General features: G+C 42.9%; 7 protein-coding genes and 3 long non-coding RNA genes across 23 annotated transcripts; 3 read left to right on the forward strand and 7 right to left on the reverse strand.

Moving 5' to 3' along the window:
• Positions 1 to 891: 891 nt before the first annotated feature.
• On the reverse strand, positions 892 to 24,356 carry LOC101268904 (retinoic acid receptor RXR-beta-A). 9 transcript variants are annotated; one of them, XM_036952798.1, is made up of 14 exons: positions 23,846 to 24,354; positions 23,246 to 23,390; positions 15,925 to 16,186; positions 15,571 to 15,800; positions 13,185 to 13,332; positions 12,319 to 12,498; positions 11,692 to 11,715; positions 9,951 to 10,111; positions 9,553 to 9,682; positions 9,186 to 9,318; positions 7,014 to 7,055; positions 6,319 to 6,410; positions 6,070 to 6,175; positions 892 to 5,973 (listed from the first exon to the last, which is right to left on the reverse strand). In XM_036952798.1, exons 3-14 carry the CDS (start codon positions 15,938 to 15,940, stop codon positions 5,826 to 5,828), a joined length of 1,410 nt encoding a protein of 469 aa, XP_036808693.1. In that variant the 5' UTR covers positions 15,941 to 16,186; positions 23,246 to 23,390; positions 23,846 to 24,354; the 3' UTR covers positions 892 to 5,825. The 9 variants fall into 9 exon arrangements, with proteins under 9 accessions (XP_036808693.1, XP_036808699.1, XP_036808697.1 ...); XM_036952804.1 differs by lacking the exon at positions 15,925 to 16,186 and adding an exon at positions 22,615 to 22,742 and having other exon boundaries at positions 23,846 to 24,350; XM_036952802.1 differs by lacking the exon at positions 15,925 to 16,186 and adding an exon at positions 22,615 to 22,816 and having other exon boundaries at positions 23,846 to 24,350.
• Positions 24,357 to 25,846: 1,490 nt separating this feature from the next.
• Positions 25,847 to 37,745, reverse strand: LOC100136269 (zinc transporter Slc39a7). Its single transcript, XM_021572015.2, has 8 exons — positions 37,586 to 37,745; positions 36,460 to 36,932; positions 35,477 to 35,645; positions 33,989 to 34,066; positions 33,671 to 33,793; positions 31,531 to 31,647; positions 28,919 to 29,115; positions 25,847 to 28,675 (listed from the first exon to the last, which is right to left on the reverse strand). Exons 2-8 carry the CDS (start codon positions 36,925 to 36,927, stop codon positions 28,421 to 28,423), a joined length of 1,407 nt encoding a protein of 468 aa, XP_021427690.2. The 5' UTR covers positions 36,928 to 36,932; positions 37,586 to 37,745; the 3' UTR covers positions 25,847 to 28,420.
• A 15,781-nt stretch (positions 37,746 to 53,526) lies between these two features.
• LOC110496236 lies at positions 53,527 to 63,820 on the reverse strand. Of its 2 annotated transcripts, XR_005037476.1 has the most exons (4): positions 62,839 to 63,820; positions 54,460 to 54,558; positions 54,269 to 54,357; positions 53,527 to 54,126 (listed from the first exon to the last, which is right to left on the reverse strand). It is a non-coding gene; the product is annotated as an uncharacterized LOC110496236 (long non-coding RNA). The 2 variants fall into 2 exon arrangements; XR_005037475.1 differs by lacking the exon at positions 62,839 to 63,820 and having other exon boundaries at positions 54,460 to 55,182.
• A 4,924-nt stretch (positions 63,821 to 68,744) lies between these two features.
• Positions 68,745 to 72,481, forward strand: LOC110496235 (E3 ubiquitin-protein ligase RING2-A). 4 transcript variants are annotated; one of them, XM_021572018.2, is made up of 7 exons: positions 68,745 to 69,028; positions 69,640 to 69,739; positions 69,979 to 70,139; positions 70,293 to 70,508; positions 70,707 to 71,039; positions 71,185 to 71,419; positions 71,638 to 72,481. In XM_021572018.2, the coding sequence occupies exons 2-7, from the start codon at positions 69,662 to 69,664 to the stop codon at positions 71,788 to 71,790; spliced, it is 1,176 nt and encodes a 391-aa protein (XP_021427693.2). In that variant the 5' UTR covers positions 68,745 to 69,028; positions 69,640 to 69,661; the 3' UTR covers positions 71,791 to 72,481. The 4 variants fall into 4 exon arrangements, with proteins under 4 accessions (XP_021427693.2, XP_036808700.1, XP_021427691.2 ...); XM_036952805.1 differs by having other exon boundaries at positions 70,716 to 71,039; XM_021572016.2 differs by lacking the exon at positions 68,745 to 69,028 and adding an exon at positions 69,038 to 69,183.
• A 4,899-nt stretch (positions 72,482 to 77,380) lies between these two features.
• rps18 (ribosomal protein S18) lies at positions 77,381 to 79,837 on the reverse strand. Of its 2 annotated transcripts, none has more exons than XM_021572029.1 (6): positions 79,725 to 79,837; positions 79,013 to 79,111; positions 78,820 to 78,906; positions 78,452 to 78,553; positions 78,193 to 78,284; positions 77,381 to 77,503 (listed from the first exon to the last, which is right to left on the reverse strand). In XM_021572029.1, the coding sequence occupies exons 1-6, from the start codon at positions 79,725 to 79,727 to the stop codon at positions 77,428 to 77,430; spliced, it is 459 nt and encodes a 152-aa protein (XP_021427704.1). In that variant the 5' UTR covers positions 79,728 to 79,837; the 3' UTR covers positions 77,381 to 77,427. The 2 variants fall into 2 exon arrangements, with proteins under 2 accessions (XP_021427704.1, XP_021427705.1); XM_021572030.2 differs by having other exon boundaries at positions 79,638 to 79,768.
• Positions 79,838 to 80,419: 582 nt separating this feature from the next.
• On the forward strand, positions 80,420 to 92,612 carry vps52 (VPS52 subunit of GARP complex). The gene is made up of 19 exons (XM_036952807.1): positions 80,420 to 80,569; positions 81,364 to 81,451; positions 81,624 to 81,676; positions 81,838 to 81,913; positions 82,029 to 82,096; positions 82,371 to 82,546; positions 82,744 to 82,894; positions 83,028 to 83,128; positions 83,254 to 83,386; positions 83,637 to 83,828; positions 84,244 to 84,399; positions 84,600 to 84,718; positions 86,051 to 86,174; positions 86,257 to 86,352; positions 86,478 to 86,585; positions 86,900 to 86,965; positions 87,091 to 87,202; positions 91,339 to 91,457; positions 91,732 to 92,612. The coding sequence occupies exons 1-19, from the start codon at positions 80,480 to 80,482 to the stop codon at positions 91,876 to 91,878; spliced, it is 2,175 nt and encodes a 724-aa protein (XP_036808702.1). The 5' UTR covers positions 80,420 to 80,479; the 3' UTR covers positions 91,879 to 92,612.
• Positions 92,613 to 93,632: 1,020 nt separating this feature from the next.
• On the reverse strand, positions 93,633 to 95,912 carry LOC100653472 (VIG-B319.A protein; the record flags this gene model as incomplete). Its single annotated transcript, NM_001246345.1, is given in 6 exon segments — positions 93,633 to 93,714; positions 93,856 to 93,903; positions 94,014 to 94,283; positions 94,365 to 94,715; positions 94,856 to 94,908; positions 95,884 to 95,912. Coding segments are annotated over 6 exon segments (833 nt in total), but the record flags the coding sequence as incomplete, so codon positions are not given.
• A 313-nt stretch (positions 95,913 to 96,225) lies between these two features.
• Positions 96,226 to 109,016, forward strand: LOC110496243. Its single transcript, XM_021572027.2, has 5 exons — positions 96,226 to 96,364; positions 96,839 to 97,180; positions 104,364 to 104,477; positions 108,369 to 108,421; positions 108,559 to 109,016. The coding sequence occupies exons 1-5, from the start codon at positions 96,289 to 96,291 to the stop codon at positions 108,688 to 108,690; spliced, it is 717 nt and encodes a 238-aa protein (XP_021427702.1). The 5' UTR covers positions 96,226 to 96,288; the 3' UTR covers positions 108,691 to 109,016.
• On the reverse strand, positions 109,010 to 109,682 carry LOC118941162. The gene is made up of 3 exons (XR_005037480.1): positions 109,577 to 109,682; positions 109,376 to 109,427; positions 109,010 to 109,183 (listed from the first exon to the last, which is right to left on the reverse strand). It is a non-coding gene; the product is annotated as an uncharacterized LOC118941162 (long non-coding RNA).
• Positions 109,683 to 109,936: 254 nt separating this feature from the next.
• Positions 109,937 to 111,750, reverse strand: LOC118941163. Its single transcript, XR_005037481.1, has 3 exons — positions 110,349 to 111,750; positions 110,067 to 110,108; positions 109,937 to 109,968 (listed from the first exon to the last, which is right to left on the reverse strand). It is a non-coding gene; the product is annotated as an uncharacterized LOC118941163 (long non-coding RNA).
• Positions 111,751 to 132,812: the final 21,062 nt, after the last annotated feature.

The following is a 132,812-nucleotide window of genomic DNA, read 5'->3' on the forward strand; positions in this document are numbered from 1 at the left end:
AATTTTGTTTCTGGTGTCCTTTGACAGCTCTTTGGTCTTGGCCATAGTAGAGTTTGGAGTGTGACTGTTTGAGGTTGTGGACAGGTGTCTTTTATACTGATAACAAGTTCAAACAGCTGCCATTAATACAGGTAACGAGTGGAGGGCAGAGGAGCCTCTTAAAGAATAAGTTACAGGTCTGTGAGAGCCAGAACTCTTGCTTGTTTGTAGGTGACCAAATATTTATTTTCCACCATAATTTGCAAATAAATTCATTAAAAATCCTACAATGTGATTTTCTGGATTTTCTTTTCTCATTTTGTCTGTCATAGTTGAAGTGTACCTATGATGAATTACAGGCCTCTCTCATCTTTTTAAGTGGGAGAACTTGCACAAGTGGTGGCTGACTCAATATTTTTTTGCCCCACTGTACATCCATAGGTACACCTCCAATTGACTCAAATGATGTCAATTAGCCTATCAGAAGCTTCTAAAGCCATTACATAATTTTCAGCAATTTTCCAAGCTGTTTAAAGGCAGTCAACTTAGTGTATGTAAACTTCTGACCCACTGGAATTGTGATATAGTGAATTCTATGTGAAATAATCTGTCTGTAAACAATTGTTGGAAAAATTACTTGTGTCATGCACAAAGTAGATGTCCTAACCGACTTGCCAAAGCTATAGTTTGTTAACAAGACATTTGTGGAGTGGTTGAAAAACAAGTTTTAATGACTCCAACCTAAGTGTATGTAAACTTCCGACTTCAACTGTAAATCAAAATGTTGAATCCAATAGCCCATGGTTGTCAAGCTTCCAACAAGTCAAATGTTCCACATTGTTCTTTGAATGCTTATTTTGAAACGCACACTGAGAAGCATGGACAGACAAAATCCACCAAAGACAAAAATGGTACAGTATTAAAACCTTTACTCGGACATGATACAACAGAAACAGATTCCAAATTAAATGACAAAAAAAAGCCTTTCCTTCCCCAAAACAGTCAATCATTTCCACATGTATGTTGGAGTCAGAGATAAAATGACAAAAAAACTAGACATGAGAAAAAGGAAATTGAAAATCCCATGTGATATAACAGTTCCTGCGTGTGTTTAATAGTCCTGAATACAGATGAATCGCGCGGTCAAAGGAAAGAGTCAAGCACAACAGAGAAGCAGTGTATTTGGGCGGGAATCAACGACAGGAAATCTCCAGATCTAACGAAAACAGCTTTTCTTGATCAACAAAACATCATCTGATCAAGTGAGTCTATCACCCTAAGCACTTATCCCACTTTGAACGCATTCTCCTCCTCTGAGCATGTTGAGCTGGCCCTCCCCTCCAGTTCATCCGCGTAATGGGACACTATCCAGAGGCGTGACTTCAGCGCGCACCTTTGGGATCTATGCATTGGCTCCAATTTTTTCCTCAGCTTAAGCCAAGTTTTGCTGGCAGTGTCCAATGCATATTTCTCTACGTAAACACACTCCTGTTTGCGCTGGACACGGAAGACAAAACCGTGATCCAAATAGTCAAATTATCAGTGCACGTTCCTAGCTTGTAACTCTGCCCTCTTGGCCACAAAAAAAAAGCACCAATGCACAGTATAAATCACCATAGGGACCACCCCGACTAGTGCCCCTCCCCCTTGCTGTGGCACCTTTCTTATAAAGGGGAGTTCTTTAGTGACAAAGCACAACACTCTGAACACTCAACAGTCATCCACGGGACCTCAGCGTGGCACAGCATCAACGCTGGCCTTCACACCTGTTCGGCAGTGTTACGTCATCACAGGGGTGGCACCAACCAATCGCATGGGGTGTTTTGATCATAGAGTTGACCTTTGCACCAGGGTGTCTATTAAATAAGTATTGCATCCCGCTAGATACAAACACATGACAGCTTCACAGGATGCAAACGTTTAAGCGTGTGTTTTTTTTAAGCAAGTGTTTTCAAAAGTAAGTTGAATATAAATGAACGTAATGAAAAGGTCCAGGCGTCTGCCTTGAGTGCACGCGGTCACGAGGGACACGCATCTTTGGGCTGCACGCCGGCGGTCTGTCTCCAAGGGCGAAGACCGCCGCAGCACTGCCATCAAGTAATACCAAAGGGACACTGCACTCGGTTGGCAAGGGAAGAGAAGGGCCCGGGCAACGTGTATGCAAATGTAGGCCCCCACTTCGCTTGCGGCCCTGCTCTTCTGTGCATCTTTCTGTGTTGTTGTAAACCTCTTTCCATGCTGCAGCACACCCGAGCTTGCTGGTATAACCAGACCAAGACCTCATTGTACACAGTGGACATAGTGACATAATCAACACAGGCACATAAACATAGTGTACAGGCAGTTCAAAAAAAAGTTTAAATAATTCTGATAAACTGTCTGCCTGAACAACCTGAAAATGCTTAGCTTATAGAACCTGTAGAATTCTTATAGGGCTGTTATACGTATACTGTATCTCTGCTTACAGCTAAACTGAATTTTATAGGACAAGACACAACATAACAAGGGATTCGCTTTAAAATGCACTGTTACAGCACTAGAAGAGGCAAGTGAGTCATTTTGACTAAATATGAAATTGAAATAGCTCTGTCATTTTTAAAGTCATGCCTCCCTCAGTCGGACTTTTCCTAAATACGTCTATTTAACACACGCATGTTAGCATTTTGTGTTATAAGCAGTTTTAAAGAGGATATATATTTTTCCGGAGCGACCAAGTGACTTTTTCAAATCCTCCTACAGAGTCACATGCAGGTAAGACTGATTTCTAAATATCACTTTTCCAATAATTACCTCTGTTCCACGAGCTCTACACTTGAGCATGAGAAAACAAAATAGCCTACAGTAACAAACTAATGAAAATGCTATTTCGTTCTTTGAAACAATACTTTTTTTGGCATTCTGTTATCTAAGACCTTCAAAAACACAAGCAAAATATTATTTTTCCAATATCATATATGAAATTAATTTATTAGACTGTTAGAATGTTGGAGTCAAAGACTCATTTTGGCTTGAAGTGGGGTCCCTCAAGGTCAGGCTTTTCTACTGTTAAGAAATGGGAGATTGAAATGCGTTCACATTCAAATGAGGAAGCTCCAACAAAAAAAAAACAGAGGGAATTACACGAGGGGTTGTTGCCAACATCGTGACAAGATTGTGGTTCACACTGGGGATACACAGAGAGAGTAGACTCTACCCTGTGGGACTAAATTCCTTAAGACTGATCTCGAGTTCTACTCGTTCATTTTTATTCTGCAGCGACTGATTCATGTTGACATGTATAGACGTACATAAACCCGACGGGCATATAAATGGTCTACAGTGCCCCCACGGCCTGTTCACAGGCTTGGAGTAGGACATCCTGTTAGACAGGTATCATCCTCCATATCCACATTACATGGGGGAGGTGTTCCTCTCCCGCCAGAAAGGCCTGACTGCAAGTCAATGTAGGAGATCGGCTGAAAAGAGTACGGCCGAGTGGGAATCCTATTATAAGTAGACCTCGGTTTCAAGAGGGGAAAAAAGGTGGAGGGTGTGTACTTGCACACTCTTGGCGTTTTGCTTGTGTACTGTGTTTGCATTGGTGGGAGGAGCCATAGGAGGACGGGCTCATTGTAATGGAGGGAATGGAATGGTACCAAACACATGGAAACAACGTGTTTGACAGCATTCTATTGAACAGGCGGCAGGTTAGCGGTTACAGTAACCGAAAGGTCGCTGGTTCTAATCCCTGAGCCGACTAGGTGAAAAAATCTGTCGATGTGCCCTTGAGCAAGGCACTTAACCCTAATTGCTCCTCTAAGTCGATCTGTTTAAGTGCGTCTTCTAAAATGACTCAAATATAAATTCCATTCCAGCCATTACAATGAGCCCATCCTCCTATAACGCCTACCACCAGCCTCCACTGGTGTAAACAAGCACATCTATAATTGTAAGACCACATGAGTCGTGTAGCACCCAACTTTAGGACAGTTGGAATTCTGTCCAGTACGCGATACAGCATTCTCTATTCTACATCCTAATTTCTGTTCTGAAAGGTAAATAATACCAATCTCCAAATACTTCAGAAAACGACCCACACATCTAAATCCTTCTATGCACACAATATGGTCTCAATCGTTATGCATCTGCCAATATTGCTCACGTTGTGTGTAATGATGCTCTTTTAATATTTCAGTTCAAAGTTTGTAATGTGTTGACAGCTAGTTCTGTTATGAGGGAGCTGAATCGGCCCCTATTGTTTACGTTTGTGTAAGACCACACAATAGAGTCACGGTAGATGGCTGGCAGGGTCATCGGCTGAAGCCAACCAATCAGCTCCACAATAAAACACAAAGTATTGTCACAGGCTGGGCAGGCTAAGGGCGTGGGGTCTATCGCCCTGCCCGTGACACAGCAGCCCTATAGAATACCATTCGCGTCAAGAGTGACGAAACTACTAGCACAACAACTAGACCTAATAGTCAGTCACAACGAGGTGGGTTTTTCAAGCTTAAGATCCAGTCTATGGGTAAAACCCTTTACGATTATATATATATATATATATATATATATATATATTTTTTTTTTTACAGTACATATTGAAAGTGTACAATATCTGTTCATATTGCTATCGGGGAATACTTTTTGTTGTGTGCTAACATGCTTGCTAACCCCGTGTTTTCCCTACTGTATGCACATATTGGGATTGCCCAGTCGTGCTCTAGTGAAGGAGTAGATGTGTCATCGTATTTACATATTGTTAAAAAGTTAACGGAAAGAGGCTGCAAGCACTTGAATGACACAAACGGAGGATTCAGAAGGGGAATTGTAGGGGTACAGTAGACCACTGGAACAAGATATCGAATGATATCAAGGCTTTCTTAGACCGGATGGCCATTTCACAGAACGAAGCACGGCCATTAACACCGTGGCTCTTCAGAAGACATATGATGAGAGCTGGAGAGATTCTTTGTGGTTGCCCCAGTTTCTTAAAGACGGGCAAGATAGGTTTCTGCAACAAATGTTTACTTACACAGTAATGTTTCACAGAGTGCAAAAATGACCATTAGCAAAGTAGAGGGTGTCAAACAAAAGAAACATCTACAACAGCACCAATGAACGCAGTGCTCTTGAACAAGGTTGCACTTCCTGTGCCCAATGGCCCTTGTTTGGACTTAAAGAGAACAAACAGCAAAATGCAATAAAGAACACATCTTTACAAGTCAGTTTCTCTCTTTGAAAGCCTGGTGTGAGCTTTAAGGGCCAACCAAAGTGCCCCCTCCTTGGATTTCAATGCCTTAAAAAGGTCTCATTTTAAGAGTACAGTACTTCAGAATGAATTCAGAGCATTTAAGCATGAATAAAGCATAGTATTCAAATCCCATTCGGATTGGTGAACACAGAGGGGCGTGTCTGCCTCTATTGGCTGTGTCCCGACCAATAGAAGTTGGGTGACAGTTGATTGAAATATTTCGCACCTGATCATGACGTGTTTGGGTTAAACCCAAGAGTAAAGCCTAAGACGGAGTAAGCCACTCGTCATATCTATGCGCACAGCAATGTATCTGAATAACCTACGAACCCCACAAGAAGCTGAGAGGTCTACCTTGATTCGCAGAAGCGTTGACACTCAAAGCTGAAGGCTAACTCATGCTAAAACTTGTATATGCAGTTAAAAAGGAGATATTTCAATGCGTCTTAACCCCTACTGTGAAAAAGTATTTGATTATGTGTGTGTTTGAAAGCATATGGGGGGGGGGGGTTGGTGTGAGCGGAACATAAAAGCCAGCAGACATGGTGAAGCCCTAGAACCAGGGTGCCAGAACTAGAACCACTGGTGCAAAATGGACCAGGGCAGAACCTGGTTCTTAGGTGAGCTGGTGGGGCGCCTCTAGCATCTCCATGAGGAACGTGTCGATAGGGGTGTCGCCAATCAGTTTGAAGAAAAACAGGTGCTCCAGGCACTTCAGGCCAATGGAGCGCAGCGCTGGCAGCCGGAGGAGGAGCTTAGCGAACCTGGGGCGATGGGGAGAACGAGTGAGGTCAATCATGGCGGTGACGTGGGAGTATTGTGCAGATAGGTGCTATTGTATGTCTGTGTTTCTCTTGTACCTGCCCTGCTGGTCGGGGTATCTCTGTTTACAATAGGACTCCAGCGATGCGTACACCTTCTCCCTCAGCAATTCCACTTCACTGGGGCTGGACAGGCCCTTGGCATCTGAATGCAGGAACAAACACAGGCACTATAGCACATGACAATAATTAACATGTGATTCTTCCTGACATCATGCCATATCTGGTCTGAAACGGCTTAAAATCGTTATCTTGTCTCAGATCGTTATTTGAACGGAAATCATTTACCTGGGTTGAAGAGGATGATGGCTCGGAGGCAGCCGAGCTCTGTCTTGTCCATCTGCATGTCTCTCATCTTACTGACCAGCTCCGTGAGAACTCTACAACCAGGGTCGAGGAGGGGGAGGTGTGACAGAGGGACGAGAGAGCGGGAGGAGATGAGTTAGCATCTTCTCTAGGGTTCACCACAGTTCCACTCAACGATGCAGCAGTTAAATAGAGAAATTAACAGAAGGGCAGGGGGGGCTGGGATACAAGTTCTACATCCTCATTACACTATGCATTTAAACGTTACACTACAACAACACAATCGATAAATTCCATCCAAGCCCAAACCACACTTTTCTTATTTACAAACTACTGCACATCGCACAAAATGTCAGGTAATGCAACAATTCAATAAGGGCAGAAAGAAGATGAAGGGAAGGAAATTAGCAGCTGGTGTTTTGTCGACGCTGCGCCAGCGACCAGTCGAGCCTGCGCTACGACAGAAAAGAGGAGAAACAGAACACAACACTCACTGAAACACGAGCGGACAAGATACACACGACCCGCTCTTTTACCTGGTCTAATTACAGCACTTTCTTTGCCAGATTCTCTCACTCAACAACTGGGCCAAGAAAAGCGTTTATTTTGTGGCGTTGTTTGTTTTGTTTTGTGTTCGTTGTTGATAGGGGAAGGTAGGCGTGTAGTGATGTCATTACCTGTCAAATATGGCTCCAACCTCTGCATTGTGCGCACTCTCCCTGTGTATTCAATTACAATGTGTTATTACAATGTTATTACACAGTTACATTGTTATTACATTGTCCCCCCCTGCGTTGGTTTGGGCCCAGAGGAACAGGTAGGTTAGACTCTACATTGCATTTTGGTGCCCAGTTCCACTTCTGGGAGTAACAAGCTACAGGCTCTTGTTGATGGAGACTTGGCCTGATGAAAATGTTTTAGATAGCATTAAAACTACGGGAAATAAAGCTTGAGGAATGACAAAAATATGCCAATGTAACACAGCAATAAATAGATCCGAGACGTTTGAGCACAGACAAGATTTAGAGGAGAAAACTTTCATATTGGGTCTGATTGAAATAGGGCACATAGTTATTTTTTTATTTAATTTGTTAAAAAAAAAATGTTTATGAACCTTTATTTAACTAGTTCTATACAGTATTACCCAAGATCTCTGCTTATCTTCACTACCGTAGCGTTTTAGGCATACTTCATTGTACTCTCGATAATTAGCATATAAAACTTCCTGGGTAAGTACGGATCATTTAAAAAAAATCCTTCATGTAAATGGTTTAACCAAATCAGCACAAAAGGGTTATGGGTATTGGCACGGGCCAATGACAGAAGAGCAGAGAAGCATAAGCCAATAGAGGAGTGTAATAAATAGTCAACAGGAACAATGCAGTAATATGATTTAATCATCTTAATCAAATCGATTTGGCATAAATCATAAATGAATGAAAGAAAATAATGTTGTTTTTTTTAGAAAAGGAAAAAGAAAAAAAAACACGTGAGGATACAAAATGAGAATTGAGAGATTTCACACACACAAAAAAAAACATTCAGCGGACCACATTTACGCAAGGATGTCTAGATTACGATGCATCTGAAACAAAAGCCTGCAACCAGTTAATCCAAGAGATGCTTCAGTTCCTGCGGGAATTGGGAGTCTTGCAGTTTCTGAACTATTAATAACAATGTAATTACTGTGTAATAAACAATGAATTCACACCATGTGATATGGCGACCCTATTGAGTTGGGGTGGGCACACTTGTTCCTTGAGAGCTGCGATGAGCGCAGGATTTTACTCGAGACAGGTGCCATGCCGCTTGATTAAAGGCTATTTTACACAACTGAATAAAATACTGACATCTGCCAATGTAAAATGTAATAGATGAATGTGCCCCGTGTGTGTGTGGCTGTGTTGGGGGGGTAATCCTAGTGAAGTCAACAGTGACGTCTACAGTACATTAAGCATTAGCCCCCAGCGTTCTGGCATGCTGCATTATTCTCAGCTAGCCGAACGAGTGTGCTCGCATACATTTGCTTGAAAAACGAGGAAAAAGCATGCAATAGTACTGTTTGTCCATTTTGAGACGCCGTAGCCAGTATACTTCCTCAAAATAGTCCAAATGAATCTAAGATAACTCAAGAAATCTGTCATTAATTTAGACGTTTTTGCCCGAATAGATGTTAGTCGCGCAATTTTACATCTAACTAAGATGTTTGGTGCATTTTCAATGGCAAAATTTACATGAAAACAAGTCGTCTCTTGTTGAATGACAACAAAGACTTTACTGAAGAATCCCTACTGTTGACCAATTACCAATGAAAGGGCGTAGACTTTGTCTCCGAACTTCAGCTTGCCTCCAGAAAAAATGCTGGGTGCTCGAACAGACCAAAAAAAAAAATCCTCACCGTAGTCCAAAATGAACAAAAACGTCACAAAATGTAATCATACTATATGCACAAACTCTACCCGAAAGTGCTCCATTCTCCCTTTAGTCGGGAAAATTATTCAGCTCATTTAAAAAAAACTCATCTGGACTACAAAGAGAAATGGCCATTTAATGAATAATAACTGTAACAGGCATGACCATGACTGAAAATGATGTTCTACAAACACATGTATGGTGAAGTGTTTATATGACGGCGCGTATGATTAAATAAAATAAACTGCCATTACAAAAACACCAGACATTAAGTATTGACTGTTAATGGAAAAAACAATGCAGAATGCTTAAATCATTCAGGGGCACCTTTTTTTCAATCTTTCTCCCTGCAGTTTAGAAGCTTTTCGATGAAAATTAACATGTAAAAGGTTGCTTCTATGTGCTTCACCGAGGTCCATCACACATGCGGGTGTTACCTGTCGAAGATGGCTCCCACGCCGGCACTGTGGGCGCTGTTCCTGTGCACGTGAAGGCCGGTGGCCAATAGGATGCCGTCCTTCACACTGATGGAGCGGTGAGAGAAGGAAGCGATCAGCAGCTCGTTCCAACCTGGAGAGAGACAGGGTCATCAGCCTATCCATGTAGGGCTGTGAACGGCTTGGATTTAATGAGGTCAAAGCTGAGCAGGGCTGTGTTCATTAATTAGGGTGTAAGACAAAAAACTTTTTCCAACTAAAAAATGTTTTATGTTTTATTGGACATGTCCAGGTAGTCCCTGTTTCAGTTAGCTTTCTTCCCTTTGGTGCCGATGAACATGAAAAGGCGAAGGCTTTTTGAGCGTACCGGCACGTAGCAGGATGACCTGGTCATCCAGGGCCAGCTCAGAGAAGTGGGGGACCCTCTTGGCCCACTCCACCAGGGTAAACAGCTGCTTGTCTGCAGCCTGGCAGATGTTGGTGACCGGGTCGTTGGGCTGGAAAGAGAAACAGAGGGAAAGAGACTGGCTTCAACATAGGGCACAAAATAGAGACTGGAGACCTTAGGATCACATTTAAACTAAGCGGGTCTGTTATCTCAGAATATATTGTATCACAATAAATTGTTGGCTCAGTCGCACAATCAAATCTCTAGAAATAATAATAGACAGTGGAATAAGAGAAGTTGGTATGTGTGCTACGAGAAGTTGGTATGTGTGCGTCGCGGGGGTCACACACACGTGGGTCACACACACACACATTTACCGAGCTGTCCCCGGAGCTCCCATCGGCATGCAGCTCGGTCTTCTGTTCCACGGCCATCTCTGCCTCTAGGATCTTTTCCACGGGCATCTCCTCGTTGATGGCACTGGTCGACTCCACCTCGCTTTCCCGCTCCTTGTTCCTCTGGCGCTCTTCCTGCACGGCTGCAGGGGCACAGGAAGGGCAGAGGGAAGGAGAGAGGGAAGGAGGGGACGAGAGAGTCGGGGAGCGAGAAGGAAAGAGGCACAGGAGGGGGGGGGGGGGGGGGGGGAGGGGAAAGTAGGGAGCAGCAGAGGGAGAAGGGTGGAGGGGGAAAAGATAAAGAAAGAGCAGGACAGGGAAATGAGATGGAGAGAGAGCAAATGGGAAGCAAAAGTGAAGAAAAAAAGAGAAAGGTGAGAGAGAAAGGAGGGGAAATAAAAAAAGAAAAGAGAAAGAAGAAAGTTGAGAAAGAGAGAAGTGTGAAATGAGGAAAGTAAAGAATGACACAGGTAGAGGAAAAGGAGATACACAGATATGTACATGTATTTACCTTTCACACCAGGGGTCTCAAACTCAAGGCCTAGGGGCCACATCAGGCTCGCAAACTGCTTTCCTGTGGCCCCAAGGCTGATATCTGATTCCCATCAGCCATCAAGATAATTTTCCTATTAGAATCACCCCACAATAAGGTTTACTCCTATGGCAATAAGGTTCACCCCAAACCACATAAAATGGCACAATACCAATCATCTGTGCACCACTATCAGCGAATTCAGGGACATCTGTGGAATCAGCCCCTGACACCACAGTAGTATTATGGTAATACGATTTTACACAATGTCAGCGATTTTGAGAACAGCAACACTAACTCCACGATAAGCGTTACATTGCTATTAGCATTGTGCCAATCTGATGTTCTACCTGCTACAAAGAGCATGTTGTTTTGAGAGCGGAGAGGAACAGAGGGGAAGAACATCTTTCCTCGATTTTCTCCTACTGTACCTTACCATATTCATCAATAATACGTAAGTACAATAGCTTTGGTCCAGTTTTCATTAAAGTACTCATTAAATTGTTGGTAGTGGTTGTACTAAATGATCCTCTAATTACACAAGTTGCCTTTGTTTACATTGTGAACCTAGCTAGTCAACGTAGCTAGCTAGCTAGCTAGAAGTAGTAGCTTCTTGACTTCAGAAATCTAAGTAAAATAACCAGTGGTGTATAGCGGAGGCTATATGCAACCAAAATCAACTTTATTTCTCATTATTCCAATTTACAAGACGGAATGAACACGGCGTCAAGAATTGAACCTTTGTGATTCTTGAGCTTGGGTGCTGCCATTGGACTTGACGCAACGCGAGCGCAACAAGGGTCGCGAAGCAGCTTTCATTGATTTCAAAGGAAGCATTTCCTCAACGGCTGATGGCAATGTCGTACGCCCGATGACTATAGTATATCAGGGCCTTAAGACTTACATTGCGCCTGGTAATTAGAGTTTCATACCAATACATTCTGCAACATACCTCACCCAAAAATGGACCATCACAACAAAACAACAAAATATTGTTGTTTTACCTATTGACCAAATAAAACATTTGAAAAATGCACAAACATTAGAAAAAGGATGATTGTTTCAAAGTGTTGTAGGCAAGAGAGCGCTGTCTTCCGTGTGGTATGGTCCCTTTCTGAGCATTGACATAAAACCACATAACAAGTACTCTGCACTATTCCCCACCAACTAATTAAATGCCATTCTCCTTACATCTCTGTCGTTCATCTTGGACCACTACAGAAGATGGGAGAGAGAAAACGAGAGGAAACAAGAGGGGAGAGAGAGGGGGGCAGGGGTTAGTGTTTACAAGGCTCTCCATCCCCCTCTCTCTACCTCTTTCTCGTTCTTTCCATCCCCTTTGAGTACAATCAATACTCTCCCCTTAGAAATTCATATTACAATATTCAAAAAATCTTAAATGCTCTTAGACATCTTTATTATACATAGATTATTTCAGTGGATTTAAAAACAGCAATTGGAAATAGTTTTATAGCAAGTAGGCTATACAATCTTTTCGACAACAATGTGAAACAGTGTTTTTTCAGCAGGGCAACAGGACGGTTGGTGAGTGGGGGTCTTTTGGTTAGGGGACACAAGAGGCCCCATCCCTCTTACTTCTACATTATTACTGTAGCAAAAGTCAGACCCAATTTCAATAAGGATCCTAGCTCTCCCTCACTCTTTCTGTCTTGTCGCGGTCTCGCTCCTCATGTCTCCAATTGCATCCCTCTCGGCCTCTCCCTCCATTTCAAGCCTTACCTGGTGATAGCATTGCCCTTTTAATGAGCCATATTGAATGCTAGTTAAGGACAGCAGACTGCCAGGCTCCCGCCTTACCTTCCCTCTTCATGCCACAGGCCAGGCACTTCTGGTAGCGGCAGTACTGGCAGCGGTTGCGCTGGCGCTTGTCCACCAGGCAGTCCTTGTTGTCCCGGCAGGTGTAGCTCAGGTCCTTGCGCACCGTGCGCTTGAAGAAACCCTTGCAGCCCTCGCAGCTGTGCACTCCGTAGTGCTTACCTATAGAGAGAGAAAATGACAAGAAAGAGGAATGCAAATTGACAACAATAGAGAGGGAATAGGGGTATAGGAAAAGGAGGGAAGGTTACATCAGTAACAAACCCCTTTCAATCCTTCAGGCACTAAGCATAGAGCGCATAGTTCTTCAAGTGTGATGGTAATGAAAATACATGGAAGTGTTTCGGTCCCTTTTAGGAGAAACTGAACTGGTACAGACAAGGGAGAGATGAAAAACAATTCCTTACTGTGTTTTAAACATTTTATGCAACTTATATTTTTTTACCATTTTCTATACTACGGAAAGGTATCCCCAAATCTAGGGTTATATGACGTTTCCATACCATAAAGGCTATAGGTCCGTGTAGCCAATGCCATGTTGTGCAGATCCCACTATGCACAGCGGAAATCTATGGGTTTCATTCAACGGCTGTAGAATTTTGGACAAAACTATCCTTTAATAAACAAAGCATATTGCACTACTGCTTCTCTCTCATCCCCCCCCCCCCCCGTCACAGACCCTAAATCAACCCCCAGTCTGTCCTATAGATGGAAGAGTATATAGTTAAACTTGCCTTCTTACAGACAGGGTGGGGTTTTGGCCATATTGCATACGCCATTCAATTAATCTCTGATCTCCACAAGAGCATAGGGTCTAGGGGCCAGTTTGGGATTGGGCCTAGACTTACCGGAGGAGCGGTCACCACAGATGGCACACAGGCGCTTTTGGGAGAGCATGGGGCCCCCTGGGCTGTGGCCTCCCAGCCCGAACGGAGGCTTCACGTCATCCGAGCTGCTGACCGCGTGCAGCCCCGACATGGACACTGTGGAGTTGATCTGGAGGCAGAGAGAAAGGCGGGAAGGGGATATGGGCAGGAGTGAGAGGGGAGGATGTGTCATGAACTGACAGCGCATCACTCCTTAGTTTGATTATTTGGAGTCATAGTTGCAGAGCTGTCATATTTCAAGAAACATGACAAAAAAACATCAGTACTTTCATGCATCCAACAATCACATACATATTGCCAGCTATCTTTTTGAGTGGGCTGGTTGATCATTATTAAAGTCACATTCAGTTACCCGTTCGCACGGTCAAAGCAATAGAGGTTACAGAGCACTTCTCGCCCTCACCTGTTCAAGCAGGTTAAGTCTCAAGGCATCCTCATAGCCGGATTAATTAGTGGGGACGTTTGAGGAAAGAGAAAAAGCAAGTGGGGGGAGGAGGAGAAATAACACTGAAAAGGACTATCTGATGTGAGAGGAGATAGAGGAAATGAAACCAATATGGAGAAAGGTAGAGGTGGTAATAAGGGGGGGGGGGGTTCTTACCTCTGCACTCCTGGTATACATATTGATCTGTGAAGTTAAAAGGGATGAAGTAGAGGGCAGGGGAGGAAAGAAAGAGGGATGGGTGGGCACACTCAGGGACGGACAGTACGGGTATTTGTTTGGATATTCACTACTATGCTGCCACTACGAGCCCCTTGGACCAATCATGTTGCGCCTGGAAGAAGAAAAACAATCTACACAAAATGTTCGTAAACGCAGATAAATTAAATGTAGATTTAAAAACTATACTTTGTGCACTTTGTGAATTTATGGATTTTATGTACAGTACTAGTCAAAAGTTTGGACACACCTACTTATTCCAGGGTTTTTCTTTTGTTTTACTATTTTAAAATAATAGCGAAGACATCAAAACTAGGGCTGTCTTCTGTATACCAACCCTAGTTTGTCACAACATAACTGATTGGCTCAAACACATTAAGAAGGAAAGAAATTTCACAAATTAACAAGACACACCTGTTAATTGAAATGCATTCCAGGTGACTACCTCATGAAGTGGGTTGAGAGAATGCCAAGAGTGTGCAAAGCTGTCATCAAGGCAAAGCGTGGCTATTTGAAGAATATAAAACACATGTTGATTTGTTTAACACTTTTTTGGTTACTACATGATTTTCGGATACCACACGATGTGTTATTTCATAGTTTTGATATTTTCACTATTATTCTACAATCTACAGTAAAGAAAAACCTTTGAATGAGTATGTGTGTCCAACCTTGACTGGTACTGTATATCTTTCATGGAAATATTGCAGAATGTGTTCCCTATTTTCTAGTCATACGCAGGAATGGGACAGGGGGAGTTGGATCTTTTGATGTGTCGTTTTGAGGGCAACCAATGATTCATCCACTGGCATCCTTGATCTAAAATGTCATAATTTAATCATTACTCAATTAATTTAATATTTTGTGAGGTTTTTAAAGTCAGAACGCATTCAAAGAAAAAGGGCAACATGTTTAAAAAAGTACCCAAATAATGCTGTTTCATGGTTGATTTCACCAATAAAAAATGTGCTACTTTAAGAATCAATGATTTACAATATTTAGATATGTATGGTTTCACGTTTGCCTTTGGTAGTTATCCACAACTTCACTTGACCTATAAGGCTGGGAATTGCCAGAGACCTCACAATACGACATTATCACGAGGCTTAGGTGCCAATACGATATGTATTGCGATTCTATATGTATTGTGATTCGATACTGCGATTTTATTACGATTCGATGTTCCAAACATATTGCTCACTATTTAAAAAATTATATGGAAAACAAGCTTTAAAGGAAAAATAGAGTTTTGATGCAGGTACAGCTAGCTCAAAAATAATATTGCGCTATTGCCCAAACGATGTTAACCGTCAACAATTATATCCCTATATTTAACTATTCATTTTTCACCTATCACTATTTAACAATAACCTACATCACAGTATATTGCACATTTTAGGGGTCGTAAAATAGCAGCCAATTGTTTATTTACAATAAAAGTGAGCTCAACAAGTGATACTCTTCTCAACCAATCACCAGAGTCTGATGATACTGGCAGATACACGCATGTTGACTGCAGCCTATGAAGTCACACTTGGTTCACACTGGCCACTACTGTAAAGCAGAATTTATTGACCATGGCGCCAACTTCTCATCTCTGAATGGCCCTGAAAGGTGAAAGATGAGGCAGGAGAAGAGTGGTAGAACAGAACAGTGTTAGCTACTTGTCTGGAACTCGGGTCTCACCTGGGGGCTGCTGATGGGGCCGTAGCCCACCGAGGGTGTCCCGGGCAGGCAGGGTGACCCCAGGGAGGAGCTGATGACAGAGAAGGGCGAGCCCATGCTGCTGATGGGGCTGTTGACGGCCGAAGTGACGGGAGGCAGAGAAGTCATGGCAGCAGCTGTGGGGGTCAGGGGTGGCGAGCGCTGGCCCGAGGGAGGGGAGGACACAGAGGAGCTGTCTGGGCTGCGGGAATCTGGTGAGAAACAACAGGGATTATATACCAGAAAGTGATGACACCGTACAAACAACTCAAGTTTAAGAAAAAAATGAATGATATTTCCCCTAGCTACAATGAAGTTAGTTTTGTGTGTGCTTACCTATTACAGGGGTCATGGGTGTCAATTGGGTATGGCAGTTGCAAACCCTAGATCAACACCAACTTAAAAATAGGCCACTAAAATCATTCTAATCCCGATTAAAAGGCAAATGCAGTGTAGCGGTATCAGAGGGCTGGCTTTAGGATCATGCAGACGGCTCAGAACCGGGGGTTGCCCTAAGGATGCTTTTCGCGGCTGGCTGGCTTTGGGACAGCGCATCAATGCAGCTCCGCAGTTAACAGCAACTTTTTTCTCAAAACAGCTGTTTGACATAAGATGAAACTGGAGTTTATTTAACCTGGTTGAGCTAGTGTGAGCTAGTGTGAGCTAGTGTGTAGCTAGCTGCTAATTGTTGTAAGACAAGTGTTTGTAGAATGTCCCCTATCTACTAAGGTGAATGAAGTTACAGCAGCCAAGGTGATAATGGCTGGAGACAATTTTGGCTGTTTTTGTTTTTTTAAATTGCATTTACAGTTTTTAAACTATGTAGAAATGCAGTAAATGACCCCTTATGTAGCACTTGGAATAATTATGTATAAGCAATAATAATGAATTTGTAAAGTATATTTCCAAAGTTCAATGCACACCTTCAGAACGTATTCACACTCGTTGACTTTTTCCACATTTTGTTGTTACAAAGTGGGATTGAAATCTATAATTGTCATTTTTTGTAAACGATCTACACAAAATACTCTAATGTCAAAGTAGAAGTAGAAAAGTTCTCAAAGTAGAAGTGTAGAAAAATGTATTAATATAAATAAATAAAACACTACATCTTGATTAGATAAGTATTCAACACCCTAAGCCGATACATGCTAGAATCACCTTTGCCAGCAATTACAGCTGTGAGTCTTTCTGGGTAAGTCTCTAAAAGTTTTGCACACCTGGACTGTACAATATTCTGCCATTATTCTTTAAAACATTTTTTTTTTTTTTTAAATCAGGCTGTGTCAAGTTGATTGTTAATCATTGTTAGACAACCATTTAAGTCTTGCCATAGATTTAAGCCGATTTAAGTCAAAACTGTAACTTGGCCACACAGCAACATTCAATGTCGTCTTGGTAAGCAACTCCAGTCTATATATTTAACCTCGTGTTTTAGGCAATTGTCCCGCTGAAAGGTGAATTTGTCTCCCAGTGTCTGGTGGAAAGCAGACTGAACCAGGTTTTCCTCTAAGATTTATTATTTATTCTAAAAAACGACCTAGTCCTTGCCAATGAAAAACATACCTAAAGTATTTTTGATTTTATTTTACCTTTATTTAACTAGGCAAGTCAGTTAAGAACAAATTCTTATTTTCAATGACGGCCTAGGAACAGTGGGTTAACTGCCTTGTTCAGGGGCAGAACAACAGATTTTTATCAGCTCTGGGATTTTATCTTGCAACCTTTTCGGTTACTAGTCCAACGCTCTAACCACTAGGCCACCTGCCGCCCCATGTTGCAGCCACCAACATGCTTGAAAACATGTAGAGTGGTACACAATGGTTGTTTTTTGTTGTTTCAGTATTACTTTAGTGCCTTGTTGCAAACAGGATGCATGTTTTGGAAAAATGTTATTCTGTAAAGGCTACCCTTTTTTCACTGTCATTTGTTAGTATTGTGGCGTAACTACAATGTTGTTGATCAAACCTCCTTTCTCCTATCATAGCCATTCAACTTTGTAACTGATTTAAAAAGCATTGTTGGCCTCATGGTGAAATCCCTGAGCGGTTGTATTCCTCTCTGGCAACTGAGTTAGGAAGGGAGCCTGTATATACCTAGTGGCTGGGTGTACTGATACACCATCCAAAGTGAAATTAATAACTGCACCAGGATCAAAAGAGACCTTCAATGTCTGTTTTTTTTATATACCCCATCTACCAATAGGAGCCCTTCTTTGTGAGGCATTGAAAAACCTCTCTGGTCATTGTGGTTGAATCTGTGCTTGAAATTCACTACTCGGCTGAGGGACCTAACAGATAATTGTATTTGTGGGGTACAGAGATGGGGTAGTCATTTAAAAATCATCTTAAACACTATTATTTCGCACAGAGTGAGTCCATGCAACTTATTTGACTTGTTAAGCACATTTTTACTCTTATTTAGGCTTGCCATAACAAAAGGGTTGAATACTTGACTCAAGACATTTCAGATTTTCATTTTGAATTAACTTGTAAACATTTCTAAATACAAAATTCCACTGACATTATAGGTTATTGTGTGTAGATCAGTGACACAAAATCTACATTTAAATAAATGTTTAAAATTCAGGCTGTAACACAAAATGTGGAAAAAGTCAAGGGGGGGGATACTTTCTGAAGGCAATGCCAGGCAGAAAAGAAAACAGCCACAATACATCAAAAAGTAGAGGAAAGAAAACTTCAAATCAAATCACCATACATCAAACCATTACATACTAATACAAAACATAAGACTTCAAGCAGACTAGGCGATCAAACATTAACAGCTAGCTTGAAAGGGTAGGTCTTTAGTTATGTTTTAAACAAGGAAATTCAAGCCGTCTCCTTGACATGTGTAGGTCACCCATGCTGCACAGGTTTGTAACTTAGGTGAATCATCCTTAAGGGCCTTAAAGGTGAGCAGCAAGAATTTTACATTTGATGGGGGTTGAATAAAGTAGGATAGTCTGATTAATCAGGCTGTAATAAGCAATTAATTGGAATATACTAGAGGTCGACCGATTATGATTTTTCAACGCCGATACCGATTAAAATCGGCTATTTTTATTTATTTGTAATAATGACAATTACAACAATACTGAATGTACACTTATTTTAACTTAATATAATACATCATTCAAATTTATTTAGCCTCAAATAAATAATGAAACATGCTCAATTTGGTTTAAATAATGCAAAAACAAAGTGTTGGAGAAGAAAGTAAAAGTGCAATATGTGCCATGTAAAAAAGTTAACGTTTAAGTTCCTCGCTCAGAACATGAGAACATGAAGGAAAAAAAAATCAGGTGGTTCCTTTTAACATGAGTTATCAATATTCCCAGGTAAGAAGTTTTAGGTTGTAGTTATTATAGAAATTATAGGACTATTTCTCTCTATACCATTTGTATTTCATATACCTTTGACTATTGGATGTTCTTATAGGCACTTTAGTATTGCCAGTGTAACAGTATAGCTTCCGTCCCTCTCCTCGCCCCTGCCTGGGCTCGAACAAGGAACACATCGACAACAGCCACCCTCGAAGCATCGTTACCCATGGCTCCACAAAAGCCGCGGCCCTTGCAGAGCAAGGGAAACAACTACTCCAAGGTCTCAGAGCGAGTGATGTCACCGATTGAAACGCTATTAGCGCGCACCCCGCTAACTAGCTAGCCATTTCACATCGGTTACACCAGCCTAATCTCGGGAGGTGATAGGCTTGAAGTCATAAACAGCTCAATGCTTGAAGCACAGCAAGCCTTTTGCTGCCTACCACTGCTCAGTCAGACTGCTCTATCAAATCATAGACTAAATTATAACATAATAACACACAGAAATACGAGCCTTGAGTCATTAATATGGTCAAATCTGGAAACTATCATTTCGAAAACAAAACGTTTATCCTTTCAGTGAAATACGGAACTGTTCCGTATTTTATCTAACGGGTGGCATCCAGAAGTCTAAATATTCCTGTTACATTGCACAACCTTCAATGCTACGCATCACCGGGGGCAAACTACCTGCCCTCCAGGACACCTACACCACCCGATGTCACAGGAAGGCCAAAAAGATCATCAAGGACAACAACCACCCGAGCCACTGCCTGTTCACCCCGCTATCATCCAGAAGGCGAGGTCAGTACAGGTGCATCAAAGCAGGGACGGAGAGACTGAAAAACAGCTTCTATCTCAAGGCCATCAGACTGTTAAACAGCCATCACTAACATTGAGTGGCTGCTGCCAACATACTGACTCAACTCCAGCCACTTTAATAATGGAAATATTGATGTAATAAATGTATCACTAGCCACTTTAAACAATGCCACTTCATATAATGTTTACATACCCTACATTACTCATCTCAAATGTATATACTGTACTAACTCTATACCATCCACTGCATCTTGCCTATGCTGTTCTATACCATCACTCATTCATATATTTTTTTTATGTACATATTCATTCCTTTACACTTGTGTGTATAAGGTAGTTGTGAAATTGTTAGGTTAGATTACTCGTTGGATATTACTGCTTTGTCGGAATTAGAAGCACAAGCATTTCGCTACACTCGCATTAACATCTGCTAACCATGTGTATGTGACAAATAAAATTTGATTTGAGTTGTCATAATTACGTAAAATTCTGGAAAATTAGTTCTCAACGAGCCAGGGGGCCTAAACTGTTGCATATACCCCGACTCTGCGTGCAATGAACGCAAGAGAAGTGACACAACTTCCCTAGTTTAATATTGCCTGCTAACCTGGATTTCTTTTAACTAAATATGCAGGTTTAGAAATATATACTTCTGTGTATTGATTTTAAGAAAGGCATTGATGTTTATGGTTAGGTACAATCGTTGCACAAATGTGTTTTTTTTTTTGCAAATGCGCTTTTGTTAAATCATCCCGTTTGGCTGTCTTTGTCAGTAAGAAATGGTCTTCACACAATTCGCAACGAGCCAGGCGGCCCAAACTGCTGCATATACCCTGACTCTGTTGCACAGAATGCAAGAGAAGTGACACAATTTTCCTAGTTAAAAGAAATTAATGTTAGCAGGCAATATTAACTAAATATGCAGGTTTAAAAATATGTACTTGTATATTGATTTTAAGAAAGGCATTGATGTTTATGGTTAGGTACACATTGGGGCAACGGCAGTGCTTTTTTTTCACGAATGCGCTTGTTAAATCACCCGTTTGGCAAAGTAGGCTATGATTCAATGATAAATTAACAGGCACCGCATCGATTACATGCAACGCAGGACAAGCTAGATAAACTAGTAATATCAGCAACCATGTGAAGTTAACTAGTGATTATGTTAAGATTGATTGTTATTTATAAGATACGTTTAATGCTAGCTAGCACCTTACCTTGGCTCCTTGCTGCACTCGCATAACAGGTTGTCAGCCTGCCACGCAGTCTCCTCGTGGAGTGCAATCGGCCATGATCGGTGTCCAAAAATACAGATTACCGATTGTTATAAAAACTTGAACTCTGCCCTAATTAATCGGCCAATCTGATTAATCGGTCGACCTTTAGAATATACAGCCTGAAACTAATGACTGCAAAATCATGTAAATGTTCCTTACAAGCCAGAAAGTTTAATAAAATTACATTTGATTTTACTCTACCCGTTGTCCATAACCAACTCAGTGGCCTTGTGGTTAGAGTGTCCGCACTGAGATTGGAAGGTTGTGAGTTCAATCTCTGGCCAAGTAATACCAAAGACTGTAAAAAATGGGATCTGATGCGTCTCCGCTTGGCACTCAGCATTAAGGGGATAGATTTGGAGTAACAGGCTGACCACGCCGCTCGCATCTGCATTGCTAAGTTCTATTTTAGAAGTCATTCCTATTTCTGACGCAGATCGCGCTGCAAGTCCTGCCCCTCCCATCTCCTCATTGGTTATACCCACATGGGTGATTGAAAGACGAACTGTTTTGCCGGTCGTCGTGGTAATACTATGAAAGTTTAGATGCCAATCACCATAAAAGTTCAAAGATGAAAAGGCCTGGAAGGAGGAGAGATGACTAGAAACGAGTCGGTTGACCGTTTTGTGTGTGGATTAATTGTCGGAGTAGAGGACCTTGTGCATTTCAGGTAAAATAACAACTCAATGTTTATATCCCAGGACAAATTAGCTAGCTAAATAGGCCAAATTAGCTAGCATGTGCAAACTAGCTAGCTAAATTGCCATATATGTTTAATGCTTTTCGACCTGTCCCCAAATTAATGTAATTGATTCAGTTTGTTTTGATATTTTAACCTGAGTGTCGTGATCGTGTTTGATGTGGGGGGACAAAATAAATTGATGCACAATGCCGCCGCCGGTTTGGGTTCCGTGTAAGGCCCTGCGATAGACTAACGTCTTGTCCAGGGCGTGTACTTGTACATCAAGCTGCCTTGCGCTACAGAAACAAGAGATAGGTTCCTACCCTAATGAGCTGTTCCGGATCGCACAAGCCAAGGCTACTTACTTACTTACCGGTTGCCTAACACCACATTGGTCAAAATTTGAAACAAATTATCCACAGGAAAGTATTGTTTAGCTGACTTTTTAGAGCGCCTGTACTGAAGTTTCTATCATCGCACATGCGCAGAACCATGTAAATACCTGCTGACTTCAGTATGCATGCATCGCGTGTTTGCTCATGACCGAAAGGCACGTGCACAAGACGGAAGTACATGCACGCAACGCAGGCAAACTAACTGAAGTCAAGTTTTATTAGTCGTATGTATGGGATACACATGGTATACACGTCCAACAAAATGCTTACTTCTTAGCAATATAACAAGAAATAATAAAATATAACAATATGAAAAAAGTAAATGGCTCAGTAGAGTAGAATAAACATTTTAGCATAATTATAATACAGTATCTAGCAATCATAATAAGAGTCGGGTAGCAGCAGTTGTGATGTGTGTGTGCGCCAAGGTGCGGAGAGTCAGTGCATGTGGTCAGTCCAGTTCAAGTGTTCAGTAGTCTGATGATGGATGTAGATGGAAACTGTCTGAGCCTTTTGATATCAGACCTCATGCTCCGATACCATCTGCCCGACGGTAGGGGAGGGAACAGCTCGTGTTTGGGGTGTGATGACCGCTGCAGGCCTTCCTCAGGCACCATTTTGAGTAGATGTCCTGGATAGGTCCCAGTGATGTACTGGTGTCAGCAGGTGTTGACATGGTTTTGAGCATGTGCCAGGTGATAGAAATGTCAACTTCAGTACTGCCGCTCTAAACAGTTGAGTAAACAATACTTTCTGTGGATATTTTGTGTCAAATTTCAACCTGAAAGTCCAACACCACAGAAAACTAACTGGTAGAGTCATTTCAAATTATTGTATTAAACATTCTGGCTTGTAAAGAACATTTACACAATTCATTTCAAGCTGTATATACCAATAAGTGTGTAGTAATCAGACTGGGGTGATGTGTTTTTTTGGTGTAATTTGTGAGTGGATCCTTGTAGCTATAGCCAACTAGGCTATTCAGTTTGGTAGCTTAGTAACGTGTTATGCCTTGAGCCATTGCAAATATTGTCAACAAGCATCTCTAATGCACCAACTATAGTTGACCACTGTAGCTGGAACATAAAAAACAAAATGCTGAAGTGGCTTGATAGTTAGCGAAATTCATTCGAAAACACCAGTGGCATTCTCTTACCTCTGCTGTCACCCATTATTACCTCCTTGGTGGAAAAGACGTGCTGGGACACGGATAGACGTGCTTCAATCACACTCCGCTATCTAACTCAAGACCGCGGACTGAGGCCCGGGCCAGAGTCGTTTTCGGATGACCAAAAACAGGACTGAAAAAAATGGGGAGAAATTCATTAAATAACAGACGCAAACGTCAACATTTGGCATCAGGCACGGTTTTCATAACATGAGGCATAAGCATCCATTCTCATTTTTTTTTGTGTATGTGTGCATTTTGGCCAAGAAGAAGCATGTCGTAAACTACCTAGCTAGCTGACGTTATATATCTAAAATGACTAGCTACCTAGATTGTGACAAACGCGGAGTCAACAAAATTGTGGCCTATAGACAGTGCAGCCACAGAAAGTAGAAGGACGATTTGTATCAGTTGTGCAGTTAGCAACCTAGCTATCTATCGTAGTGCAACAACCGACCAGAGAAAACTCGCAAGTGATAAGTTAGTTGGTTTGTAAACAATTCAACATTCTAGCTATACATTACCCCAACAGTAAGATATAACGTTAACGCTAAAACAAACTATGCTATGCATCAACAATAATTATACCTAATTACTAACGTTTTTGACAGTGCAGTTTCTTCGCATGAAAAGATGTGGTGGTCAGGCCCCGAGTTCGCATGAAAAGATGTGGTGGTCAGGCCCCAAGTTCTTCCTCTCCTCTCTCCCCACTTTGCCTCGCCGTCAGCCCTCCCTTTCCCTGTACAGCCCTTCTGCCTGTGGCTGACGGAGTAGCTACCGTACCAAAAACAGCACCGTTTGAAGAGGTTTCTGCATTACGATGCATTTACATGCCACTTCAACATTTTATGGCAGCCATGTTAGCTCCCAATTAACATTACATGGGGAATATATATATTTTTAAAACTATAAAACTGAATGTCTGTAATGAGCATTATGATGCATTTACATGACACTACCACATGCAGCCATGTTCCCCATTAACATTACATGGGGAATATTTAAAAAATGTTATGTCACTGAACGTCTTGAATTAGAACAATATCCCAAATTCTAAAAGTTGGCCCAACTCTAAATACACAGAACCCAAATATAAACACAATATGCAACCATTTTTACAGGATATTACAGTTCATATAAGGAAATCAGTCATTTGAAATAAATTCATTAGTCCCTAATCTATGGATTTCACGACTGGGAATACAGATATGCATCTGTTAGTCACAAAATGCCTTAAAAAGGAGGGGCGTGGCTCAGCATACCAGTCAGTATCTGGTGTGACCACCATTTGCCTCATACAGTGTAACACATCTACTTCGCATAGAGTTGATCATGCTTTTGATTGTGGCCTGTGGAATGTTGTCCCACTCCTCTTCAATGGCTGTGCAAAGTTGCGGGAACTGGATCATGCTGTCATAAACGTAGATCCAGAGCGTCCCAAACATGCTCAATGGGTGACATGTCTGGTGAGTATGCAGGCCATGGAAGAACTGGGACATTTTCAGCTTCCAGGAATTGTGTACAGATCCTTGCAACATGGGGCTGTGCATTATAATGCTGAAACATGAGGTGATGGCGGCAGATGAATGCCATGACAATGGGCCTCAGGATCTCATCATGATATCTCTGTGCATTCAAATTGCCATTGATAAAATGCAATTGTGTTCATTGTCCGTAGCTTATGCCTGGCTATACCATAACCCCACCGTGTGCTCACCCCACCGCCACCATGTTCAGCAAACCGCTCGCCCACAAGACAACATACACTTTTGAAACCGGGATTCATCTGTGAAGAGCACACTTCTCAAGCGTGCCAGTGGCCATTGAAGGTGAGCATTTGCCCACTGAAGCCAGTTACGTCGTCGATCTGAAGTCAGGTCAAGAATCTTGTGAGGAAGATGAGCATGCAGATGAACTTCCCCGAGACGGTTTCTGACAGTTTGTACAGAAATTCTTTGGTTGTGCAAACCCACAGTCTCATCAGCTGTCCGGGTGGCTAGTCTCAGATGATCCCACAGGTGAAGAAGGCGGATCTGGAGGTCCTGGGCTGGTGTGGTTACACGTGGTCTGCGGTTGGACTTACTGCCAAATTCTCCAAAAAGACGTTGGAACGGCTTATGGCAGAGAAATTAACATTCAATTCTCTGGCAACAGCTCTGGTAGGCATTCCTGCAGTCAGTATGCCAATTGCACACTCCCTCAAAACTTGAGACATTGTGTTGTGTGACAAAACTGCACATTTTAGAGTGGCACAATGTGCACCTGTGTAATGATCATGCTGTTTAAACAGCGTCTTGATATGCTACACCTGTCATGTGGATGGATTATCTTGGCAAAAGGGAAATGGTCACTAACAGGGATGTAAACACATTTATGCACAACATTTTAGAGAAATAATATTTTTGTGAGTTTGTAACATTTCTGGGATCTTTTATTTCAGCTCGTGAAATATGGTACCAACACTTTACATTTTGCGTTTATATTTCTGTTCAGTGTATATGGCTCTGGGCACAAACTGCTTCTCCAATAGACAGGTTGGCTGTTTAGCAACAAAACAGACGGGGTTGGTTTAGATTGTTGACATGTAACTATATTTCGTCTACAATGTTTATTGAAAACATACATTTGCACAATGAGCACTTGTCTCAAACACATCGTTACAGTTGTTGGCTAGCTAGCTAGCGAATTTGAACAATATTAGCATAGGCGTGACAGTCAAAGCACCTCAAAATAAGACATGGTATCAAGAACAAGATCAAACTAGAGGATGACTTTACAAGTAAAGATGCGGGCTTGCTTTAATTTAACATAATTTTTGTGGTAAACGTAAAAGTTTAGAAGTTTTACTAAGATATTTCAAGCAAAGCAGTTACATTCACAGTGCACAAAACATTAGGAACACCTCTTTCCATGACATAGATGCTAGGTGCACCGGTTTGAGTGTCAAGAACTGCACCGCTGATGGGATTTTCACACTCAGTTTCCCATGTGTATCAAGAATTTTCCACCACCCAAAGGACATCCAGCCAACTTGACACGAATCTGGCAATCATTGGAGTCAACATGGGCCAGGATCACTGTAGACCGCTTCCGACACCTTGTAGAATTGAGGTGGTTCTGAGTGCAAACGGGTGTGCAACTCAATATTAGGAATGTGTTCCTACTGTTTTGTACATTTAGCGTATGTATATTATATATAATAATACGGTCACACTTGGCCTGCATCTTGTGTTTGTGATCGGTTGTTAATTTCCCCCCCAATATCTAGCCTAGGTTGGATTATAAACTAATCAAGTATTGGATTGCTTGTATTTTTCATGTTCTCTTGCATTATCTAATGAGAAACAGGGACCCAGTAAAATATAGTGTAAACATTGTAAGGGAATCTTAATTGTTTAATGAAAAGTCCAAGAAAACAAAGTAACACAAATTCCACCATACTCTCTTACTAAATCTCCCACCCACCACTTTAACATTAATCCTTTTTACTTGGTCCCTCTGATTAAAAGTTCTGATTCCAAATCAAGCCATTGCACCCAACTATAAGCCAATGTTGACAACTTAAGGCATCTGATAAGACTGGCAATGTAAAGGAATACATTGGATGGAAACAACCTAATTATTACAAATGCCTACGTAAAGCAGCTTACTATACAATATTGACAATACAAACCATCTCAGATACATAACAAAAAAGTCAACAAGGTAAATGGGGATAGCAGCGTGGGGTTGGTTTGGAATCAGCCCAAAGATGCAGTCGTGTACATACAGAATGGTTTAGGGTGAAGGAGCTCTTTCTAACCACATTACAGCTACAGCATTGATTGTCTTTATGACACATAAGGCCTACTGTATTATTCAAGAGTGGAGGGAAAGCAGACACCCATTCAAGAAAAAAAAAAAGAGAATAGTACACGTGAATAAAAATGAATAAATGTTACAATTCAACAAAACCTGCTGCCGCGGCTTATTAACACTAAACAAAAGTAGAAGAGGATTCATCATTCAGTTGTTCAAAGGTAGGTCAAACATTCCTTCCAGACACATTAAGATAAATTAGGGTGGAAGATTCCTGTCACTGGATAATCGGTTCAGTTTCCAAATGGCCTGTCCACCCTAAATACATGAATTTACTGTACTTCCACATTATGAAGGTAATTCATGTGACGGGCACATTTAAAGCAATTTATTCACTATGAAGCTAATCATACTCCAAAGATCCTCTAAGCACAGCTTACATCACTTACCCATTGAGTAATAATGAAATTAAGAGATAGTCACATACTGGTACAACTCATGATTTTCATGCAACTCGAAAGCATCCAACAGTTATGAAAACAGTTACAAACAAGTGGCTTGGTCAGTAACTGCCGTGTGCTGTAGACATCTAAAGCAGCTTATTCATGTTTCCCAATAAGTCACATTCCGGAAGCTGATGACATTTCAGGAGCCTCTTGGCCTCATATATGTCAAGTATCTAAGATGGCTGCTGTTTGGGGACCTGGTTTATGGACTACACGTTATAATATTATGCCCTTTTCATTTCATTGGAATGTTCCAGTTGTAGACTAACATACTCTGATCCAAATAAACCCTGAATTTAAACCCAGGAAAATGCCCTAACCACTTTACTGTCTAGTTCTATTGTGTTCAATCTGTGATCTCTGCAAGTACAATTAAAGGCAAACGTAAGCATTAAACATATTGGTATGATTGCAATTCTTGATTTTAACTATAGTTCACGGCAACTTAAACGGACACTGTTTTGGTTAGCCTTTTTATGACCAAAAGGGAATAAACTCTGCAATTATTAATGGACGATGAACTACAACTCCCAAGTCATCTGCGTAGCTTGCCTAAGTCTCGGTTTGATGACCTATCTGATTTAGACATGCCGATGAGGACTTTGTAGAGTACATATCTTATTGCTCATCATCCTGCAGATGGTTTGTGTTAAAATGCTACTCCCCATTCAAGTCCCCTTTGGAACCTAGTCCAGTCCTGTGAAAGCCATGTCTGTCACTTATCTTCTCACCCTCTCCTTTAAACTCCATCAGTATCTTTCCCTCCAATCGTATAAATCCATCTCTCACATTCGGTTTCTGCTCCTCCTCTAAATCCCTCCCTCCTTCTACCGCCCTTACTTTTTGATGACTCGCTGTCTCACTCATACTCTGCGATTAGCACCATCATGTAAATTCCAACCAGCATCGCTAGGATCTCCATCACTGATTGGCCCAGACTGGAGCGGCCAACCAGCAGCTCAGGCAGAACCGTCACCGTGGCAATGTACACAAAGCCACCCGCAGTGAATGGTAGGATCCAGGCTGTGGCGGCCGCACCCACACCCTCAGCCAATAGGGAGCAGGCTGTGCCGGCAAGAGCCCCCAAGGCTGTCAGCAGCTGTAGACACATAGCCTGATGGGAAAGAGGAAGTTGTCAATGGACATTTCTACCTACAGAGACTTTCTCATACAGGCTGTTGGAACAGAAAAGACAAACCCTACTGCTGCCACCATGTGTCAATAGGCTTTGTGTCGTCATCATGACAGATGTTGTACCGAGCCTGTTTCAGTACATAGTCAAGAAAATGTCCGTTTCCTGTCCGACAACAGTATGTGTAACATCAATCATTGTGAAAAGCTGAAGCTTGTACATTACCTTCTTCTTGGTGCAGCCAGACTGGACCAGGATGGCAAAGTCGCCAATCTCGTGGGGCACCTCGTGCAGCAGGATGGTGAGAGTGGTGACTGTGCCTACTGCTGGGCCCACCAGGAACGATGCCCCGATGGCCAACCCGTCAGTGAAATTGTGTGTGAAGTCAGCAGCCAGGTTCAGGTAGCCCGACACCTTGATATCTATATTGATAGGGACGTCAAACACTCATCCTGCTGCACAGACCCTATGGACTCTAGTCTAGAGCACCTGGTTAAATTGTGCTAAGGAGCATTTGTTAACTCTCTCCATGGTTGAAGTACAAATAAATACATGTAATTGTTGTAAAAATGTCTGAGTGTGCTACATTTACTATTGTATAAAAGTTTAGTCATCACAAATGCATTAAATCGAGTGTTCTAAGGCACTGCATCGCAGTGCTAGCTGTGCCACTAGAGATTCTGGGTTCGAGTCCAGGCTCTGTCGCAGCCGGCTGCGACCAGGAGGGTCCATGGGGTGGCGCATAATTGTCCCAGCGTCGTCCGGGTTATCCTTGTCTCATCGCGCACTAGCAACTCCTGTGGCGGGCCAGGCGCAGTGCACGCTGACACGGTCGTCAGGTGTACAGCGTTTCCTCCGACACATTGGTGCGGCTGGCTTCCGGGTTGGATGGGCATTGTGTCAAGGAGCAATGCGGCTTGGTTGGGTTGTGTTTTGGAGGACGCATGGCTCTCGACTTTCGCCTCTCCTGAGTCCGTACAGGGGTTGCAGCAATGAGACAAGACTAACTACTACCAATTGGATACCACGAAATTGGGGAGAAAAAAAAGGGGGTGGGAAAAAAAAGAAAAAGTTGATGGCCTTACTCCAATACACCAATTGTCCGTGTTGATATCTAGAGCTATTACTGCTTTTAGGAGGTCTGTTCGATTAAACATTTTTTATTTTTTTTTTTTAAATCACGATTTACAGTTTCAATTATTAAAAAAACTAAACATGAAATGCACTATGCATTGTGTGGGTTGCATGCTGTAACACAGAAAACAATACAAGTCCCATGATGGTAGTGACTGCCCATGACTGCTTATCACTTATTAACCCGCATTTATTCACATTACTTCAAATCAAATATTTCAGTTACTTATATTACTTGTTTTATTTGATCACTATTTTATTCCAAGTCATCATCTCACCTCTATAGAGCTGCTGCCGCCTGTGCTGTCTGACAAAACCCTATTTTGTAGTTCTTCAAAGTAAATAAGGCATACTTTTGACTGCTGAATGACAACTATCAATCACTTAGATGATGTATTTTCAGGTAGAGATATCTCGCAAAGAAACTGCTCTCTATGTATAAGAAACACAGACCGGACAAATTTAGCCGTGCAGTGGATTGTGGTCATTATAGTTAGTTTAGCTCGGAAAACATGATAATTATATAGAACACTACAGACCCGGGTTAATTCCTGGGCTGTGCCACAACCAGCCGTGGCCGGGAGTCCTTTAGGCCAGCGCACAATTGGCCCAGCGTCGTCCGGGTTAGAGGAGAGTTTGGCCGGTGGGGCCAAAAAAAAAAAGAAAGAAGAATGAGGGTCATCGCGCTCTAGCGTCTCCTTTTGATGGGCCGGGTGCCTGCAAGGCTGACCCCGGTCGCCAGTGTTTCCTCCGACTCATTGGTGTGGCTGGCTTCTGGGTTAAGCCGGCAGGTGTTAAGAAGCGTGGTTTGGCGGGTCATGTTTCAGAGGACGCATGATTCCACCTTCGCCTCTCTCGAGGCCGTTGGGGAGTTGCAGCAATGAGACAAGATCGAAAATTGTGGAGAAAAAGGGAGTAAAAAATTAAATTAAACAAAATAATTGCCATTTCGGTTAATTGCTCAGCACTATTGATATCCTATGCAAGTTCGTGATTCGTTGAAGTTCAAGCAAATGATTTGTTTCTGCCCCGTTCCAGCACTCCCAGAATTTCGAGCTGGCATTCTAGAATTTAGATGACTCAACAAATTCTCTTCTAACCAGTGATGTAAAAATTATTCTCAGATGTGTGCAGTTTATAAGGTGCTCGTTTAAAAAAAATACAAGTAATCTGATTACTATTCTTGCACATGTTCTTTTTTAGTATGTTTTATTTAAACTGTTTATGTTTTCAATATATCAGGAACTGTTGAATCATTACTTATTGATTTGGACACATGAACCGTTTTGACATTGGGATATTTATCAAAATGTCTTGTCAACAGGAAGCCACGACAGCATCATTTTAAATTGAAGTTTTAGGAATATAAATTGACCTTTCTACATACATTTGCAGAGGTATTGCACTTAAATGAGGTTAAAAACTTCTGAATGAGTCCAAAAACATGCTGTGATCGATTTAATTTGAAATCACCAAAAAAAGTTTGCCCTGCTTAATATTGAGAAGGGAGAGTGGACAATGATCACAACATTGCTATAGTTACATACAGAGAAACTGGCTTGATGGGATGCTGGTAACTGAAATGTTGTCATAAAGTAAATATTCTCATGGAGCAAAAGTGGTTTTGAGATTTTAAAAGAGCCATTTCAGTGAAGGCAAACTGCCCACTAACAACTTAAGTGACAATTATTCAACTATCTTACCTGTAGTTTTCTCCTCCACTTCTTTTGGAGTCTTCTCATCTTTGTTTTCTTTTGAATCTTTCTCACCCTCATTCTTCTTCTTTTTCTCCCCGTCACTCTCCTTTGCCTTAGGAGCAGCTGAAAATAGGAGACGAGAAAATAGGAAAGAAAATAAAAAATGTTGCACATAACTCTTTGGTATACTGACCCTGCCTTATTCCAAAAGTAGGAGAGTAGCATCAAATCACCCAACCATACAGCAGCTCTCGGCTAGAGGAAAATCTCATCAATGGCCAGATTTCAAAATGGACCCAAAGGTCGGGTTATGAAACCAACTCGCTATCCTAATGATTTGGCTGCATTCACTAGGTCTAGGGGTCCTAGGCCTAGCTAAATGGTATGCAACCTGATTTAATGTGCACATTTATGTGAGAGGACCATGTTATATGCATGCATGTGCCCAGGAGACAGACACTACCTGTTTTCAGGGCCAGCTCCGTCCTGACACCTGAGTCGGCCAGCCCAATCGGATTATCATTTGTTCATGGTGATAAAATAAATATATACAAAAACAGTACAAAAAGGCCTGAACCAAAACTAAAGATAACAACAATTGCAGATCCTTCTTATCAAGGCTTCACAAGACTTATTGTCTTGGCAGAGCACTTCACTTCTCTATGGTAGGGGGCAGAATTTGGAATTTTGGATGACAAGCATGCCCAAATTAAACAGCTTTCTACTCAGGCCCAGAAGATAGGATATGCATAATTAGTAAGGATATGCATGATTAGTAGATTTGGATAGAAAACACTAAAGTTTCCAAAGCTGTTAAAATAATGTCTGAGTATAGCAGAACTGATTTGGCAGGCGAAAACCTGAGAAAAATCCATTCAGGAAGTAGGATTTATTTTGTTTGTTGTAGTTTTCTATCCAATGCCATTACAGAATCCATTGACTTAGGACTCAAATTGCAGTTCCTATGCCTTCCACTAGATGTCAACAGTCTTTAGAAATTGTTTCAGGCTTGTATTCTGAAAAATGAGGGAGTAAGAGCAGTCGGAATGAGTGGACCCTGCTGTGTTTCATGCGCGCGACCAGAGAGTGCCTTTCTTGCATACCTTTTAGATTGACGACGTTATTGTCCGGTTGAAATATTATAGATTATTTAGGCTAAAAACAAACATCGTTTGACATGTTTCTATGAACTTTACGGATACAATTTGGATTTTTTGTCTGCCTGTTGTGACTGCGTTTGAGCCTGTGGATTACTGAAGAAAATGCGAAGAAAACTGAGGTTTTCGGATATAGAGAGACTTTATCGAAAAGGAACATTTATTGAATAAATTACTGTCTTCTGAGTGCCACCATATGAAGATCATCAAAGGTAAGGGATTAATTGTATCTCTATTTCTGACTTGTGTTAGTTACTCTTCTGATTGGCTGGTTACTGTTTGTAATGATTTGTCTGCTGGGCTATGTTCTGAAATAATCGTAAGGTATGCTTTCGCCGTAAAGCATTTTTGAAATCTGATACAGTGGTTGGATTCCCAAGAAGTTAATCTTTAAACCAATGTAAAACAGTTGTATCTTTTCTGAATTTTTTATAATGAGTATTTCTGTATTTGGCACTCTGCAATCTCACTGAATGTTGGCCAGGTGGGACGCTAGCATCCCACATACCCTAGAGAGGTTAACCAACCAGCTGCTGCCCCCCGGGGGTGGAGTGTGGTAGTGTAGTGTGTTATGCTCCTAAAACCTAATCTAGGAGCGTTGGTTAAGAGCGTTGGACCAGTAACAAAAAGGTCGCTGGTTCGAATCCCCGAGCCGACGAGGTGAAAAATCTGTAAATGTGCCCTTAAGGCACTTAACCCTTATTGCTCCTGTAAGTCACTCTGGATAAGAGCATCTGCTAAATGACACAAATGTAACTATTCCATAACAATTGACATGCATTACATAGATATAGACAAAAGCAGAAGTGGGCAATAGGAAAAAAAATGCATTGCATAACAGAGGGATCATTTCAAGGCATGTGAGTTATGGTAAAGAAAGCTCTTATTGAATGGATGTAGCCTTGAAATAGCAGGGGCACATGCATCATTTCAAATTGTTGTTCTGTTTTTGCCCGTGCTACAAACTCAAATCAAAATGTATTACCTACCCTGAGAGTGGGAGTGTCCGTGTCCACCCTTCAGGAGGCGAACAAATTTCTCCACCACCAGGAAGGCCACGATTCCACCGAGAACCCACAGCCCTACTGACATCATGTGACCATGGGCAGCACCTACAGGTGTGATAAGGAACACCGTCAGGGACATGCTTTTTGCCAAAATGGGTCCAGACTCAATAAAATAAATAAATAATAAAGAGTAGAAGAGAGTGAGTCAGTGTCATTCTGAAGCATGCTAAATACTGGTATGTAATGGATATGCTGGATAGTATGGTGATGGTAAATGTAGAGATCACAACAGAGCTATACCATGTGAGTGGCCATGATACTGTGATTCTTCACTGTCAGAGTGGCCTTGTCCCTCGTCTCCATGGTTAGAGTGAGGCTCTGTGAAAACAAGCAAGAGAGAATGAAAATGAGAAAAAGAAAAAAACTGACAAAGACTACATCCTTTTTTTTTCAATTTAAAGTTTTATTAAGTTCTCTTGTTTTTCAATCAACCAACAAAACACATTCCACATTCACAGATGTGACAGGCTTTAAAAAAATAAAAAATAAAAAAAGAATAATACTTTTGAAAAAATAAAAATACAATTAAAATGAATGATAAAGTCAAATAAAAGCATTTATTTTTCTTAATCTATATATTTTCCTTGGTACACACACACACATATATATATATATATATATATATATATATATATATATATATATATATATATATATATATATATATATATATATATATATATATATATATATATATATATATATATATATATATATATATATATATATATATATATATATATATATATAACACACACAAAAAAAAAAAAAACATAACACTTGCAGCAGCACTATCAAGGTTCTTATCAGCTATTTCAAGCATTCGCTGAGACGACGGGCCAATAATTCGTTGTTAGGTTTTACAGTACCTTACACAACATGTATCTGCGCATTTCCCTAGTCACCCCGTTCACTCTGTCCAGTTTGAAATATAGTTGAATAGTGGAGACCAGAGTCTATCAAACTTGGGCTGTCTCTTGTGGAGGTCATAAGTGAGCTTTTCAAGAGGAAGAAAGTCAACAATCTGGTCAATCCACATTTTAAAATGTAGGAGGGGTATTAGAGGCCCACAATAGAAGAATACATTTCTTAGCAAAGTATGTAATAGTCATAAGCAAATTTTCTCTGTCAGGATCAAGAACAAAGTCCTGCTGGGCATCTCCCTACAGCTCTAAAATACATGCATATAGGTTCCGCTTTCAGAGGTACATCTTTTACAGTTAGGAGACATATCTGTTTTCATTCTATGGAGTCTCAAAGGAGTATAATAAAAATTTGTACAAAAATTTGTAATTAGATTCTTTCATTTTTACACTGGTAGAGGAGCAGTATACCCTGTCGCAAACCTCCGCCCATAACTCATCACTGATAGTCAGACCAAGGTCCTTTTCCCAGATTATTTTCAAAGGAGTAAAGGAGGAGCTTCCTTTCTCAGAAAGGAGTCTATAGATGTAAGATATTTTGCCTTTAATGGATTGTGCTGTGACAAGAAGGGTTTCAACTTCATTCAACTGAGTTCTAAACCTCCTCTTGGAGGTAAATGAGGAAAGACTACATCCTTTTAACTACAAACCAATAAATCAAAAAAAAGTTGCTCATCTTAGAGCTTACATTTGCTTCACTGATTATTGCGTAAAGATGAAATATTCAATAGAATAGATAGGCAATCAATTATTTTCACTGAATTAAGAAATGTACCGTGGCGATACTTGCGATAGGTTTACTAACCCAGGGCGTGAGGGATGAGGTGCAGAAAGGCGTCTCCCAGCAGGCCACCAGAGGCGAAGCTCAGCAGCACCTTCAAGAGGTTCTGGTGCTGGTCTGTATTGGACTGGACCGGGATCAGGAAAAGGATGAGGAAGGGAGCAGCACTGATCAGCAGAGTGGCACCGATGGCCTAACAATAAGAGAGAAACATAGACAGCAGGTCATAAAGGACCACTTTAACAGGGTGCTTGTGTGTGGTAAAATAATCTCACACTTGATAAGGATGGCTGTGCCGAGTTTCCAAGGGTCTCAAACCAATCTAATGAACTTCATCAAATAAGGAAAAGCTATTTCCTGTCTACAAAAGTGCTTGGATTCCAAGCCTTTCAATAATTGAATGCTGAATATATACATTCCAGTTTCAGTCCAATTCAATTGACAGTACCTAAATAGTTGACCTCCTGAGTTGTGCTGACCAGCACGTTTAAATAATGGTAAAACGGTGTCTAAGAAACCTAATCCTGTTGAACATAGCAAATAAAAATGTAAACTTCATAACAGAGACATCTCGCTCTGCAGTCAAAACCAACAGAAAGTTAATGGCAGTACACTGCGGAGGTTGTCTAGTCCAGTTGTCAAAGCCAAACTAGTCAATAGAACTCGACATCAAACTTAGCAACAGACTCACTGGCAAAAGGGAAATGTCTGTTGAAAAGTGAAAGCAGTAACTGTTTGCTTTTGTACCTACAGCAGTGATCCGTTGAATCTGGAGAGATAGGTAGCCTATGTTTGCACAGGGAAAGTCAGGTTGTTGGAACGAACAGGAGGGACACCGACAGACAAAGATATGACATTTTGCATATGATTTGATTGAAGGTAGGCTATGACCACTAACGGACATCTAAATGTAGCACAGGTTCTGGACAATAATAATGTATCAAATATCCAGAACAACACATTCCATGTCCATTCATGTATGGCTCCAAGGTCTCCACTGACAATACCTGCATCCAGAGCTCCACTATGTCCCTCTTCTCTTCCTCCACCTGCCTCTTCACCCTCTCCCCTCCTTGGGTGTGCCCGTGTCCACTCTCCTCCTTGTGCTCATGAGCATGACCATGGTCATGGGCGTGGTCGTGTCCGTGAGCATGACCATGGTCATGGGCGTGGTCGTGTCCGTGAGCATGACCATGGGCGTGGTCATGTGCGTGAGCATGTCCGTGGTCATGTCCGTGGTCATGTGCGTGACCGTGGTGCGACTCCTCTGCTGGGGGCAGGTTGGCCTCAGCACTCCACTTGCTGGCCCCCTGGTGCAGCTTCTGACCGCCATGGGAATGACCATGGCAACCGCCACCCCCATGCGAATGTGCATGCCCATGGTCATGAGAGTGACTGTGAGCAACAGTTAGCTGGGCGGCTAGCAACAGCACCGCTCCTGTGAACAGTGCTAGCAGACGTCCATGGGCCATCATCTCACCTGGGACAGACACCCAAAGGGAAGATCTATGGTTACAACAGGCTGCTATAGTACAGCAATACTAGCTTCATACAGCAACATCTTATTGTTTTTAGATTGTGGGTAGTTACAGTGGATGGCTTTAGCTAGCTAGTTATGGAACAAATATTAGGCTAACTAGCTAGTTAGACAACAATTAACATGATCAACATCCCATCTGCTATACCTAACAGCATTCCCATAATGGCCCTCTGCTAAGGCAATAGGCGTACAAGGGGGGTATGAGGAGTCAAACACTAAGGAAGAGGGGCAGGGTCCCAAATGGGGTTAGTAGCCTAGCTGAGTAACTAACTTAGCTAGGCCGTGTTATTAAAGTGATGGCTTGAAACATACTGTATGTTAATTGTTGTTGTACCTAACGCCTAGCAAGTTAGCCACTAACTGTTTGTCTAACAGCTAAGTTAGCCACATCAACAATAGCTGCCTATGAATGCGATTAATCGAATGCAGATGTCGCAGTTCAGATTTGCATGCGAAATCAGTTGGCGGGATACTTAACTAGCATTGTACAATAGCAAACAATGGGTAAACGTTACCTACATAACTTAGGTAATTGGAGTTGTTAGCGGTAATGACAACAATGTTGCAGTATAAACGAATTGCCCTAAACTCACCTGTCTGCTGTAATTATGCACGGATAACCAGTCTGCAATGTTGCGGGTCAGTGATAACGGTTTATCAGATAAATGATTCCCAACAGAAGATCTCAAAAGTGTCTATTCGTTCTCAGACGTGGCATTTAGTCAAATTAATAGAAACCTCGCGTGATTTCATTCGCTGGTGTAACTAAAGAATATGTGTCATAACATCGCGAGACTTATATTTTTGTAATCTCATCCTGCATAGAAGCAGGATGCGGACTCAAATATGGTGGATGAATGAAGGCCGTTTACCAGTGATTTTTTTTGTCACAATACTGGTCTGCTTAAGGGAGTAGCTCTCCCATAGGCACCAGTGCATTAAGCAGTCGGTTCTGTTTTGCTTAGTTGATTGACTGTATGAACATCTTCTGTATCTCTCTGACTACTATTTTCAGGGAAATTATTGCAAAGTTAACTTTGGAAAAGACAACGACCAATAATGGAATGATCTTATTTAGGGGAGGTTTACTTTCAACTGAGAGTGTGTTGTATTACAGTTTACATGTATTGCTCTCTGAGATTCCACATGAAGACTGGAAAAAAATGTAGGCCTAATTAAATGAAGCATTCTAGGCTACCCTTCTACACTTGTACTATTAGAAATGGGAATACTGCATTTGATGTTGAAGTTTCCCTATGAAAAGCAATGGAATTCCAATTAACAAAACTTAATTGGATCAGGAAAAAAAAGGATTAGGATTACAGTTGAGCCATGTTTACATTCATCTGCCATGTCTCTGCACACTTTCCTCGTGTCCCATGTCCATACCTTGGCTCAACCCTGACCCCAGCCATAACCCTAACCATGGCTTCATGTCCACACCACAGGTGGCTGATGAGGGGAGAACAGCTCATAATAACAGAACGGCGCATATGGAATGGAAACCGTGTGTTGTATTTGATACCATTCCACTAATGCCGCTCCAGCCATTACCACGAGCCCGTTCTCTCCAATTAAGCTGCCACCAACCTCCTGTGGTCCACACCCTGGCTCAACCCGAACCCTAGCAATAACCCTAACCTTAGCCCAGCCTTATGTTCAACCCTAACCCTAATCTTAGTTTGTCATACTTTTATCCTACTTTTCCAAGTTTCGAGAGCTCAGCTCTGCCTGGCTCTCCCATTGACAATAGTGCCTTTTGCATCCCTTTGATATTTCAAGTAGAAATTGTGCACCAATATTGCATTTTAAAATCCTGTTATGTTAAATTAAGTGCCCTTTAATATAGACCACATGGGGAATTAAATAATTCACATTTTCTGTATGAATAAAGACACACTAAAGTGCCAAAATCCAGCATTTTGATATGTCCCTCCGTGCACCCTCTGTCACTTAAACCACACATTTGTCCAAGTTTTCACCCTAATTTAAAAACTAGTTATTTTGTTGCTTTGACAAAGTCATTTAGTGTAATTAGTGATTCATTTACATCTGTCCCTCATTTTAAGGTCAATCCTGTTATTAAGTGAACTGAACTCTCTTTTTAGGTGAAACTGTTCCTTTTAAAATCTTTTTCAAAAGAAACATTGAACATCTAATAGTCAAATCATAGTGTAAAAGCAGGTGAGCTGGTTCTACTGTGTTTGCTGTTTTGTGGTGGAAAACTGAGCTGGCTGAGCATGACATGTCAACCCTGTTACCCATAGATAGACAGACTAGAAATATTCAAACTTAATAGGCACTTACTATAGCATTTTATTTAATGGGAAAACATATTTTTTTATCAGTTGAACACATGCTTTTTATGACAGAATTACAAAAATGTATGAAATCCAGCGTTTTTTTCATGAAGTTACACTTCTCAAAAGGCATCGAATTGGTGGAATGGCCCAGCCCCAGTTCAATTTAAAAGTCAAATTGCAGACAGATTTGAAAAAATCTCAATATCAAATTATTTCTGAGTACCTTACTGTGATTGTTTTCAATTAAAATGGCCAAAAAGAAACAAAAATAGCTTCTTAGCAAAGAGCAATTTCTCAAAGAAAGAATTTAGATAGGACTGTCTGGGAGTGGTCTGAGTGGGGTGGAGAAAACGTACAATTATTGACAGAGAGGTTTGGAACTCTTTTTCTTATTGGTCTAATTTACTAATTTACTGCCTGGTGATGTCACAAGACAGGCCAAAACTCTATCTCGCCAAAACAGGTTGACATTTCAGGTGGTCTTTTCAAACAGCACTGACACTAAAAGGCCATTATCATAATTTTCACAATTACACAGTATTATTACAACCTCATAGTGTGGATATATATATATAAAACATGGAAAAATCTAGTTTTTGACTGCTCTGGGCCTTTAACCACTGAATACAATATCCCTTAATCTGATATAACACAAGCTTATAGGAATAGAGATACATTTAAAATAAGAGCGACAGATATTGCATTTATAGGAAGTATATCCCATATATATTTAATTCTGTGTCTTCCCACCAAGCAGCAGTCTGCTTGCTTTATGAAGTTCACACCTTTTCAGATGCTGCTTATTCCATGCAAGGGAACTCGGTTGACCCCTAAACCCAAGGCGGAATGGGAGGCCTATTGTATTGATGCAAATCAGTGGTACCAATTTAACATCCCACAATTCGATTAGACATCTGCATATTGAGCATCTGCCTCCTAAATCTGCCAATACCCCCCTCCCCTCCCCCCCACACCCCCGGGTAGCCCCCACGACCCCAGGGCAGCCTCGGTCCCTGGTTCCTCCCTCCCCCTGACCCTGTCAGACCCTTGCACAATTGTTGACCCCGCCCTAGAGACAGAGCAGCCGGAGTTCAAGGTAAATGTTATTTTCTCTGTCCGTCTGCAGCCTGCCCAGTCCTGCCCTTGCCCATAATCATATGCACCGCTCTTTTCACTTTCTCACAGTTGTCACCCACATTGGAATAGATTTGACTGTCTTGAAAATGAAGCTTTTCAGTCATTTCACTGAAACGTTTTCCTTTTCTAATTTGGACCCCACAGATTGCTTTTCAATGGTGGGAATGATACAAAAGTGTGTCAAAAGTTTAAAGCAACATACAACACACAGCATAAGTGGTAAAAACAACCCTAAAAACATATTCACGCAGTATGTAAAACCTTTATACATTTTAAGACATTACACAAACGATACGTGGTTTGTGCTAGTGACAGCAGATCACATAGCTTTTCTATTTCTTATGAATAACCTGTAGGTAGCAATGGTAATTTATTTTAACAAAGCAGGAAAAACTAGCTGGGGTTACTTCTTTTTTTTGTAACTCGTTTTCAAAACTTGACAGCATCATGCACCTAAAATTCTACCTTCACATCTTAAAAGGTCAACGCAATTACTCACAAACACTAGTCTAATATACTAATTTAATACATGATTTGTATGGTAATCTCTTCAGTTTTAATAGCTGTTAATAGGGGAATCAATATTCAAGTGGTGGGATTTTTTAAAATATATATACAGTACCAGTCAAAAGTTTGGAAACACCTAGTCATTCAAGGTTTTTTCTTTATTTTTACTATTTTCTACATTGTAGAATAATAGTGACGACATCAAAACTATGAAATAATAGATATGGAATCATGCAGTAACCAAACAAGTGTTAAACAAATCTAAATATATTGTAGATTTTAGATTCTTCAAAAAAGCCAGCCTTTGCCTTGATGACAGCTTTGCACACTCTTGGAATTCTCTCAACCAGCTTCATGAGGAATGCTTTTCCAACAGTCTTGAAGGAGTTCCCACATATGCTGAGCACTTGTTGGCTGCTTTTCCTTCACTCTGCAGTCCAACTCATCCCAAAACATCTCAATTGGGTTGAGGTCAGGAGATTGTGGAGGCCAGGTCATCTGATGCAGCACTCCATCACTCTCCTTTGTCAAATAGCCCTTACACAGCCTGGAGGTGCGTTTTGGGTCATTGTCCTGTTGAAAAACAAATGACAGTCCCACTAAGTACAAACCAGATGTGATGGCTCATTTGCTGCATAATGCTGTGGTAGCCATGCTGGTTTTAAGTGTGCCTTGAATTCTAAATAAATCACTGACAGTGTCACCAGCAAAGCACCCCCACACCTCCTCCTCCATGCTTCACAGTGAGAACCTCACATGCGGAGATCTTCCATTCACCTACCTCACAAAGACACGGCGGTTGGAAACAAAAATCTCAAATTTGGACAGATTTCCACCGGTCTAATCTCCATTGCTCATGTTTCTTGGCCCAAGCAAGTCTCTTCTTCTTATTGGTGTCCTTTAGTAGTGGTTTCTTTGCAGCAATTTGACCATGAAGGCTTGATTCACAGTCTCTTCTGAACAGTTGATGTAGAGATGTGTCTGTTATTTGAACTCTGTGAAGCATTTATTTGGGCTGTAATCTGAGGTGCTGTTAACTCTAATGAATTTATCCTCTGCAGCAGAGGTAACTCTGGGTCTTCCTTTCCTGTGGCGGTCCTCACGAGAGCCAGTTTCATCATAGCACTTGATGGTTCTTGCGACTGCATTTGAAGAAACTTGAAAAGTTCTTGAAATTTTCCGGATTGACTGACCTTCATGTCTTAAAGTAATGATGGTCTGTCGTTTGTCTTTGCTTATTTGAGCTGTTGTTGCCATAATATGGACTTTGTCTTTTACCAAATAGGGATATCTTCTATATACCACCCCTACCTTGCCACAACACAAATGATTGGCTCAAACGCATTAAAATTCCACAAATGTATTTTTTCTCCAGAGGAGTTACCCAGCTTATGTAAGTACCTCATTTTTGTGTTAGTAGGCTGGGATGAAGAAGAAATCTTAAAATAATAGTGTGCGTTCCAAGCAAGTTTAGGAGAGTCTCTGTGAGAGTCTCCCTCTTGAATAAATATTTTGTATAACTTCATGGATGCAGGGGTGTAAAGTAACAAAGTAAAATACTTTGAAGTACTACTTAAGTATTTTTGAGGGTATCTGTACTTGACTTTACTATTACAAATTTTTGACAACTTTTACTTTTACTCCACTACATTCCCAAAGATACTTTTTACTCAAATGCAATGCCTTTAGAAAGTATTCACACCCCTTATTAAATTGATATGTTTTGTCACTGGCCTACACTGGCCTACACTGGCCTATACACAACACCCCATAATGTCAAAGTGGAATTATGTTTTTAGATTTTTTTTAAATAATTAATTGAATGAAAATGTCTTGAGTCAATAAGTGTTCAACCCCTTTGTTACGGCAAGCCTACATAAGTTCAGGAGTACAAATGTGCTTAACAAGTCACATAATAAGTTGCATAGACTCACTCGGTGTGCAATAATAGTGTTTAACATGATTTTTGAATGACTACCTGATCTCTGTACCCCACACATAAAATTATCAGTAAGGTTCCTCAGTCGAGAAGTGTATTTCAAACACAAATTCAGCCTCAAAGACCTTGGAGATTTTCCAATGCCTCGCAAAGAAGTGTATCTGTTGTCAGATGGGTAAAAAAAAATCTGACATTGAATGTCCCTTTGAGCATGGTGAAGTTATTAATTACACTTTGGATGGTGTATTAATACACCCAGTCACTACAAAGATACAGGCGTCCTTCCTAACTCAGTTGCTGGAGAGGAAAGGAAACTACTCAGCGATTTCACCAGGAAGCGAGTTACAGAGTTTAATGGCTATGATAGATGTAAACTGAGGATGAATCAACAACATTGAACATACACTTAACAAAAATATAAATGCAACATGCAACAATTTCAAAGATTGTACAGAGTTACAGTTCATATAAGGAAATCAGTCAATTGAAATAAATTCATTAGGCCCTAATCTATGGATTTCACATGACTGGGAATGCAGATACACTATATGACCAAAAGTATGTGGAAACCTGCTTGTTGAACATCTCATTCCAAAATCATGGGCATTAATATGGAGTTGGTCCCACCTTTGCTGCAATAACAGCCTCCACTCTTCTGAGAAGGCTTTTCACTAGATGTTGGAACATTGCTGCGGGGACTTGCTTCCATTCAGCCACAAGAGCATTAGTGAGGCCGGGCATTGATATTGGGCAAAGGCCTGGCTCGCAGTCGGCGTTCCAATTCATCCCAAAGGTGTTCGATGGGGCTGAGGTCAGGGCTCTGTGCAGGCCAGTCAAGTTCTTCCACACTGATCTCAACAAAACATTTCTTTATGCACGCTGGCATTGTCATGCTTAAACAGGAAATGGCCTTCCCCAAACTGTTGCCACAAAATTGGAAGCACAAAATCATCTAGAATGTCATTATATGCTGTAGCGTTAAGATTTCCCTTCACTGGAACTAAGGGGCCAAGCCCGAACCATGAAAAACAGCCCAAGACCATTATTCCTCCTCCACCAAACTTTACAGTTGGCACTATGCATTGCGGCAGTTAGCGTTATCCTGGCATCTGCCAAACACAGATTTGTCCATCGGACTGCCAGATGGTGAAGCATTATTCATCACTCCAGAGAGAACCCATTTCCACTACTCCAGCCGACGCATTGCATATGATGAACTTCGGCTTGTGTGTGGCTGCTAGACAATGGAACCCCATTTCATGAAGCTCCCAAAGAAAAGTTATTCGGCTGATGTTGCTTTCAGAGGCAGTTTGGACTCGGTAGTGAGTGTTGCAACCAAGGACAGACAATTTTCACGCACTATGCGCTTCAGCTTTCAATGGTCCTGTTCTATGAACTTGTGTGGCCTAACACTTCGTGGCTGAGCCGTTGTTGCTTCTAGATGTTTCCACTTCACAATAACAGCACTAAACAGTTGACCGGGCAGCTCTAGCAGGACATAAATTTGACAAACTGACTTGTTGGAAAGGTGGCATCCTCTGACGGTGCCACGTTGAAAGTCAGGGAGCTCTTCAGTAATGCCATTCTACTGCCAATGTTGGTTTATGGTGATTGTGTGGCTGTGTGCTCGATGTTATACACCTGTCAGACACTAATATGATGGGATGTCCTCATACTTTTGTATATATAGTGTATTTTGTATCCACTTCATTAGCCAAGGGGTCGTGAAACGTTCATACAGACAAATGGGAACCAATAGTGTCAATTCATGTAAAAAAGTATATATAATCTCCACATTTGGAGTTACAAGGTTTTCCTCTGAGAGCAACAATTGAACAATATAAATCTATGTAACTGAAGTGATTTGGTCAAATGTAACTGAGTAAAAAGTAAGTGACTTCTTTCAGAAATGACTTGCTTTAGAGTACAAGTACAGCTCCCAGAGAGTAACTACAGAGAGTAGTACTAGTTCATCCAAGCTCATCCATCTCTGCCCTCTGGCTAGAAGCTCGTTTTGAATTTTTCTTTTACAATTGAAACCTGCCCTGTGATTTTTTAGGATCTTGTCTTTTTAATCACAGATCATAGAAATGCCGTTTTCACATACACTACCGTTCCAAAGTTTGTATGTACACTACCGTTCAAAAGTTTGGGGTCACTTAGAAGTGTCCTTGTTTTTTAAAGAAAAGTACATTTTCTGTCCATTAAAATAACATCAAATTGATCATAAATACAGTGTAGACATTGTTTATGTTGTTGTAAATGACTATTGTAGCTGGAAATGGCAGATTTTTATGGAATATCTACAGTACAGGCGTACAGAGGGCCATTATCAGCAACCATCACTCCTGTGTTCCAATGGCACGTTGTGTTGGCTAACCCAAGTTTATCATTTTAAAAGGCTAATTGATCATTAGAAAACCCTTTTGCAATTATGTTAGCACAGCTGAAAACTGTTGTCCTGATTAAAGAAGAAATAAAACTGACCTTATTTAGACTAGTTGAGTATCTGGAGCATCAGCGTTTGTGGGTTCTATTACAGGCTCGAAATGGCCAGAAACAAATAATTTTGTTCTGAAACTCATCGGTCTATTCTTGTTCTGAGAAATGAAGGCTATTCCATGCGATAAATTGCCAAGAAACTGAAGATCTCGTACAGACTAGTTGCGTATCTGGAGCAATGATGTGTACTACTCCCTTCACAGAACAGTGCAAACGGGCTCTAACCAGAATAGAAAGAGGAGTGGGAGGCCCCGGTGCACAACTGAGCAAGAGGACAAGTACATTAGAGCTTCTAGTTTGAGAAACAGATGCCTCACAAGTCTTCAACTGGCAGCTTCATTAAAAGTACAAGCAAAACAACAGTCTCAACGTCAACAGTGAAGAGGCAACTCCGGGATGCTGGCCTTCTAGGCAGGTAACCATGGTTGACAGAGGAAGAACAATGATTCCAAGCACCACCCTCCTTTTGAAGCTTCCAGTCTGTTATTCAAACTCAATCAGCATGACAGAGTGATCTCCAGCCTTGTCCTCGTCAACACTCACAACACTCACAACGAGAGAATCACTGACATGATGTCAGCTGGTCCTTTTGTGGCAGGGCTGAAATGCAGTGGAAATGCTTTTGGGGGATTCTGTTTATTTGCATGGCAAAGAGGGACTTTGCAATTAATTGCAATTCATCTGATCACTCTTCATAACATTCTGGAATATATGCAAATGGCCATCATACAAACTGAGGCAGCAGACTATGTGAAAATGTATGTTTGTGTAATTCTCAAAACTTTTGGCCACGACTGTACAATGAGGAATACAATTGGCTTGATTCAATTTGAATTCCATAAGACCAAAAGGGAGGACAGAGCTTGAGTAAAATTTTTATAACTCCTTGGAAACAATCTTTTGATCTACATCCAGCTAGTGTCACGACTCTGACCGAAGGTGGCTCCCCTTCCCGTTCGGGTGTCGCTCGGTGGTGGTCGTCGCCGGCCTACTAGCTGCCAGTGATTCTTTTCTCCCCCTCCTTATGTGCTTATTGAGTACACCTGTTTTGAGTTGGTTGTAATTAGTGAGGCTTTATTAGTCAGCCGGCCCGCCTGGTTCTTTGTGCGGGATTGATTATTGTAACCCTGGTGTTTGCATTAGATGTACGTGTTTGTGTATTTAGTGCTAGACTGTTTTTCGTTCCCTGTGTCTGGGGCATTTGGTTTGAGCACCCGTAAGTGGGGGGACCGTAGTTCACCGTGTGTGCATTAAAGAAGCACTTTATTGAACTCTGCTTTCCTGCGCCTGATTTCACCCTCACGACACCCAGGACCTTACAGCTAGCAAGTTTCTTAGGATGCTGTGTCATATCAGTCCAGCATGTTTAGAAGCTATAGGTGAGACTCAACTCTAGCTCAGTGATCCTCCTGGCTACAGAGACATTAAATGGGCTCTGAAAATGGAGGCCTAAAATATATTTGTGTACCGAATACTTTGAACTCTGTCCCTATGTATCTTGGCAGGAAGTGATTATCACATTGGTGTAAAATTACCATTTTTGGTCCTTCTCCCAGCCTGCACTGGGGGAGAGGACGGAGGGGCAGAATGGCTCTCCGGATCACATCAACATGGGTAGAGATTTAAAGAGATTGAACCCAGGGAACTTACCATTTCCTAGAGACATAGCCCTCTTCTCTTTGCGTCTGGAAACTCAAAAGAGCAAGTGGAAGTGGCACAATTTATGTGGTCATGGCATTGCTGCATCTAGCATGAACAAAGGTCAGCAAAGGGGCAATCCCAACTTCCACTCTTGTCAAATGTTCACTTGGTCTCCTATTATTATTAATGTTATTCACACCAAAAACTACTTGAATTAAACATTTTGTACTGTGTGTTTTATTACCTACCATTTTTAGCATTTTGAAAAGGTAAACTTGAATATTTTACTTGTTCAAATGGTAATCATTGGAATGGAGATGCACATTCTGGTATAATGAAACAAAAATATGTGACACAATCTATCTCTAACAAATCAAGTTCATTGAATGATCAAACTACACTAAGACATTTCGTTAAAGATGCATCCACACTTTCCCATATTTCCTTATTTATTCTGTCAATTATGGGATATAGCCGAACACTAACAGAAATCTAAGATTGAGTGTCCGTTGCGTATCTTAGCCACCGCTCTCTCTTTGGGCATATCTGTAGCTACAACGCAACGTTAAACGCTTTGGTCCCTCATCTTCTTGCTCTGAACAGTGTTTCTGGCGATTCACAAAAGGTGTCAAACGGGGGCATTGGACTTGGTCTGCCATGTTCTCCCATGGCTGCCTTTAATCCAATTACTGTCGGCCATGACGCATGGATCATGGCCTTTCATCCCCTCCTCATTAGGGTCTTTGGGCTGTGCTGTTTACTATTGGGGTGTTGGTGTAGCTTTAATTGCATTGTAAGCTAGTCACCCCATCCCTGTGTCATAACGTGTTGTCCTCTGATTCAGTTATAACCCGCCGTTTGGATCGTAGTGCTGAATGGGTTCGCTATTTGGGCCAGTGGGTCATTTTCTATCTTTTTCTCACCATGTTAGTTTAGACTGAATTAACATTTCAAATTTGGCACTTGGGATCTGTACCATTTTGAACACTTGAACGTTTAGCTTGGCCTGATAACGTAACTGCAGATTTAGAAGCAGTTGATATGAAATGAATGAATCTTAAGGCCTGTGGGGGAATGGAGATTCGCGCTTTGCTGTGGTGGTCTGGTGTTCAAACCAATTCCATGCAGTCCATGTGTTCCAGGTTGGAAACACCTGGAACTCTTTGCTACGTTGAGCAAATGGTGATAAATTGGCCTTCTCATTCTTTTCTATTGTCTGTGAGGATTTTTGATTCAAACGCGACCTGAATGAAATGTCGCAAATACCCAATTGTTTTCCCTGAGCATCACTTATCTAGGCACAGATCTGGCACACACAGCCCTCTGTGGCTCTCAATAGCCACATTTGCGTGGACATTGGCCAGAGTCAATTGCCTGTCAAATGATATGCACGATTAGGCACCAGTGGATATTGGGCCTAATGCGCCGAGCCTCCTATAGAGCCTGGACAGTGGGCCCCCTCACTGAACCCCTCATGCTCCTCGCCCCCTCCGTTGTCCCCTCCCCTTTTGTCTCACCACTCAGTTCAATGTTAATGTCCAGCCGTGTCCAGTCAGCCAGCTCCCGCGCAAAACCGTTCCTTCCCTCTTTTCTCACCCTCGCCTCCTCTTGTGTGCTGTCCAGCTGGCTGTGACCTCTGACCCGGAGACCCTCACTCCTGACCCTTGGACCCGTTCCCACGCCACACCCTTTTGTGTGGACCTCGCCATGGCAACGAGTGGTCACTGCTGCTACGGTAACAGATGGACAGGCTTCTGGAAATAACTTCATTTGAGCCGCTGAAAATCGGACTTGTGTACCCCCCACACACCCCAAATCCACACACACACACACACTTCCTCCACCCCTGCACTCCTCGCCCCGCAACTCCTTCGATTCATTTCAATGCAGGGCTTCTGGTCATGCGATCAGATAAATTCATTACCGCGGCAATCTCCGATTTATCCTGGCATGTGCACAGAAAATACACAGGAATAAGAAGAGCATGTTGTCAATGCAGTAAGCCGCAATAGGGACTAACAACATACGCAAACATCCTATTTCACAGTGCTGCTATTTATGGTCGGGAGTGGGAGTGGTAACTAACTTCAACAGTTAGTTGTAGTTATTAGCTAAACAACTTTGATTAGCCATATTGTTTTCTCACATTCTGATATTCTTTCCACTAATTGGTCTTTTGACCAATCACCTCAGATCTTTGTGTGTCAGATATTTTTCAGAGCTGACCTGATTGGTCAAAAGACCAATTAATGAAAAAATATCAGATTTGGGACACCTGTATAAATGCCGCCATATAGACCTAGACAAAAACAACACTATGAAAAACGAAATTATCTCTCAGTTTTATATTACTTTATTATTTATATACGTTTTATATATAGGTATATTTTTCAAACACTTTGATATAGGAAGAGGTTAGTTAAATATACAGCATAACATTCAAAAGTGGGAGATGTTTCCAGCACAGCTCAGCCCAACAGGCTGACCAAGGGGCACCAATGGTGACCCTCGAAAAATGGACCATTGAGGTGAAATCACACAAGCGCAGCCACTTATTCCATTTTGGATTTTGTATTCCTCTGTCCCGCATCTGCATCACTATCTTCCCCTCTCATTCCACCCCTCCCTCCACCCTGCCCCCCCTCCCCCCCCCCCCCCCCCTGCCTCTCGCCCAGTTCATTGTACCAAAAGAGATTTTCTTCATTGAGGCCCAGTCTCTTAGGTAACCCCAGTGCTGCATGAAATGAGGAGAGAGAGAGAGAGAGAGAGAGAAAGAGAGAGCGACAGAGAGAGAGAGAGAGCAACAGAGAGAAAGAGAGGGGGGAGGGAGAGGGAGAGGGAGGAGGGGGAGAGTGAAGGAAATCGACAGACAGAAGGAGGAACGGCAGAAAGGGTTGGAGAACGCGAGGGAGAAGGATGCAAGAGCAGAGAAGGCAAGAGTTAAGATGCTAAAGTAGGACATGTGTGCCAGACGTCAAAGGCAACACAGCTAAAGCAAGAACACATCTGAGGGAGACAAGAGAAAAAAATATTTCAGGACAAAATTCCACGCCTTTGAGCAACAGGGTTTTATTTAAATCAAGGTTTTTCGGCCTCAACTAGGTCTTGTTGCTTTTTTTTGTCTTTAAGGTACATTCATGTATCTCAACATAGCTTGGACACATCGGTACACTTTCATTGTTGTACCAATGTGAACACAACCATGCTTGAGGTGGTCTACAGTGACCTGTTATGACCTGTTGTGATACAAGAGCAGTAGTTAAGGCTGAATTCAGGGCTAGAGGTCGTATCTGTGGCACGGAGCCACTTCATAGACCAGATGCAGCAGTTGGACTCATTGGATTCCTTGCCGGGACAGTGGAACAACCTACCTGCTACTCAACAGCTAACTACCACTTTGAAGAGACCTCTCAAGATGAATGGGTGAAAATGGGTGACTAGCTTATATTTTCCAATAGTGGCTGATGTTCAGGAAAGGAAACAAACTTTATTGAACCTTCAAACATCCTCTGTGGGGGAAAAAGTTGACGAAGTAACTGTAAAAGTACTGATTTCCTTTTTGATATGTCTAAAGAGAAGAGGCTAACCACCGTTTTCCGGAATCAAATGTCAAAATGAAAGGGCTTTTTCTCAATTCAAAAGAAAAACAAGTCTTTACAAGACTTTTAAAGATGACTTTTTAGTTCAATAGTATCTAGTCAAACAAAGAAATGTAACGTTTAAGTATATTAAATACTTTAATTCTCTTTGTGGGACATGCTTCAGTTGTGAGCAGCACATGGAGCATCAATGAATGGCCGAGGTCTTTCAAAAGCCGCCCATATTATTCGTTTTGAGACGGCTCACATAGAGAGACAATTGTTGCATTGAGTAATTCAGTTTGGGGGGCTACTTTTGTTTCAAATTCTCACTTTTGTTTCCGGCTCTTACCTTGGCTGCTCGTGTGTTAACACTCGGCTGCACTAAGTTATCATAGGGAGCTTTTGTCTCTTTGATCCGTGCGACAATGGGGACTGCTTTTGTATTGGTCACGTTACTGCTGCCTTGGGATGCCGCCCTGCGTTCATCATTATGTCACGTACACACGGAAAGGGTGGATGAGTTAGGGGTTCAGAGGCCTTCATTTCCCTACACGTTTCTCTGTGTCCTCTGTCTATCCAAACGTCCGCCCATCCATCCCTGCTATGTGCTGACCCAGGGGGTCCGGAGCTGATTGTCCAAACGCAATTCTTGTGTCTGCCTCCATGAAACCAGGAGTTGTGGATGGACATCATGCCCCTGACCTCCGGAAATCTCCGGTAATGCAGACATGGAAGGGACAGAAGGAAACATTTTGGTGTAAATGGCCAATGTGTTATTTAATTTTTTTACCACACTGGGCTTTTTCTGCATACTTATTTTCACCTCTACCATCCTCCAGCTTCTAAATGTGGCTCACGGTGGCGGCTAAGAGCCAGAACAAGAGGTTGAGTCTACTTGGAGGCTGAAGTCATGAGATGGAGAGATGAATAGCACTTATCATGTTAAGTACAGTTGAATGTGTCCGGTTTGCACTTCGGTCCTTGTTTTCTAGGTTGCTTTTTCTTTCACAGCTATTTAGACAAGGTCCTAAAAAGATACACACTTCTAGCAGGAACGGGGAGAGAGTGAGAGGAAATTTGATTGAATGAATTGAAGTGTGTGTGTGTGTGTGTGTGTGTGTGTGTGTGTGTGTGTGTGTGTGTGTGTGTGTGTGTGTGTTTGCATTTGCCTGTGTTTGACAAAGTTCAGGGGTCAGGCTACGGAAGAATAGGGAAAACGAGAGCGAAAGTAAAGGATTTGGAGAAGGTGGGGAGAGAGGGGGCTTGGGGCGAGAGAGGGGGATTATCAGGGGGGGAGAGATTTCGGAAGAGAAAGAAGAAGGAGGAATAGAGGGCAAGATTACATTTTGGAGGGAAAGACTAGAGAAAGAGAAAAAAAAATTATAAAGTCGCGACAGGCCCAAACCCAGTGCACACTCTTAGAAAATAGGGTTCAAAACGGGTCTACAGCTGTCCCCAAACGATAACTATTTTTAGTTCCAGGTAGAACTCTTTTGGGTTCCATGTTGAACCCTCTGTGGAAAGGGTTGTACATGGAACCAAAAAGGGTTCTACCTGAAACCAACAGGGGATCTTCAAAGGATTATCCTATGGGGACAGCCGAGGAATCCTTTTTGGTTCTAGATAGCACCTTTTTTTTCTAAGAGTGCATAGAGAGAGGGAGAGTGCAAAATAATGAAGTTGAGAGAAAAATGGTCAGGGAGGAAGTTCGAGTGAGACTCGGGGCAATATGTATAGAAAGAAAAGAGAAAGAGCGAGGGGGAAAGAGAGAGGCAGAGAGCGAGAGAGATCAAGAGGGAGGCAGCATTAATATGCTAATGGCCTGAGTGAATGCACAACAGGCCCACTGACCAGGCTAATCACGGGTGGACACACACTGGGGCTAATCCTTAACGCAGAGCTTTCACACACACCCCCGCGCACACACACAGAGATGTACGCACAAACACTACAGAACACACACACACACACACACACACACAAATTCAAACCCACCCACACATTTACTATTTGCACTGACCCACACAAATAACACAATTTCTGAATGCAGATGCTTATTGACCACATTTTGCTTGTAATAGCAAAAAATCACAGGAACACGGGGGCACAATGCTCTCTCTCTCTCACTTACTCGCTCACTCACACACACAGTTGTTAAGTCACTATCACCATGGTTATTGAGCTCTCTGAAGCCATGATTGGATTCTGTGGACAGAATGTGTCCTCTGATGGGGTTTCTACCACTCGTTTTGTGAGGGTTTTCTCTTCACTCTTCACTGCTCTGAGCTGGTGTCAATGAAGCCACTAATATTTCCTGAAGAGAGATTGGCTGCGATATGTGGGTCTAACCCAGGCTGAAGGAGTGGAAGTTTTGAGTGAGCACAGGAAAGTAATGCCCGTTATTCAAAACAAGTCCTGTAATAAATGCTGTGTTCGTAACTATGAGCTTCCATGTTACATGTATTATCAAGTCTTTCACTTAAATAAACACTTATCAAATTAGTTGGTGACTTTTTCTGTTTTTTTGATTAGTAGCTATATATGAATGGAATCAAAATGCTTTACACAAATACAATTAAGTGTGTTTGTTATTCATCTGAAGAGTTTAATTCAAAACAGGCACACTGAGACGGATATCTACAGTAACACAGATGTAACCTGACTAAGATTCGGATTTAGGTATTGTATCTTGAGCGGGTCAGTTGGCTACCCAGGGTTAAGCACAAGCGACCACTCAAGTCGAGTGGGGCTTAGAGGGGAGCAGTGGAGACAGCTGGTGGCCGATATTAGAGCAGCACCTCGGGGCAACCTAGCCCGACACTGACATAATGATCACATGGCTCAGCTAAGCTAGGCTAATGCTAACTGTGTTCTTGCCAACTTGTACGTCTGGCACCAATTATGACAACAATACAGTTGGAGTGACACAAAACCTTTATTTATGAAATGTGTTATTCTACATTGCACCAATAGCACTCTCTAGGCAAACAATAATAGTACTGTAGTGAGCATTTGTTTATGAAATAACATGAGAAGAATCACATAACGCCGTTAAAACATGATGATAATAATAAAATAAAGAGCAAGGAAGTGCAGCCATAGCACAACCAATAGAAACTTAACACTCATTTCATTTAATTGGGTTTGGATTAAAATCCCATCAGGTCTACACCAGTCCCATGGTATCTGGAAAACAAAAAACGGACCTAAGTTCAGCGTCTCTACGGTCAACTTTAGTTCGTGCTATCGGGGAATCTTGGGACGCTTACCCTACCCTAACCATTATCCTAACCTTAACCCTAACCTTTATACATTTGAAATGACTTCAACTGCATTTCAAACATTTTACATTTCAACTTCAATGGGGTGAGGTCAGAGTTGGATGTCCCATGGACCACACTTAGACTTTTCAGTCAACTTCACCCTAGTCTGTCACCTGGGCTGCTCTCTCCAGGTCCGGTTTCAGCTCTGGTCCTCAGAGAAACCATCTCCAAATTCACCCCTTCCCCTCGCCTCCTGGTGGTCTAAGAAAACACACACCAAGAGTCAGTAATATAAAAAAAATCCCAGGTAAAATACAATCCAACTGATATTTTCAGTGACTAAACCAAGACTTCTAAAATATTAATTTTGTTCACCTGACTTATCACTTTTTAATGTCTTTACCTTGATGTACAGATAGATGGCAGTGTTGGCTGTCAGTGACATCTGAAGTACTACAACCAGTCTGATGATGAAAGCCGTCCGAGGAGAGGCTGCAGCAGAAACACATTTAATTAGTGGATTGCCAAGCATCAGATTCATTCGTGGAAAATCTGTTAATGTCAAAGTTCCAAGTATGGTTCATGTTCAGTTACCTGTGACAGTGAGGGAGATGAGATCACTCTCGGAGGAGAAATTATGAGAAAAAACATAAATCTCATAAACACAGCTGTAGTTCCCTTGGTGGGAGTCATCTGCAGTGAGAAAGAGGAAGGCAGCAGAGTGATTGACAGCTGGCTGAGTCTGGGTTATGTTGGAGTCAGGGTATGATAATTTGCTAATAAATTCATTAAAAATCCTACAATGTGATTTTCTGGATTTTTTTTTCTCATTTTGTCTGTCATAGTTGAAGTGTACCTATGATGAAAATTACAGGCCTCTCTCATCTTTTTAAGTGGGAGAACTTGCACAATTGGTGGCCAACTAAATACTTTTTTGCCCCACTGTATTCTCACCAACAAAACACCCCTACAGCGAAGTCCAAACGTTTTTTGGACATTGATACATTTTTGGTTGTTTAGGCTGTGTGCTCCAGCACTTCTGAAATAATACAATGACTACGAGGTTAAAGTGCACACTGAGCTTTAATTTGAGGGTATTTTCATCCATATCGGTTGAACCGTTTAGAAATTACAGCACTTTTTGCACATAGTCCACTTTTAGGGAACCGAAAGTATTTGGTCAAATTCACTTGTGTATTAATGTTGTCAAAAGTTTAGTATTTGGTCCCATATTCCCAGCATGCAATGACTACATCAATCTTGTAACTCTACAAATTTATTAGATTCATTTGCAGTTAGTTTTGGTTGTGTTTCAGATTATTGTGCCCAATAGCAAATAATGGTAAATAATGTATTGTGTAATTTTGGAGCCACTTTTATTGTAAATAAGAATATAATATGATTCGAAACACTTCTACATTAATATGGATGCTACCATGATTACAGATAATCATGAATGATGAGTGTGTAACGAATGTCGTCGGGAGAAGGAGAAGACCAAGGTGCAGCGTGGAAAGTATTCATAATACCTTTTAATCAATACGAATACTTGAACAAAAAACGACAAACAAACAGATCTGCAAGGTGCAATACACAAAACAACTACCCACAAACACCAGGTGGGAACAGGCTGCCTAAGTATGGCTCTCAATCAGAGACAACGATTGCCAGCTGCCTCTGATTGGGAACCAGGCCAAACACATAGAAAACATGGAACACAAAACATAGAATGCCCACCCCAACTCACTCGTTGACCAAAATAAAATAGAGACATAAAAAAGGAACTAAGGTCAGGACGTGAGAGTACCCCCCCCCCCCCCCAAAAGGTGCGGACTCCAGTCGCAAAACCTAAACCCATATGGGAGGGTCTGGGTGGGCATCTGTCCGCGGTGGCGGCTCTGGCGCGGGACGTGGACCCCACTCCACCTTAGTCTTGGCCTTTGGAGCGGCGACCCTTGCTGCCGACCCCGGACTGGGGACCCTTATAGCGGACAGGCGGGAGACTCTGGCAGCGCCGGACAGGCGGGAGACTCTGGCAGCGCCGGACAGGCGGGAGACTCTGGCAGCGCCGGACAGGCGGGAGACTCTGGCAGCGCCGGACAGGCGGGAGACTCTGGCAGCGCCGGACAGGCGGGAGACTCTGGCAGCGCCGGACAGGCGGGAGACTCAGGCAGCGCCGGACAGGCGGGAGACTCTGGCAGCGCCGGACAGGCGGGAGACTCTGGCAGCGCCGGACAGGCGGGAGACTCTGGCAGCGCCGGACAGGCGGGAGACTCTGGCCGCGCCGGACAGGCGGGCGGCTCTGGCCGCTCCTGACTGACGGGCGGCTCTGGCCGCTCCTGACTGACGGGCGGCTCTGGCCGCTCCTGACTGACGGGCGGCTCTGGCCGCTCCTGACTGACGGGCGGCTCTGGCGGATCCTGACTGACGGGCGGCTCCTGACTGACGGGCGGCTCCTGACTGACGGGCAGCTCCTGACTGACGGGCGGCTCCTGACTGACGGGCGGCTCTGGCGGATCCTGACTGACGGGTGGCTCCTGACTGACGGGCGGCTCTGGCGTCTCCTGACTGACGGGCGGCTCTGGCGGCTCCTGACTGACGGGCGGCTCTGGCGGCTCCTGACTGACGGGCGGCTCTGGCGGCTCCTGACTGACGGGCGGCTCTGGCGGCTCCTGACTGACAGGCGGCTCTGGCGGCTCCTGACTGACAGGCGGCTCCGGACAGGAGGGAGAACCTGGAGGGAGGAGACGGAGAGACAGCCTGGTGCGTGTGGCTGCCACAGGACCCACCAGGCTGGGGAGACCTACAGGAGGCCTGGTGCGTGGAGGAGGCACCGGATGAACCGGGCTGTGGGGGAGCACTGGAGCTCTGGTGCGCAGCCTTGGCACCACTCCTCCAGGCTGGATGACCACTTTAGCCCGGACCCTCCAAAGTGCAAGTGAACTGCACCCTCCCAGCGCCCTGGAGACACAGCACGCAGCGCCGGCGCAGGATACCCTGGGCCAAAACGGAGTACCGGAGACCAAACATGCTGAGCTGGCACAACACGCCCTGGCTGGATGCCCACTCTCGCATGGCACTTGCGGGGGCTGGCCTATATCGCTCCGGGCTATGAGCGCGTACTGGCGACACCGTGCGCTTGACCGCATAACACGGTACCTGACCAGTACTACGCCTCTCCTGGTAAGCACGGGAGTTGGCTCAGGTCTATCGCCTGACTCCACCAATCTCCCTGTGTGCCTCCCCAAAAAATATTTTTTGGGGCTTCCTCTAGTGCCTGTTGAACTACCTTACCTCATATCACCGCCACTCAGCTTTCGCTGCCTCCAGTTCTTCTTTGGGGCGGCGATATTCCCCAGCCTGACTCCAGGGTCCCTTACCATCTAGTATCTCCTCCCAAGTCCAGGAGTCCAGAACCCTCTGCTCCTTGTTACCACGCTGCTTGGTCCTTTTTTGGTGGGTAGTTCTGTATCGAATGTCGTCGGGAGAAGGAGAAGACAAAGGTTCAGCGTGGTAAGTACTCATAATACCTTTTAATCAAGACGAATACTTGAACAAAAAACAACAAAACGACAAACGAACAGTTCTGCAAGGTGCAATACACAAAACAGAAAACAACTACCCACAAACACCAGGTGGGAACAGGCTACCTAAGTATGGTTCTCAATCAGAGACAACAATTGCCAGTTGCCTCTGATTGGGAAACATACCAGGCCAAACACATAGAAATAGAAAACGTAGAACACAAAACATAGAATGCCCACCACAACTCACGCCCTGACCAAACTAAAATAGAGAAATAAAAAAGGAACTAAGGTCAGGACGTGACAGAGTGAATAATGATGAGTGAGAAAGTGAGAGGCATAAATACCCCCCCCCCCCCCTGTTATAAACGCTAACCTCCCCTGTTATTTGTAAAGGTACATGTTAGGTTAGCATATCTTGGGGGTATGATCTTTGAGCCTCTGTAACTTTCTCACTCATCATTATTCACGATTAATTCAGAATTTCACCTCATAGTCATTGTATCATTTAAAATCCAAAGTACTGGAGTACGGAGTTAAAACACCCAAAAATGTGTCACAGTCCAAATTAAATTTCCAAAAGCGCTATATATATATACATTTTCAGAATGTTGGTCAATTTGATTTTATTGTTTAAAGAACTTAGAAAATAGATTGGTGGGTTTTTCATGATCTAATCATGATATGGGGATGTTCAATGACAGTCATCCCAGCTAGCACATAACGTTCTGAGAACCATAGGTTTCTTAGAGCTTGGTGAGAGCGTGGTTGTCCTATGCTTAGACCTTCCCACAACTTTCTGTGAATGGTGCAGGATAGTTGATTGCCTTTTGGACATTCTCATCACATTTAAGGAACTTGACAAAATGAACGTTTCGTTTCATTTCATTACTTTAACAGAATGTTTCCTAAAAGTTAAAGCATGGTTACACTTCGTTCCAATTTTGGTCATGTTCTAGGAACGTTCTCCAACTAGTTTGACACTGGGAATGTTCTCAAACAGTTTAGAGAACGTTAAGAAACAATGTTCTTCGGTAGGAATGTCAGTAATTCAGGACAATGTTTTCTTCAGGTTTCCTCATTCTATTTAAAGTTATGTTCTGAGATCATTAATAAAAACGTTTCATAAAAACCACAAGGAAACATTAGTAATGTTCAAAGAACATTGTAAGAATGTTATTTAAATACATATAGATTCTGTTCTCTGTGTTGTCAATTAATTGGCCACATCTGATCTTAATGAATGCTTGTTTCCTTGAAATAGAGTCAGTTTCAATAGGATAAAATGAACAGCTTCTCACTAACGCCATTCCACACAAAACAATACATGTGTTTGCATGATTAATGCCTAAGCAAATTAATTTCCATGTGTCCTATCTATGCTTGGAGTTCAAAACAGTAAACCCAAAATGAGCTAGCAGTGTTATTAAAAGTCTTGTTTAAACATTCAGTGAAAGTTTTAAGTTATTCAAAAACCTCAAAACAACCTATAATTTCCGTTCTCAGAATGTTAATGAAACCTTTCAGGAAACCATAGTAAAATGATCTCAGAACCTCCCGGAAACCTAAAAATGTACAGTACCAGTGAAAGTTTTTTTATTTTTACATTGTAGAATAGTACCAGTCAAAAGTTTGGACACACCTACTCATTCCAGAGTTTCTTTAATTTTACTATTTTTACATTGTAAAATAATGGTGAAGACATCAAAACTATGAAATAACACATATGGATTCATGTAGTAATCAAAAAAGTGTTATACAATCAAAATATATATTAATATAAAATATATTCTTCAAAGCAGCCACCCTTTGTCTTGATGACAGCTTTGCACACTCTTGGCATTCTCTCAATCAGTGTAAGGGATTTCCTCCTCTTCTTCCGAAGAGGAGAGGCGAGAAAGATCGGAGGACCAATATGCGGCGTGGTAAGTGTCCATGGTTCTTTTAATAAGAAATAGTACACATGAACAACTGAATACAAAAAAACAATAAATGTGGAATGAACGAAACCCAAAACAGTACCGTGTGGTGAAAGACACGGAAACAAACACCCACAAACACACAGTGAAACCCAGGCTACCTAAGTATGATTCTCAATCAGAGACAACTAATGACACCTGCCTCTGATTGAGAACCATACTAGGCCGAAACATAGAAATCCCCAAATCATAGAAAAACAAACATAGACTGCCCACCCCAACTCACGCCCTGACCATACTAAATAATGACAAAACAAAGGAAATAAAGGTCAGAACGTTACAATCAGCTTCATGAGGTAGTCATCTGGAATGCATTTCAATTAACAGCTGTGACTTGTTAAAAGTTCATTTGTGGAATTTCTTTCCTTCTCGATGCGTTTGAGCCAATCAGTTGTGTTGTGACAAGATAGGGGTGGTATACAGAAGATAGCATAATTTGGTAAAAGACCAAGTCCATATTATAGCAAGAGCAGCTCAAATAAGCAAAGAGAAACGACAGTCCATCATTACTTTAAGACATGAGGGTCAGTCAATCTGGAAAATGTCACGAACTTTGAAAGTTTCTTCAAGTGCAGTCGCAAAAACCCTCAAGCGCTATGACCGCCATAGGAAAGGAAGATCCAGAGTTACCTCTGCTGCAGAGGATAAGTTCATTAGAGTTACCATCCTCAGAAATTGCAGCCCAAATAAATGCTTTACAGAGTTCAAGTAACAGACACATCTCAACATCAACTGTTCAGAGGAGACGACGTGAATCAGGCCTTCATGGTCGATTTGCTGCAAAGAAACCACTACTAAAGGACACCATTAAGACAAAGAGACTTGCTTGGGTCAAGAAACACGAGCAATGGACATTAGACCAGTGGAAATCTGTCCTTTGGTCTGATGTCCAAATTTGAGATTTTTAGTTCCAACCTCCATTTCTTTGTGAGACGCAGAGTAGGTGAACCGATGATCTCCGCATGTGTGGTTCCCACCGTGAAGCATGGAGGAGGTGTGATGGTGTGGGGGTGATTTGCTGGTGACACTGTTTGTGATTTACTTAGAATTCAAGGCACACTTAACCAGCATGGCTACCACAGCATTCTGCAGTGATACGCCATCCCATCTGGTTTGCGCTTAGTGGGACTATCATTCGTTTTTCAACATGACAATGACCCAACACACCTCCTGGCTGTGTAAGGGATATTTTACCAAGAAGGAGAGTGATGGAGTGCTGCATCAGATGACCTGGCCTCCACAATCACCGACCTCAAACCAATTGAGATGGTTTGGGATGAGTTGGACCGCAGAGTGAAGGAAAAGCAGCCAACAAGTGCTCAGCATATGTGGGAACTCCTTCAAGACTGTTGGAAAAGCATTCCAGGCAAAGCTGTTTGAGAGAATTCCAAGTGTCCAAAGGTGTCAAGGCAAAGGGTGGCTACTTTGAAGAATCTAAAATCTAAAATATAGTCTTCACTATTATTCTACAACAGTGGTTTCCAAACTTTTTATAGTCCCATACCCCTTCAAACATTCAACCTCCAGCTGCGTACCAGGGTCAGCACAGTCTCATATGTTGTTTTTTGCCATCATTGTAAGCCTGACACACACACACTATACGATACATTTATTAAACATAAGAATGAGTGTAAGTTTTTGTCACAACCCGGCTTGTGGGAAGTGACAAAGAGCTCTTATAGGACCAGGGCACAAATAATAATCAATAATTTTGCTCTTTATTTAGCCATCTTACATGTAAAACCTTATTTATTCATCAAAAATTGTGAATAACTCACCACAGGATAATGAGAAAGGTGTGCTTGAAATGATGCACATAACTCTGCAATGTTGGGTTGTATTGGAGAGAGTCTCAGTCATTTAAATAATTGTCCAACCAAAGTCTCTGCCTGTATTTAGTTGTCATGCTAGTGGGGGCCGAGAATCCACTCTCACATAGGTACGTGGATGCAAAGAGCATCAGTGTCTTAACAGCGCAATTTGCAAGGATATTCTGAGCGCAGCCCTATCCAGAAATCTGGCAGTGGCTTCTGATTAAATCAATTTTCACAGAACCGCTTGTTGCAATTTCGATGAGGCTCTCTTGTTCAGATATTGGTAAGTGGAATGGAGGCAGGGCATGAAAGAGATAACGAATCCAGTTGCTTGTGTCGTCCGTTTCGTTAAATTACCTGCGCAATTGCGCACCCAGTTCACTCAGGTGCTTCGCTATATCACATTTGACATTGTCCGTAAGCTTTGGTGGCAGAAACATTATGTACAAAATAAGTTACAAATGAAAAAACACACATAATAACACAATTGGTTAGGAGCCCGTAAAACATCAGCCGGCGCCAGCACAAATTGCCACATAGATGATTGTTGACAATTCATAATTTGGAAAGCAAAGGGCTATTGCTATAAAGTGAAGACAATGAAAAGACTAATCAGTCTTTTATAGTTTTCAAAATTCTCAACTTAATTGATTGAACAGTACAGCCTTTTTGGCACCAGCATCAGCCATATTCTAGGCGAGTGCGCATATTCACTCTTTATCATTGTTAAGTCAGTGCCACATTAAATTTAATTTCGCTGAACACTAGATGGTTTCATTGTATTTTTGACAGTGAAACGAGGTTACTCAGGCGAGAAAAAAGCATCACCCAAATGTATAGCCCCATTGGAAAATCTAAATGGACTGTTTGAAAATGTGAATCACAATTTTATATGGCATACCCCCCGCGGCATTGCGCATACCCCAGTTTGGGAATAGTCGTTCTACAATGTAGAAAATTGTAAAAAAAAATCTAATAAAAAAAACACTTGAATGAGTAGGTGTGTCCAACCTTTTGCCTGGTACTTTATTTTCCCATGACAGGCAATTTTCTTTACCTCTGTGGTCAGAACGTTTCCAAAACGTTCAGTTTTACCAGTCAGTAAACGTATGGTTTCGTTGGGAAACCAAAACTGTACGTTCCCACAACTTCAAAGGAACCAAATCTGCTAATTGAGATGTATTTGTTTTAAATCTATCACTTAATGGTTTCATTTCAGAGAGACAAATAATCTTTTTTTTTTTTGCAAAACGCTATACAGTATATCCGCCTCACTCCCAGAGAAATAGGTAGTACTGTTAGGCTCAAAAAAGTATTACATTCAGTAATATGAGATCTGTTTGTAAGACATTTAAATTTAACAGTTTAGTCATTTAGCCGATGTTCCTATCCAGAGTGACTTACAGTTAATGCATTTATCTTAAGATTGCTAGGTGAAACAACCCCATATCACAGTCAAATATTCAGTATACAAACATTAAATTCCAGCCAAACAATGGATATATAGCATTTTGCAAAAAAAATAACATTTTAATACAGACCTAAAATCTATTAATATATTTTGTTGTTGTGAATATAGCGTTTTAGAAATAAACTCTTCTCTTATTCACTCCAGGTGAGAGAAAAAAAGTGAGTGACTGATAAACAAGTTCTTACCTGAGCAGGTGAGTCCAACAGCATTACCAGGTAAGCAGGTTTGACTTTTTCTCACTGAGGTGTCACAGTCCAGAAAAAGAGACTGATTGCCTTTACCCTTAGCTTCTCTATTTATCCGTTATTTTACCAGGTAAGTTGACTGAGAACACGTTCTCATTTGCAGCAACGACCTGGGGAATAGTTACAGGGGAGAGGAGGGGGATGAATGAGTCAATTGTAAACTCTATAGAGCCCCCCCCTGCAGAATTGAAGGAGCCCCACAGTCAAGCTCCCGACAGACTACCTCTGCATTATGCCAGTCAAAGTCAGCTTCACACACTGAGACCCAGGACTGATTGGACTTCACCTCCACTCTCCCAGAGCACAAACCAGCTCCATCCACAAACCTCACAGACTCTGAACAAAAGATGGTTCAATATCCAATCAGTTTTGTTGATGCTACCAGCTATGTATTGGATAAAAGATTGTAATATAGTTCGACACAATCCCTATCAATCTTACCTGAACGGATACATTAGCATAATTACGACAACCATCGCCTGCAGTAAAGGCGAAGTCACACTTCTCAAGAGTAGAATCCAGTGGTGAGCAAGCAATAAATCCTATTTGGTATCCTTCCATTCCCTCTCCAAAATGAGGTATGCCAAGTGCAGCTACAACATTCCCACAGCCCATCTTTCTACACACAATGTTAGCATCTTACATGGCCCAATAATTGCCACATACAGACCTCCAGTGTCCAAATAAAAACCCCTGTGCTCCTCCAGCACAGGAGCTGGTCCCATTCATCACTCTGAATTGACCTTCAACTGTAAACACCAGGGAGGGAAATACAATGTTTGGTGAGGACACATTTTGAGCCAGAGTTATTTTATCAGCAGTACACACTTAGAAAGAAAGGTGCTACCTATAACCTAAAAGTGTCCTTCTGCTGTCCCCATAGGATAACCCTTTGAAGAACCCTTTTAGTTAGTTAGTTCCCAGGTAGAACCCTTTTGCTTCCAGGGTAGAACCCTTTTGGGTTCCATGTAGAACCCTTTCCACAGAGGGTTCTACATGGAACCCAAAAGGATTTTACCTGGAGCCAAAAAAAGGGATCTCCTATGGGGACAGCTTAATAACCCTTTTGGATCCTTTTTTCTAAGAGCGTAGTGTCAGTAATTGTGTGTGAGTGTGTGTGTGTGTGTGTGTGTGTGTGTGTGTGTATGCTTTTTAATGCCACTAATCTAGACACATTTCCCACAATCAATATCCTGTAAAAAAATGTTATGCTTAAAACCATCTAATCATGAGTACATTTTGGCTATGTGCGTTGATAGTATTGGCATTCAATGAACAAGATAACGAAAATACATGAACTACAGAGGTAGGATAACACAGTCCAACATTTGCCAACACAGGTAAATATAGGTTTAATACAATCCTACCTGTGCTCCAGTACAGGATCATCAGTAAAAATGCAGGTATCATGTCTGTTTCAACATGGGGCTCCACTGATCTGTAAGCCTGCTGTGTGAAGAGTGGACTGAAGAATGGAAAAAACTGGTACATGTTGTTATAGGACTTTTAGCATCTATTTCTTAGTCAAACCTCTTCCAGCTAATCTATGATCCGTTTGAAGAAAACCACAGGAAACAGCTCAGCCAAAGTAAGTCAGGTTCAGCCTATAGTTTCCCAATGTGTCTTCTGCTGAGGCTGTCTCCCCACTGGGCACAAACTGGTTGAATCAACGTTGTTTCAATGTAATTTGTCAACGTATTGTAACGTGGCATTCTTGTGGAAATTCTACAACAGGATTATGTCATCATTGTATGAATTTTCAACATAGACAAACCTTGTATAAAATGTGTTGAATTTTTACCTTTGAAACAAAATCATATCCACTATCAGAAAACTATAGGCTGGGCTACATCTCCTGCAACCTGGTCTCAGAGCATTTAGTATTATTCTGTATGTACTGTAAATGACACTCCATTTAGTTTGATATGTTACGTTTCCTATGGTATGTACTAATTTGTGGAAGTCCATCACCCGTTTCATACATGATATGTTAGGAATTACAATTTGTTTTATATGTTTCGAATTTGCAAAAGGGATGACATGGATAACATTAGCTAGGCTAAGGGTTAGGGTTAGGGGTGAAAGTAGATTACATTTCTTACCGGTACAGGACACCCAAGTGCGCACACACATTTTTTTTATACTACAAAAATGACAGGGTAGCCTACTCTGCTGGCACTGGCAAACAGGTCAATAAAAACAATGTTGGCGGATCCATTTAATTGGCCTACAAAAAGGGGAGACACAAATACAATATGACATCTAACGAACCTGGAGGAAGAAAGGAATGTTCAAAAACAAACCAAAGTGACACTGACCCAATGACAAAGACAGTGAATGTGCACACTCACCGGGGATATGGCCGAGGTTCTCTGCTAGTGCCAATATGTTGGTCTACTGTTTGCTCATTTAAGCAGAAAATATTGATAGCCTGACTAAAAGAAAGAATGGAGTCGTTTCATTGTCATCTCTTTACAGAAACAGCCATTTGCTTTCCAAACAGTTTTTCCGCGATTGTATATTTAAATATTGCGATATGCCTTTCTGGGTCTTTCTGCTTTTCACTGACATTCGCAACTCAACAATCATCTATTTGATATTTGCAGTGCACGCTGCCCAAATTGTGGTCCCTTCCGACTGTAGGCTATGTGAATTAAAACATTCCACAGCTTTTTTTTAAAGAAGCTAATGATCCTCTATGGACAAATCATACATTCTGGCGTAGTAGCCTATTTTGAGTGATTGTATTTCTTTCTGTATAGACAGGAGTAAGCTAATTAAGCTAAATAATTTTAGCAATTTAATTCAATTCACTTTAGGGAAAGCGTAGCTTCCCCTAGATTTATGGACACGCTGCCTATGCCTTTTAATGTGGCATGAACTAAACAAGTCATGATATTTTCACCTGATTGCCAAACAAAGGCTCTCATGTAGGCTATCCGTGCACATTCGTCCAAATAATTTCAGCAACCAAACCCCAACAGTGCACTGTGCAGCTGCAATTTGATGAATGGAAAGAGACACCGGTTACAAATACCAACATGTATTGTAATGACATTCTGCAATTGTCATTAGGCCTACACTTGTAGCCTGAATTGATGCATCCACTGTTGTCCACACAGGCCTCAGACTCCGAATAGACCTCCAGCGTCTCGGCCTCTCGTCTCCGCCTTTACAAAATGTAAGTGTTCTCCTCAAACCACAATGCAACATGGAGCATAGTTGTTCATTTGAAGATGTTTCATGTGGCAGACATGCAGTAATGTTAAATAATGGTGTAGTAGCCTATAGCTTTTGGGCATGTTGTATTAATTGCGATAGGCTCACGTTTTATAGGTACACTATTTATTTTACCGGGACGCTGTACCGGACCATACCGCCTTACTTTCACCCTTGGGTTAAGGTTAAGGTTGTTACGTTTAGGAGTTAGGTATAATGGTTAAGGTTAGGGTTAAGGTTAGGGTTAGGGTTAGGGTTAAGGTTGTTACGTTTAGAAGTTAGGTAAAGGGTTAAGGTTAGGGTTAGCAACATGCTGAATAGTTGCAAAGTATCGAAAAAGAAGTAAGTAGTTAAAAAGTTTATAATTAGCGCAAATGATTAAGTTGTCCATGACGGAAATCGAACTAGAAAACTTTAGGTTGTTATTCGTTCGCATTATATGTCCACCCATCCACCCTGACCAACCACATTACTTTCGTTTTTGCCTTAATTAACCATCTGTCTTACAGTTGAAGTCGGACACTTAGGCTGGAGTCATTAAAACTTGTTTTCCAACCACTCCACAAATTTCTTGATAACAAACTATAGTTTTGGCAAGTAGTTAGGACATCTACTTTGTGCATGACACAAGTAATTTTGACAACAATTGTTTACAGACAGATTATTTCACTTCACAATTCCAGTGGGTCAGAAGTTTACATACACTAAGTTGACTGTGCCTATAATCAGCTTAGGAAATTCCAGAATAGACTAATTGATAGACTAATTTACATAATTTGAGTCAATTGGAGGTGTACCTGTGGATGTATTTCAAGGTCTACCTTCAAACTCAGTGCCTCTTTGCTCGACATCATGGGAAAATCAAAAAAAAAATTGTAGACCTCCACAATTCTGGTTCATCCTTGCGAGCAATTTCCAAACGCCTGAAGGTACCACGTTCATCTGTACAAACAATAGTACACAAGTATAAACAACATGGGACCACGCAGCCATCATACCGCTCAGGAAGGAGAGGCGTTCTGTCTCCTAGAGATGAACGTACTTTGGTGTGAAAAGTGCAAATCAATCCCAGAACAACAGCAAAGGACCTTGTGAAGATGATGGAGGAAGCAGGTACAAAAGTATCTATATCCACAGTAAAACTAGTCCTATATCGACATAACCTGAAAGGCCGCTCAGCAAGGAAGAAGCCACTGCTCTAAAACCACCATCAAAAGTCAGACTACGGTTTGCAACTGCACATGGGGACAAAGATCATACTTTTTGGAGAAATGTTCTCTGGTCTGATGAACTGGTGCACTTCACAAAACTGGTGCACTTCACAAAATAGATGGCATCATGAGGGAGGAAAAGTATGTGGATATATTGAAGCAACATCTCAAGACATCAGTCAGGAAGTTAAAGCTCGGTTGCAAATGGGTCTTCCAAATGGACAATGACCCCAAGCGTACTTCCAAAGTTGTGGCAAAATGGCTTAAGGACAACAAAGTCAAGGTATTGGAGTGGCCATCACAAAGCCCTGACATCAATCCTGTAGAACATTTGTGGACAGAACTGAAAAAGAGTGTGCGAGCAAGGAGGCCTACAAACCTGACCCAGCTCTGTCAGGAGGAATGGCCCAAAAATCACCCAACTTATTGTGGGAAGCTTGTGGAAGGCTACCCAAAACGACTGACCCAAGTTAAACAATTTAAAGGCAATGCTACCAAATACTAATTGAGTGCATGTAAACTTCTGACCCACTGGGAATGTGATGAAAGAAATCAAAGCTGAAATAAATAATTATTTCTACTATTATTCTGACATTTCACATACTTAAAATAAAGTGGTGATCTAGGATTAAATGTCAGAAATTGAGTTTAAATCTATTTGGCTAAGGTGTATGTAAACTTCTGATTTTAACTGTATGTAACCATACCAAATGTAACATATCATACTATTTTGAGCATCTCGGATATACATTTACTATGTTACGTCTAGTCTATGAGACCAGGCTTACTGGAGAGTTGATCGACAGTATCTACAGCCATTAATTTGGTCTCCCATCCTGGGTTTTAACCAAGTCCTGCTGAGATGTTATATTTGTCACCGGACTAACAATGTGCTATCATAAGAATGATTACTGAGAGATCTCTTAATAACTAAATATATTCACTGTTTCTATGGAAATAATTCCAAAGGGTAGGTTTAACAGAGCAACTAAAATGTAACAATACGTTAGAAGTCATATAGCATCTATACTATTTAGGCCTATATAGCATTTGCAAAGTCATCAGCAGCTATTGTTTCAATTCAACCCAGAGTTCAACTACAAATAGACAATACATATAGGCCTAGGGTTTTAAGCTTTCCAATCTCCCCTTCCTTTCTCTCCTCCTCTTTCCCCCCTATGATTTCTCTCTCTCTCCCCCCAAACGTTGTGGGTTTCAATATGTCCAAGTGCACTTGATCGGCATTGGACAGACACACTTTAAAAGTGTATAAATGTTTCTTAAAATATAGTGCTGATACGGTATTTGCAATTTACCTAAATTACAAGAGAACTCCCTAGGAAAGTTTTTGTTGTTGCGTGCAATACCCCAAATAGCCACCAGGGGTAGCTAACAAACGGAGCTATTTTGCATGGGAAATCAAGTTGCTTCCACACATCCGGCGAAAAAAAAAGAGAACGATGGCTACAGAGGGTTTCCAAACCTGTCGTCTTTGAGTAATTATTGTCATTCTGGATGAAAAATAGCGATAGTATCACCCCCTCCCCCAACATACATCGTGATGGAAAAGAATCCCGTCACACGGTGGTCATAGTGGCACGAGCTTAAAACTGTTTCGTTACAATCCGGTGTTCGTAGCAAGCTAGCTAGTTGTGCTGCGTGGGCTTGCGTCACCGGGCAGCTGTCCGTCAAATTCCTTGGTAAGTAGCCACTAGCTATGCTAGCTAGACCCCATAACTAGCTAGACTGCAAGTCACTTTTTTGTTTCTACCGAAGCAAGCTAGCTACACATGGATAGATAGCATGATGATCGTGTGACATTACGATTCTACCGAAGTCTGACAGTTTGCTCGATGTAAGTAATTGTGACAAGAGAAGTTATTTACCAAAGTAGCTACGATACAACAAAGGAGGACGTAATGCACGCCACTTCGCTCAATGTGCATGAAATGTCAAAGGAGGAGGGTGTAATGAGATGTAGTTAGGCTCGCTAACTGCATTGCCTTAGACATTTTACTGTTTTTAGAACAACAAACGTTAGCTAGCGAAACCCAATTCCACCAACAACAAAAAAATCCCTTTTTTTTTTACGGCATAATTATTTGGGTACACAGGCTGACTTCAGTCTCATTCATCACTTGTCTTGACAGCTGTCAAACTGGGTTGCTCAGTTACAAACTGTCAAAGTGATGTAACGCAATCAACTGCAATCTAACCTTTACACAGCTCATCTCTCATCAGACTATGTAGGCCTAATTACCTAAAACGACATATAATGTGTGTAACATATATCTTAAACATGTTTCCCCAGGGAGGGGTCTATAAAACACAAAATGGCGACTCCAGTCAACATCCAAAACCCCAGTAAGACGTGGGAGCTGAGCTTGTATGAACTGCACAGGAGCCCACAGGTAATGACGGCCACGTTCCACGTAGGAATAATTACAAATGCATCCCGGTGAAAAGTGATTTAATTGTATTGCATTCCCAGAAACAGAAGTGCTTTTTATAGTTTCTCATAACAAAAATCTGTGTAAGGAACTGTGACCATGGTCAATCAGTTTAACGCTGACCCATGAAGAACATGGATGGGCCATCATAGACTTATATGTGCCTGTATTGTCTGACACATTCCCCTCCCTGCCTGCAGGAGGCGATCATGGACGGCACAGAGATAGCTGTGTCCCCCCGGAGCCTCCACAGTGAGCTGATGTGCCCCATCTGTCTGGACATGTTGAAGAACACAATGACCACCAAGGAGTGCCTGCACCGCTTCTGCTCCGACTGCATCGTCACTGCACTCCGATCAGGGTGAGGGACACGCACAACTGTGTGACTATTTGAGGATGACTATATTCTCGCTACTCCGGACTGTGCGCTCGTATAAATCTGAGGAGAACCTCCATACTAAAGATACTTTATAAAAGCGTATTTTTAACTCGCTCTCTGTCCTCTCCTCCTCAGGAACAAGGAATGCCCCACGTGCCGAAAGAAGCTTGTGTCGAGACGCTCGCTCCGCCGCGACTCCAACTTTGACGCCCTCATCTCCAAGATCTACCCCAGCCGTGACGAGTACGAGGCCCACCAGGACCGGGTGCTGGAGAGACTCAACCGGCTGCACAACAAGCAGGCTCTCAGCTCCAGCATTGAGGAGGGGCTGCGCATGCAGGCTCTGCACAGGTAGGAGATGAGGGAGGATTGGGGTAGGATTTATAGGTTTCCCAGAAATCCCAGTTGAAAGATTCTTGGAATTAGGGGAGAGTTGTCAGACTTAGTATGTAGACAAACAAACAACACTGACTGCACAAGTCAGGGAAAGTTCCTACTTTATTGAGGATTCGAAGTTTAAAATGGCCTCTCTCGCTCTGCTCACCCTTGACGCCCCAGAGCCCAGCGAGTGCGCAAACCGGCGCAGGAGAGCGACAACACCACCTTCAGCGGCGGCGAGGACAACGGGGATGCACGGTCACACCTCTCCCACGACTCTGCGCCCTCCCACGCGCCCCTCCCCCCGAGCCACACACCCTCTGAGGCCGGGCCCAGCCGGAACCCTAAGCGGCCTAGGGTGTCAGATGAGTCAGGCCCAGAGGTGGATGGGGGCAGCCCCACGGCCCCGCTCCGGCACCACAAAGAGGGCCCTGGCTCAGAGATAGAGCTGGTTTTCCGTCCGCACCCCCTGCTGGTCAACACACAGGACTACAGCCAGACCAGGTGAGGGCTGTGTGTGGAGGGGGGGGGGGAAGCTGTGAGGTGTTCTGTTATGACTTCTCAAATGATGGTAATTTCAATTCGGAATATATTCCTGAAGGGTCTTTTTTAATAGTTTTGTTTTTGTCACTCCTCATTCCTGTCTCAGATATGTGAAGACCACAGCCAACGCCACAGTGGACCATCTGTCTAAGTACCTGGCTCTGCGTATCGCTCTGGAGGAGAGGCAAAGAGACAGCCAATCCGATGCAGCGATGGAGAAGGGGAAAGAGGGAGTGGAGGCGGGGGCTAAAGGAGAGAAATCAGCAGGAGGGGCCAGCCTGAAGAACGTCAGTGAGAAGCAATACACCATCTACATCACCACATCAGGGGGCCAGTTCTCTGTGAGTACACAAGCTTATCCGTTCTCTTTTTTTTCAGGGTGGGAGCTATTATCAATGACTATTATCCGTTCTCATACCTCTGACACACGTCTCATTTTTTTCCTATCTCCTTCCTTTTAAACTCTACTTTTATCCTCATCCATTGCTTTATTTTTTCCTTCCTACCATTCCCTTTGACTTGTTCTTCTCCCTCACGTTTCTCTGTACCTCTTTCTCAGACTCTGAACGGCTCCCTGACTTTAGAGCTGGTGAATGAGAAGTACTGGAAGGTCAGAAAGCCTCTGGAGCTTTACTATGCCCCCACCAAGGACCAACCTCTTCAACCATCACAGCCACCGCAGCAGAAGTCCCCACAGCCCAAAGAGGGGTGAGGAGGACAGGAGTCCTCCCTCTTCAGCTGTTATCACTCGCTGTCTCTGACAGATTTCTGTGTGTGGCGTGTAGCTGCTTCTAAGGTAGTCATTTGGAACATTCCATAGATTGAAGGTCTTCAACTTTGACCTCAGAATCTGAAGGTTTTCTGTTTTTATCCTCCGTAGCTTCTAATCAAACCTGAGTATGAAGTTGTTTTTGCAATTCCTACACATTTTTTTCCTTAATCGAATGGTTGACTTAAAATGCTGTCTGGACCGGTGTGCACACCTACGTAGTCCAGCCTTCCTTCAGACCACCAAGTGTTGCTTGACCTTGCATCAGGACTGCCAGATTTTGTTGATACATCATTTCAGATCAGTGTGAGAATTCATACACTACCGGTCAAAAGTTTTTCAAACACCTACTCATTCAAGGGTTTTTATTTATTTTGACTCTTTTCTACATTGTAGAATAATAGTGAAGAGATCAAAACTATGAAATGACATGTGGAATCATGTAGTAACCACAAAAGTGATAAACAAATCAAAATACAGTACATTTTATAGTTGAGATTCCTCCCCTTTTTCAAACAGTCTTGAAGGAGTTCCTACATATGCTGAGCACTTGTTGGCTGCTTTTCCTTCACTCTGCGGTCCGACTCATCCCAAACCATCTCAATTTAGTTGAGGTCGGGTGATTGTGGAGGCCAGGTCATCTGATGCAGCACTCCATCACTCTCTTTGGTGAAATAGCCTTTACATAGCCTGGAGGTGTGTTGGGTCATTGTGCTGTTGAAAAGCAAATGAAAGTCCCACTAAGTGCAAACCAGATGGGATGGCGTATCACTGCAGAATGCTGTGGTAGCCATGCTGGTTAAGTGTGCCTTGAATTCTAAATAAATCACTGACAGTGTTACCAGCAAAGCACCCCCACAACATCACACCTCCTCCTCCATGCTTCACGGTGGGAACCACACATGTGGAGATCATATGTTCACCCACTCTGCATCTCACAAAGACACGGCAGTTGGAAACAAAAATCTCCAATTTGGACTCCAGACCAAAGGACAAAATTCCACGATCTAATGTCCATTGCTCGTGTTTCTTGACCCAAGCAAGTCTCTTATTATTGGTATCCTTTAATTGTGGTTTATTTCAGCAAATCGACCATGAAGGCCTGATTCACACAGTCTCCTCTGAACAGTTGATGTTGAGATCGGTCTGTTACTTGAACTCTGTGAAGCATTTATTTGTGCTGCAATTTCTGAGGCTGGTAACTAATGAACGTATCCTCTGCAGCAGAGGTAACTCTGGGTCTTCCTTTCCTGTGGCTGTCGTCATGAGAGCCAGATTCATCATAGCGCTTGATGGTTGTTGCGACGGCACTTGAAGAAACTTTCAAAGTTCTTGAAATTTTCCGTATTGACAAACCTTTATGTCTTAAAGTAATGATGGACTGTCGTTTCGCTTTGCTGATTTGTGCTGTTCTTGCCATAAAATGGACTTAGGGCTATTTGGTAAAGTACTATCTTCTGTATACCACCCCTACCTTGACACAACATACCTAATTGGGTCAAACACATTAAGAAGGAAAATGTACTTTTAAGAAGGTACACCTGTTAATTGAAATGCATTCCAGGTGACTATCTCATGAAGCTGGGTGAGAGAATGCCAAGTGTGCAAAGCTGTCATCAATGCAAACGGTGGCTATTTGAAGAATCTCAAATACAAATTATATTTTGATTTGTTTAACACTTTTTTGTTTCCTACATGATCCATCTGTGTTTTGATGTCTTCACTATTATTCTACAATGTAGAAAATAAATAAAAACCCTTGAATGAGTAAGTGTTCTAAAACTTTTGACCGGTGGTGTACATTGGAAAATGTTGTAGAGATTAACCCCCTTTTCCCTTTGAGACAGACTTGGGATGACCAGAGGTCATATAGGATGGTTGAATTGAATATTATGCAAGAATATACTGCTATACAGCAGTAGATTGGGACTTTTCTATACTGAATTCAGCTTGCTTTGAAATTAGTTAATGATTGTAACTATTTATGTCATATTTAATTTCTTTAAGACATCACTGATGCACTATGCCGCTTATTGAGGATATCAAGTAGCAACGGTTGGTGGAATTGAGCTAGTTAATGTGATTTATCCTAAGCTTGGACCCATAGGGTCCACAGGGCTTTTTCCTAATGCTAGCTTTCACTTCCTTTAAGTCTTACCTGATGCACTTTATACACCGAGTATACTAAACATTAGGAACACCCCCCCCCCCAAAGGGATGCTGGCCCATGTTGACTCCCAATGTTTCTGACAGTTGGCTGGAGGACCATTCTTGAGACACACGGGGAAACTGTTGAGCGTTAGTTCTTGACCCAAACCGATGCACCTGGCACCTACTACCATACCCCTTTCTAAGGTACTTAAATCTTTTGTCTTACCCATACAATCCATGTCTCAAGGCTTAAAAATCCTTCTTTAACCTCCTCCCTGTCATCTACACTGAAGTGGATTTAACAAGTAACATCAATAAGGGATAATAACTTTCACCTAGATAGTTTCATGGAAAGAGGTGTTATTGTTTTGTATACTCAGTGTATGTTCTGCTGGCATATAATGGGTTTTCTTACCTCAGTTTTTCTATGATCTTTGTACAATTAAGGCAATATATCCCACTTTGAACTGTTACTCAGCTTGTTTGTATTGCAATTCCTCTTGATCCATTCAGCACAATAAAAAAAAGGCCAGGATTGCGTTGGTATGAAACTGGTGCTGTGGTGTTATGACATTTTACATACAGCTCATTTTGAAAGTATTCAGACCACGACTTTTCCAACATTTTTGTTGTTACAGCCTTATTCAAAAATGGATAGAGAGAAACTTATACTCATTAATTTACACAAAATACCCCATAATGACAGTGAAAAGTTTTTTTGCTCGTTTATACAAAATAAAACATACCTTATTTACAAAAGTATTCAGACCCTTTGCTATGAAACTCAATTGAGCTCAGGTTCATCCTGTTTCCATTGATCCTTGGTAAACTCAATTGATTGGACATGATTTGGAAAGGCACACGCCTGTCTATATAAGGTCCTACAGTTGACCGTGCATGACAGCAAAAACCAAGCCATGAGGTCAAAGGAATTGACCGTAGAGCTCTGAGACAGGATTGTGTCAAGGCACAGATCTGGGTACGGGTACCAAAAAATGTCTGCAGCATGGAAGCTCCCCAAGAACACAGTGGCCTCCATCATTCTTAAATTGAAGAAGTTTGGAACCACCAAGACTCTTCCTGGAGCTGGACACCCAGCTAAACTGAGTAATCGGGGGAGAAGGGCCTTGGTGAACTCCATGATTTTCTGTAGAAATGGGAGAACCTTCCAGAAGGACAACCATTTCTGCAGCACTCCACCAATCAGGCCTTTATGGTAAAGTGGCCAGATGGAAGAAATTCCTCAGTATAAGGCACGTGACAGCCCGCTTGGAGTTTGCCAAAATGCACCTAAAGGACTCCGACCATGAGAAACAAGATTCTCTGGTCTGAATGCCAAGCGCGACGCTCCCCATTCAAACTGACAGAGCTTGGGAGGAGCTGCAGAAAAGAATGGGAGAAACTCCCCAAATACAGAAGTGCCAAGCTTTTAGCGTCATACCCAAGAAGACTTGAGGCTATTATCGCTGCCAAAGGTGCTTCAACAAAGTACTGAGTAAAGGATCTGAAGAATTATCTAAATGTGATATTTCAAATCATATTGTATTTGTCACATGCACCTACAACAAAATAATAAGCTGTTCAGGAGTTGTTCAGGAGTCTTATGGCTTGGGGGTAAAAGCTGTTAAGTCTTTTGGACCTAGACTTGGCGCTCCGGTACCGCTTGCCGTGCGGTAGCAGAGAGAACAGTATGACTAGGGTGACTGGAGTCTGACAATTTTTAGAGCCTTCCTCTGACGCCGCCTGGTATAGAGGTCCTGGGTGGCAAGCTTGACCCCCAGTTATGCACTGGGCCATACGCACTACCCTCTGTAGTGCCTTGCGGTCGGAGGCCGAGCAGTTGCCATACCAGGCAGTGATGCAACCAGTCACGAAGCTCTCGATTGTGCAGCTGTATAATTTTAAGGATCCATGCCAAATCGTTTTTCTGAGGGGAATAGGCTTTGTCGTGCCCTCTTCAAGACTGTCTTGGTGTGTTTGGACCATGAGTTTCTTAGTGATGTGGACACCAAGAAACTTGAAGCTCTCAACCTGCTCCACTACAGCCCCGTCGATGAGAATGGGGGCATGCTTGGTCTTCCTTTTCCTGAGTCCACAATCATCTCCTTTGTTTTGATCACATAGAGGGAGGGAGAGGTTGTACTGGCACCACTCAGCCAGGTCTCTGACCTCCCTATAGGCTGTCTCATAGTTCAGTGATCAGGCCTACCACTGTTGTCATCAGCAAAGTTAATGGCATTGGAGGTGTGCCTGGCCATGCAATCATGAGTGAACAGGGTGTACAGGAGACTGAGCACACACCCGAGGGGCCCCCGTGTTGAGGATCAGCGTGACAGATGTGTTGTTACCTACCCTTACCACCTGAGGGCAGCATGTCCGGAAGTCCAGTTGCAGAGGGTGTTTAGTCCCAGGGTCCTTTAGCTTAGTGATGATCTTTATGGGCACTATGGTGTTGAACGCTGAGCTGCAGTCAATGACTAGCTTTCTCAATCCTGTTTTTGCTTCATCATTATGGGGTGTAGAGGGGGGGGGGAAACTATTTAATCCATTTTAGTATAAGGCTGTCACATAACAAAATGCAGATTAAGTCAAGGGGTCTCTATACTCTCAGAATAGTGTACTGTTGTTCATACTGAACAAAAATATGAAACTTGAGTTACAGTTCATATAAAAGTTAATTGAAATAAGAGGCCCTAATCTATGGATTTCACATGACTGGGCAGGGGTGCAGTCATGGGTGGACATAGGCCCACCTGGCCAATCAGTATAATTTTCTAAAACAAGGGTTTTATAAGACAGAAATACACCCCCCCCCCCCCCCCCCCCCCCCCAAAATGAGAGAAATACAATGTGCAATAAAAAAAATCAGCTCATAATTCATCAAAATGAAACTTGGTTGGTTATGAGAATATGACCATGTATAACACCAAGGTGGAGAGTACAGCACTCCATGCACTAGGTTGCAACAACCTAGGACTTTGACCATCACTCGTCCCTTTTACAACCTTTTCAAAAGTATACCACATATCAATTATACACCGCCTTTTCCATTCCTGGCCGTGAGGTCTGTTTACAGTGCTTGTGTTCAGTCCCATCTAATTGGGGATCGATTCAGACTTGGGCACAACAGTGTGTAACATTCAGATAAATTGACATACCGGACATTGTAGAATAAGAAATTACATGAGTTCCATTCATGACATTCCCACCTTTGCTTACAGAATGTGGCCCAGGTGAGTGTAGTCTCTGGACATCAAGTGACAAACGACCTACATGGGAGCAAAGAAAGACAAAACTGCCACTGACCGAGGCTCTGTTCTGAGTCAATGACATAACTCCAACAACCGCACCAAAAAAATGAAGAAATGAGCAAACAGCCAAATGTGTGAACTGTGGCATTTATTGAAACATGGGGAGCAGGGAGACAGTTTACTTCTTCTTGGACACACCAACGGTGCGACCACGACGACCGGTGGTCTTAGTGTGCTGGCCACGCACACGCAGACTGAAAGAGAGAGGGACAGTCAGTCAGTACAAATGTATCCAAGAAGTCAACTTGAGAAATCCCATACTAATGAGATTTAGTAGTAGGTTAGTAGAACACAGAAAATGATCTGAACACATTGACAGCAGAAGTGGAATATGCGTACCATTATACCATAACATTGGTATGCCTACAATAATAAGCACTTACTCAAGGAACCTGTGCACATTGAGTTTGACTACAATTGACTACAAAATAAGTTGGCTAATAATGCATTCTAGATATAACAGCTCAGCAGTACAGAGATCAATCTAAACACAATTTACAGAGCATTTAGGGCCAGCTTCCTGGCATGGCTTGCAAGCATATTGAAAGAGTCTTGAAAGTGCCTTTCAGTCCAAACACAAAAAGGTTAGGAAGTTGTCCAAAAATAGGGAGTTGACTCATCCAACAACAAACACTTGTTTTCATTTTCTATGTGCCCTAGTAAACAATCCGGAACTAAGTCTGTCCGGGAAACCAGCCCTTTAGCTGAAAAATGGGATTTCCCCTTTTCATTAAATCTAGAACACACAAAAGCAATATAAAAAAAAATGTAGAATTTAGTGGGTGCTTATTTTTGTCCTATTTTTTGCAGATCCCAAATCCTTCTGAGTGGGTTCACAGCCATGGTCATAAAATAAACCTATATAGCTGGACATAACGCTTACCCCCAGAAATGCCTGAGACCACGGTGAGCCCTGATCTTCTTCAGCCTTTCAAGATCCTCTCTCAGCTTGTTATCCAGACCGTTAGCAAGGACCTATAACACACAAACAAGGACCATTGTAAGACTGGACTAAGACAAATGTACATTTAGCTTTCAGCAATGACTCAATTTGTATTGACGGGATGTCAACTAACTCAAATAGTTTAGTTCCAATTTAGAAATGAGTCACCAGACATCGCAACTCTGCTGCAGTCACATACCTGACTGTATTTGCCATCCTTTACATCCTTCTGTCTGTTGAGGAACCAGTCAGGGATTTTGTACTGGCGAGGATTCTGCATAATTGTCACTACCCTCTCGACCTAGGGACAAATGCATGTATACATCAACATTAGTGAGATGCTAGGTAGAAAAATAAACTAATCAATGCAGACTGAGTTTGCAGATGACTGGGCCTATCACAATACCCCACAGTTATTGATGCATGATAATCCATGAAGGGAGTGCAAGGTTGGGATTCAATCAACCAGCACAGTGTTGTTTGAATTCCAGCCTCAGCCGCTCCAATACATACAGCTGTCATGTTTAGAGAAACAGTATGTACACAACAGCCCCATGTATTCCTCACCTCATCATCGGTCAGTTCTCCAGCCCGCTTGCTGAGGTCGATATCAGCCTTCCTCAGGACAACATGGGCATATCGTCTGCCAACACCCTGTGTAGGAAAGACAAATGAAACATTACTTAGGTTCATTCCCACAATTGCCAACGGTGCAGACATCGCTACCTGGTTCTGAGAAAGACATTCTGAACAAGTCTACCTTGATTGCTGTGATGGCGAAGGCAATCTTCCTCCTACCATCAATGTTCGTGTTGAGAACACGAAGAATGTGCTGGAACTTCTCAGGAATGACCAGAGACTGCAGAGAAATAACAGAACAAGCACGGTCAATAGAGATTTTTACTTTGCTAGGTACATTGTCCTTCGTTAATTTGTACTTCCAAAGCCTGGAATAAACTAGCAAACGTGTAGTGTAAAAATGTTGAGTTCAAATCTCAGCCTTCACATGGCTACCGTAGTGACATGGACTGACTTTAGATACTGTAAATCGTGAACAAGTTCTTACTAACTTTCAATTCATCCAACATTGAGTAGCAATGAGATTACCAAAACTAGTTGGCAAGGATGGCTGAAAACTGATTGGCTAATACCAACCACACAAACAAACTAGTGTGTAAAAGTGAGGGTTACTACAATCTATATTTTGAGAATAAAAGACCACAACCAAAGCCTATACTGACAAAAGCTGTACTTCCATGCAGCAGTGTCAGCGCGGAATAGGCAATTTAGCATTGGCAGTTAGCTGTTCATTTGCATCAATATATGCAACTTCAATATAATAAATACATGCTAAAAGCTCTCAAAAACAATCTTAACAATCTCACCATCGTTGTCCAGTGTACAGAATGACCCTAAAAGCGACGATGAACGCAGATAATTAGAATAATTTTGTAGCCCAATTCAGCACTCACCATCTTGGAAGCAGGTTCCGTTCAAAGAGGAAGTTCAAAGGCTCTCGCGAGGGCTTTTGCGTTCGTTTCGAGAGTTCACAGAGGAAGTGGTTCCATTCGCAAAACGTGTCCGTCTGGGAACAAATCAAATTGTATTTATCACATGCGCCGGATACAACTGGTGGAGACTTTACAGTGAAATTCTTGCTTACGAACCTTTCCCACGATGCAGAGTAAAAAATAAATAAAATAAAAATGATATATATATATATATATCTGGATGCCTAGTCACTTTACCCTGCCTTCATGTACATAAGTATCTCGTACCTCTGCGCATTGATCTGGTACTCCCTGTATATAGCTCCATTATTGTGTATTTTATTCCTCTTGAGTTAGTTACTATATATTTTATTCCTCTTATATATATATATATATATATATATATAGTAACTAACTCAATAGGAATAAAATACACAATAATGAAGTGTGTGTGAGTGAGTGTGTATATGGTGTGTATTTGAGGTCTAGTGAGTGTGCGTAGGGTCAGTGCAAGATAGAGATACAATATTTAAAAGATAGCTTTTAAAACAATATACCAATAAATAAAATATACATTACCTTTAAGATTGTGTATATTTGTCTAATAATTGTATTCAACATACATTTATTTTCAACTAACTTCAAAATGATCTTTACTTATTGTTTTTCCTCACGTATCCCGAGGACATTGGGGAAGAGCACACTACCTTTGTAGTTTTTTTTTAGGTTTGGAAGCTATGGCGGATAGAGCAGTGACTGCTGCTATGTCCGATGTAAACACAACTGTCCACTCAACGGCGAATTCCATGGCATATTTACAAGATGAGGTGACGTTAGCTAATGATTCTTGCATACCATATATGTTTCTGATTGTTCGACTTCTATTACTCTCTGTGTTCATTACATTGACAACACCAGCCCAATTTACCTAGCTAGCGAACTAGATAATCGTCTGATCTGTCTCGTTAGCCAAGCTACTGTTATCTATCTCTAACCAGCTACATTTCTGGTGATTTACATTACCTGTAGTGTTTGCTGTCGTCGTCGTCGTCTGCATCATTCAGAGATGCAAGGCTAGCTAGCCAGTCACTGATTTATTGCTATTATGTTTAAAGCTATGGTCCAGTGCGACGTTCCTGCACCAGAGCTAGCAAGTTCCCTGCTAAGAACAAAATAAATAAAATAACATTCTTTAACACACACGATTACAGACATGTGTTGCTTTCTTGTCCATGTTGCATATATCTCTGTCTGACACACACTAAGGGGCATCAAGGGGCCAACGCTACAATCAGGCTGAACTATCTGTACCCCAAAACAACCCAATAAACAGATGGGTAGAAGTTTCCCTTATCCACTGATACAGGGTCAGATATTTCATCCCGCTCCTGGAAGTCCCCATTGGCCCCAAGTCAGAGTAGAGCCTTAGACTTTTTAGGGGCTGGGCCTCAAAGGTGGAAAAAATAGAAAGCAACTGTCTAAAAGCTGCAATTGAAAAGGCCTATTTAAGTAGCTAGCGAAGTCTTTACTCGTATGAATGGAGTAGCTAGCTAGCTAATTGAATTGTTCTGTCTTCCTTTACAAAGTACATCAAAGCCATGTCAATTTACTTCTTCAACAGATGAAGCCTGACACAGATGCCATGGCCCCGCTCAACCTGGGTGACTTGGACTTGACCACAGATGAGTTCATCTTGGATGAGGTGGACAGTAAGTCCTTCAGCGTTATTGTCTTTTCAATGAAGTAATGGTCATATCATCTGGAAAAAATGTGTTCATAGCCAAATAGTAATTTAGCTAATTAGTTCAGTGTCTTGGATGAATGTAAGAACGTACCTTTATGGAGATTAAACTAGCTACCTTCCTTTACTTCACCCACCAGTTCACATACAGGCTAATCTTGAAGATGACTTGGTGAAGGAGGCGTTGAAAACGGTAAGATCGTGGTACCACGGCTGCACCACGCGTGGTCCTAAACATCAACACATTTCAGTTTCAATTGTATTTTCGGGTTAGTTTTCATTTTACAGATTGTATATAAGGCTACGTTCCATCAACGGATGGTTTCCTTTCATCTGAATCTCTGTTTCTTTCAGGGAGTTGACCTCCGGCAATACTCTAAACAAGTGGAGGATGAACTCCAACGGATTGAACAAGCTTCCATCAAAGACTGTATCCATTAATTTCTTGAATGATTGTGTGAAAGAATTAGTGCTTTATTTATGGTAATTCCTGATAGGTACAGTAGTTCACCCTGATAGGTAATCTTTGACCAAGCTTGTGTCAGATATCAAGGAGAGCCAGAATATTGCCTCTCTGCACAACCAGATCACAGCCTGTGACTCCATACTGGAGGTGAGTGGATGATTTCCTCAATCAAAAGTGTATCAAGTGGCTTCAGAAGTCCATAAGTCCATTCCAAATGGGTCAACATTTTTGCACGTGCAGTTGTTTTGAAAGAATGCTTTTGCAATTTCCTGGCAAAAATATGTAACGAAGCCATTGACAAATCTATTTTATCCCCCTCTTTCTTGCTCTCTCTCTCTCTCTCTCTTCCTCTCTCTCTCTCTCTCTCTCTCTCTCTCTCTCTCTCTCTCTATCCCCACCTTTCCCCTCTCTCTCTCTCCAGCGAATGGAGGGCATGCTGAGCGGCTTCCAGAGTGACCTCTCATCCATCAGCAGTGAGATCCAGACTCTGCAGCAACAGTCGGTCAGCATGAACATGCGGCTGAAGAACAGGCAGGCTGTACGCAGCCACCTCAGCCAACTGGTGGATGAGCTGGTGGTGCCCGGAGCTATGATCCAGTAAGGGAGTGTGTGTTTTAGTGTTTTAGACAGATTTGTAACGATACATGTACCTGTATAGTTTTAATGGGAGACCATATGTCATATTGATGTCTGAGAAATGCACTTGACGGTCTCTATGATGTAGTAAGTATTCCTACGGGTAATGTGTTCTAAGAACTGTCGCCCCCCCCCCCCACATGTTGTCCGGTCTGCAGGGTAATCTTGGAGAGCCCGGTGACAGAGCAGGAGTTCCTTGAGCAGCTCCATGAGCTCAACAACAAGATCAACTTTGCCAAAGAGCTCAGCTTCAGGGAGACTTTGGCCTGCTCTGACATCCAGGACATTGTGGACCGCCTCAAAATCAAGGTGAAGATACAGGGAGGGAGAGAAATTGAATGGGATGGGAAGAGGAGAAGGAGATGTAAGCGAGGAATAACGGTGTGCATGGTAACGGAGCAAAGATATTGTGTATAAAACTGCCTTTTATTTTGTTCCACAGGCTGTCACAAAGATCAGAGAATTTATCCTGCAGAAGATTTATTCCTTCAGAAAGCCCATGACCAACTATCAAATCCCCCAGAACACCCTCCTCAAGTACAGGTAAGGATATAGGGCTTATAACAGGCTTCAAAACCTTCCACATGTTTGGATACCTTCAAACAGACTAAAAAGCACCGCCACAGTCATGTATCTACCACAATCGTAAGTGTTTCTTCGTACTTTAGGTTTTTCTATCAGTTCCTCTTGGCAAACGAAAGGACAGTGGCCAAGGAGATCAGGGATGAATATGTGGACACCATGAGTAAGATCTACTACAGTTACTTCAAGTCGTACAGCGGCAGGCTCCTCAAAGTACAGGTGAGCGAATGGCACAGGTGCTAAGGGAGTGAAGGAGTTAAAATGCCTTCTCTTGGTTTATATGCTCAATATACAGTACCTTCATTTAGGTTGTCACTGTGAATTGTTCTGAAACAGCTTGCTGCTATAATGTACAGCAAGGGCTATGTTGTGTTTGATGGTACATTTTCAACTGTGTCGAGTGTCATATCAGTCAAATTAGCTGATACTATTTTAATACTGTTCGCGTAACCTCTTTCTCTGTTGACAGTATGAAGAGGTGGCAGACAAAGATGACTTGATGGGAGTGGAAGACACGGCCAAGAAAGGTTTCTTCTCCAAGCCCTCCCTGAAGAGCAGGAACACCATCTTCACCCTGGGCCAGCGGGGGGCCGTGCTGAGCCCTGCCGAGCTGGAGGGGCCCATCCTCATCCCCCACACTGCCCAGAGAGGGGACTGCAGGGTGAGACCACTGGCAGCGCTGTACAACCCCTCCAAACTATGCCACGTACTACTGCTCGAGAGTAACAGACATTTTGAATGAAATGAACCTACCTTTTAATTATAAGATGTTTAGCACTACTCTGAAATCATTTGAACATGCATAGAGTATAAGGTTGTGAGGTGAAGACACAAAGCCAACCCTAAACGTCTAGATATCGTTACGCTGTACTGCTCCAACACACCTGTGCTTCTCTCACTACCGTCTTGTCACCACACACACACACATCTCAAAGGAATGCACAACGGCAGAACTCGGACCACAGATTGACAGTTAAACGCAATGCTTCGCAGAAAAGCATGTGGACTCCAGTTCTAATATTAACATTGATGTAGATTATCAAGTCACCCAACCAGCCTTCTTCGTCCCCTCTCAGTATCCCTATGAGACGCTGTTCCGCAGTCAGCACTACGCCCTCTTGGACAACGGCTGTCGAGAGTTCCTCTTCCTGTCTGACTTCTTCATGGTGGCTGGAAATTCTGCGCTGGACCTCTTCAACAGCGTCATGGGAAAGACGCTCAGCTTGTTCCTGGTACGAGAATACTTTTTCACCAAAGCATTGCTGTAAAAAAAAAAAAAACAATGGTAAAGGCATAACAGAGCTTTTTAACGGTGGAGGACCTTCTTTTTTGTGAACTGATCATGATGATGGTCTCTTATGATATGACTAACTCCTTCTCTAACGTACCTATACCCACCTTTCCCTCTCATCCTCTTTTCTTTCCCCTGCAGAAGAGCATGTCCACCTATGTGTCGGACTGCTACGACAGCATCGCCGTGTTCCTGTGTATCCACATCATCCTGCGTTTCAGAGCCATCACAAACAAGAGGACCATCCCAGCCCTGGACAAGTTAGTAGTACTCAATCAGCGCAAAAACTCCATACACTTTTAACTTGGAGCATAATGCTGTAGACTTATCCTATTTCCTGCAGTATGCTATACACTCACCCTACAGTTTATTAGGTACCCCGTTCAGGAAAATGGATCGCTCCTACAGACAGTGGGTCATGTGGCCGTGGCTTGCTAAATAAAGCAGGCAGACAGGCATCCAGTTACTGTTCAGTTGAACGCTAGAATGGGCAAAACGAGTGACCTAAGCGACTTTGAGCGTGGTATGATCGTCGGTGGCCAGCGCGCCAGATCCAGTATCTCAGAAACGGCTGCCCTCCTAGGCTTTTCACTCACAACAGTGTCTAGGGTTTACCGAGAATGGTGCGACAAACAAAAAACATCCAGTCAGCGGCAGTCCTGTGGACGAAAACAGCTTGTTGATGAGAGAGGTCGATTGAGAATGGCAAGAATCGTGCAAGCTAACAGGCCACAAACAGACATAACGGCACAGCACAACAGTGGTGTGCAGAACGGCATCCCAGAACGCACAACTCGGTCCTTGTCACAAATGGGCTACTGCAGCAGACGACCACACTGGTTTCCACTCACATCAGCTAAAAACGAGAAGAAGCGGCTCCAGTGGGCAACACCATCACCAACACTGGACAATCGAGGAGTGGAAAAACATCACCTGGTCCGACGAATCCCGGTTCGTTTTGCGTCATGCTGATGGCAGGGTCAGGATTTGGCGTAAGCAGCATGAGTCCATGGACCATCCTGCATGGTATAGGCTGGTGGCGGTAGTATACTGGTGAGGGATTTTTTCCCTGGCATGAGTTAGGTCCCTTGTAGAATCCACCCCCCAAATAATTCAAGCTGTTCTGGAGGCAAAGGGGGGTCCGACCCCGTACTAGATCGGTTTACCTAATAAACTGTCCGGTGAGTGTATATGCTATAAGTAAGGGGAAAGTCCGAATTGTTAACTTATGATACAGTAGTCTTTTTACTATATGTACTGTAAAATGTAACAATGTAATACAAATGGGCCTGACATGTTAATGTAATTTGTTTCATGATGATGGCCTGAGTGGCTCAGTTGGTAGAGCATGGCGCTTGCAATGTCAGGGTTGTGGGTTCAATTCCCACTTTTTTTGTACTGCGGGACCAGTACAAAAAAGTATGACAATGCACTCACTACTTTACGCCGTCTGCTAAACGACTAAAACGTCAAATGAAAATCACATATTGACTTCAATGGATTTGATACAGATTTGTTCAATGAAAACACACATCTTAACTCAGAAATCCGCCCTTGATGCTTGATGTAATTGTTTCTCCATGGGTTGCCAGGTACTGGGATGCGGTGCTGGAACTGCTGTGGCCCAGGTTTGAGCTTATCCTGGAGATGAACATTCAGAGCATCCGCAACACGGATCCTCAAAAACTGGGCGTGCTGGACACCAGACCACATTATGTATGAATACACACACACACACGTGTTTTATGTATCAATATCTAATAATACCAGACAGTTGTTGACACCAGTTGTGTTTCAGATCACACGCAGATATGCAGAGTTCTCTTCTGCCATAGTTAGCATTAACCAGACATTCACCAGCGAGCGAACCCACACCCTCCTTGGCCAACTTCAGGTACACAACTAAACAATAATTTAAAAAACAGTAAGACAGTATAAATAGTTGGGATCCTACAATTAGCATAAACATTTGATATAGTGCTTTGTGTGATTTGATATAGCTAACACGGGTATTTTCAGGTTGAAGTGGAGAACTTTGTCCTGAAGATGGCTGCAGAGTTCCCTTCACGCAGGGACCAGCTCATCTTCCTCATCAACAACTACGACATGATGCTCAGTGTACTCATGGTGAGAATAACACAAGTTTAAAACCATAAACATGAACGATTCACTTATTTACCCACCTGAAATGACTCCTTCATTCAGTTATTTACATTAAAATATTAGCCATTTAGCAGACTCTCTTATCCAGAGTGACTTACAGGAGCAATTAGGTGCCTTGCTCAAGTGCACAGCAGATTTTTCACCTCGTCGGCTCTGGGATTCGAACCAGCGACCTTTGGGTTACTGGGTCAATGCTCTTAACCGCTAGGCTGTGTCTTGTGAATATACAGAATTGAAAGATGTCATGCTGTTTTCCTCTCTTTTTCTCCATATCATAGGAGAGGGCAGCTGATGACAGTAAAGAGGTTGAGGGTTTCCAACAGCTCCTCCAGGCCAGGAGCCAGGTAAAACCTACACAGGGATTCTGGGAAATTGAGTTTTGTCATGTGTGCCAGATTCACAGATAGTCAGTTTACTCAAAGTATTTACTCCAATGAAATGTTCCCCTCTTTCTTTCTCCTTTCATCAGGAGTTTATTGAGGAGATTCTGTCCTCTCCCTTTGGTGGCATGATAGCATTTGTGAAGGAGAGCGAGGCGCTGACGGAGAAAGGGCAGCTGGATAGACTAAAGAATGACGAAGGTGAGTATAGAGAAAGGATGCAGACCCTTTTTATAATGGAAATGTTTGCCGAATGTTTTCATGATTATACAGTTCAAGTCGGAAGTTTACATACACTTAGTTTGGAGTCCTTAAAAGTAGTTTTTCAACCACTCCACACATCTCTTGTTAACAAACTATAGTTTTGGCAAGTCGGTTAGGACATCTACTTTGTGCATGACACAAGTAATTTTCCCAACAATTGTTTACAGACAGATTCTTTAATTTATAATTCACTGTATCACAATTCCTGTGGGTCAGAAGTTTACATACACTAAGTTGACTGTGCCTTTAAACAGCTTAGAAAATTCCCGAAAATTATGTCATGCTTCTGATAAGCTTATTGACATCATTTGAGTCAATTGGAGGTGTACCTGTGGATGTATTTCAAGGCCTACCTTCAAACGCAGTGCCTCTTTGCTTGACATCATGGGGAAATCAAAAGAAATCAGCTAAGACCTAAGGGAAAAAATGGTAGACCTCCACAAGTATGGTTCATCCTTGGGAGCAATTTCCAAACACCTGATGGTACCACGTTCATCTGTACAAACACCATGGGACCACGCAGCTGTCATACCGCTCAGGAAGGAGAGGCCTAGAGATGAACGTACTTTGGTGCAAAAAGTGCAAATCAATCCCAGAACAACAGCAAAGGATCTTGTGAAGATGCTGGAGGAAACCGGTACAAAAGTATCTATATCCACAGTAAAACGAGTCCTATATCGACAACCTGAAAGGCCGCAAGGAAGAAGCCACTGCACCAAAACCACCATTAAAAAAAGCCAGACTACGGTTTGCAACTGCACATGGGGACAAATATTGTACTTTTTGGAGAAATGTCCTCTGGTCTGATGAAACAAAAATAGAACTGTTTGGTCATAATGACCATCGTTATGTTTGGAGGAAAAAGGGGGAGGCTTGCAAGCCGAAGAACACCATCCCAACAGTGAAGCACTGGGGTATCAGCATCATGTTGTGGGGGTACTTTGCTACAGGAGGGACTGGTGCACTTCACAAAATATGGCATCACGAGAAAGGACAATTCTGTGGATATATTGAAGCAACATCTCAAGACATCAGTCAGGAAGTTAAAGCTTGGTTGCAAATGAGTCTTCCAAATGGACAATGACCCCAAGCATACTTCCAAAGTTGTGGCAAAATGGCTTGAGGACAACAAAGTCACGGTATTGGCTTGGCCATCACAAAGCCCTGACCTCAATCCTATAGAAAATTTGTGGGCAGAACTGAAAAAGCGTGTGTGAGAAATGAGGCCTGCAAATCTGACTTAGTTGCACCAGCTCTGTCAGGAGGAATGGGCCAAAATTCACCCAACGTATTGTGGGAAGCTTGTGGAAGGCTACCTTAAATGTTTGACCCAAGTTAAACAATTTTAAAGGCAATGCTACCAAATACTAATTGAGTGCATGACCCACTGGGAATGTGATGAAAGAAATAAAAGCTGAAATAATTCTCCACTATTATCGGTTTACCTAATAAACTGTCCGGTGAGTGTATATGCTATAAGTAAGGGGAAAGTCCGAATTGTTAACTTATGATACAGTAGTCTTTTTACTATATGTACTGTAAAATGTAACAATGTAATACAAATGGGCCTGACATGTTAATGTAATTTGTTTCATGATGATGGCCTGAGTGGCTCAGTTGGTAGAGCATGGCGCTTGCTTTGGTGCAAAAAGTGCAAATCAATCCCAGAACAACAGCAAAGGATCTTGTGAAGATGCTGGAGGAAACCGGTACAAAAGTATCTATATCCACAGTAAAACGAGTCCTATATCGACAACCTGAAAGGCCGCAAGGAAGAAGCCACTGCACCAAAACCACCATTAAAAAAAGCCAGACTACGGTTTGCAACTGCACATGGGGACAAATATTGTACTTTTTGGAGAAATGTCCTCTGGTCTGATGAAACAAAAATAGAACTGTTTGGTCATAATGACCATCGTTATGTTTGGAGGAAAAAGGGGGAGGCTTGCAAGCCGAAGAACACCATCCCAACAGTGAAGCACTGGGGTATCAGCATCATGTTGTGGGGGTACTTTGCTACAGGAGGGACTGGTGCACTTCACAAAATATGGCATCACGAGAAAGGACAATTCTGTGGATATATTGAAGCAACATCTCAAGACATCAGTCAGGAAGTTAAAGCTTGGTTGCAAATGAGTCTTCCAAATGGACAATGACCCCAAGCATACTTCCAAAGTTGTGGCAAAATGGCTTGAGGACAACAAAGTCACGGTATTGGCTTGGCCATCACAAAGCCCCGACCTCAATCCTATAGAAAATTTGTGGGCAGAACTGAAAAAGCGTGTGTGAGAAATGAGGCCTGCAAATCTGACTTAGTTGCACCAGCTCTGTCAGGAGGAATGGGCCAAAATTCACCCAACGTATTGTGGGAAGCTTGTGGAAGGCTACCTTAAACGTTTGACCCAAGTTAAACAATTTTAAAGGCAATGCTACCAAATACTAATTGAGTGCATGACCCACTGGGAATGTGATGAAAGAAATAAAAGCTGAAATAATTCTCCACTATTATTCTGACATTTCACATTCTTAAAATAAAATGGTGATCCTAACTGACCTAAGACAGGGAAATTTCACTAGGATTAAATGTCAGGAGTTGTGAAAAACTGAGTTAAAATGTACTTGACTAAGGTGTATAAACTTCTGACTTCAACTGTACATATAATTGGTTATGTTTATGATAGAGATACATGTGTTTATGCAAATGCCTGTGCATTTACCAGGGCCAAGGTATCCTGTGGTGTGACACAGGGTTCAATAATTGTTATTCCTAATCGATATCAATGACTTTACTGCTGGGTCTTCTACCGTACTTCCCCTTCTCTTTGCTGATCATACCAATTTGATTTAATCACACAAGAATTTTGATTCACTAATTAATGAGACCAACTCAGCTATGGCCACATTTTCTGAATGGTTCCAGATAAATAAATAATATTTCAATGTAAAACAACATCCTACTTAATTGTATTTACTAGTAAGTATAAGACATATTGTAAAATAAGAGCCAGAATCTCAATTGGTGGGAATGAAGTTGAACAAGTCACATCCACTAGATTCCTCAGATTTATAATTGATGAAAAGTTATCCTGGAAAGATCATATTCAATTTGTCTGTAGCAAAGTACTGAAATCTGTACCAATTTCTCATTTACTGTAATATTGTCTGGGCCAGTACATGCCTCCTACCTACACAAATGACTCATAACATCTTCAAGACTAGCCACCTCCTTTAATTACCTGGCTTTACGGCATGAATTTACCCAATTATGCACTTTCGTCTACAAATACTCATACCTCCTAGACAGTTTACCTAAAACCTTCAATGGATTCTTCCTGGTTAATTCTGAAATCCATCTATATAACACAAGACACTGTGATAACCTTCATCCTCCCCATTGCCGCACCTCACAGAGTCAATTCTCTATCGGATACAGAGGTACCGTACTCTGGAATTCTTATCTTCACATTGCCAAAATATCATCATCCCTCAATAACTTCCAAGTGACAACTGGGGGTCCGCCTGATGAACCAAACTACCCAATAACCGCCTCTATGCAGCCTAACTCTCACATGCGCGCGCACGCACACACACACACATTGTTTTTGTATACTGAGTATATCATGTACAATTATAATTAATATGCTTTGTTTAAAGTGATTGAGCACTTCTTTTTTTTTACGTACATTTGTGATGTGGTTTTCATATCAGCCCTTTTGGGCTTCCAACCTCACCGGCACACTCTTTTTACCCGTTTGTATCTGCAGTTTTTTTTTTTGTCTTTCACTTCTTTTATTTGGTGCAAATAAATGAAACCTAAGACTGTGCCCGTTTCCGCGGTAACCTTCTCTTTACTTCTACTTTCCCCCCCTGTCCTGACTCATTGTTTATTTACCTCTACTGTTTGTTTCTACTCTCCTGTGACACAGCTTGTTGTTTGACTTTCCACCATAACAATTGTCTGACATTTCTCCCACACCTTTTCACACCCATGCCTCCCATCTCTAAATGTATATTGTTTTCTTCTTCCCACCCTTTCTCACCCCCCCCCCCTTCTTTCGTTCTTTTTCTCTCAGCCCGGATCACCCAGCTGGTCAGGGGTTTCTCCAGCACATGGAAACAGTCTGTGGAGGCTCTGAGTCAGGACGTCATGAGGTCCTTCACCAACTTCAAGAACGGCACTGGCATCATTCAGGTACTGCCCTCGGTGCTTTCTCTAACGGATGCACTGACCGAAAACACGTTCTAAAAACCAGTAATATAATTGTATGTAATTAAAGGCTATACAGAACGTTTGCCCCTAGGGGTGCTCTTGAGCCAAAAGGGGTCCCATAAATCGACATATGTACAATTAAAAAAAACATATATTTTTATATTTAGGCAACTGTGAGCCACGGGCTGTTATTGTTTTTTTTTCTTTCTCTGAAGCTTATTATTCAACTTTTGACTGCTGTCCTCCTATCCTCCAGGGAGCGCTCACTCAGCTGATCCAGTACTACCATGGCTTCCACAAGGTACTGGCCCAGCCCACCTTTCGCAGCCTGGCCGTGCGCTCTGAGCTCATCAACCTGCACCACCTCATGGTCGAAGTCAAGAAACACAAGCCCAACTTCTAACTGGACACTCCAAGACTAGACTTAGGAATGATGTGATGGATTAAATGAAGGAGCTCAAAATCTGACATGGCCTGATTGGAAACAAGTGAAAGAGTATATCCCTTTGCTCGTGACATCACTCCACTGATTTAAAGACTGTATTGCGCGTGGGAACCTGTCGTTTATGATTTTACCAATGTCAATGGGTAAGGTGTTGTGTAAGTGCTACCTTTTCTTTCATGGGTGCTGGGTTCTTTGTTTTTTTCGGGAGGGGATAAAGAGACAGAAATAGGATGAGGGAATGTTCAGTGGTTATGGGGATTGACAGGAGAAGGCTGTCAGAAGAAACGGGGTAGATGGTCTATTCCATTCAGGGGTGCACAACTCGAGTTGTGCTTGTTTTGGCTTTCGTCTTATCACATAATTGAACAATTACTGGTTTATGCGTGAACTCACCTGGTTTCCCAAGTATAATCCAGGCTTGTTAAAAGGCAAGGGCCAAAACCTATGGCTCTCAGAGCTGTGCACCCCTAGTTTATTCTGAGTTTGAGAGGGAAGAGCAGGAAAGGGGAGGGATTGGCATCTCCTGGGCCCCTGTTGTGTTCTGATGTGTATACTGTAACTGTAGATGATAACATATTGGAATGTATTCATTTAAGTGTAATATACTCACAAGGCTGTAAAGGACCATCACATGGCTGTCATTTTCAATGCTTTATTTAACATTACATTGCTGTTATAAAATTGAACACAAACAACTCACACTTTCATTTGATTGTATTATATACTTTGTTTTGTGTATATAATGCTCATACAAATGTTGGTTTCATGGCTGTGCCCTTGCCCAGTCATGTGAAATCCCTAGATTAGGGCCTAATGAATTGATTTCCTAATATGAACTGTAACTCGGTAAAATCGTTAATTGTTGCATTTATATTTTTGTTCCGTGTATATTACTATCATAGGAGTAATTTAATATTTACAAACACTGAACATCATGCTCTCAGGTTATTTGTACAAATCAAGCTAGAATCCTTAAATGAAACAATAAAGCAGCCACCCACCTGTGTTTTGGTAAAAAGATAAGGGATGAACCTGGAGAAATGTAACCACTCAAATCCATAGACAGCTATGGAGCCAAGGACTGACCATCCATGAAATCAAAATTACAGGTTTAACATTTGCATTCTTTACTACTAACATTGGAGTAAAACAAGCATGCAGTTGGGGTTCTGATATATACATAGGCGTTATATTCTTCAAGAATGAATGGGTGTATCATTCATTCAGCAACTAAGGATTCCAGCTTTAATGATGTGGAGTGAAGAAACAACGTTTTAGGAGGATTTAAAGAGAATGAGTTCATTGCAACTTTTATTTGTTACTGGAAACTGGCTCAACCATCTTTGATTTGAGGTAAAAGGTGCACTGGAACCCACTGCCCAGACTACAACCAACATTTTATTAGCCTTTGTTATATTTCACTTTGGCGAGGGGTGGGCACTACGCCACTGATTGGCTTACATGGCCCAAGGGTGTCACAGACTGTACATGTTGAATTGGGGAAGATGACCACCGCACACAACCACACAGCAGGTGGTCCCTAACAACATACCAAGATGGCCACATGCTGCTTTCAGGCAACCACCGGCCCAGTATGTCTTCCGTCTATGCCTATAGACCAAAAAACACTTTCAATGGATGAAAGTACTATTTAGTATAGGGGTTTGTTTATTTGGTTCTGGGAAACTAGCCCAAAAAGGTTTAAACCTTGTTAGAGGAGATGTTGAATCAGAGGACTGATCAGCAGGACAAAAACGATGAGCAGAGAGGAGGACCTGTAAACAGTAGATTTACCTAGAGAGACGGAGAAGATGCAGAGAACTTGTTCAACATGTACTATTATTGCCCATCAGTCTTCTACAGTGTCATGGACTTGGTATACTTGCCTTGAATAAGTCATCTCAATTATTTATTTGATTTACTTCAGTCTCTTACCTACAGGTTTGTCCTGGATGTGGATAATCTTTTGAGTTTTAGCAACTTCTGTGGGATACAAAATGTAAAATGTTAGCAGCGGTTGCACGCGTTTACAGATACATCACAAAAAAAAATAAGCAAAGTTTACGCATTAGCATTTGAGGCCATTTTATTACCTTCCACTGTGAGTTTCACAGTGCTCACGGAAAGCCCATGGGAATCCAACACTTTATAAGTCCCAGAGTTGTCCATCCTTAACCCTCGGAGGACCACCACCCCTTCAGCCTCCTCAAGACGACCCCCGTTGACCTTCCCGTCACCCCTCATCCACAGGACCTTCCACTCTGTGCTGTTCCTCCCTTGGAAGACCACTCTCATGGCCTGGGGAGTGTGGAGCGTCAGGACCAGGTCTTCACCCATGCCCATTGACAGCTTGGACTTATGGTCTGTAGAGAATAAGGAGAGATGAGGCTAGCGATATAAAACAACTATTTCAGCTGAGGTCTGACCTGTAGATCTACCCTTACCATAGACTGAGAGGTGAACACTCTGGATGAACACCCGCCTTTTCCTCCTTGTCCTGTCGACCACCATGAAGCTCTCGTAAAGCCCCACATCCCCAAACTGCACGTCGCGCAAGATCAGAGAGCAGTCGCCCTCCCAAAGCTTTTCCCCAGGTACCTCCAGCCGCCCCTCAAACTCGCTGGCCTGCCACCGTTGCTCCCCGTTTTGCTCAAACACTGGCGCATCGGGTGTCTGCCATAGGACGTGGCAAACTGGGACGTTGTCTAGCTGGGACTTCCATTTGCAAGGAAGGATGGCTTGGCTTCCAACAGGGGAAGAGATGGAGAGAGGGCCAGAGGGCAGGGAGGAGGAGGCTGTAGGAGAGAGTTGGAACAAATGTCTTGAAAATCATATGCATTTTTGTTATGTTATTATTATTATTATTATTATTATTATTATTATTATGTACTCTATCCACAAGTTCTAATTGTGGATAGAGTTAATTTATACTCACCAACACAGCCCACAAAGCCCACAATCCACAGACAATGAAGATGTATAACATGTCTAAAAAGAAAAGGAAGAAGACTGATAAGAGGATTTCATGAAATATAATATATATATATATATATATATACACACAGTACCAGTACCATGCAATTGTGCCACACCTGTCAGGTGGATAGATTATCATGGCAAAGGAGAAACGCTCACTAACAGGGATGTAAACACATTTGTGCACAACATTTGAGAGAGAAAAATATTTCTGGGATCTTTTATTTCAGCTCATGAAACATGGGACCAACACTGTCAGCAGCATATCTGTAGACACCTCCGCCACACCTTCATTTATGAAATGGGGGGTGAAAAACATGCTATTCTCATGCTTACATTCAAGGTCAGAATAGCATAGAGAGAAACGTGCATAAAAGGGGAATTATGTTCCGTTTATGCGTGCATAACTCGTGTCGAAATTCACCCCTTGATGCACAGCCATATCATTATATTATATCATTATGCAAAAACTGTTCAACAAAAGCCACAATTAGAAAAAAACTAAATATGTTTTACTTTCATATACTGCAAAATGATCTCAAATATTTGTAAAGTTTAAACCTCAGTAGCATATTTGGCACTTGATGTGAAATCAGTTTCGTTTTGCCTCCTGCAGGCGTTTCCAAAATAGAACGATAGAGTTTCAATTGAGTCTCTATTGAGACTGGCTGGGAGCCCTGCTCTGAAAACGAAACTAAATGAATATTGCGGTTCAAAGGAACCATGCATCTCCTCTAGTAAACAAACTTGTCCACACATGATGACATCCACCAAGAAATGCATACATCTCCTCGTTTAAATTAGTTGCACGATGTGAGCACATAGCCTAGCGCAGCACAGTGAATAAGAATAGTCAAGAAGCAGTTAAACAGTATCAATCAGACTGCAGATACAAATTCATTTTTTTTTCTATTTCACTCTAAGAATTCTTTAGATTATTTGCTAAATAATATGCCAATTAAAATTAAATACATATGTGTCTCTTACCGGTCTCGGTCTATGCCATGCATTTTCATTGCAACAGGCTGCTTTGCTAGTTGGTTGACTCCTTGAACTTCCAAGTTGTGAGCCTGAGCAGTGGCAGCAAGCAAGGCAGTGCAAGCCCCAGCCGCGTCATCTGAGCTACCAGAAACGAAACCTAAGAGGAAAAAAATAGAATTACTAATTACAGAGTATTTCCATTTTAAGTATGGGGAACTTCGCAGGAAACACAACCTAAGCCTTAGCAAACTACATTGTCCAAAACCGCAGCTCAGCCTCAGACGCAAACAATGTCAAATGTGTCAAATGTGGTGGTCTTTCTCGGGTACATAAGCATTTCCCCATTCAATCCATTACCATATACTGTACCATAGGCTTTCTCTATAGTACATTCATTAGGGTTGTCTAGTAATGAATAGAATGCCATCTTCACAGGTGAAATATCATGCGATTATGGGGAAATGTGTCTACCTGCTCACTTTCTTTTGTAAGTATATTGATGGATGGATGGATGGATGGATGGATGGATGGTGAGACTGACTGACTGACTGATTGATTGATAGAAAGACAGACATGTAGGTACTGATAATAGATAGATAGATAGATAGATAGATAGATAGATAGATAGATAGATAGATAGATAGATAGATAGAGATAGATAGATAGATAGATAGATAGATAGATAGATAGATAGATAGATAGATAGATAGATAGATAGATAGATAGATAGATAGATAGATAGCAGAGGAAGCTAGTGGACGGGGCTACATGAGGACGGGCTCATTGTAATGGCTGGAATGGGATTGACAGAACGTGTCAATGAGGTTTCCATATGTCTGATAAGTTTGATACCATTTCATTTACTCCAATCCAGCCATTACAATGAGCACGTCTCCCACCAGCCGGCACTGATAGATAGTTTGCAAATGGATTCAATAAGCTATTTCCTGTTCTTTTCTAGATGTTTCTGGACTACGCTTTCTGTCTGCATCAGCTGTGGTCCATTTTGTTCAGGCTGGACAAAATACTTCCCTGTCGTGCAACCTCACAAACAGCAGAGAAATAATCTGGTTCCAAATGCGCTCAGAGGAACTTGTCACCCTTATAACTGTTACCAGGCTATCACGTTTTCTAAATACTGCAGCAGTTATTAATGAGGAAGACACGGGTCACTTTGACACAAAGGAAAACAACAGTTTGGAGATCATTGTGGTGACAGAAGCAGATTTGGGATTGTACTACTGTGCTGGTCGCTACAATGGGACAGTGCGATTTGGAAAAGGCATCCGCCTGACCTTTACAGGTATGTTGTTGGTCATCATTATATTAGTCAAATATGTATTTTGCCGAGTCTAAGAAATGCATTAGCTTGTCTTTAGTGTACTGAATAGATACCTTTATAATGAAGTCTCAAAACCTTGCGTTACTTATACAGAGGTCATGTAACCAGGTGCACAGGGTATTTAGATATATACAAAAAAATGTATGTATGTACTGTATACTGAACAAAAATCTAAGTGCAACACGTAAAGTGTTTCATGAGCTGAAATAAAAGATCCCAGAAATTTTCCATATGCAGAAAAAGCTTATTTCTCTCCCATTTTGTGCAGAAATTTGTTTACATCCCTGTTAGTGAGCATTTCTCCTTTGCCAAGACAATCCATCCACCTGACAGGTGTGGCATATCAATAAGCTGAATTAAGAGCATGATCATTACACAGGTGCACTTTGTGCTGAGGACAATAAAAGGCCACTCTAAAATGTGCAGTTTTGCCACACAACGCCACGGATGTCTCAAGTTTTGAGGGAGCGTGAAATTGGCATGCTGATTGAAGGAATGTCCACCAGAGCTGTTGCCAGAGAATGTAATATTCATTTCTCTATCATAAGCCGCCTCCAACGTCACCTCACAACCTCAGACCATGTGTAACCACGCCAGCCCAGGACCTCCACATCCGGCTTCTTTACCTGCTGGATCGTCTGAGACCAGCCATCCGAACAGCTGATGAAACGGAGGAGTATTTCTGTCTGTAATAAAGCCCTTTCGTGGTGAAAAACACATTCGGATTGACTAGGCCTGGCTCCCCAGTGGGTAGGCCTGGCTCCAAAGTGGTTGGGCCTATGCCCTCCCATAGATTAGCGCCTAATACATTTATTTTAATTGACTGATGACGCTGTCCAGTGTTCCATGTAAGTTTTTCAAGAGAAAAATACTTTGAGGTTAAACATGAGACCACACGGATGGCCAAAAAAAGACAGTTGACCTTGTGGGTAACATAAGGTGCATTCTGAAAGTATTCAGACCGCTTCACTTTTTCCACATTTTGTTACGTTACAGCCTTATTCTAAAGTGGATTAAATACATTTTCCCTCATCAAGCTACATACAATACCCCATAATGACAAGTCGAAAACCACCTGTGGTAAATTCAATTGAATAGAATTTATTTGTAAAGGCACACACCTGTCTATATAAGGTCACACAGTTTACAGTGCATGTCAGAGCAAAAACCAAGCCATGAGGTCAAAGGAATTGTCCACAGGATTTTGTCAAGGCACAGATCTGGGGAAGGGTACCAAAACAATTCTGCAGCATTGAAGGTCCCCAAGAACACAGTGGCCTCCATCATTCTTAAAGGGAAGAAGTTTGGAACCACCAAGACTCTTCCTAGAGCTGACTGCCCAGCCAATCTAAGCAATTGGTGAGAAAGGCCTTGGTCAGGGAGGTGACCAAGAACCCGATGGTCACTCTGACAGAGCTCCAGAATTTCTATGTGGAGATGGGAGAACCTTCCAGAAGGACAACCATCTCTGCAGCACTCCACCAATCAGGCCTTTATGGTAGAGTGGCCAGAAGGAAGCCACTCCTAAGTAAAAGGCACATGATAGCCCGCTTGGAGTTTGCCAAAAGGCACCTAAAGACTCTCAGATCATGAGAAACACGATTCTCTGGTCTGATGAAACCAAGATTGAACTCTTTGGCCTGAATGCCAAGCGTCACATCTGGAGGAAACTTGTCACCATCCCTACGGTAAAGCATGGTGGTGGCAGCATCATGCTGTTGGTATGTTTTTCAGCAGCAGGGACTGGAAGACTAATCAGGATCGAGGGAAAGATGAACGGAGCAAAGTACAGAGAGATCCTTGATGAGAACCTACTCCAGAGCTCTCAGGACCTCAGACTGGGGCTAAGGCTCGCCTTCCAACAGGACAACAAACCGAAGCACATAGCCAAGACAATGCAGGAGTGGCTTCGGGACAAGTCTCTGAATGTCCTTGAGTGGCCAGGCAGAGCCTGGACTGGAACCTGAACACTGGGGAGACCTGAAAATGGGAGAAACTCCTCAAATACAGGTGTGCCAAGATTGTAGTGTCATACAGTGCCTTGCGAAAGTATTCGGCCCCCTTGAACTTTGCGACCTTTTGCCACATTTCAGGCTTCAAACATAAAGATATAAAACTGTATTTTTTTGTGAAGAATCAACAACAAGTGGGACACAATCATGAAGTGGAACGACATTTATTGGATATTTCAAACTTTTTTAACAAATCAAAAACTGAAAAATTGGGCGTGCAAAATTATTCAGCCCCTTTACTTTCAGTGCAGCAAACTCTCTCCAGAAGTTCAGTGAGGATATCTGAATGATCCAATGTTGACCTAAATGACTAATGATGATAAATACAATCCACCTGTGTGTAATCAAGTCTCCGTATAAATGCACCTGCACTGTGATAGTCTCAGAGGTCCGTTAAAAGCGCAGAGAGCATCATGAAGAACAAGGAACACACCAGGCAGGTCCGAGATACTGTTGTGAAGAAGTTTAAAGCCGGATTTGGATACAAAAAGATTTCTCAAGCTTTAAACATCCCAAGGAGCACTGTGCAAGCGATACTATTGAAATGGAAGGAGTATCAGACCACTGCAAATCTACCAAGACCTGGCCTTCCCTCTAAACTTTCAGCTCATACAAGGAGAAGACTGATCAGAGATGCAGCCAAGAGGCCCATGATCACTCTGGATGAACTGCAGAGATCTACAGCTGAGGTGGGAGACTCTGTCCATAGGACAACAATCAGTCGTATATTGCACAAATCTGGCCTTTATGGAAGAGTGGCAAGAAGAAAGCCATTTCTTAAAGATATCCATAAAAAGTGTTGTTTAAAGTTTGCCACAAGCCACCTGGGAGACACACCAAACATGTGGAAGAAGGTGCTCTGGTCAGATGAAACCAAAATTGAACTTTTTGGCAACAATGCAAAACGTTATGTTTGGCGTAAAAGCAACACAGCTGAACACCCCATCCCCACTGTCAAACATGGTGGTGGCAGCATCATGGTTTGGGCCTGCTTTTCTTCAGCAGGGACAGGGAAGATGGTTAAAATTGATGGGAAGATGGATGGCGCCAAATACAGGACCATTCTGGAAGAAAACCTGATGGAATCTGCAAAAGACCTGAGACTGGGATGGAGATTTGTCTTCCAACAAGACAATGATCCAAAACATAAAGCAAAATCTACAATGGAATGGTTCAAAAATAAACATATCCAGGTGTTAGAATGGCGAAGTCAAAGTCCAGACCTGAATCCAATTGAGAATCTGTGGAAAGAACTGAAAACTGCTGTTCACAAATGCTCTCCATCCAACCTCACTGAGCTCGAGCTGTTTTGCAAGGAGGAATGGGAAAAAATGTCAGTCTCTCGATGTGCAAAACTGATAGAGACATACCCCAAGCGACTTACTGAATAATTTTGCACGCCCAATTTTTCAGTTTTTGATTTGTTAAAAAAGTTTGAAATATCCAATAAATGTCATTCCACTTCATGATTGTGTCCCACTTGTTGTTGATTCTTCACAAAAAAATACAGTTTTATATCTTTATGTTTGAAGCCTGAAATGTGGCAAAAGGTCGCAAAGTTCAAGGGGGCCGAATACTTTCGCAAGGCACTGTATCAAAGATGACTCAAGGCTGTAAGCACTGCCAAAGGTGCTTCAAACAAAGTACTGAGTAAAGGGTCTGAATACTTCTGTAAATGTGATATTTCAGTTTTTTATTCTTTACACATTTGTAAACGTAAATTGCTTTGTCATTATAGGGTATTGTGTGTAGATGTATTAACAAAAAAAGTAGCCTTTTTTTAACTAGGCAAGTCAGATTGATCAGGGGAAAAAAACAATTTAATCAATTTTAGAGTAAGGCTGTAACGTAACAAAATGTGGAAAAATTAAAGAGGTCGTTACCCCAGAAATTGTTAGCCCAGAAATCCTTAAGTGTTATTACATACAGCCTGGAAGAACTATTGGATATCAGAGAGACGTCAACTTACCAGCACAACCAGCACTACTACCAGGAATGCAACTTTTCCAAAGCAGATCCTTTGTCTGCACCTCCCAGGGCATTTTAACTGATTCCAGAGGCTGACCCAAAACAACGTCGCCGGAGAAGAGGGTGCCGAAGTGGTCTTCTAGTTAGCCTTTGGAGGCGCGCACACCACCCACCGCTTCCGAGTATATTACTCACTAATGTCCAGTCCCTAGTTAACAAAGTTGACGAAATCAGGGCAAGAGTTGCTTTCCGAAGAGATTTCTGGGATTGTAAACATACTCACAGAAACATGGCTAGCTTGGGATATGCTGTCGGAGTCGGTACAGCCAACAGGATTTTCAGTGCTTCGCGCCGACAGGAATAAACATCTCTCCGGTAAGAAGAAGGGCGGGGGTGTATGTTTCATGATTAACGACTCGTAGTGTAATCGTAAACAACATACAGGAACTCAAGTCCTTTTGTTCACCTGACCTAGAATTCCTCACAATCAAATGCAGACCTTATTATCTCCCAAGAGAACTCTCCTCGGTTATTGTCACAGCCGTGTATATCCCCCCTCAAGCCGATACAAAGACAACCCTCAAGGAACTTCACTGGACTTTATGCAAACTGGAAACCATATATCCTGAGGCTGCATTTATTGTAGCTGGGGGTTTTAACAAAGCTAAATTGAGAACAAGGCTACCTAAATTCTATCAGCATATCGAATGCAGTTCACGAGCAAGTAACATGCTCGACCATTGCAACTCTAACTTCCGCGATGCATACAAGGTCCTCCCCCACCCTCCTTTTGGCAAATCTGACCATGACTCCATCTTGTTGCTCCCTTCCTATAGGCAGAAACTAAATTAGGAAGCGCCCGTACTTAGGTCTATCCAATGCTGGGCTGACCAATCGGATTCCACGCTTCGAGATTGTTTCAATCACTGGGATATGGACTGGGATATGTTCTGGGTAGCTTCAGAGAATAACATGGATGTATACGCTGACTCGGTGAGCGAGTTTATTAGGAAGTGTGTAGGAGATATTGTACCCACTGTGACAATTAAGACCTTCCCTAACCAGAAACCGTGGATGAATGGCAGCATTCGCGCTAAACTGAAAGCAGGTTCCACCGCATTTAATCATGGCAAGGCGACTGGGAATATGGCTGAATACAAACAGTGTAGTTATTCCCTCCATAAGGCAATCAAATAAGCAAAGTGTCAGTATAGAGACAAAGTGGAGTCGCAATTCAACGGCTCAAACATGAGACATATGTGGCAGGGTCTACAGACAATCATGGATTACAAACAGAACACTAGCCCCGTCGCAGACATTGACATCCTGCTTCCAGACAAACTAAACACCTTCTTTGCCCACTTTGAGGACAATACAGTGCCACCGACGCGGCCCACTACCAAAGACTGTGGGCTCTCCTCCGTGGCCAACGTGAGTAAAACATTTAAACGTGTTAACCCTCGCAATCCCCACATGCTTCAAGATAGCCACCATTGTTCCTGTTCCCAAGAAAGCAAAGGTAACTGAACTAAATGACTATAGCACTCACTTTTGTCATCATGAAGTGCTTTGAGAAACTAGTCAAGGACTATATCACCTCCACCCTACCTGACACCCTAGACCCACTCCCATTTGCTTACCGCCGCAATAGGTCCACAGACAATGCAATCGCCATCACACTGCACACTGCCCTATCCCATCTGGACAAGAGGAATACCTATGTAAGAATGCTGTTCATTGACTCCAGCTCAGCATTCAACACCATAGTAACCTCCAAACTCATCATTAAGCTTGAGACCCTGGGTCTCGACCCCACCCTGTGCAATTGGGTTCTAGACTTCCTGACGGGCCACCCCCAGGTGATGAAGGTAGGAAACAACATCTCCACTCCGCTGATCCTCAACACTAGGGCCCCACAAGGGTGCGTTCTCAGCCCCCTCCTGTACTCCCTGTTCACCCAAAACTGCGTGGCTATGCACGCCTCCAACTCAATCATCAAGTTTGCAGATGACACAACTTGATTACCAACAATGGCGAGACAGCCTACAGGGAGGAGGGGAAGGCTCTCGGAATGTGGTGTCAGGAAAATAACCTCTCACTCAATGTCAGCAAGACAAAAGAGATGCTCATGGACTTCAGGAAACAGCAAAGGGAGCACCCCACTATCCACATCGACAGGACAGCAGTGGAGAAGGTGAAAAGTTTTAAGTTCCTCGGTGTACATATCACCGACAATCTGAAATGGTCCACCCACACAGACAGTGTGGTGAAGAAGGCGCAACACCGCCTCAACCTCAGGAGGCTGAATAAATGTGGCTTGTCATTGAAAACCTTCACAAACGTTTACAGGTGCACAATTGAGAGCATCTTGTCGGGCTGTATCACCGCCTGGTACGGCAACTGCACCACCCACAACCACAGGGCTCTCCAGAGGGTGGTGCGGTCTGCACAACATATCACCGGGGCAAACTACCTGCCCTCCAGGACACCTACAACACCCGATGTCACAGGAAGGCAAAAAAAATCATCAAGGACAATAACCACCCGAGCCACTGCCTGTTCACCCTGCTTCTATCCAGAAGGTGAGGTCAGTACAGGTGCATCAAAGCTGGGACCGAGAGATTGAAAAACAGATTCTATCTCAAGGCCATCAGATTATTAAACAGCCACCACTAGCACAGAGAGGCGGATGCCTACTTACAGACTTGATATCATTGGACACTTTAATACATGGAACACTAGTCACTTTAATAACGCCACTTTAAGAATGTTAACATATCTGGCATTACTCATCTCATACTGTATGTATAGACTGTATACTGTATCCTACACTATCTCTTCTATCTATCGCATCTTAGCCGCTCTGTCACTGCTCATCCATATATTTGTATATTTATATATTCTTATTCCATTCCTTTACTAGATTGTGTGTATTAGGTTTTGTTGTGGAATTGTTGATATTACTGCTGTACTGTCGGATATAGAAGCATAAGCATTTCGCTACACTCGCAATAACATCTGCTAACCATGTTTATGTGACCAATAAAATTTGATTTGATTTTGATTTGATTTGTTTGAGGTTTCTGTTTCTGCTCAGCTCTCCTCCCACAGCAACCCTATCCCTGGGCTGGTGTGTGGTAACCGCTGTGTGGTTTGTGTTCCAGACGCAGAGGTGGCAGAGAGGGAATTGGTGTCGTGTTGGACTCTCCTGGCCTGTGTTGCCCCAGTCTCAGTCTTGTTTGGCACCCTCTGTCTCTTTGGACTCTGTTTCCAGTCAGGTGAGCTTTCTGCAATTCCTTGGCTTGCCGCCCTATATTTATAGAGGAAAGTTTGCACTTATTTCTCATCAGTGCATCAAACAGAAGCATATGCCAAAGGAGGGTCAACCAGTTATTAAATCCAAGGGTTCAAATACTTTTCCCAACCTGCACTGTGAATGTTTACACGGTGTGTTCAATAAAGACATGAAAATGTATAATTGTTTGTTATTAGTTTAAGCAGACTGTGTTTGTTTATTGATATGAAGATGAAGATCAGGTTCAATTTTATGACCAATTTATGCAGAAATCCAGGTATTTCCAAAGGGTTCACATACTTTTTCTTGCCACTGTATATTATTTTAGAGAAAGAGATTTTCTTTAGCAAGTAATACCAAAATTCTTAAAAAGATAGGAGTCAAAATTATTGGCACCCCTGTTTACAACACTCCATCACCCTACCCTTGCGAGCATAACGACACAGAGCCTTTTTCTAAAATATTTATCCGATTGGAGAACACATCGGGAGGAATCTTAGACCATTCCTCCATACAGAATCTTTCCAGATCCTTGATATCCTTCGTCTGCGCTTATGGACGGCCCTCTTCAATTCAAACCACAGGTTTTCAATGGGGTTCAAGTCCGAAAATGTTGATTTGTGGTCAATTAACCACTTCTTTGAGGATTTTGATGTGTGCTTGGGGTTATTGTCCCGCTGGAAGTTCCACTTGCAGCCAAGTGTCAGCCTCCTGGCAGAGGCAACCAAGTTTTCTGTGGATCTGATGGGGCGGTATGCAAACTAGTGTGGGTCTAGGGTCTGCCATTCTCCTTCGACCTCTCTCATCAAAGAGCTGTTTTCGCCCACAGGACTGCCGCTGACTGGATGTTTTTGTTTCTTGCACCCTTCTCATTTAACCCTAGACTCTGTCATGCGTGAAATGCCCAGGAGGGCGGCCGTTTCTAAGATACTGGATCTGTCGTGCCTGGCACCAACAATCATACCACGCTCAAAGTCGCTTAGGTCACTTGTTTTGCCCATTCTAATGTTCAAATGAACAGTAACTGAATGCCTCGATTCCTGTATGCCTGCTTTATATAGCAAGCCACGGCCACATGACCTACTGTCTGTAGGAGCGATCCATTCTCGTGAATGGGTGGTGTACCTAATAAACTGTCCGGTTATTACAGACTGTATACACACAAGTGTACAAAACATTATGAACACCTGTTCTTTCCATGACATACTGATCAGGTGAATCCAGATGAAAACTATCCCTTATTGATGTCACTTGTTAAATACACTTCAATCAGTGCTGATGAAGGGGAGGAGACAGGTTAAGTAAAGATTTTTAAGCCTTGAGACATGGATTGTGTATATGTGACCATTCAGAGAGTGAATGGGCATGGCAAAACGATTTAAGCGCCTTTGAACGTGGTATGGTAGTACGTGCCAGGCACACCAGTTTGTGTTAAGAACTGCAACGCTGCTGGGTTGTTCCACATACAAGAGTTTGCCGTGTGTATCAAGCATTGGACACCTCTCAAAGGACATCCTCAACTAAAATAAATAAAAGATCCCAGAAATTTTCCAAATGCACAAAAAGCTTATTTCTCTCAAATTTTGTGCACAAATTTGTTAAGATCCCTGTTTGTGACCATTTCTCCTTCGCCAATATAGTCCATCCCCCTGACAGGTGTGGCATATCCAGGAGCTTATTAAACAGCATGATCATTACACAGGTGCAGCTTGTGCTGGGGACAATAAAAGGCCACTGTAATATTTTCAGTTTTGTCACAACACAATGCCAGAGATGTCTCAAGTTTTGAAGAAGCGTGCAATTGGCATGCTGACTGAAGGAATGTCCACCAGAGCTCTTGCCAGATAATTGAATGTTAATTTCTCTACCATAAGCCGCCTCTAACAACGTTTTAGAGAATGTGGCAGTATGTCCAACTGGCCTCACAACCGCAGATCACTTGTAACTACGCCAGACCAGGGTGTCCACATCCGGCTTCTTCACCTGCGGGATCGTCTGAGACCAGCCACCGGACAACTGATGAAACTGTGGTTTGCACAACTGAAGAATTTCTGCACAACTGTCAGAAACCGTCTCAGGGAAGTTCATCTCCGTCCTCACCAGAGTCTTGACCTGACTGCAGGTAACCAATGTCAGTGTACATATGCTCACTTTCAATGTCCACTAGCACGCTGGAGAAGTGTGATCTTCAAGGATGAACCCCGGTTTGATCAGGCACAAGCTACGGACAATGAACACAATTGCATTTTATCAATGGCAATTTGAATCCACAGGGATGCCGTGATGAGATCCTGAGGCCCATAGTCATGCCATTCATCCGCCACCATCACCTCATATTTCAGCATGATAGTGCACTGCCCCAACCTATTTACTTATCTTTCAAACATTGTCTTAATGGATTACAACACTTCCTTAAGCAGCAGACCATTAGGACAGGTGGAGTTTTCCACAATAGCTCTCTTGAACCGGAGATGATTCCTCAGGCACATAGACCAGCCAGTAACTCTCTCTCCGTTTCTGGGGGTTGATCCTATTCTGTAGCACCACCTTGTAGGTTTTGTTATCTACTTTGGACGTGAATCTCTTGGAGAACTACTCAGCTATGTTAATGTCCGGTGTTGAGTAGACTCCTCTTCCTAAAGTAGCACCAGCTCCATCATTCCTGATGATGCCCTGGGATCCGTCCATAGCAGGTCTGTAGAAGGACACTGGCCAAACCTCGTCTCCGGTCCCCAACCATCCATCTCCATCCCTGTATTTGTTAAAAACCTTCAGGGCAATGCGGTTCCAGCCACAGGGTCTGATGTACAGCTAATTTCCCCCGAATAAACACTGTTTCCCCATCCTTAACATTTGTAAAGTCGTAGTCATACCGAGAATCAAGGAACTCATTCGTGTTCACAGAAACAGTGGTTTGTGGAATGGAAAAGCATCTGGTAAATCTAAGGCACATGGTAAAGAAAATGTCCCCAAACTTGGGTATTCCAGCTCTAGAAGGCCCTCTTGTGAGTTGAGCTCCTTTTGTGCGACCACATTGACAAAGTCCTGTGGGGTTAGTGAAAGTGTTCCCATGGTGGCTGATTCCACCTTGCAACCCAAGACAGTAGACAGAGCCTCCAAGATGAGATTTACGTTTGGCATAGTGAGAGCAAGAAGGCAGAAAAACTCGTAAATCTGAATGAAAAAATCCTTCCCGTGTGTGATCAGCACAACGGTGTCTGCTCTTGTACTTTCTATACATAGACTGTGCTGTGGAGTGTAATTTTAACTTTGCATTCACTTCCTGCTGCAGTGACAAGAAAGGCAAGTAAGACAGTGTATTGTAAACATAGAAATATAATGTACAAATCTTGGTAATCCCCATTCTTGCTTTGGTTGAATGGTAAATGTAAACACAATCAAACAGTTAATACTTTGAGCGTATCTGAAGTTTGACAAGTTTACGTAAAGAGACATTATGCTCCAAAACCAAAGTTAGTCTATTGCAAATCTGCAGTTGATTCATGCATTTTTTTACTTTTAAAAGTAATATGTCGCCATTGATTATTGAAGAATATCACTTATAAATGCCTCATGTGCTTAGTTCAACTGTCCTACCCCATCAAAACCCCAAATATAAGATTGTTTTACTCCAATGCTTATAAACACTGTAATTGTAACAAACACGGTATATCCTCAAAACAGGATTAAAACTATAATTTGATCTCATGGATGGTCAGTCCTTGCATCCGTAGCTCTGCCTATGAATTTGAGAGTGGTTCCATCTCTCCAGACCCATTGCTCACCTATTTACCAAAGCAGTGGTGGGGTTACAGTTTTCTTATTGTTTGGACTGCAGATTGCCCCTTTAAAACTAAATTGTTCCCTCTTTCAGGTAAAACAACATGTTTGTGCAACACCTGTGTGAACAGGAATTCAAGTCTCAAGGTAAAAGTACTTCTGTAAATGATTGAGTCATAGCAGTTAGGACTAAACCTTATCTAACTGTAAATGTACGCCCGAGAGGTTTGGATGGCATGATGGTAATATTTCATCTCTAATCATGATGGATATGTTTTCCACAGGAAGTGGGTCTGCAATATGCCAGTCTGAAGCACACTGGTAATGCCCGCCCCGCTGATCAGCGAGTGCCAGGATTGGCCCAGGGGGATGTCACCTATGCAACAGTGGCCCAATGTGTTCACACAGGCACATGATACATCACATGTACTTCTGACATGGTTCTTGGAATATCCATTCTTGATGGAAATAAGATTGTATTTTGATTCATGCATGTATGTGTGTCTCTGTAAATATTGAAAAGGCTAATGTAATAATTATTGTTAATGTTCTCCAAAGAATCTCAATAAAAACATTTTAAGGCAACAGGATATAGAATTAGTTGGATAAAATAATCATATCTTGGGTACCTTGAAAGGCGCAAATAAATGTACTATATTATTAAAGAGCAACTTTTGTAAAATGTAGTTGTACTGTAATAAAACTAAATAAAATACGAACTGTCTGTTAAGGAGTCAAACCGTCAAATCTATGTATTATTCTCTTCAAACCCTGGAATGCTGGTCTAGCAGTGACCACAGCGGGATAGATGACGTGATGCAGGTCTCCCTGTACCCTCGATCTTTCCCTCCAGTTCTGCCGACCCAGAGATGCAAACTGAACCTCAGTGTCTTCCACATGAGAAGGGCCCTGAGACACAAACATTCATTTCAGCAATACTTTCAGTTTACAATGAGATGTATTCATTTGCACTCACTTCTTCCCCATCACCCTGTGTGACCTCAGACCCTATAAGACAAAATATGAAACAATCTCTTGTTTTCACACAAACCCTACTTTTGAGACTTTTCTGGTAGCAAACAATTAGACAGTGTTCTTTACCTAGATTTGACAAGCACCTAGTCTGGAGCTCCTTCCTGCTTGTGTCCTCTCACTATAGGAAATAAGGTGATCGTATCACATGTTTGTAAAAAGGATGTTGCATGACCACATAGGCCAATGTAATATCTTAACATGGACCTAAAAGCTTGTACAAACAACATCAGAGGTACATAATATAACAGAGTTTTTAGACATTTTTACCTGTACTGCAATTCTTTCTTCCTGTTCAGTCTATCAGCAAAAGGCCCAGCATTCCAGCCAAAAGCACCACGACGCATAGTCCAATGACAGCTTTCATCACCACAACTGAAAGACAAAAGCACAGTTCAATATGTGAAAATGTCACCTGTATTAAAGATAGCAGGTCGAAAGTTCATGCTCTCTGTAGTGAGCACAGCACGGAGGGTTGCTAACGGCAAACATAAAGCTGGGTGGCACTTATGTTCTTGTTTATCAAGACCCTCACACACTGCCATTTTAGTTTCACAAAGAGCAAAAACAGAGATTTGATATACTTTTCATTCAGTCTAATTTGTGTCTGAATGTCTGTGGACAGCCTACCATTTGTAGGTCCTTATCTCTCCCAACAACATCTGAAAATATATGGTGAAGAATATAGGTCATGGAATTTACTTTCACAGTGTTACTTTCATACTTGTGATAAGAATTGCATAGTGTTGCTGTGTGTTACCTGTTTTCATAACAGCAGTGGTACTCTGGATGTTGAGGTGATCTGGGTTTGCAAAAATAAATTAATAATCAAGTCAGGCATAAGCATGGCATTTTAAATGAAAGGGGAATGGCATTAGAAGGGTCTCTAAAGTGTGGTTCCCCCAACGCTTTCTCTCACTGCTTTTTACTAGGAAGTGATGAAGTTGATTGTTGAGCCTGATCTTTTAATTAAATGAAAATGTCACTGTTAAAATAAAACACGGACAATTAAATAGATAAAATGCTATTTGGAAAGCTCTACCTGTCAACACTGTTACTTTAGCTGCCGTTTCCCCATTACACAGGTTCTCTCCAGAGTCCCCAGGCTGCAGATTGAGGTTCCGCAGGGCTCCATCTTCATCAAAGGAAAACCTGTTCTGTGGGTCCTCCCTCTCCCTTTTCCTGTTTTGCATGTTTCACTATCTTTCTTGAAGAACCACCTCTGCTTGGCTTTTCTAGATACTGTACAGGGCAGCAATAGGGTTCTGCCAGCAGAACGCTAATTTATTCAGTCTCAAAATGTGGGGTAATGTGTTGGATCGGGTTTTTTTTCTGAGAGCCTGTCTTGTCATAAGCCTATGCCATCACCTGAGAAGGCAGTCTACTTCCACAGTGGCTGTATGTATGAGAATATCAATTTTTGTCTACAACTGCCATGCAAGGCTGTGTGTCACTCATATCTTCCTGAGTCAGTTTAGGTCCTGCTTCCTGTGTGATCCACTATTCCTCTTTATCTAAAGCGAACATGATATATGCTTAGAGTGGGAATACAATTTGCCTGCTTCAAGGAAGCTGACGTGTGTTTTTAACAGAATGTATTGAATATCCCCGAACAATGAAGATAGAAACACTTTGTCACTGATTATAGGCAACTATGATTGTTCACATATATGTGTTCATGAAGTAGCATCTGCAATCAATAGAAATTGCTCATAATTATTCTGATACACTATGGTTTTCCCAGTAGCTAGAATTACTACTTCCTGTTCTTATGTTTTGTTAATTTTGTCTTGGATAGAAAGAAAGTGCTGTGCGTGTAGTACTCAATGCACATAACAAAATGTTCACTGTACCTGTGTCTGTTACACTGGAGGTGAGGAGAATCATTAGGAAACACAAAAAACGTACAAATGTTTCACCAGAACTCTTATTATAACTTTTATTATTACGTGTTATTACTTTTCTATTATTTCTCTATTTTCTCTCTCTACATTGCTGGGAAGGGCCCGTAAGAAAGCATTTCACTGTCCGTCTACACCTGTTGCTAACGAAGCATGTGACAAATAAAGTAGATTTGGATTTGATACTTGTTAAAAGTCATTCATCAATTTCATTGAATTACTTTCAAGGACAGTTGCAGTGCGTGGGTAAAATCACTTGGGAAGCCAAACCATAAATAAAAGGCTTATTACAACCTACATGTGGTGAGGATTGCGTTGTTTGCTCTATAACCTGTTAGTTCATATGCCTTCCGACCGTGATTCTTAGGCCAAAGCAGTGGCAACTTTAGCATGTGATTCTTGGTGGGGCAAAACAGAAGATGTATAAAAATGATGCATGCCATCAAAGCAACTACACAACACAACACAACATAACTGTCATGTATTGTCATGTTGTGTCTTGTTCCTGTTCTTTCTCTTCACCCTGTCTCCCTCTGCTGGTCGTATTAGGTTACCTTTTCTTCCCCTCTTTCCCCCAGCTGTTCCTTGTCTTCTCTAACTACCTCGTTCACCCCTTTTCCCACCTGTTCCCTTTTTCCCTCTGATTAGGTCTCTATATCTCTCTCTGTTCCTGCTTCTGTCCTTGTCGGATTCTTGTTTGTGTTTCTCATGCCTGAACCAGACTATCGTCGTGTTTGCTGCAACCTTGTCCTGTCCTGTCGGAATCTGCCAGTTCATCTAACCTTGTCCTGTCCTGTCGGAATCTGCCTGTCCATCTGAGCCTACGTGTGTTTCGTCATTAAAGAAACTCTGTTTTTGTTAATTCGCTTTTGGGTCCTCATTCACGCGCCTGACAGAAGAATCCGACCAAGAATGGACCCAGCGACTTCGGATCCTCTCCACTCAGCCGTCGAGATCCAGGGAGCGATGCTAGGCAGACACGAGCAGGAATTGTCTGCTGCTCGACATGCCGTTGAGACCCTGGCCGCCCAAGTCTCCAACCTCACAGAACAGGTTCACCATCTCCGCCTCGATCCACCGGCCACTTCCAGGGCTTTCGAATCTCCGGAGCCCAGAATCAATAACCCGCCGTGTTACTCTGGGGAGCCCACTGAATGCCGCTCGTTCCTCACCCAGTGTGATATTGTGTTTTCTCTCCAGCCCAACACTTACTCCAGGAGCACTGCTCGTATCGCCTACGTCATATCTCTCCTTACTGGACGGGCTCGTGAGTGGGGCACGGCAATCTGGGAGGCAAGGGCTGAGTGTACTAACCAGTATCAGGACTTTAAGGAGGAGATGATACGGGTTTTTGATCGTTCTGTTTTTGGGGAGGAAGCTTCCAGGGTCCTGTCTTCCCTATGTCAAGGTAATCGATCCATTACAGACTACTCTATTGAGTTTCGCACTCTTGCTGCCTCCAGTGACTGGAACGAGCCGGCTTTGCTCGCTCGTTTTCTGGAGGGTCTCCGCGCGGAGGTAAAGGATGAGATTCTCTCCCGGGAGGTTCCTTCCAGCGTGGATTCCTTGATTGAACTCGCTATTCGCATAGAGCGACGGGTTGATCTTCGTCACCGAGCTCGTGGAAAGGAGCTCGCGTTCTCCGCTGCCCCCCTCTCCGCATCACTACCATCTTCCTCTGCCGGCTCGGGTGCTGTGCCTATGCAGCTGGGAGGTATCCGCATCTCGACTAAGGAGAGGGAACGGAGAATCACCAACCGCCTCTGTCTCTATTGCGGTTCTGCTGGTCATTTTGTCACTTCATGTCCAGTAAAAGCCAGAGCTCATCAGTAAGCGGAGGGCTACTGGTGAGCGCTACTACTCCTGTCTCTCCTTCAAGATCCTGCACTACCTTGTCGGTCCATCTACGCTGGACCGGTTCGTCAGCTTCCTGCAGTGCCTTGATAGACTCTGGGGCGGAGGGCTGTTTTATGGACGAGACCTGGGCTCGGGAACATGACATTCCTCTCAGACAGTTAAGGGAGCCCACGGCCTTGTTCGCCTTGGATGGTAGTCCTCTCCCCAGGATTCAGCGTGAGACGCTACCTTTAACCCTCACTGTCTCTGGTAATCATAGCGAAACCATTTCTTTTTTAATTTTTCGTTCACCTTTTACACCTGTTGTTTTGGGCCATCCCTGGCTAGTTTGTCATAATCCTTCTATTAATTGGTCTAGTAATTCTATCCTCTCCTGGAACGTCTCTTGTCATGTGAAATGTTTAATGTCTGCTATCCCTCCTGTTTCCTCTGTCTCTTCTTCACAGGAGGAGCCTGGTGATTTGACAGGGGTGCCGGAGGAATATCACGATCTGCGCACGGTGTTCAGTCGGTCCAGGGCCACCTCTCTTCCTCCACACCGGTCGTATGATTGTAGTATTGATCTCCTTCCGGGAACCACTCCCCCCCGGGGTAGACTATACTCTCTGTCGGCTCCCGAACGTAAGGCTCTCGAAGATTATTTGTCTGCAGCTCTTGACGCCGGCACCATAGTCCCCTCCTCCTCTCCCGCCGGAGCGGGGTTCTTTTTTGTCAAAAAGAAGGACGGGTCTCTGCGCCCCTGCATAGATTATCGAGGGCTGAATGACATAACAGTGAAGAATCGTTATCCGCTTCCTCTTATGTCTTCAGCCTTCGAGATCCTGCAGGGAGCCAGGTTTTTCACTAAGTTGGACCTTCGTAACGCTTACCATCTCGTGCGCATCAGGGAAGGGGACGAGTGGAAGACGGCGTTTAACACTCCGTTAGGGCACTTTGAATACCGGGTTCTTCCTTTCGGCCTCGCTAACGCTCCAGCTGTCTTTCAGGCGTTAGTCAATGACGTCCTGAGAGATATGCTGAACATCTTTGTTTTCGTTTACCTTGACGATATCCTGATTTTTTCACCGTCACTCCAGATTCATGTTCAGCACGTTCGACGTGTCCTCCAGCGCCTTTTAGAGAATTGTCTTTTTGTGAAGGCTGAGAAGTGCACTTTTCATGCCTCCTCCGTCACATTTCTCGGTTCTGTTATTTCCGCTGAAGGCATTAAGATGGATCCCGCTAAGGTCCAAGCTGTCATTGATTGGCCCGTCCCTAAGTCACGCGTCGAGCTGCAGCGCTTTCTCGGCTTCGCGAACTTCTATCGTCGTTTCATCCGTAATTTCGGTCAGGTGGCAGCTCCTCTCACAGCCCTTACTTCTGTCAAGACGTGCTTTAAGTGGTCCGTTTCCGCCCAGGGAGCTTTTGATCTCCTCAAGAATCGTTTTACATCCGCACCTATCCTTGTTACACCTGACGTCTCTAGACAGTTCGTTGTCGAGGTTGACGCGTCAGAGGTGGGCGTGGGAGCCATTCTTTCTCAGCGCTCCCTCTCTGACAACAAGGTCCACCCTTGCGCGTATTTTTCTCATCGCCTGTCGCCGTCGGAACGTAACTATGATGTGGGAAACCGCGAACTGCTCGCCATCCGCTTAGCCCTAGGCGAATGGCGACAGTGGTTGGAGGGGGCGACCGTTCCTTTTGTCGTTTGGACTGACCATAGGAACCTTGAGTACATCCGTTCTGCCAAACGACTTAATGCGCGTCAGGCTCGTTGGGCGCTGTTTTTCGCTCGTTTCGAGTTCGTGATTTCTTATCGTCCAGGCTCTAAGAACACCAAGCCTGATGCTTTATCTTGTCTCTTCAGTTCTTCAGTAGCCTCCACTGACCCCGAGGGGATTCTCCCTGAGGGGCGTGTTGTCGGGTTGACTGTCTGGGGAATTGAGAGGCAGGTAAAGCAAGCACTCACTCACACTCCGTCGCCGCGCGCTTGCCCTAGGAACCTTCTTTTCGTTCCCGTTCCTACTCGTCTGGCCGTTCTTCAGTGGGCTCACTCTGCCAAGTTAGCCGGCCACCCTGGCGTTCGGGGTACGCTTGCTTCCATTCGCCAGCGTTTTTGGTGGCCCACCCGGGAGCATGACACGCGTCGTTTCGTGGCTGCTTGTTCGGTCTGCGCGCAGACTAAGTCCGGTAACTCCCCTTCTGCCGGCCGTCTCAGGCCGCTTCCCATTCCCTCTCGACCGTGGTCTCACATCGCCTTAGATTTTGTCACCGGACTGCCTTCGTCAGCGGGGAAGACTGTTATTCTTACGGTTGTCGATAGGTTCTCTAAGGCGGCTCATTTTATTCCCCTTGCTAAGCTTCCTTCTGCTAAAGAGACGGCACAAATCATCATCGAGAATGTTTTCAGAATTCATGGCCTTCCGTCAGACGTCGTTTCGGACAGAGGTCCGCAATTCACGTCTCAATTTTGGAGGGAGTTTTGCCGTTTGATTGGGGCTTCCGTCAGTCTCTCTTCCGGCTTTCACCCCCAGTCTAACGGTCAAGCAGAACGGGCCAATCAGACTATTGGTCGCATCTTACGCAGTCTTTCTTTTCGTAACCCTGCGTCTTGGTCAGAACAGCTCCCCTGGGCAGAATACGCCCACAACTCGCTTCCTTCGTCTGCGACCGGGCTATCTCCTTTTCAGAGTAGCCTCGGGTACCAGCCTCCGCTGTTCTCATCTCAGTTCGCCGAGTCCAGCATCCCCTCCGCTCAGGCTTTTGTCCAACGTTGCGAGCGCACCTGGAAGAGGGTCAGGTCTGCACTTTGCCGTTATAGGGCGCAGACTGTGAGAGCTGCTAATAAGCGTAGAACTAAGAGTCCTAGATATTGTCGCGGTCAGAGAGTTTGGCTCTCCACTCAGAACCTTCCCCTTAAGACAGCTTCTCGCAAGTTGACCCCGCGGTTCATTGGTCCGTTCCGTATTTCTCAGATCATTAATCCTGTCGCAGTGCGACTTCTTCTTCCGCGATATCTTCGTCGCGTCCACCCGGTCTTCCATGTCTCCTGTGTTAAGCCCGTTCTTCGCGCCCCCGCTCGTCTTCCCCCCCCCCCCCCCCCCCCCATCCTTGTCGAGGGCGCACCTATCTACAGGGTCCGTAAGATTTTGGACATGCGTCCTCGGGGCCGTGGTCATCAGTACCTAGTGGATTGGGAGGGGTACGGTCCTGAGGAAAGGAGTTGGGTTCCCTCTCGGGACGTGCTGGACCGTTCGCTGATCGATGATTTCCTCCGTTGCCGCCAGGTTTCCTCCTCGAGTGCGCCAGGAGGCGCTCGGTGAGTGGGGGGGTACTGTCATGTATTGTCATGTTGTGTCTTGTTCCTGTTCTTTCTCTTCACCCTGTCTCCCTCTGCTGGTCGTATTAGGTTACCTTTTCTTCCCCTCTTTCCCCCAGCTGTTCCTTGTCTTCTCTAACTACCTCGTTCACCCCTTTTCCCACCTGTTCCCTTTTTCCCTCTGATTAGGTCTCTATATCTCTCTCTGTTCCTGCTTCTGTCCTTGTCGGATTCTTGTTTGTGTTTCTCATGCCTGAACCAGACTATCGTCGTGTTTGCTGCAACCTTGTCCTGTCCTGTCGGAATCTGCCAGTTCATCTAACCTTGTCCTGTCCTGTCGGAATCTGCCTGTCCATCTGAGCCTACGTGTGTTTCGTCATTAAAGAAACTCTGTTTTTGTTAATTCGCTTTTGGGTCCTCATTCACGCACCTGACAATAACACTAAACAATACATTAATTGCACTATAACAGTGTCAAACGGATCCCACAAACTGTTAGTGCCTACATTAAGCTGTCCCAAAAGCAGAGTCCCAACACCTTACCACTGCTACACCTGGCTATCAGCGGAGCCTTGTCTGACAGGGAAACAGTTAATTCAGCCTTATTTACTGCATTTAAAAAAACATAGCTGATATGGCTGACTTGCTTAAACAAATGTGTTTTTACTGACAATTGAGATGAACAAACTATGGCATAAGGGCACGACGAGCGGATAAGAGGAAATCCGTAATTTCGATGAAGGCATGAATGAGCGTGATAGGACGGACGTAGTCAATATAAACATGAGACCTCAGGATAAGACCCAGCTGCAGACAGTTTGAAGTAACAAAAGTTTATTACAAAAACAGGGGACAGGCAAACTACAGGTCAAGGGCAGGCAGAGGTCAGTAATCCAGAGCAGAGTCTGAAAGGTACAGAACGCCAGGCAGGCTCAAGGTCAGAGTGGGAAGAATGGTCAAAACCGGGAAAACTAGAAAACAGGGGCTAGAGAGAAAACAGGAGTATGGGAAAGCGCTGGTAGGCTTGATGAAACAAGAAGAACTGGCAACAGACAAACAGAGAACACAGGTATAATGGGATAATGTGCAGATGGGTGACAACTGGAGGGGGGTGGAGACAATCACAAAGACAGGTGAATCAGAATCATAAAACACGGGACGAGATGTTAAAAACTGTCCATTGTGCCAATAGATGGAATGCACTCGCATGAGATTTGCCGTGATGTTGACAGAGTGGCATGGGAGGTTTATTTCTTAGACTGGGTTAAGATGTCAATTTTGGGACACATCCTCAGTAGTGTGCCTTCGAATCAGTGGGTGTTTCGGCCTTTAATCACTAAACACTCTCATCAAAGGTGGCCAGCTAAAGGGTGATCAAGCCTTAGCTTGTGTCCCATGCCCAATTAAGATGTCCCACGGGACTATGCAAGGCAGGGGCGTCCTCTTCCCTGAGCCAGTCCGACAGCTGACCGCATACCTCATATGCCCTCATCAAGTTGGAGGGATCTGAATTGGGTTCTCAGGTGGGGGTGGGGGGTCATGAAGTTATAGCCCAGCAAGGGTCCTTCCGTTTAATCCAGATCCACTGGCTGCCTCTTTCAGCTGCTTGAGAAACTGCTCTGACGGTCTGCCGCAGAGCCTGTCCATGGATTCCAAGTTCTTTCAGCAACCTGATGGTGGAAGAAGCCACGAATCCTCTGCATCCCACTTCAACTGGCCAGACTTTTGCATTCCAGCCACGCTGAGTTGCGTCTGCTGCCAACTCTGTGTAACGCAGTTTCTTACGCTCGTAGGCCTCTTCAACAGAGTTTTCCCACGGAACTGTGAGCTCTATGATGTACACAGCCTTTCGTGAAGGGGACCAGAGTACCATGTCTGGCCTAAGGTTGGTAGAAGCAATCTCAGGTGGAAAAATTAGTTGCTGGCCAATATCGACAAGCATCTTCCAGTCCCGGGCCATGGCTAGGTGTCCAGTTTCTGGCTTTGTAGGAGGATACTTGGGCCTTTTCTGTCCCTCCCGGATGAATGTTGTTGTTTTGACGGGATTGCTTGTTTTTGGAGGTAATGAATTGGTTGCACTCCTCTTGGTCTCAAGTGCTGCAGCCAGGCTCTTGAGGACCTGATTGTGCCTCCAGGTGTAGTGGCCTTGTGAGAGGCTGGTCTTGCAACCTGTCATTATAAGCCTGAGAGTCGCTGGAGCTGGGCAGAGGGGGCAGGTCGAGTCCTCGCCATACCATTGATGTAGATTTTTTGGTGATGGAAGCACATCATAAACAGCTCTTATGATGAAGCTGATGTTGCTTGCCTCCATTTGCCAAAGCTCACTCCAGTTGATCTTTCTCCTCTCCAGGCCTTCCCACCGCGTCCATTGCCCTTATTTAGCAAGAGAGACAGCCTTTGCACTTCTTGCAGTCTCCTCCTGTCTGCGCACCTCCTCGACCACCAGCTTCCTGCGTTCAGATGTTGTTGCCTTATGGAACGTTGGTTTGCTTGCTGCCAGGCCAAAGCCTCCTCTTCCATGCTGGATATTCCCCACAATGTCTTGGTGTCTCAGGGCTGATGTTGCTTGCTGCACAGCCTTGGATGATGTCCATTTCCGTCCAGTTTGTAGGGGAGCCTTGCTAATGGTCTGGTCTTTAGAGTCCTTCAATGTCATCTGAAGTCTTACTTTAGAGCACTTGTACTCCTCCGTTAGACTTGTAAGAGGTAGTTCAAGGACCCCTTTGCCATAGAGGCCGATGTTACTCAAGCATCGTGGGACACCCAGCCATTTCTTCACGTATGAGGTAATGGTTCGCTCCATCTTCTCCACTGTTGTTATTGGGACCTCATAGACGGTGAGTGGCCACATTACCCGGGGGAGAAGTCCAAACTGTAGGCACCAAAGCTTGAGCCTCCCAGGCAGTAGGGTATTGTTGATGTTCTCAAGACCGTCGGCGATGTCCTGCCTTACTTGCTGCACTTGATCTTTATCCCTGAGGCTTTCGTTGTACCATCTACCCAGGCTCTTGATGGGTTGCTCAGACACCGTTGGTATCGGGTCATCTCCAATGCAGAACCTCACATCTTTAAGCTGTCCCTTGACTATGGAAATGCTTCGAGATTTGCTTGGCTTGATTTTCATCCGGGCCCACTTGATGTTATCCTGCAGTTTTGCAGGAACAGATCAGGGTGTGACAATAACTACAATAAATGTACAACGACAGAATTCAGAACATGGGCCATTCTTACAGTATTCTCCCTGTACACCAAATCAGAACCGTAGGATAAATAAAGGGGGCATATAAGCAGACAATGAAAGCTCTTACAATATTTGATGATTACATTTCTCTAAAACAAGCTATAGGCTACATTTACACCACCAAGTCAGAACAATAGGCTGAATTATGAGGGGAAAATGGACCAAATTATTTGGGTGAGGCACATGGGCTACTAACAGTTTACTACACAACATACACTTAGTATTAATTTCTTGGCTACAGTATACATATCTCCCTGGCACATTACATCATTTATGCAGCAGCATACAACACATTTTTGGACTCACCTTGTTGTGCTGTGCTCACTTGGCGTGACGGTGTTTCGTGGGAAAATGTTGTCATCAAACTTCAAGTTTGGCATTCAATGGATTTATGTTGCTTTCAAAACAACTGGGAACTCAGAAAAAAACTATGTTGAATCATGATGACGTCAGTGATCTTCAGGTCGGAGCTCTAGAAAGAGGCCAGAGTTCCCGACTTGCAATGCCGAGTTGGATGACCGTTCCAACTGGGAGAGTGTTTTATTCCGAGTTCCCAGTTGTCTTGAACTCACTGAAGTCTGAGATTTCCCAGTTCCGAGTTTCTAGTTGTTTGGAGTGTCTCAGAAGTCATGCTGGATTGACAGCATGGCCAATGTTGGATGTATATCCTTTTAAGCTTGGAAAAGAGACCATTACACCCAGACTTAGACCCCTCGCAGTTAGCCACTGATTCCTTCTAAACCAATCATTGTTGAATTTTCGATTTCCAACTTGTTGTATAATGTTTATGTCCAATTAGCACCGATACATTTTATCTATAATTTCCCTTCATATGAAGAGAATTGAAAAGGTTTTGCCAGTTGATTGTCAACTTGATTCAAGATGATGACTGCTAGCTTGCTAGCTAGGATTTTGAAAGTATGATGTTGACATGATCAGTCCAATCAAAGCTACTGTAGTTTTAACTTGATTTGACATAATTCTATCTATAGCCAATGACCTTGAGCCTTCTTGGATGGGCACTTCTAATGTAACTCTGTGGCAGCATCCAAGGGGCTTGAATTTTCAGACTCTACCTGTAGATTTTGCGATGACGTAGTTTCCCCATGAGTGAAAGAACACTGAGCATGTTGCACATGGTGCAACTAGAGAACATTTCTAACCCCTCTTGTACTTTCTGTACATAGACCTTGCCTTGGAGTGTCATTTTAACTTTACATTCACTTTCTGTTGCAGTGACAAGAAAAGCAAGTAAGACAGTGTATTGTAAACATAGAAAGATAATGTACAAATCTTGGTAATCCCCATTCTTGTTATGGTTGAATTGTAGCACCAATGACAGCAGGGAATGTAAACACAATCAAACAGTTAATACTTTGAGCGTATCTGAAGTTTGACAAGTTTACTTAAAAACACATTATACTCCAAAACCAGAGTTAGTATTTTGCAAATCTGCAGTTCATACATACATTTTGTTGACTTTCAAATTAATAATAATAATTTGTACCCATTGATTCTTTTAGAATATCACATATAAATGCCTCATGAGCTTAGTTCAACTGTCCTTACCCCATCAAAACTCCAAATATAAGATTGTTTAACTCCAATGTTTAAAAACACTAATTGTAACAAACACGGTATATCCTCAAAACACAATTAAAACTATAATTTGATCTCATGGATGGTCAGTCCTTGCATCCGTAGCTCTGCCTATGAATTTGAGAGTGGTTCCATCTCTCCAGACCCATTGCTCACCTATTTACCAAAGCAGTGGTGGGGTTACCTTTTTCTTATTGTTTGAACTGCAGATTGCCCCTTTAAAACTAAATTGTTCCCTCTTTCAGGTAAAACAACATGTTTGTGCAACACCTGTGTGAACAGGAATTCAAGTCTCAAGGTAAAAGTACTTCTGTAAATGATTGAGTCATAACAGTTAGGACTAAACCTTATCTAACTGTAAATGTACGCCCGAGAGGTTTGGATGGCATGATGGTAATATTTAATCATGATGGATATGTTTTCCACAGGAAGTGGGTCTGCAATATGGCAGTCTGAAGCACACTGGTAAGGCCCGCCCCACTGCTCAGGGAGTGCAAGGATTGGCCCAGGAAGATGTCACCTGTGCAACACTAGTCAAATACGAACTGTGTGGTTAATCAATGAGTTATTCTCTTCAAACCCTGGAATGCTGGTCTAGCAGTGTCCACAGAGGAATAGATGACGTGATGCAGGTCTCCCTGTACCCTCGATCTTTCCCTCCAGTTCTGCCGACCCAGAGATGCAAACTGAACCTCAGTGTCTTCCACATGAGAAGGGCCCTGAGACACAAACATTAATTTCAGCAATACTTTCAGTTTACAGTGAGATGTATTCATTTGTACCCACTCCTTCCCCATCACCTTGTGTAATCTTAGATCCTATAAGACAAAATATGAAACAATCATTTGTTTTCAATGAGAGCAATACTTGTTGGGAGAATGCACACATTTTACACAAACCCTACTTTTGGGACTTTTCTGTTAGCAAACATTTAGACAGTGTTCTTTACCTAGATTTGACAGGCACCTAGTCTAGAGCGCCTTCCTGCTTGTTTCCTGTCACTATAGGAAATACAGCAATCATGTCACATGTTTGTAAAAAGGTTGTTGCATGACCACATAGGCCAATGTAATATCTTAATATGGACCTAATGCTTGTACAAACAACAGAGGTACATAATGTAACAGAGTTTTCCGGAGGGTTGCTAACAGCAAACATAAAGCTGGGTGGCACTTATGTTCTTGTTTTTCAAAACCCTCAATTTTGACCAACACACACTGCCATTTTAGTTTCACCACAAAGAGCAAAAACCGCGATTTGAAATAATTTTTAGTCAGTATAATTTGTGTCTGAATGTCCATGGACAACCTACCATTTGTAGGGCCTGTCTCTTTGTTCTCTCTCCCAACATCTGAAAATAGGTGAAGAATATAGGTCATAGAATTTACTTTCACAGCACAAAGTTAAAACCCTAGATTTGTGTTATTTTTACACTTGTGATAAGAATTGCATAGTGTTGCTGTGTGTTACCTGTTTTCATAACAGCAGTGGTACTTTTGATTTTGAGGTGATCTGGGTTTGCAAAAATAAATTAATAATCAAGTCAGGCATAAGCATGGCATTTTAAATGAAAGGGGAATGGCATTAGAAGGGTCTTTAAAGTGTGGTTCCCCCAACGCTTTCTCTCACTGCTTTTTACTAGGAAGTGATGAAGTTGATTGTTGAGCCTGATCTTTTAATTAAATGAAAATGTCACTGTTAAAATAAAACACGGACAATTAAATAGATAAAATGCTATTTGGAAAGCTCTACCTGTCAACACTGTTACTTTAGCTGCCGTTTCCCCATTACACAGGTTCTCTCCAGAGTCCCCAGGCTGCAGATTGAGGTTCCGCAGGGCTCCATCTTCATCAAAGGAAAACCTGTTCTGTGGGTCCTCCCTCTCCCTTTTCCTGTTTTGCATGTTTCACTATCTTTCTTGAAGAACCACCTCTGCTTGGCTTTTCTAGATACTGTACAGGGCAGCAATAGGGTTCTGCCAGATTGATTGGCAAATAAGAGGCCATTCACACTAGGGCTAGGCCACGTTTAATGATCTCTGTGAGTACAGATCTGAACCAGGTGGGACCCATGCAGAGTGACTTTCCAAACAATGCTATTAGAATGATGACAGTAGTAAATACTTTCTACTAGTTTTGTGCATTTGGATATGCGCTCGAGACATTCCAGAGATGGTTCTGAGCGTGACTTATCTGTGAATTTGGACATACAGTAACCTACTTAGCCTACTTCATACAGTGGAGGGCGCCAGACAACAACAAACATTACATCCATGTCAGGAACACATTTGGTAGGAACAGTGTTTTCAAATGAAAAGTCTTAATCTGAAAAGTTCAGATACGAGGTACTTACGTTCCATTCAGAAGATGACCTCATATACCCTGGCTGGACCATTACCAAACATATGGCACTGGTGACTGAGAGGATAGTCCCTTGATACCTTACTTGTTTTTCAACCACGCCACAAATTTCTTGTTAACAAACTATAGTTTTGGCAAGTCTGTTAGGACATCTACTAAGTGCATGACACAAGTAATTTAAAAAAAAATTGTTTACAGATGATTTCACTTATAATTCACTGTATCACAATTCCAGTGGGTCAGAAGTTTACATACACTAAGTTGACTGTGTAAGGGTTTTCCTGTGGTGAAAGAGAGGCAGACCAAAATGCAGCGTGGTGGTTATTCATGTTCTTTAATAAAGGAACTATACATGAAATAACTAACAAAACAATAACTGTGCACAAACCTAAACAGTCCTATCTGGTGCAAACACAGAGACAGGAACAATCACCCACAAAACCCAACACAAAACAGGCTACCTAAATATGGTTCCCAATCAGAGACAATGACTAACACCTGCCTCTGATTGAGAACCATATCAGGCCAAACCTAGAAATAGACAAACCAGACACACAACATAGAATGCCCACCCAGCTCACGTCCAACACTAAAACAAGGAAAACACATACGAACGATGGTCAGAACGTGACAGACTGTGCCTTTAAACAGCTTGGAAAATTCCAGAAAATGATGTCATGGCTTTAAAAGCTTCTGATAGGCTAATTGACATAATTTGAGTCAATTGGAGGTGTACCTGTGGATGTATTTCAAGGCCTACCTTCAAACTTAGTGCCTCCTTGCTTGACATCATGGGAAAATAGAAAGAAATCAGCCAAGACCTCAGAAAAACAATTGTAGACCTCCACAAGTCTGGTTCATCCTTGGGAGCAATTTTCAAATGCCTGAAGGTACCACATTCATCTCTACAAACAATATCTCCACATCATTTTGTGGGGGTGCTTTGCTGCAGGAGGGACTGGTGCACTTCACAAAATAGATGGCTTCATGAGGGAGGAAAATTCTGTGGATATATTGAAGCAACATCTCAAGACATCAGTTAGGAAGTTAAATCGTACCTTTTCCTATAGTTTGTTAACAAGAAATGTGTGTAGTCATTGAAAAACGAGTTTTAATGACTCCAACCTAAGTGTATGTAAACTTCTGACTTCAACTGTATCTACCTGAATTACCTCGTACCCCTGCACATCGACTCGGTAATGGTACCCCTGTATTTAATCAAGTCATCACTCATTGTGTATTTATTATAGCTTGTATTATTACGTGTTATTACCTTTTCTATTTACATTGTTGGGAAGGGCCCGCAAGTAAGCATTTCACTGTTAGTCTACATCTGTTTCAAACGAAGCATGTGATGAATGAAATCAGATTTGATACTTGTTAAAAGTCATTCATCCTTTTAATGTAATTTCTTTCAAGGACAGTTGCGGTGCGTGGGTAAAATCACTGGGGAAGCCAAGCCAGAAAGAAAAGCCATGTTACAACCTGTGTTGTGATAATTGCGTCGTTTGCATTATAACCTTTTAGTTCATATGCCTTGCGAACTTGATATATACAGTGCATACAGTAGTCAGACCCCTTGACTTTTTCCACATTTTGTTACGGCACAGCCTTATCCTAAAAATAATTTTAAAAATGTTTTCCCTCATTATTGACAAAGCAAAAACAGGAACTGAAATACATTATTTACATAAGTATTCAGACCCATTGCTATGAGACTCGAAATTGAGCTCAGGTGCATCCTGTTCCCATTCATCGTCCGTAAGATGTTTCTACAACTTAATTCTAGTCGACCTGTGGTAAATTCAATTGATTGGACATGATTTGGAAAGGCACACACCTGTCTATATAAGGTCCCACAGTTGACAGTGCATGTCAGAGAAAGGAAAGTGGCTCTTTGTTGGAGCGGGAGACTTAGACATTGGTTGTAGACGGAAATGGCGGAAACTGAGGTTTTGATTGAAACTGCTAGTGAGTCGAGTGAAGCTAAAGGTACATAAAGTGAGAATTGGTGGGTTTACAAGTGGCAAAGGGAGAAGTAAAGCCATGAGAAGTAAAGCTATGTTGGATAAAAAGAAACCACCAGTCAGGGTTTAGGATCAATGCTACTTGGGAAATCTGTTTAAACATATTCAGGAACATCTGGGATGTGTTGGAAGAAAGTGTGAGTCGGTGAGAGTCACAAGAAGTGGTTTTTGATTTGTTTCTGCAGAGCAGAAGAAGCGTGTTAAGACTCAAAAAGTTATTGGAGTGGAATGTTTCCTGCGTGGATTTTCGTAGCAGGGCGCCTATCAAGGGGGTTATTTCTGGTGTGGAGCAAGAAATAAAGTGGTTGGTGCATGGTGACTGACCTGTACGTTGGACGGAAAAAATTTCACTTCATCCTTGCTACTGTTCTTTGATGAAGAGTCTCTCTGTTATGATGAAGGTGAATGAGGTGGCAAGGGTAAGGAGCGTCCAGCGTGTCTCTTATCTGGAGGCAGTGAGAAGATTGGAAGGAACGAGGGTCGGGGAAGAAGCAATGGTAGTAGAGCCACCATGACCAGTGAAGGTTTCTTATCAACCGAGGGATAGTGAAATGCTACATGTTAAAAAGGTGGACTTTGTATTATTTATTGCAATGGTCATAAACTGTACAGCAGAGGTCGGAGAATAAGTCTAAGGAAACTGGAATCATTGTGAATGCGGCTGAAAGTTTTTTCGGTCTTTGTGATTTCACAGTTGAGGCGGTGCAAGAAATCCTGTCGGTGAAGGCAGCTCCATCACAGGAATGTATTTTGGAGTGGACAGTGATTGAATAAGTTAGGTTTTCATTTTAAAAATATTTTTTGTTGACATGTTTTATTTTGTATGACGTAATTTTCCCCCTTTCCCGGAATGTTAAAAAAAATGTTTTTGTTTGTTTCTTATGCTATACCCTGTCCAGCTGGTGGCAATAATGCACCATTAATATTGGATAACAACCGCCGATAAACCACATAAAAGAAGAAGTGCATGTCAGAGCGAAAAACCAAGCCATGAGGTTTAAGGAATTGTCCGTAGAGCTCCGAGACAGGATTGTGCCGCGGCACAGATCTGGGGAAGGGTACCAAAACATTTGTGCAGCATTCATTTATTTTTATTTAACCAGGCAATTCAGGTAAGAACAAATTCTTATTTACAATGACGTCCTACCCCAGCCAAACCTGGACAACGGTGGGCCAATTGTGCGCCGCCCTATGGTAATCCCAATCACGGCCATATGTGATGCAGCCTGAATTCGAACCAGGGACTACAGTGATGCCTCTTGCACTGAGATGCAGTACCTTAGACTGCTGTGCCACTCAGGAGACAATTTAGTTTGTGCCAGCACAGACTGGATTATGTTCCGGGATTCATCCAATGGCATTGAGGAGTATACCACCTCAGTCATTGGCTTCATCAATGAGTGCATCGACGACGTCGTCCCCACAGTGACCGTACGTACATATCCCAACCAGAAGCCATGGATTACAGGCAACATCCGCATCGAGCTAAAGGCTAGAACTGCCACTTTCAAGGAGCGGGACACTAATCCGGACACTTAGAATAAATCCTGGTACACCCTCAGAATAACCATCAAACAAGCAAAGCGTCAATACATGATTAAGATTGAATCCCACAAAACCGGCTCTGATGCTCGTCGGATGTGGCAGGGCTTGAAAACTATTACGGACTACAACAGGAAACCAAGACGCGAGCTGCCCAGTGACGCGAACCTACCAGACGAGCTAAATGCCTTTTATGCTCGCTTTAGGCAAACAACACTGAAGCATGCACGAGAGCACCAGCTGTTCTGGATGACTGTGTGATAACACAGCCGATGAGAGCAAGACCTTTAAACAGGTCAACATTCACAAAGCCGCGGGGCCAGAGAGATTACCAGGATGTGTACTCAAAGCATGCGCGGACCAACTGGCAAGTGTCTTCACTCACATTTTCAACCTCTCCCTGACTAAGTCTGTAATACCTACATGTCTCTGACCACTGTAGTCCCTGTTCCCAAGGAAGCGAAGGAAACCTGCCTAAATGATTACCACCCCCGAGCACTCACATCGGTATGTGCCATGAAGTGCTTTGAAAGGCTGGTCATGGCTCACATCAACACCATCAACCCGGAAACCCTACACCCACTCCAATTCGCAGACCGCCCCAACAGATTCACAGATGAGGCAATCTCAATCGCACTACACATTGCCCTTTCCCACCTGGACAAAAGGAACACCTATGTGAGAATGCTGTTCATTGACTACAGCTCAGTGTTCAACACCATAGTGCCCATGAAGCTCATCATTAAGATAAGGACCCAGGGACTAAACACCTCCCTCTGCAACTGGATCCTGGACTTCCTGACGGGCCGCCCTCAGGTGGTAAGGGTAAGTAACAACACATCCGCCACACTGATCCTCAACACGGGGGCCCCTCAGGGGTGTGTACTTAGTCCCCTCCTGTACTCCCTGTTCACCCACGACTGTGGCCAAACACAACTCCAACACCATCATTAAGTTTTCTGACGACACAACAGTGGTAGGCCGGATCACCGACAATGATGAGACTATAGGGAGGAGGTCAGAGAACTGGCAGTGTGGGTCCAGGACAACAACCTCTCCCTCAATGTGAGCAAGACAAAGGAGCTGATCGTGGACTACAGGAAAAGGTGGGCCGAACAGGCCCTCATTAACATCGACGGGGCTGTAGTGGAGTGGGTCGAGAGTTTCAAGTTCCTTGGTGTCCACATCACCAACAAACTATCATGGTCCAAACACACCAAGACAGTCGTGAAGAGGGAATGACAAAAAAACTTTTCCACCTCAAGGGACTGAAAAGACTTGGCATGGGTCCCCAGATCCTCAAAAAGTTCTACAGCTGCACCATTGAGAGCATCCTGACCGGTTGCATCAACGCCTGGTATGGCAACTGTGTAAATCAAATCAAATCAAATCAAATTGTATTTGTCACATACACATGGTTAGCAGATGTTAATGCAAGTGTAGCGAAATGCTTGTGCTTCTAGTTCCGACAATGCAGTAATAACCAACAAGTAATCTAACTAACAATTCCAAAACTACTGTCTTATACACAATGTAAGGGGATAAAGAATATGTACATAAGGATATATGAATGAGTGATGGTACAGAGCAGCATAGGCAAGATACAGTAGATGGTATCGAGTACAGTATATACATATGAGATGAGTATGTAAACAAGGTGGCATAGTTAAAGTGGCTAGTGATGCATGTATTACATAAGGATGCAGTCGATGATATAGAGTACAGTATATACGTATGCATATGAGATGAATAACGTAGGGTAAGTAACATTATATAAGGTAGCATTGTTTAAAGTGGCTAGTGATATATTTACATCATTTCCCATCAATTCCCATTATTAAAGTTGAGTCAGTGTCAATGTCAGTGTGTTGGCAGCAGCCACTCAATGTTAGTGGTGGCTGTTTAACAGTCTGATGGCCTTGAGACTGAAAAACAGCTTCTGTCTCTCGGTCCCCGCTTTGATGCACCTGTACTGACCTCGCCTTCTGGATGATAGCGGGGTGAACAGGCAGTGGCTCGGGTGGTTGATGTCCTTGATGATCTTTATGGCCTTCCTGTAACATCGGGTGGTGTAGGTGTCCTGGAGGGCAGGTAGTTTGCCCCCGGTGATGCGTTGTGCAGACCTCACTACCCTCTGGAGAGCCTTATGGTTGAGGGCGGAGCAGTTGCCGTACCAGGCGGTGATACAGCCCGCCAGGATGCTCTCGATTGTGCATCTGTAGAAGTTTGAGTGCTTTTGGTGACAAGCCGAATTTCTTCAGCCTCCTGAGGTTGAAGAGGCGCTGCTGCGCCTTCTTCACGATGCTGTCTGTGTGAGTGGACCAATTCCGTTTGTCTGTGATGTGTATGCCGAGGAACTTAAAACTTGCTACCCTCTCCACTACTGTTCCATCGATGTGGATAGGGGGGTGTTCCCTCTGCTGTTTCCTGAAGTCCACAATCATCTCCTTAGTTTTGTTGACGTTGAGTGTGAGGTTATTGTCCTGACACCACACTCCGAGGGCCCTCACCTCCTCCCTGTAGGCCGTCTCGTCGTTGTTGGTAATCAAGCCTACAACTGTTGTGTCGTCCGCAAACTTGATGATTGAGTTGGAGGCGTGCGTGGCCACACAGTCGTGGGTGAACAGGGAGTACAGGAGAGGGCTCAGAACGCACCCTTGTGGGGCCCCAGTGTTGAGGATCAGCGGGGAGGAGATGTTGTTGCCTACCCTCACCACCTGGGGGCGGCCCGTCAGGAAGTCCAGTACCCAGTTGCAAAGGGCGGGGTCGAGACCCAGGGTCTCGAGCTTGATGACGAGCTTTGAGGGTACTATGGTGTTGAATGCCGAGCTGTAGTCGATGAACAGCATTCTCACATAGGTATTCCTCTTGTCCAGATGGGTTAGGGCAGTGTGCAGTGTGGTTGAGATTGCATCGTCTGTGGACCTATTTGGGCGGTAAGCGAATTGGAGTGGGTCTAGGGTGTCAGGTAGGGTGGAGGTGATATGGTCCTTGACTAGTCTCTCAAAGCACTTCATGATGACGGAAGTGAGCAGTAGTCGTTTAGCTCAGTTACCTTAGCTTTCTTGGGAACAGGAACAATGGTGGCCCTCTTGAAGCATGTGGGAACAGCAGACTGGTATAGGGATTGATTGAATATGTCCGTAAACACACCGGCCAGCTTGTCTGCGCATGCTCTGAGGGCGCGGCTGGGGATGCCGTCTGGGCCTGCAGCCTTGCGAGGGTTAACACGTTTAAATGTCTTACTCACTTCGGCTGCAGTGAAGGAGAGGCCGCATGTTTTCGTTGCAGGCCGTGTCAGTGGCACTGTATTGTCCTCAAAGCGGGCAAAAAAGTTATTTAGTCTGCCTGGGAGCAAGACATCCTGGCCCGTGACTGGGCTGGATTTCTTCTTGTAGTCCGTGATTGACTGTAGACCCTGCCACATACCTCTTGTGTCTGAGCCGTTGAATTGAGATTCTACTTTGTCTCTGTACTGACGCTTAGCTTGTTTGATAGCCTTGCGGAGGGAATAGCTGCACTGTTTGTATTCGGTCATGTTACCAGACACCTTGCCCTGATTAAAAGCAGTGGTTCGCGCTTTCAGTTTCACGCGAATGCTGCCATCAATCCACGGTTTCTGGTTAGGGAATGTTTTAATTCGTTGCTATGGGAACGACATCTTCAAAGCACGTTCTAATGAACTCGCACACCGAATCAGTGTATTCGTCAATATTGTTATCTGACGCAATACGAAACATATCCCAGTCCACGTGATGGAAGCAGTCTTGGAGTGTGGAGTCAGCTTGGTCGGACCAGCGTTGGACAGACCTCAGCGTGGGAGCCTCTTGTTTTAGTTTCTGTCTGTAGGCAGGGATCAACAAAATGGAGTCATGGTCGGCTTTTCCGAAAGGGGGGCGGGGCAGGGCCTTATATGCGTCGCGGAAGTTAGAGTAACAATGATCCAAGGTTTTAACAATGATCCAAGGTTTTAAATAAAGTTAGTTCAGAGCCATCGATGTGTCTGCTTGGGGGGGATATATACGGCTGTGATTATAATCAAAGAGAATTCTCTTGGTAGATAATGCGGTCTACATTTGATTGTGAGGAATTCTAAATCAGGTGAACAGAAGGACTTGAGTTCCTGTATGTTTCTTTCATCACACCATGTCTCGTTAGTCATGAGGCATACGCCCCCGCCACTCTTCTTACCAGAAAGATGTTTGTTTCTGTCGGCGCGATGCGTGGAGAAACCCGTTGGCTGCACCGCCTCGGATAGCGTCTCTCCAGTGAGCCATGTTTCCGTGAAGCAAAGAACGTTACAGTCTCTGATGTCCCTCTGGAATGCTACCATTGCTCGGATTTCATCAACCTTGTTGTCAAGAGACTGGACATTGGCAAGAAGAATGCTAGGGAGTGGTGCACGGTGTGCCCGTCTCCGGAGTCTGACCAGAAGACTGCCTCGTTTCCCTCTTTTTCGGAGTCGTTTTTTTGGGTCGCTGCATGGAGTCCATCCCGTTGTCCTGTTTGTAAGGCAGAACACAGGATCCGCGTCGCGAAAAACATATTCTTGGTCGTACTGATGGTGAGTTGACGCTGATCTTATATTCAGTAGTTCTTCTCGACTGTATGTAATGAAACCTAAGATGACCTGGGGTACTAATGTAAGAAATAACACGTAAAAAAACAAAAAACTGCATAGTTTCCTAGGAACGCGAAGCGAGGCGGCCATCTCTGTCGGCGCCGGCAACTGTCGGTCGGCGCCGGCAACTGCGCCGACCTACAGTTGCTGCTCGGCATCTGACCGTAAGGCGCTACAGAGGGTAGTGCATACGGCCCAGTACATCACTGGGGCCAAGCTTCCTGCCATCCAGGACCTATATAATAGGCGGTGTCAGTAGAAAGCCCATAAAATTGTCAGAGACTCCAGTCACCCAAGTCAGACTGTTTTCTCTGCTACCGCACAGCAAGTGGTACCAGAGCGCCAAGTCTAGGACCAAAAGTCTCCTTAACAGCTTCTACCCCCAAGCCATAAGACTGCTGAACAATTAATCAAATGGCCACCAGACTATATATATTGACACCCCCTACCCCTCCATTTGTTTTGTACACTGCTGGGACTTGCTGTTTATTATCTATGCATAGTCACTTCACCCCTACCTACATGTACAAATTACCTCAACTAACCTGCACCCCCGCACACTGACTCTGTACCGGTACCCCCTGTATATAGCCTTGTTATTGTTATTTTATTGTGTTACTTTTTATTATTTTTTACTTGAGTTTATTTGGTCAATATTTTCTTAACTCTTCTTGAACTGCACTGTTGGTTAAGGGCTTGTAAGTAAGCATTTCACTGTAAGGTCTACAGTTGTTGTATTCGGCACGTGACAAATAAAGTTTGATTCTATTTTTTATTTGAAGAACACAGTGGCCTCCATCATTCTTAAATAGTTTGGAACCACCAAGACTCTTCCTATTGCTGGACAGCTGGGACTGGGAGACTAGTCAGGATTGAGGGGAAAGATGAACAGAGCAAAGTACAGAGAGATCCTTGATGAAAACCTGCTCCAGAGCCCCAAATACCTGACTGGGGCAGAGGTTCACCTTCCAACAGGACACCGACCCTAAGCACACAGCCAAGACAATGCAGAGATGGCTACGGGACAAGTTTCTGAATGTCCATGAGTGGCCCAGCCAGA

Source organism: Oncorhynchus mykiss, chromosome 18 (genome assembly GCF_013265735.2).
Source record: "Oncorhynchus mykiss isolate Arlee chromosome 18, USDA_OmykA_1.1, whole genome shotgun sequence".
NCBI lineage: Eukaryota > Metazoa > Chordata > Actinopteri > Salmoniformes > Salmonidae > Oncorhynchus > Oncorhynchus mykiss.

Excerpts from the sequence above, each read along its gene's own strand:
- vps52 (XM_036952807.1), top strand. The coding sequence starts at position 80,480 with ATGGCGGATAGAGCAGTGACTGCTGCTATGTCCGATGTAAACACAACT. Across the intron at positions 82,097-82,370 it reads CCTGTGACTCCATACTGGAG|CGAATGGAGGGCATGCTGAG; the intron begins GTGAGTGGATGA and ends CTCTCTCTCCAG. Across the intron at positions 82,547-82,743 it reads GTGCCCGGAGCTATGATCCA|GGTAATCTTGGAGAGCCCGG; the intron begins GTAAGGGAGTGT and ends TCCGGTCTGCAG.
- LOC110496243 (XM_021572027.2), top strand. The coding sequence starts at position 96,289 with ATGAATAGAATGCCATCTTCACAGGTGAAATATCATGCGATTATGGGG. Across the intron at positions 97,181-104,363 it reads CATCCGCCTGACCTTTACAG|ACGCAGAGGTGGCAGAGAGG; the intron begins GTATGTTGTTGG and ends TTTGTGTTCCAG. Across the intron at positions 104,478-108,368 it reads TGGACTCTGTTTCCAGTCAG|GTAAAACAACATGTTTGTGC; the intron begins GTGAGCTTTCTG and ends TCCCTCTTTCAG.
- rps18 (XM_021572029.1), bottom strand. Across the intron at positions 78,907-79,012 it reads TCGCCATCACAGCAATCAAG|GGTGTTGGCAGACGATATGC; the intron begins GTAGACTTGTTC and ends TTTCCTACACAG. Across the intron at positions 77,504-78,192 it reads GGTCTCAGGCATTTCTGGGG|TCTGCGTGTGCGTGGCCAGC; the intron begins GTAAGCGTTATG and ends TCTCTCTTTCAG.
- LOC100136269 (XM_021572015.2), bottom strand. The coding sequence starts at position 36,927 with ATGATGGCCCATGGACGTCTGCTAGCACTGTTCACAGGAGCGGTGCTG. Across the intron at positions 31,648-33,670 it reads CGGACACTCCCACTCTCAGG|CTGCTCCTAAGGCAAAGGAG; the intron begins GTAGGTAATACA and ends TCCTATTTTCAG. Across the intron at positions 29,116-31,530 it reads AGTGGAGGAGAAAACTACAG|ATATCAAGGTGTCGGGCTAC; the intron begins GTAAGATAGTTG and ends CTATCAATATAG.
- LOC101268904 (XM_036952798.1), bottom strand. Across the intron at positions 7,056-9,185 it reads GTGGGAGCCATCTTCGACAG|GGAGAGTGCGCACAATGCAG; the intron begins GTAACACCCGCA and ends TTGAATACACAG. Across the intron at positions 5,974-6,069 it reads TACCCCGACCAGCAGGGCAG|GTTCGCTAAGCTCCTCCTCC; the intron begins GTACAAGAGAAA and ends CCATCGCCCCAG.
- LOC110496235 (XM_021572016.2), top strand. Across the intron at positions 70,140-70,292 it reads GTCACTGCACTCCGATCAGG|GAACAAGGAATGCCCCACGT; the intron begins GTGAGGGACACG and ends TCTCCTCCTCAG. Across the intron at positions 71,420-71,637 it reads CATCAGGGGGCCAGTTCTCT|ACTCTGAACGGCTCCCTGAC; the intron begins GTGAGTACACAA and ends CCTCTTTCTCAG.